The 143,579-nt window shown below is 41.6% G+C and overlaps 1 protein-coding gene across 1 annotated transcript; it reads left to right on the top strand.

The window, feature by feature from the left end:
• Positions 1–29,392: 29,392 nt before the first annotated feature.
• LOC126481329 (endothelial differentiation-related factor 1 homolog) lies at positions 29,393–112,217 on the top strand. The gene is made up of 5 exons (XM_050104997.1): positions 29,393–29,649; positions 29,721–29,772; positions 57,760–57,920; positions 84,326–84,419; positions 111,023–112,217. The coding sequence occupies exons 1-5, from the start codon at positions 29,578–29,580 to the stop codon at positions 111,082–111,084; spliced, it is 441 nt and encodes a 146-aa protein (XP_049960954.1). The 5' UTR covers positions 29,393–29,577; the 3' UTR covers positions 111,085–112,217.
• The last annotated feature ends 31,362 nt before the right edge of the window (positions 112,218–143,579 follow it).

Here is a 143,579-nt window from a genome sequence, read left to right on the forward strand (position 1 = left end):
AAAATGCAAAAATAAGAAGGATAGAAAAATAACATGAAGCCAGGGTAAGATTTTCTTTGTGCTTAAAGGAAGAAAAGGTTGAAAGCAAATGTAAAATGTTTTACACATTGCGTAATATAACTACATGCACCAGTAAACTCACAGACACTGCCATAACGGATGTGAAGTATAGGCATGCGGTGAATGCTTGGCAGCAGTTCATTATCTCTGATTTAGATGGATATGCTAAATTGTACATGGACACAAATGTGTACGTGTCTGCAGACATTTTTCAGAAATACTGGTGTTTATGTGTGGACACATACACTCCAGATCCTGGCTTTTATTACATCACGCCAGGGTTTTCGTGGGACATAATGTAAAAAAAGATCTGTATCAACATTGCACTGTTGACCAATGTTGATATGTTGGTTTTTTCAAATGTCAGTGCATGAACAGGTACAACCAAGGAGACTAACCAGCAAATGAGTAAAGAGGTGTACAATCCATCTGACGATTTGATACTTGGATGTAAACAATCCCAATGGGCAGGCCACGGAACAGCCTCTGCCATTTGGAGGGTTCCATTGCCTGTCCAAAGAGAAAATCGTGAGCTTGAAGAAAATGCAAGATGTGGTTATGGATTTTGGTGAGGGACACACCTCGAAGGCAGACCTGGCGTATCCCACCAACTTGCATGATACACACAGCGACTTGCTGCTGTGTCCAGAGCGCCTGGTCCCATGGAATGGTTCCATCCCAAAGCTGATGACAATGCTGGGGAATAAGCAAAGATATATTCTACATTATAGAAAACTCCAAAAATGACTCAGTTTGGAGATGCGCCTTATTACAACCACGTGAGACATGTCCTTCAACCAGTGTACCTTGTTGGTGTAGTACAGTGATGCAGACGCTGAAAAGAAGGATCTTGTTATCTGTGACTTTGAAAAGGGCTTTTATAAATTTGTGAGTAGTTCTGTTTTCGGCAAAACCAGGGAAAATGATAGAAACAATGCGAAATTCATTTATTGTATGGGCGAGAGATTACACTGCCAGGCCAAATTTCAAGGGGACACAGTCTTCCATTATGGGCTAATCACTGTGAAGATGGCTATAGATTCAGTGCATTTCAAGAAGCCTGCCTATATTCGTACGTCTGTTGCGGACCTCAGTAAATTTCACATGTATCGATTCCGCTATGAGTTTGGAAAAACCAAACTTTGATGTTCTGGAGATACCTTATATGGATCAGTTACACCTACTGTAAGGCTGTGATCCATATGAGCTAATTAAATATAGGCATGAGAAATTCGACACGTCAAGATAATTGGCTGATAATCCTTAGAGTATAACACCACAGAAAAAGAAGTTTATCGACCTGATGAAAGGCGAGGTGAATGCCTCACACATTGTGGTGTTTGTGTGGCCCAGATCCAAAATGTATGCGTACCATATAGGTGGGTTTCCATCCAAAGATAGACTAAGGGTGTGTAGCTTGTGGCCTCACAGGCTCTCACAATTGAAGACTACAAGGAGTGGCTGTGCAGTGGTGGTTCCAATGCTTCGTCGCATATGGTACACCAAGTAGCCTTACAGTCACAAGGTCATGAGGAACATACTACACTGCCGGAGAAAGTTGGCTATGAAGTTGCGCTATGAAGATAAATGCTTCATCTGTGCAGATGAGATACTCATACTATTACGCAAATTGAAGGGGCAGGACGAAGAAAAGAAATTCAAAGGAAAGGAACTTATGGTTGCACCTGCATTGGGACTTTGTGGGGAATCAACGGCAATGACTGAAAATGTGTGTCGGACTGGCACTTGAACCCAGGATCTCCTGCTTACAGTTTGCATACTATTAGCTGGAGAGCGATGAGACTGCACACTGTGTGTGTGTGTGTGTGTGTGTGTGTGTGTGTGTAACAGATAGATCAAACATTTGTGATGTGCAATGTGCGTGTATGAATGATCCCACACTATGTGTGAATGCAAATTGTAAAAAAATATTGTGCACTTTATGTGTGCTTGTATGTACAGGGTAGACCATTGATCGTGACCGGGCCAAATATCTCACAAAATAAGCGTCAAACGAAAAAACCACAAAGAACGAAACTTGTCTAGCTTGTAGGGGGAAACCAGATGGCGCTATGGTTAGCCCGCTAGATGGCACTGCCAGCTAGCTCTTTATTCTCAGGAAGTAATGAGATCTTGAGTTCTATTGACAGGGAACATCAAATCGATCCCATATTTTTAGATTTCCAGAAGCCTTTTGACACGGTTCCTCACAAGTGGCTTCTAATTAAATTGCATGCCTATGGAATATCATCTCAACTGTGTGACTGGATATGTGATTTCTTGTCAGAAAGGTCACAGTTCGTAATAACTGACAGAAAGTTATTGATAAAACAGAAGCAGTATCTGGCGCTCCCCAAAGAAGTTGTACCTGATATACATAACCGATTTAGGAGCCAATCTGAGCAGCTCTCGTATATTGTTTACAGATGTTGCTGTCATTTACCGTCGCTGAAAGTTATCAGATGATCAAAACAAATTTGCAAAATGGTTTAGACGAGATATTTGTGTATTGCAAAATGTAGCAATTGATAAATCGTGAAAAGTCTGAAGTCATCAACATGAGCACTAAAAAGAATCCGCTAAGTTTCAGTCACACGATAAATCACACAAATCTAAAGGCTGTAAACTCAGTGAAATACTTGGGGACTACAATTACTAATAACTTAAAGTGCAATCATCACATAGATAAAGTGACTGGTAGTCTTTAAAGCAAAGCCATTTTTCGCTGCGGCGAGATACTCAAAAGAAATTTCAATCACCAAGTTTCTCCTCGGAGTATGGAATATTTTGTAGGTACCCACCTGCACAGGGAGAAATTATCATTATAATAAAATAAGAGATATCAGAGTCCGCACAGAAAGATTTAAATGTTCGTTTTTCCTACATGCTGTTCCAGAGTAGAACATCACAGAAATAGGTTAAATATGCTTCAATGAACCCTCTGCCAGGCACCTAATTGTGAATTTCAGAGTAATCAGGTAGATGTACATTTAGATAATCGCAGGATAGTAACATGAAAAAACGTTTGTAGTGCTAGGACATTCAAAAGTGGCATTTCTTGACGTAAGTGAAGCTTTCAGTAATGTGAAGATACTAATCCTGATAAAAATAATCTAAATTATAAGGTTATGTCCTGCTGTCAGAACTAATACTGCATATATGACAGCAGTATAACACACGTTTTCAGCCACTGAAATTAAAGGACTGCCTCAAGAGGCCGTTCTGAGACCTATACTATATACTTTGAATGTAGCTGATCTCAAAAACATTTTTTCTGCTAATATCAAAGTCCTCCAGTACGTAAATGATATATGCATTTACACATTCTCATCATCTTTAAGGAAAAATTATTTTGGCATAATGGTGCAATGTCAACAGTGCATGCACAGTCTCTAGAAACTGGGCTCACACTACCGGCAGATGAATCACCTTTGCAAGGAAGAAGCTGACACCAACACCAGATAATACACTACCGTGACCATATATCTTCTCTAATAAACCATCAGTCAGGTTTCTTAGGGATGTACCTAGACAGCAGATTGCAATGGTACAGATACATCGACTAATTAATATTACAAATTAATCAAAGACTGAACATTCGCTGATCCACCATGTGCACTCACGGTACAAGAAAGATCGGGAGAATGAGGACAGGCAAAAGTTAGTAGAGATTCGTGCTGCTGTAAAAAGAGCGATGCGCGAAGCATACAACCACTACCACCGTCATACCTTAGCAAAAGATCTTGCTGAAAACCGAAGGAAATTCTGGCCTTACGTAAAATGGGTAAGTGGGTCGAAGGCTCCCATCCAGTCACTCACTGATCAGTCTGGTCTGGCAACGGAAGACAGCAAAGCGAAAGCTGAAATTTTAAATTTAGCATTTGAGAAATCTTTCACGCAGGAGGATCGTACAAACATACCGCCGTTTGAGTCTCATACAGATTCCCGCATGGAGGACATAGTGATAGAATGGGTTGAAAATAAATAAATCGCCAGCTCCTCATGGGATTCCAATTCGGTTTTACAGAGAGTACTCTACTGCATTGGCTTCTTACTTAGCTTGGATTTATCGCGAATCTCTTGCCCAACGTAAAGACCTGAGCGACTGGAAAAAAGCGCAGATGACGGCTGTATATAAGAAGGGTAGAAGGACGGATACTCAAAATTACACACCAATATCCTTAACATCGGTTTGCTGCAGGATTATCGAACATACTCTTAGTTCGAATATAATGAATTTCCTTGAGGCATAGAAGTTGCTGTCCATTCATCAGCACGGCTTTAGAAAGCATCGCTCCTGCGAAACGCAACTCGCCCTCTTTTCACATGATATCCTGTGAACCATGGATGAAGGGTATCAGACGGATGCCAAATTCCTTGACTTCTGGAAAGCGTTTGACTCGGTGCCCCACTGCAGACTCCTAACTACGGTATGAGCATATGGGATTGGTTCCCAAAAATGTGAGTGGCTCGAAGACTTCTTAAGTAATAGAACCCAGTAGTTGTCCTCGATGGCGAGTGTATCATCTGGAGAGCCCCAGGGATGTGCGGTAGGTTCGCTGTTGTTTTCTATCTACATAAATGACCTTTTGGATAGGGTGGATAGCAACGTGCGGCTGTTCGCTGATGATGCTGTGGTGTACGGAAAGGTGTCGTCGTTGAGTGACTGTAGGAGGATACAAGATGACTTGGACAGGATTTGTGATTGGTGTAAAGAATGGCAGCTAATTCTAAATATAGATAAATGTAAATTAATGCAGATGAATAGGAAAAAGAATCCTGTAATGTTTGAATACTCCATTAGTAGTGTAGCGCTTGACACAGTCACATTGATTAAATATTTGGGCGTAACACTGCAGAGCGATATGAAGTGGGACAAGCATGTAATGGTAGTTGTGGGGAAGGCGGATAGTTGTCTTCGGTTCATTGGTAGAATTTTGGGAAGATGTGGTTCATCTGTAAAGAAGACCGCTTATAAAACACTAATACGACCTATTCTTGAGTACTGCTGGAGCATTTGGGATCCCTATCATGTCGGAATGAGGGAGGACATAGAAGCAATTCAGAGGTGGGCTGCTAGATTTGTTACTGGTAGGTTTGATCATCATCCGAGTGTAATGGAAATGCTTCAGGAACTCGTGTGGAATCTCTGGAGGAAAGGAGGCGTTCTTTTCGTGAATCGCTACTGAGAAAATTTAGAGAACCAGCATTTGAGGCTGACTGCAGTACAGCTTTACTGCCGCCAACTTATATTTCGCGGGAAGACCACTGAGATAAGATAAGAGAGATTAAGGCTCGTACAGAGGCATATAGGCAGTCATTTTTTCTTCGTTCTATTTGGGAGTGGAACAGGGAGAGAAGATGCTAGTTGTGGTACGAGGTACCCTCCGCCACGCACCGTGTGATGGATTGCGGAGTATGTATGTAGATGTAGGTGTAGATGCATCTGGTGGGGAGCTGAGTCTGGAACTCTCCTGATGTTCTACAAGTTGCTAATATATTGTATACTTGATTATGGGTGTATACCCTATGGGAATGCAGCAAAATACGTGTTAAAGAAATTGTACATACTACAATACAGAGCAATGAGAACATCTTTGCGGCTATGTTGTCATAATGATGATAAAAATGAAGGGAGATAGAATTACCTATACTGAGAGCAGGCATTGGCTGTAACCAGGGGGTGGGGCAGTCAGCCAAATTGTTAAAACCAAAACAAGGGTTTCTCCTCTAAAACACTTTGTGATACTTGCTCTCTCTACTTAAACCCACTGGATTGACAGTCACCTCTTAGTATGTACTTAGACATGACATACTTTTGTGGAGGCATACTCATAATTAGATAGTTGAGAATTTAATTGATTGATGCAAAGTCACATTCTTTAAACATCGCCTACGCCACACTAAAAAAGCCGATCATTTTAACTGGAGTCAGACTATTACCAGTAATAGTTAACAGTACAAATGAATCGGTAATTGTAAAAACAACACATGTCCACTTTTTGGCAAAAATGAGATATATGCAGAGAAGCCTTCAGGATACTTAGATGCAGCATCTGTGCAAAAATCACACTTGTCCTACACAATTTAATGCTTTCACAGGCATACAGTTTTTCGTGTTCTTTGCGGTAACAACATTAGTCAAGGAGTTACTTGCAAGAAATAGCAGTTGGCAGCACCAAACGAACATACTCGGATCTTTTTCCATGTAGTGAACAGAATGCATGCCAGATGGCAGCATATCTGACGCCTGTGATCTTATTACCTGTGTGCATTGTTGTAGCAGCTGCGTATACATTGCCGTTCAGTTTGGTTTATAGAACACGTTTCTTTGGATTATCTATGCACAAAGTCGAAGAAGAGAGGTGCGCAACCTGAACTACATAAAAGAAATGTCATAAAAGCTGCCGGAACGAAGGGAATTGGTTATGTGAATCACAGTGGAAGAGAAATTAATGCTGTAAAAATAGGACCTGACTGTGGGTGAGTTCAAAGGCTATTAATATGTTTCAGATGTAAGAAACTGTGTTTCAAGAGGATCTCTGAACATGAACAGATAGATATATTCACTAAATTTCACGATTTTGAGAGTAAGAACACACAAGATGCTTGCCTTGCAGGGCTGATCGAAAAAGAAGACGTGGTACGCGGAAGACCCCGGAAAAGTGATGGCCAGCCTAAGCCAAGAGCACTGAATTATCGATATCACGTGGTAAATGGAGATGCTGGGCGGGTCGAAGTGTGCAAAAAGGCATTTTGTAGCCTTTTTGGCATTACAAATGAACGTGTGCGACGAATTTGTAACTGTGAAAGATAATGTTCGCCCATGTGACAGTAGAGGATGTACTGCTTCAACCAATGCCACACCACAGGAAGTCCTATCGATAATTGAGGAGCATATTAAAACATTCCCTACGAAAATCTCACATTATTCAAGCAAAGAAATGTATTACTTAAATCCTGAATTATCTGTAAAAAGTATGTACGAACTGTTCATGAAGTTATATCCTCATACCAGAGTGTCATATGGAATTTATTTAAGGGTTTTCAATGAGCGTTTTAATTTACGCTTTGGGCGGCCGCAAATCGATACTTGCTGCTCTGGTGAGTCACTTTCAGTGAAGATTAAGAGTCCATCATTTAACGATACTGCAAAGCGTGTGGCTGTAGCGGAACTCATGGTACATAAAAGAAGAAGCAAAAAATTCTATTTAAAGATGGTTGCTGTTAAGGAGAAGTGTGCAGAAAATGAGCATGTGGTAGCATTGTGTTTCGATTATATGCAAAATCTGCAGTTGCCTAAGCTCCCAGTACAGGAAGCTTTTTATTTACGGCAAATTAACGTTAATGCATTCTGTATTAGAGACCTACAGAGCAACAAATCCAAGGTATATATGTACCACGAAGGTACTGCCCACAAAGGACCTAAGGAAGTATGCTCGTTTTTGGTTGATTACATCAACACAGATATACCTGATAGTGTTACTGAATTACACCTGTTCTCGGATGGGTGCCCTGCGCAAAATAAGAACAACACAGTGGTTAGCGTAATGAACTGCCTTGTAAGTTCTGGCAGATTCAAAGATGTATTCCAGTATTTTCCTGTGCGTGGCCATTCATTTTTACCATGTGATCATACATTTACTTCCATAAAGCAGGTGATAAGAAGAAAAGACAGAATATATTCATTGTATGAGTATGTTCAATGTATGGTGACATCATCCAAAAAACAAAATATTAATGTAAAGCTTGTTACCTCGTAAGAGATTTTGGGTTACAAAAAATGGTGGCCCAAATTTTATAAGCGATCCTGTTTGTCTGATGACAGTTATGGGACGAATGTGGACAAAAGCAGTAAAGTGAAATTCACAGTGTCCTCATTTATGAGCTTCCATCACAGTGAAATGCTTCGAAGTAAAGTTGACTGTTACTATCATATTGATGGTCTCATAAAACACCACTTTTCATTGCGACATTCATTACAGACAGAACCAAAGTTGCCTGCAGAAATTGCATATAATAACAAAGTTGTAATTGATGTCAAAAAATTGAAAGATGTGGGACAACTAATGCAATATATTCCTGATGAGCACAAAGCCTTTTATCTGGAATTGACTGAGTGGACTTCTGTGGACACTCCTGAAGATGATTCATAATACATTTTTGGTATAAAATAACCTGTACAGTGTAGTGTTAATCCTTCATTGTCCTGTTAAGTGAAATAAGAAATTTAATTCCTAATGTCACGATTTACATCGACATATCTTTAGTCTTTCCATACAGTGTGTGCATACATTAACAATATTTTTCAGTTTCTCTGTAAAACAATATTAGACAATGTACAAGTAATATTGTATATTAAAATTATACAATAAAGTAATTTTTGATAACATAAACAAATGTTGATGTTAAAATGTCAGTCCAAAATGTTCATCCTGCAATAACAACAGAAGTCCGTACAATTAAAAAAATCGTTCATGCAAAGTTAATACATTTAAAGTACTTTGTTTTATTGTTAAAGCTTACCTACCATACACAGTCAATATTAAAATTAATGGATTTATCCTTCTGTCCATTATTTAGCCTGTATACAGTTTTTTGCTTCTCCTGAAAAATTTACTTTTTTGGACTAATGTTGTTTTTACAATTACTGATTCAAATGACATAAGATCCTTCCAATAATTTCAATACCAAAATGACTATCAGAATCTAAGCACTGAAATGACACTTTTTAGTTAGAGGTACATGACAATATTGTATGAAAATTATTGACTGATCTTAGGTGCAATTAAGCATTACCATTATAATAAAAAACTTAGACTTAATATCAAGTGAAGTATCTCTCACATACTTTTCACCTTCTAAGAAAGTTTAGATCATTCTACATACCATCAATTTTGTTTAACAATTTTGCAGAGGAGGGAATAAATAGTTCAGTCATGATTTTAACTAACCTTTACAATTGATAGTGCACACATATTAGAAAATTATGTCTGTTAAACGGAATTTCTACAACAAACTGATCAATTTACATTCAAGAAAACAATGCTTCATTTTTGAAATTAGATCTTTATTCACTTTCTCAAACAAAACAAGCTTGTAACTTAATAATAAGTTTTACCACAAATCTAGTTAACTGCCCCTCAAATATAACTAGATTACTGTATGTGCATTCATTTTTGTTTCTGTGAGAAAAAGACTTTCAGCATCCTCATTCCAAACCTATAATACCAGTGATTATCAAGTGATCAAAAATGTTTCATGTGAGTACTCAAGGGCAGAAATTAAGTCTTGTTTAAACAGTTTCTTGTAACTTCACTTACCATTAAACCAAAGGGATTCTGTGGACATACTTATTGCATCACTTGTACTTTAATACCACTTATTGTTCTAGGATGTTGTGATAACTCTTTATTTAGGCTACACTGGATACACTTTTAAGTGCTAAATTATTCTTCATCTATGTACTTCTGTAAGGTCTTTATCACATAATCCAAATGACTATTTCGCTGCTTGAGGCGACAGTTTATTTGGTGAAGAAACTTGATTTTTGTCCTGTTTTGTGCGTTTACTCCAAACACAGTGTACAACTTTCTCTTGATGTTAACAACTGTGTCTTGAGATGGTGCATCTGGAGTGTGGGGAATGCCTTTTGACTACACCTGAAAACAGACAGATGCTTAAATTTATCATTACATCTCAAAGCTTTTGATGCTCATAAATTATCATCACTTTCTCGAGGAGCAGTTGACAAAAGAAAGGAAACTCTTTCAACATAACGATTAGCACAGGGAAGAATAATCTTATATACACAAAAGAGAATTAATATGGTGAAAATTTTAAATGAATAATTTGTTGTCTAGTCATTCAATGGATTACATCAACGACGAATGTATCCATTAGGACAGTGCGGCGAAATCTGGCCTTAATGGGCTATGTCAGCAGACGACCGACGTGAGTGCCTTTGCTAGCAGCATGACCTCGCCTGCAGCGCCTCTGCTGGGATCATGACCAGGTGGAGGCTAGAAGATGGGAAAATCGTGGCTTGATCAGATGACTCCCGATTTCAGTTGGCAAGAGTTGGTGGTAGGAATAGGGAGGGGGAAGGGTGTACATCCCAAGAAGCCATGAACCCAAGTCATCAATAAGGCGCTCTTCAAGCTGGTGGTGGCCCCACAATGGTGAGGGCTGTGTTTACATGTTATGGTCTGTGGCCTTTGGTTCAAACAAACCGATCATTGACTGGAAATGATTATGTTCAGCTACTTGGAGACCATTTGCAGCTATTCATGGACTTCATGTACCCAAACAACGATGGAATTTTTATGAACCACAGTGCATCATGTCACGGGGCAAAAGCTGTTAATGAATGGTTTAAAGAACATTCCGGATAGCTTGAGAGAATAATTTTGCCATCTACATCGCCCAACATGAATCCCACCGAAAATTTGTGGGACATAATCGAGAGATTACTTCGATTACAAAATTCTGCACTGGCAATACTTTCGCAATTATGGATGACTTTAAGGCTAGCACGGCTCACTATTTCCTTAGGGGACTTCAACCATTTCTTGAATCCATGCCATGTCGAGTTGCTGAACTATGCTGGACAAAAGGAGATCCTACGCTACATTAGAAGGTATCCCATGACTTTTGTTAGTACAGAAAAATGAACTTCGAATCTAGGAATTAATGAAACTTTTGCAAATGTTTTGGGTAAGCACGAAAATTTTATGGGACAACAGTTTCCCTAAGAAGATCAGTTGAAAGCGATATTTGGCCGATGTCCTCTTCTCGAAAATACTGAGAATATATAGCGTCCCATGGAGACGTTTGCCTGTTCCTTCTCCTCACAGAATTCTGGTCTTCATCTTTCGAAAATCTGAAATCGTACGAGAGAAAAATGCGCTGTGATACAAGTGACGAAGTAGCCCAGATTTGTTCGCAATGAAAGTGTGAAAATAATTATTCTATCATAGAGATAATTATACCTTCATGTATTTTATACCAATGTGGTTGACATCACTGATAAATGCACACTTTCTAGAGGGAAAAGAAATGCTACTATAAATTCGACTACAGTTACTAGTACAGAAATACTTAATAAACCGACACACGGACGCCAATAACTTGGGGTAATAAGGTATGTTATTTGCATACGCCGAAAAACGATGTCGAGAACAGACTACATTGTACATGTATGTCTTGGGTAACAGGTGGCCAAATTACGTCCAAATTTACGCGAAATGCTCCAAGACACTAGAAGAGATTTCTGTTGTCCATTAACAAACGTTACAGGGAGATACGCTAAACCTAATGAAGCGTCTATTTACGCTGTTGTAATGTTAGCAGTTCACGAAGCAGTTACCTATGGAGTAGGGAATGATATTTTTATAAAAGGATTCTTTAAGTACTCTCCAAAGGACAGAAACTTCATATCGGAATGCGGCCACACCTCATTACATACAATATCCACCGAGTCTGAACCTATTGCGAGAAAAGTTAATATGGATGTCAATTTGTTGTGGATCAAAGGGCGTGCAGTCATCTACGGAAACAAAATTGCTGACATATATGTCAAAGTACAGATAACTCAGGCCACTAGAGATGGGCAAACTGAAACACGTAACTGTTTCGAAACAAATGAAACAGTACAATGTAATGTTTTGATACGCTGTTTCGAAACAGTGAAACAGTTTGTGTTTTGTAATCTAATAAACCTACACATTTTATCATCTTGAATCTCTACTGTATAAGTATGTCCATATAAACACAAATGAGGTGCGAGAGCGCTAATCATGTCGCAGAAAGTATGAAACCATCACTTACGCATCTTGGCAGTTTCGTATTTCCTGCAGCAAATGCGCTGCTTTCGTGTCGTGTGACTTTCATACTTTTCAATTGGCTGAGGACAGCCATAGCTGAAGACAGAAGAACCACCACGAACGGAACTGGAGGTGGGAGCAAACTGCAGAAACAACAGATATGCTACTGGGATTCCCACATTCCATTAGTATGGTGTAACGTTCCCTGGCAGCACACACACTATTAATAAAATGAAATGACATTTAATTGTCCTATGTACGCCTATGAAGCAATTCGTATGTACTGTAATTGTTTAACAAAAAAATGTTATTTAATTTTGTATAAAGGACATTCGTTATTATTGTAATATTTTCTGTAATAATACTGCCGGCCGAAGTGGCCGCGCGGTTCTGGCGCTGCAGTCTGGAACCGCGAGACCGCTACTGTCGCAGGTTCGAATCCTGCCTCGGGCATGGATGTGTGTGATGTCCTTAGGTTAGTTAGGTTTAACTAGTTCTAAGTTCTAGGGGACTAATAACCTCAGCAGTTGAGTCCCATAGTGCTCAGAGCCATTTGAACCATTTTGTAATAATATTCTCGATGTATTGTAATTACGAAATATGTTAATATCTGTGATAAAAAAAATGTAAAATACAGCCACAGAGGAAAATAATGTTGTAAGATTACAAAGAGAAATTAACAAGCAGATATAGTATAAACAGGGATACATAATGTGCATTCTTTGTCGTCTTCCTCGAGAGCTGAGGGAGAGAGGAACCTGTGACGTAGCATTTTATGAATGAGTAGACTTCTTTTGTCTGTATCTATCTTTAGCCGCCATTAGAGGAGAAATTACAAAGAAATGTAAATTTAATTATTGTGGTGGTCTAAATACATTATAATTTATCAAAATTGTGTATTACTGATGTAAATTAGCTTGCCCATGTCATCTATAATATTTCTTTAAAGAATTTTCAGCATTTTTAGCGATTATCGTTGGTGTTGCTGGGCTGTGCCGCGACCGAACGATTTGCAACGGCGGCAGATTTAAAAAAAATTGTTCCGCTAAAAAATTAACGAAACCCGTAAATCGGGAGCAGATAAAATTAGCAGTGAATTACGAAATATTTTTCTTTTACAGCGATCCTGAGGCTGACAGAATTTATTACTGGTTTTACATCTGTGCATTCATAGGCGGATAATTAATGTTGAAGTTGTTAATCTGTTGGTTCTTCCAATTTCTAAAGCAAATAACTTAAACGTATAGTGAAGTGTGTTCTGTCAATGATAATTAAACGTTCAGGTCGGCTTGGCAATATTTAACCATTTTATGCTAACAGAGACAGTCTTGTGTTCCATAGGTAATGCCGGGAAAGAACTCAGTAAATATAAAAAAAACCACTGCATTTAGAAAATGTATGCCAAGGCCGAAATACGTAAAAAATTTAATTTATGCAATTTTCAACTAAATGTTCTTAATCAGTTAATATGAATTTATCAGCATGAGAGGTTTGCTAAGGTTCACGTAATTTTAAATGTGCTTAATTCTGTCTAAATGAATTTTTATTACCACACGTAAATAAGGGGTTCTACAACAAAGTTCGTACTGAAAGAGCAAATAACAAAAATATTTAAAGCAACATTTCTTCTCCCCATTTTCAAATCAATTTTCATTCATTTTAATTTTTACAAAATAAATAAATATATAAATATTTTTTTTATTACATCAAATTGGCGCCCAACAATGTGGGGCTCGAATAAGCAGTGCCCACAAAATACCCATGAGGTAATTAGGGAATTATTGTAGTCGAACTTTGTTGGAGAACAATTAATAATTTTTCATGTATTGTATGTATTGCCTAACCAATATTGTGTGGTAATACCTGTATATGATTTTTTGCATGAGAACACTGTATACCCAGAGGCAGCTGAAGAAGAGAGCTCATTATATCAAAAAATTAATTACCCACCACAATACCAGGGGGCAGCTGCACCCAAGATAGACCACCAAAAGGTAAAGCTACAGTGTAGTTGTCCTGTGGGTAGTATAGTAGCCTCAGCGCGGTGTTCTCGGATCATTAGTGGTGTGCTTGTTGTTAGTGTTCATTTTTTTTAAATAACAGAACATTTGAGTAGTTAGTCATCGTAGTATATAATAAGTGTGTTTCAACAAATGACCATTTCTTGTGTGATTATGTCAGTGTATTTAGTTCAGATTTTGTTTCTTTTGTTGACTGTGGTTAGATTGCGTAGTCAGAAAAATATAAACATGGATGATGAACTACAGTTAGCAAGCAGTGATACCGAGTTAGAAAGGGGGGGGGGCACAAAGTAGTTCAGGAAGTACAATGTGAGAATCCGGGGGCAGAAGGGCAAGAAATGTTGCCACTGTCAGCCAGTGATTCAGTTGAAAGTAGAAATACTGTGCCACCTACAAGCACTAGACACGGTCCAGAGAGTGGTTATGTTAGAGCACATGCTCAATTTCCAAGCTGAATTTGCACGTATGCAAGCAGAACGCGATAGTGGACGTGATGCTAAACAAGCAGAGCGTGATCGATGCTAGCATGAGAGACTTGCAGTTAATGGAATCTTTGGAAGCTATGCAAAGTGAGATTGTTAGTTTGAGACAAAACTATGAAACCATACCCAAAGCGGTGCAAGAACTGAGTGAAAGAGTAGATAATATCCAGGTGGCTAACGCCAGTATCGTAGATGAAATTAGTGTACTGGTTAACAGGAAGGAAAAATTAGAAATTGACACAAGTCATGCAATAGAGCAGAAAATGTCCGAACAGGCGAACAAAATTGAAAACGAGTTTACACAAAAAATAGACGAGGAGGTGCACGCCGCTATTGAGGCCAAGGACTTGGGCTGCAGTGCGGAAGTGCAGGACCTAAAAAGGGCGGTGCACACTGACATTCCGCTGTGGCAGCGGAATGTCAACCGCCGACTTGCGGAGCTGGAAAACAGCTTGTTGCACTGCGACGCACAGGCGTGTGTCACGCCAGCCAGGTCCAACAATGATAGGCATTTAAATATGGCAGTGAAAAATTGCGACTGCGAGACAGAACAGGCAACCAATGTTAGCGAAACAAACAAATGTCACTCCAAAATAGTGATTGAAGAAAGCCTGATTAAAAACCGACAGTTTCAGATCTTTACAACGGAGAGGAAATCTGTTCACCCTGTAGTATTTATCAAGGGATTTAGAAACATTTTGCCTAGCGTTTGGAGTCATACACAGAAAATACAGTTCGTTATGTCTTACACACAAGGAGATGCTGCATTATGGGCAACCGAAGCAGCTGACAGTTGCGACACATATGAGCAATTTGAAAAGGCATTCTTGGCCAAATATTGGTCAACATGTATTCAGGAGAGATTGCGGAAAGAGGTATATAATCCAGAGCCGTATTCTCCATGATTAGGCAATTTGCGAAAATATTTTGAGAAATACATTAATAAGACCCGTTACTGGGACGAGCAGATTTCATCCCGGGATTTGATCAGACTTTTGAAATCACACTTGCCGATACACCTAAAGAAAAAACTTATACACGTACCGGAGAACGACATGGAACATTTCTTGTCTGTTCTGGACTCAATTGACCTGATTCAGGAGGATGTTAAGGCAGCCTCTGAACAGGCTAGAAGTAACGGAAACGGTTACAGAAATGGTCGAAATAACACGCCTCCACCAAATAATGGAAACGGTGGAGGTAACAATAGGAGACAAGATTATGTACAAAACGGGAATAGAGGCAGAGACCGGAAAGGCAATAGTCCGTAGTCCGCCGGTGAACAATGACCGGAAAAGGAGGTTCGATGACCGATATGAAACAGGCCCACCAAGCAATAGGAAAAATGCCAGGGGGCCGTGGAACACCAATACCTATGACGAGGCAAACCGAACTTGGCCACAGAACCAGTGGCTCAGTCCGGACCGGCAAAACAGTGAAAGATATGACAATAACCGACCGCCACCACAAAATGTGCCAATTGCGCAACCGTGGCGGCGGACGCAACACAACTTACACATAGTGGAGATCAGCGACACAGAGCAGCCACACCCATCCACCAGTAATAATCCAACAAACTAGATTCAGCCGAGATACGCTCTCCATCGTCGGCTGAGGTTTGGAGTGACAGCAGCCCGACGCAGAACAAAACATCGGAAATCTGTATCCTCAGGTATAATGACGGGGTACAGATGGGACATGAATTAATAACTGAACCACCCACGTGCATAAAGGAGCACAAAGACAAAGTACAAGCGATAATAGAGATCAAAATTAACAAATATTGATGTGCAAGCAATCGTAGATACAGGTGCTACTGTCAGTGTCATGAGTATGGACTTATTCAGAGTACTGGGGAAAGAAAAGCGTATGCTGACTTTTCCTGTGAACAATTGCAAAGTCACTGAAGCCATCAGCGCACAGCGACAAATAATTAAACTCCAAGTGCGGGTAGAGATGCATATAGGGGGAGAAGCCATAGCATGCTTGTTCCTGGTAGTAAAGGGTTTAAAGGTAGCCTGCATTTTGGGGGTAGATTTTTTGAGAGAAAGGTACGCAGTAATCGACCTTTCTCGGGGAAAATTAAGTTTGATGAACACGGGTAGGAGGATAGAATTGTCCATGCTCAGATCTGAAGAGGTACCTGTGCCCAATTGTAATGCTATTAACGTAAAATGTAGGAATCAGTGGATACTACATTTAGACAATCTTTCTGTAGAACAAAATCTCTATTATCCAGACGTACAAGGTGATCAATTAAAAGCAAATGTGGACGCACTTGTGAACAAAGTATCACAGTACGAAAATTTGAACTCAATGCAACAGCAGGATTTGGTACAGTTATTATCTGACTATGCAGATGTATTTTCAGAACGACCAGGAATTGTTAAGGGATATCAATACAATATCGAGGTGAAGCCTCACAAAACCTACTGTCGAGCCTCATACTCCATTCCTTGGTCCAAGAAGGAAATAGTAGCTAAAGAAATTAGAAAACTGATCGAGTGGGGAATAATAGAACCGTCTTTGTCCCCTTATAGTAGTCTTTTGGTGGCGGTGGCAAAAGCAGACGGACAGGTACGGTTAGTATTTGATACAAGAGACATAAACGAAATTATTGTACCTGTCAGGACTCATCCGGAAAACTTAGATGAGCAAATTCAAAAATTCCATGGAGTGCAATATTTGACATCTGTTGATATGAAAAGTTCATTCTGGCAAATCCTGCTCACACCCGAGTCGAGGAAATATACTGCATTTATATTTGGGGGAAGGAGCTACCAATTTAGGGTACTACCTTTTGGCCTAAATGTAAGTGCAGGAGTTTTCATAACAGCCCTCGAAATGGTTTTGGGTCCGGATTTGCTGCAAAGGGTAACAGTGTACGTAGACGATCTGGTGATTGCTACTGCCTCCCTGGGAGGAGCACGTAGAACTACTGGGTAGAGTCTTAGAAAGGTTTAAGCAAGCGGGAGTAACAGTGAATCTTGAGAAATCCAAATTTGGACGTAATCAGATTAAATTTCTAGGTCACATAATAACCCCACAAGGCATCAAACCTGACAGCAAAAAACTTGACGCAATTCGTGGGTTTCCTAGCCCGAGAACTAAGAGACAACTCAAAGCGTTTATAGGTCTTGCATCATTTTTTAGACGGTTTGTTCCAAACCAATTAATGAATAACGAGTCGTTATTGAGCCTGTTGCGTAAAAATGCGCACTGGGTGTGGACAGAAGAATGTCAACGCGCATTTGACGCTATCAAAAACGCCTTGATGAATACAAACATACTGCGACACCCAGACATGACAAAAGATTTTTGTATAGCGACAGATTCGTGTTCATACGGTCTGGGCGCTTGTTTGTTTCAGTGGGACAGGAGCAACGACCCCACAACAATCAATGTAATCGGTTTTGCCAGCCGCACACTAAACAGCTGTGAGAGAGCATATTCTGCTACCGAGTTAGAGGCTCTTGCAGTGGTTTGGGCGGTAAAGAAATTCAACTATTACATCCATGGCAAAGAAATCAAAGTATTCAGTGACCACCAGGCTCTGAGCTATTTAATGTCTTGCAAATTATACCATACCCGCTTGCTAAGATGGAGGTTAGCATTGTAGGAATATAAAATTAAGATTATGTACATAAAAGGACAAGATAATGTTGTAGCTGACGCCTTGCGAGGCTCCCACTAGGGCAATCCTCAGTGTCAAATATTTTGGAACAATCGGAGGAATATCGAATACTCTTAGTACAAGATAAGGTACATAGGAGGGACTTTTTACATATGTGTAAGAACATGTCCACATTGCAGGAAACTGATCCGATTTGGCGAGATGTCATTAGCAAAATTATAGAGGGTACCAATCTTAAAAGTGTTCAGAACTTCAAAATAGTAGATAATATTCTGTATTATAAAACAGGTGTGTCAAATTACCATGGAGTCGTGTGTATACCGCAACAGGCTGTCCCAACTGTAGTGTGGCACACGCATTTAGCATGGGGTCACGCTGGGATAGGCAAAACAATAAGGATTTTATCCAGATACTGTTACTTTAAGGGAATAAGCCAGCAGACTCGCACCATTATCAGGACTTGTCCTCTGTGCCAAAAAGCTAAGTTTCAAACTAAATCCACAAGGTTTGAACTGCATCCTATAGTGCCTCAGCGGCCACTTCAGTTAGTATCTATAGATATAGCAGGACCCTACCCTCGAGCCAGGGGTGGATTAAAGTACATTTTAGCGGTATATGACCATTTCTCTAAATACTTAAAAATATACTGCCTTAAATCAGCCACCGCTCGTGGAATAGTTAAATGGTTAGGGAAAGAATATTTTACACAGGTGGGTAAGCCTGAAGCGATAATATCAGATAATGCTTCCTATTTTACAGGTCATACCTGGAAGAACTATTTACATGAACAAGGTATAAAGCACATATCAATATCCCGTTTTCATCCACAAGCAAGTTTAGTAGAAAGAACATTTGGAGAGTTAAATAAATTTTTCAGGTTATACATTGCATATAAGCACACAAGATGGCCAGATCTGATACCTAAATTTTTGGAAATTCACAACGCAACCCCACATGCCTCTACAGGGTATCCACCAACCGAGATTATAATGAATAATAATAGAGCACTGAATGAGTGGCTGGCACCTTTGCCTAAGGTCCCAGTCATTCCTGAGCCTAAGGAAGAGAGGATAAGGAAAGCAGGGAGCAACCTTACCAGGTGCGTTCAGAAAAGGAAAGAAAAATATAATCGACATGTGACAAATAATCAAAAACTTAGTGTTGGGTACTTGGTGCTCTTACACAATCATCCTAAGTACTCAGCATCCTTGAAACAGAATAGCAAGTGGCAATTGGTGTACAATGGACCTTTTAGAATAGTAAGTGTGCCACATGAGTGTCGCTATCTCTTAGCAGATCCCCACTCAGGGAGAGTACGGGGACTGTATCCGCGTAAGGATGTGAAAATATTCCTATAGTAAATGACTAATAGTCCTAAATGTTATGTGTGAAAAGGTGCACCATTCTTTTGGAAATGAATGAACATTAATGATGTGATCTGTAGAGATTAAGTACTAATGTAAAAGTATTTAGTTATAAGAATATGATTGACTTTCCCTTTTGTTTATGATTATTTGTGTTATGTCTTCTTTTTAATTAGTGTTAGTTTAAGCATGCTCTAAATGTCTGCACAGATAACCTGATTAGTGCAATTATTTGTAGTGTTAAATTGTGACAGAGATCAGTCAGGAAGAACATTTTAGTAGTGATTAGTTTGTGTACTGAATGATATTCTATGTGTGTGTCACACTTGAAATATTTCTTGGTACAGTCTTTTCTATTATATATATATATATATATATATATATATATATATATATATATATGTGTGTGTGTGTGTGTGTGTGTGTGTGTGTGTGTGTAGCTGTCAGATTGACAGATTCGAACCGAGAATAATATCAATAATATGAGACCCTGAGAACTTTAATTTTCAAACCAGTATTATCAAAGAGAGTAATGCACCCAGTAGTGACCCGAGGGCACCATGGGAGGCAAACTTATTGCAAATTTAAGTAACGCAAAGTTACGAACAAAGAAGCTTCAATGGAAGCATGTGCAGATCAAATCAGTAAAAAGAGCTAGCCTGATACAGTCCAAGTCAATTTTAGCCTACAGAGACTACACTGTAGTTACGTAGGACCTTGCAAGTAAAGTGAGACATAATTTCAAAGGAGTTATTGAACAATATGCCTGAATCCGGCTGGAGTGCACAAATAAAATCTACTCGAACATAAATATAGATGATTTTTGGGCAAATTAATACGAAATTTTAATATTTGTTGCCATGAACGCAATTATCACACACCTTGGTAAAGAGCGAACAAAGAAGTTACGAATGTGCTGTTACAAAAAATTGCACAATGGACATTGTAACTGAAAAAACTTAAACAAAAGTGCAGTATTGTGTGGCAGAGACAGACAGTGACTGTTAAAACTGCAGCAATACGTCACGAGGTTGTTTTGAACAAGCAATAAGAAACTGTATCATCGTCGTGTGTGCAAGTGGACAAGGAACTAACATGACACGAACAGTGAGCCGATAACAGACGGTGGACCAAGCTAGTGTCAAACTATAACTCTTTGTGTGTCAAGGGACGCCAGGAAAGCGCATTGACTACAGAGATACATTTTGTTCTAAGGTGAAAACTTGCGTGTGACTAATGACAAGTAATGAGATGGTGGAAAAATATTGTGTGCCCATAAAACGCATTACTGTGACAACGAAACATTGTGCAAACCAGACTAGTGAAGGCCTACTGAATAATAACTGCCAATAACTGTGTGCATTCTTTCCCACAGCAGGAAAAATGCCCATAAGGATAGTACACTGTTTGTGAACTTGTTGCATGTTTGCTGGAGCACTGCAAGAAGATGTCACAAGGGCGAGCTGATATACAACGCGCATCCGGCTACTTCAGCCATGCAGCGGCCGCAGCAGCCCGTAGCAGACCAGACAGCCACACGCCTCTCCGCGCCGTAGCTATCCACACCGGGGTCACTACACGGAGCCGACGCGCCGCGCCGAGCGCCGCTCAACAATCACTCCGCACCGCTCACCAACTACAGCATTATTGACATATTCCATACTGGCACAAGTAAAGCTGTGAGGGCCGGGCGTGAGTCGTGCTTCGGTAGCTCAGATGGTAGAGCACTTGCCCGCGAAAGGCAAAGGTCCCGAGTTCGAGTCTCAGTCAGGCACACAGTTTTAATCTGCCAGGAAGTTTCATATTCCAAAATATTTAAACAAACTGCATAACATGTCAACTCAATTTTTGACAAACATTGAACACTTATTATGTATACCCATATATTGACAAGAGAAAATGAACATTAACAAGTGTAGGAGATGGATTTGTAACACGTAGGTAGTGAGAACATTACGAAAAGTGACGTTGTACTAAATGATTTCAAAAAACTAAGTGATATATCCTAGGACAAGTGACCTTGCAGTATATCGCAAAAATGATAATTACGACTTGTTAAACACACACAACAAACTTTCGTTGAACTGTATGTGACTGTGATATTATGTAACCGTTGATGACAAACTGCTAAATCATTTCAAAACAATGACTGTTAAAGAGACAAGGTTAATCATGAACCAACTGGGATGGCTGGGCTCCGGCACAGTTTTGCCCAGGTTTCCTGTCTGCCTTTGCCCAAATGGGGGAGCCATGAACACACACTCCTGGAAATTGAAATAAGAACACCGTGAATTCATTGTCCCAGGAAGGGGAAACTTTATTGACACATTCCTGGGGTCAGATACATCACATGATCACACTGACAGAACCACAGGCACATAGACACAGGCAACAGAGCATGCACAATGTCGGCACTAGTACAGTGTATATCCACCTTTCGCAGCAATGCAGGCTGCTATTCTCCCATGGAGACGATCGTAGAGATGCTGGATGTAGTCCTGTGGAACGGCTTGCCATGCCATTTCCACCTGGCGCCTTAGTTGGACCAGCGTTCGTGCTGGACGTGCAGACCGCGTGAGACGACGCTTCATCCAGTCCCAAACATGCTCAATGGGGGACAGATCCGGAGATCTTGCTGGCCAGAGTAGTTGACTTACACCTTCTAGAGCACGTTGGGTGGCACGGGATACGTGCGGACGTGCATTGTCCTGTTGGAACAGCAAGTTCCCTTGCCGGTCTAGGAATGGTAGAACGATGGGTTCGATGACGGTTTGGATGTACCGTGCAGTATTCAGTGTCCCCTCGACGATCACCAGTGGTGTACGGCCAGTGTAGGAGATCGCTCCCCACACCATGATGCCGGGTGTTGGCCCTGTGTGCCTCGGTCATGTGCAGTCCTGATTGTGGCGCTCACCTGCACGGCGCCAAACACGCATACGACTATCATTGGCACCAAGGCAGAAGCGACTCTCATCGCTGAAGACGACACGTCTCCATTCGTCCCTCCATTCACGCCTGTCGCGACACCACTGGAGGCGGGCTGCACGATGTTGGGGCGTGAGCGGAAGACGGCCTAACGGTGTGCGGGACCGTAGCCCAGCTTCATGGAGACGGTTGCGAATGGTTCTCGCCGATACCCCAGGAGCAACAGTGTCCCTAATTTGCTGGGAAGTGGCGGTGCGGTCCCCTACGGCACTGCGTAGGATCCTACGGTCTTGGCGCGCATCCGTGCGTCGCTGCGGTCCGGTCCCAGGTCGACGGGCACGTGCACCTTCCGCCGACCACTGGCGACAACATCGATGTACTGTGGAGACCTCACGCCCCACGTGTTGAGCAATTCGGCGGTACGTCCACCCGGCCTCCCGCATGCCCACTATACGCCCTCGCTCAAAGTCCGTCAACTGCACATACGGTTCACGTCCACGCTGTCGCGGCATGCTACCAGTGTTAAAGACTGCGATGGAGCTCCGTATGCACCAAGGCAGAAGCGACTCTCATTGCTGAAGACGACACGTCTCCATTCGTCCCTCCATTCACGCCTGTCGCGACACCACTGGAGGCGGGCTGCACGATGTTGGGGCGTGAGCGGAAGACGGCCTAACGGTGTGCGGGACCGTAGCCCAGCTTCATGGAGACGGTTGCGAATGGTCCTCGCCGATACCCCAGGAGCAACAGTGTCCCTAATTTGCTGGGAAGTGGCGGTGCGGTCCCCTACGGCACTGCGTAGGATCCTACGGTCTTGGCGCGCATCCGTGCGTCGCTGCGGTCCGGTCCCAGGTCGACGGGCACGTGCACCTTCCGCCGACCACTGGCGACAACATCGATGTACTGTGGAGACCTCACGCCCCACGTGTTGAGCAATTCGGCGGTACGTCCACCCGGCCTCCCGCATGCCCACTATACGCCCTCGCTCAAAGTCCGTCAACTGCACATACGGTTCACGTCCACGCTGTCGCGGCATGCTACCAGTGTTAAAGACTGCGATGGAGCTCCGTATGCCACGGCAAACTGGCTGACACTGACGGCGGCGGTGCACAAATGCTGCGCAGCTAGCGCCATTCGACGGTCAACACCGCGGTTCCTGGTGTGTCCGCTGTGCCGTGCGTGTGATCATTGCTTGTACAGCCCTCTCGCAGTGTCCGGAGCAAGTATGGTGGGTCTGACACACCGGTGTCAATGTGTTCTTTTTCCCATTTCCAGGAGTGTATATAACCCTGGGACTAATTAAAAGAGCCATTCCACAAAAAAAACAGAATTGTAAAGAACGTTACTGGCACCATTGTGTCAAAGTATAGAAACTCTTTGCTGAATGCTGCCAGGGGGCAATGTAATGTTCCCCTGGAGCACACACACTATTAATAAAATGAAATGACATTTAATTGTACTATGTACGCCTATGAAGCAATTCGTATGTACTGTAATTGTTTAAAAAAAATATTATTTAATTTTGTATAAAGGACATTCGTTATTATTGTAATACTTTCTGTAATAATATCTCGATGTATTTATGATTGTAATATTTCAATATTCATAATGTAATTACGAAATATGTTAATATCTGCGATAAAAAAATGTAAAATACAGCCACAGAGAAAATAATGTTGTAAGATTACAAAGAGAAATTAACAAGCAGCAATAGTATAAATAGGGATACATAATGTGCATTCTTTGTCGTCTTCCTCGAGAGCTGAGAGAGAGAGGAACCTGTGACGTAGCATTTACGAATGAGTAGACTTCTTTTGTCTGTATCTATCTTTAGCCGCCATTAGAGGAGAAATTACAAAGTAATGTAAGTTTAATTATTGTGGTGGTCTAAATACATTGTAATTTATCAAAATTGTTATTACTGATGTAAATTAGCTTGCCCATGTCATCTATAATATTTATTTAAAGAATTTTTAGCATTTTGAGCAATTATCGTTGGTGTTGCTGGGCTTTGCCGCGACCGAACGATTTGGAGTGGCGGCACATTTACAAAAAATTGTTGTTGTTGTTGTGGTCCTCAGTCCTGAGACTGGTTTGATGTAGCTCTCCATGCTACTCTATCCTGTGCAAGCTTCTTCATCTCCCAGTACCTACTGCAGCCTACATCCTTCTGAATCTGCTTAGTGTATTCATCTCTTGGTCTCCCTCTACGATTTTTTCCCTCCACGCTGCCCTCCAATACTAAATTGGTGATCCCTTGATGCCTCAGAACATGTCCTACCAACCGATCCCTTCTTCTGGTCAAGTTGTGCCACAAACTTCTCTTCTCCCCAATCCTATTCAATAGTTCCTCATTAGTTACGTGATCTACCCATCTAATCTTCAGCATTCTTCTGTAGCACCACATTTCGAAAGCTTCTATTCTCTTCTTGTCTAAACTATGTCTCGTCCATGTTTCACTTCCATACATGGCTACACTCCATACAAATACTTTCAGAAACGACTTCCTGACACTTAAATCTATACTCGATGTTAACAAATTTCTCTTCTTCAGAAACGCTTTCCTTGCCATAGCCAGTCTACATTTTATATCCTCTCTACTTCGACCATCATCAGTTATTTTGCTCCCCAAAAAGCAAAACTCCTTTACTACTTTAAGTGTCTCATTTCCTAATCTAATTCCCTCAGCATCACCCGACTTAATTCGGCTACATTCCATTATCCTCGTTTTGCTTTTGTTGATGTTCATCTTATATCCTCCTTTCAAGACACTGTCCATTCCATTCAACTGCTCTTCCAAGTCCTTTGCTGTCTCTGACAGAATTACAATGTCATCGGCGGACCTCAAAGTTTTAATTTCTTCTCCATGGATTTTAATACCTACTCCGAATTTTTCTTTTGTTTCCTTTACTGCTTGCTCAATATACAGATTGAATAACATCGGGGAGAGGCTACAACCCTGTCTTACTCCCTTCCCAACCACTGCTTCCCTTTCACGTCCCTTTACACTTATAACTGCCATCTAGTTTCTGTACAAATTGTAAATAGCCTTTCGCTCCCTGTATTTTACCCCTGCCACTTTTAGAATTTGAAAGAGAGTATTCCAGTCACATTGTCAAAAGCTTTCTCTAAGTCCATAAATGCTAGAAACGTAGGTTTGCCTTTCCTTAATATTTCTTCTAAGATAAGTCGTAAGGTCAGTATTGCCTCATGTGTTCCAGTATTTCTACGGAATCCAAACTGATCTTCCCCGAGGTCGGCTTCTACTAGTTTTTTCATTCGTCTATAAAGAATTCGTGTTAGTATTTTGCAGCTGTGGCTTATTAAACTGATTGTTCGGTAATTTTCTCATCCGTCAACACCTGCTTTCTTTGGGATTGGAATTATTATATTCTTCTTGAAGTCTGAGGGTATTTCGCCTGTTTCATACATCTTGCCCACCAGATGGTAGAATTTTGTCAGGACTGGCTCTCCCAAGGCCGTCAGTAGTTCCAATGGAATGTTGTCTACTCCGGGGGCCTTGTTTCGACTCAGGTCTTTCAGTGCTCTGTCAAACTCTTCACGCAGTATCGTATCTCCCATTTCATCTTCATCTATATCCTCTTCCATTTCCATAATATTGTCCTCAAGTACATCACCCTTGTATAGACCCTCTATATACTCCTTCCATCTTTTTTGCTTTCCCTTCTTTGCTTAGAACTGGGTTTCTATCTGAGCTCTTGATGTTCATACAAGTGGTTCTCCTATATTCAAAGGTCTCTTTAGTTTTCCTGTAGGCAGCATCTATCTGACCCCTAGTGAGATAAGCCTCTACATCCTTACATTTGTCCTCTAGCCATCCTTGCTTAGCCAATTTGCACTTCCTGTCGATCTCATTTTTGAGACGTTTGTATTGCTTTTTGCCTGCTTCATTTATTGCATTTTTATATTTTCTCCTTTCAGCAATTAAATTCAATATTTTTACTGTTACCCAAGGATTTCTACTAGCCCTCATCTTTTTACCTACTTGATCCTCTGCTTCCTTCACTACTTCATCCCTCAAAGCTATCCATTCTTCTTCTACTGTATTTCTTTCCCCCATTCCTGTCAATTGTTCCCTTATGCTTTCCCTGAAACTCTGTACAACCTCTGGTTCTTTCAGTTTATCCAGGTCCCATCTCCTTAAATTCCCACCTTTTTGCAGTTTCTTCAGTTTTAATCTACAGGTCATAACCAATAGATTGTGGTCAGAGTCCACATCTGCCCCTGGAAATGTCTTAGAATTTAAAACCTGATTCCTAAATCTCTGTCTTAGCATTATATAATCTATCTGATACGTTTTAGTAAAAAAAATTGTTCTGCTAAAAAATTAACCAAACCCGTAAATCGGGAGCTGATAAAATTAGCAGTGAATTACGAAATATTTTTCTTTTACAGCGATCCTGAGGCTGACGGAATTTATTACTGGTTTTACTTTTGTGCATTCATAGGCAGATAATTAACGATGAAGTTGTTAATCTGTTGGTTCTTCCAATTTCTAAGGCAAATAACTTAAACGTATAGCGAAGTGTGTTTTGTCAATGATAATTAAACGTTCAGGTCGGCTTGGCAATATTTAACCATTTTATGCTAACAGAGACAGTCTTGTGTCCCATAGCTAACGCCGGGAAAGAATTCAGTAAATATAAAAAAAACCACTGCATTCAGAAAATGTGTGCCAAGGCCGAAATATGTAACAAATTTAATTTATACAATTTTCAACTAAATGTTCTTAATCAGTTAATATGAATTTATCAGGATGAGAGGGTTGCTAAGGTTCCTGTAATTATAAATGTGCTTGATTCTATCTAAATGAATTTTTATTACCACACGTAAATAAGGGGTTCTACAACAAAGTTCGTACTGAAAGAGCAAATAACAAAAACATTTATTGCAATATTTCTTCTCCCCATTTTCAAATCAATTTTCATTCATTTTCATTTTTACATAAATAAATAAATAAATATAATTCTTTTTTTATTTTCATCAAAATGGGTAATATACCCATCCTGCTAATTTCCATGCACACAAAGGGAATCATTGTGGATAATAGGCACAGTGACTATAGACTCACAAATAACGCCAAATAATTCGAATAAATAACAAAATATAACAATAAAAAATGTTGTCTTTCAAGGTGTTTCGAACCGTTACTATAAATTCACCATGCTTCCCAGCCCTTCCTGTTCACCATTACACTATCAGTGATATGTCAAACAGATTGCTTGCAATTATACCTACATCAAATTTATGTATGTGTCTCTAATAACTGTCACTCTACGCCTTTTTTAATCTAAATGTTGTAGGCTTAGTTGCGTTTCTTAATATGATTACTGTACATGAACAGAGAAGCGTATGTTATCAAAAAAGTGTAATTTAACTGAATGATTTTCACATATTTATTATTTTGAATGTGAACAGTATGCGTTGTTTTATTCTATGGTTAGTGTTTATAAAGCTTAATTTTCGGATATCACAAGCTTCATGCTACTGCTTGCCAAAAAGACTTCGACACTCATGAAAGTGTTTCATGAAGTGGTATGTTGTGTTTCAGTACCTGTGCCGAGCCCTGATCTCGTCCGACACAGAGCGGAATGAAACATCACTGTTTCGATACAATTAGTCCATTCCAAGCACAGATGGACTGAAACAGCCTTATTTTGAAACAACGATACAGTTTCTGTGTGTGGCTCGAGATCGAATCTGCTCCGGTTATCTGAGACAGGGGCGGAATGAAATACCACTGTTTCGAAACATAGAAACAGTGGCCAAGTCCACAGGCCACAGTCCATGTAATACGGAAGATACAACACGAAGCACAGAAATAATGGAGCAGGCTGTGGACAATTACCAAAAGAAACAAAGGACGTTTTTATAACAATATTCAATTGAAACTGCCGAGGAAACCGTTTTTTGACGGAGTCAGAAAGAGTAGACGGCACCAGAGCTCTGTAATAAGAAAGCGATTGGATGTTACCCTAGTCACCTTTATAAAATTAAGGTTGTTGACTTGGCTAAGTGCAGCCAAGAAAGTGAAGAAGGAGCCGACTTATATCATTTAATATGAGCATGCAACGAATATCAGATACCAAACGAAATAATATCGCAAATTTAATCAGCTGAAGATTCCAGTGTCGACATCCATTACTGCCATAAAAGAGTGAGAATAACATCAGGATTTACTATATTATAGGAAAGTATCTGAAAGACACAGACTTCAATATTCAGTCACAATTGTTTCGAATGGTTACATATGTTTGTCACATTGATATCTACTTTCAATTTGTTATGGACGGAGTATACCAGGATACGTAAGCCGTAAATTTTAAAACTTGACCTGATGTGTAAACAAAGTATTTGGTTGATGGGTGGATTTCACCGAAAAGAAATTAAACTTTCTTTACGAAAAACCTCGAAGGTGACATTCCGTGCCGTTGGCGACCTGTGTGAATGCCGCCCTTTGAACGGTGTTGTTAAATGTTATGATGTGACGTGGCATGACATTTCGTTCTTTCAAGTGCGAATTGGCCTTGAAAGTGAAACTATGTAGCTCAGTGGAAACATTCCTGTGAATTCGAACTCTTGGTAGATCCAGAGCAATAAATGCGACCCTTTCACTCCGTCCCGTATATATTAGTAGATCAGCTAAAAACGAGACCATGTTATAAATAAACTACGAAGTGAATAACAGGCAGTAGGCGAACAGAAACCTATCATTATTAAAATATGGAATTCTGTTGTCAATGGAATGAATAAAATGGTAGGCATTCATTCGATTTATTTTTATGCTCACGTATTATGGTTCTTGGCATTGCACATGCACAACAGTGAAGTAATGTTGCCACAACAGCACCAAATGTAAGAAGCAACTATATGTTGACAGTAATGAAACGTATATAATGTAGAGGTCTCTACATCTGTAGTTCCTCCCTATGGTTTATGTTTCAGATACTTCTACACATACTCGAAAAATGAAAATTGTGGTGCAGGTCACTTAGAAATATTTCTTCAATAATAGTTCATTGTAATACGTACTGACAGCCGCAACGAGGCTCCTTGAACACGTTTTGGCAGAGTTGGCTACTCTGCGATATACATTTCAACAGTGTGATGCAATGTTAGTAGTCATTGAAAGGCGATAATCTGTTGTGTGGTTCGGAATAAGTGTCAGGTAAATTTCTAGCTGTTTATACAGTTTGCAACGTGGTGATTATCAACTTTTGTTAGACTATTCAGAAGAATAACACAATGTCCGATTGGGAAACTGTTACCGTTCTACGAAAGAGACCTCCAAAGGCCTCAGCATTGAAATCCGAACAGGTAATAGTAGTTTCAAAACAATATCGTGTGTCTTGTTTTGGATTTGAATTTACAAGCGTGTTCAATTTCAGGCTGTAAATGCTGCCCGCCGTCAAGGGGTCGCCGTGGATACGCAAGTAAAGTGTGAGTATCCGTACGATATTAGTAGAGAAACATTCTACGTTAGTATCTAAAAATTTAATATTGTCGAAGTAGTAAGAGCAACAACCTCCCTTTCACAAAGAGACTTTGTAGCCAGAATATCAACTGTGAGTTCTCATTAATTAAGTGCTGTTATCAACCTTGAATGTACGTAATCCAAGGTAATGGGTATAGCGTAATTGCACCCGAAACGAGGAATTGCATTGAATAACAAAACTGTCTATTACATACTGTGGCGTATGTTTATTAAAAAGACCTTTGAATTGATGTAAAGCTCTCTAAAATTTAACGTTTCTGCACCAGAAACGTGTGAAATCTTTCTACAATGGAGTGTGAAAGTAAATGACCAAACCCTGTTATACAGTGTGTGTCCAAGCATTGTCACAATGAAAAATTCTAACAGTTCCTAAAAAGTGTTCAGGTTTCCATAAAATATTGTAGTATTATTGCAATACACACTATAATAAGTTCTGGGTTAAGGTATTTGCTTAGACCATAGGTCGTATCAAGAACAAAAGAAATTTCGTTTAAAATGCCTTTGATGCAGTTTGTTACTCTAAGAATTATTAATAGTAATAATAATAATAGATCTCGGATTTATTTTCCCAGCTGCAGATGATTTCATGATATTTAGTAGAGGCCCAAGTAATTAACAATTGTGTTTTTAAACTTAAATATGTTTTGATAAGTCCATGATTTGCACCAAAGATTAATAATGGCCACTAGCAGCGTTATGTAACTTGCTCAGTTTTTGTTTATGACTCTACACTACCACATTTTATTTGCAATTTATCTTTGTGGAGCCATGGGAACATTTTGTAATAATCCCTTCCACATGTGTGCTTTGCAAGCCTCTATACCATTATATGTGGAGTAGTAATTAATTCACCCATTATATGATATTAAATTATAAAGTTTTGCTCTTTCAGTTCTCTGTTTAAGAATAGGTTTTTGCACATGGTTGTATCCATGAGTGTTACATTATTGTAATGGTGTAATCTTTAACTGGCACTAAACAGCTCTACTTATTGTATGTGTTGCATACTTTTACATCCATTACATTCAGTGATGCCGCAGCAGTCAGTTTGTCATGTAATTACATTTTTTTTATTTTATTTATTTTTTTTTTTTTTTATAATTAGTGTGATCCATTTTTTGCATTTTGTAGTATTGTCTGCTTTTATCCAGTTAATAGCATTGTGTGTCAGTATTATGTTGTACTGTCAGCAAAACAAGAGGTAACACTCACATGTGCAGAGTTTTATGTCATTCCTAATTTTACTTTGGGATTAACACAATTCGGTGAGTCATGTTTTGTGGGTGCTCTGTTTCATAGCATGCTTGCAAATATCTTTTGTGTGTGGAATCCTACTTATACCTGGGTGTACTGTGGTTCGACAAGACAAAATCATATTTTCGGAGGATTGAAATGATGCAAATGTTTGTTGATACAAGAAGTTTCTTTTTGGTTTACATCATCTCATTTATTTTCCTAATTTGTTAAAATGTAATTAATCCAGTGCATTTGTTAGATAATTGTAACAGAAATTGCCTGCTGTATTTGAGTAAAGCAGTAAAAATGTGAAGAAATAAAAAAACTGATCGTCAGAGGCACAGATTTAGCATTTGGAAACATTAATCACTTTTGGAGACTTTAACAGCAAAGACCTTAAGAGTGTAAAAGGAATTCCGCAGATAAAAACAGTTTTGAAAGATTTGTTGCAAACAAGCCAGAAGTGATTAAATTGGAGGCATACTGTCTTTCGGAAGAATATTACCACACAATACTGAAGATCGCAAGACAGATCAATGATAACTGTCACACATTCAGCTTGACAGCTCATGCATCCAAATTGTTTACCAAAATAATACACAAAAGAGTGGAAAGGCGACAGCCATTTTTACATTAGAAAATGTAAAGTTGCACAGTAGACAGTTTTCCTTGTTGATACTTAAAGAAAAACAAAAACACTTTCATGTAATTTGTTAACTGAAAATTCATTATTATTATTTCTTTCCTTTCTCAGACATTATTATTATTATTTTGACTGTATAGAGTGAAATCTCCATAGATAAATCTTAACTGGGTAATTTTCAATATCTGCAGGAACAGAGGGAAAAAATAAGAGAAGAAATGGTTGGGGGGTTAGTGTTGTGATGACATCGTCTTCTCTGGTCTTCAATCTGCGTATGGAAAATACAATGAAAGAAATAAGATGATTCAGAATCTGGATTAAAATTAAAGTTCAAACGATATAAATGAGGAGATTTGCTGATGACATTGCTATTGCCAATGAAAGTGAGGAAGAATTGCAGGACCAGTCAAATGGAATGCTAAAGCCATCTACCAGACAATCCATCCCTGGGACACACCTTGTCCCCATACCCGAACTCTTGTGCTTATTTGATTATCACTAATTATGACTAATCCCCAGAATGAAGTGTCTGAGCCATCGGTCCTGGGGAGCAGATCGGGTGCGTCTGCTGCAGTTTTATAGGGCTTTCGTCCGATCGCGTCTTGACTACGGTTGCACCGTGTATGGGTCAGCAAGGCCTTCGTATCTGAAGATTCTTGACGCAGTACACCATGAGGGTATCAGACTGGCCACTGGTGCCTTCCGTACCAGTCCCATCCCCAGCCTGTGTGCTGAGGCAGGGGAACCGCCGCTTGTCATCCGGCGGAAACTCCTCATGGTGCGACGGGTGTGTCAATTCCTTGCCTGTCCTACCTCCCCTGCGTACCCTACCGTTGCCCGACCGCCTATGGAACGTCTCTTTTCCAGTCGTCCCAGGGCAATGAGACCATTTGGAATTCGTGCCAAGCATTTGCTTGAGTCCCTTGGTGTGGAGCGTGTGGCCCCCCAACGGCAAGGTTTTACTCGCCTGCCTCCCTGGTTGCTCCAGAGGCCCAGCGTCCTTTTAAACTTGTCGGAGTACTGGAGGAGCTGCACTCCTGCGTTTGTTTTTACCTCCTTATTTTATGATATTTTCAACCAGCATCCCGACCATGTACCAGTATTTACGGATGGCTCTAAACAGGGGGACTCTGTTGGTTGAGCTGTTGTTTTCCCTGATTGACTCGTCAAGTTACAGCTTCCTGCGGCGTTTACCATCTTTGATGCCGAATTGTTTGCGATCTTGCGGGCATTGGAGCAGATGAGATGTGTTCCCAGTCTTAAGTTCCTCATCTGTTCTGACTCCCTAAGTGCCCTTCAGACCATGCAACACTTGTACCCAGCGGATATGGTCGTCCAGAACATCCATGATGCCCTACTCCACCTGCAGTGGCAGGGGAAGGAGGTTTCCTTCTGCTGGGTGCCGGGGCACGTGGGTATTAGGGGAAACGAACTGGCGGATGTGGCTGCCAAGGATGCATGTTCCCTCCCTCACGTTGTTGCATGTGCAGTCCACGTCCATGCTGTTACCTCCTTCCTGCGTTTTCGCGTTCTGCGTCAGTGGGAAGAGGAGTGGCTGGCAGTCGGTGAAAATAAGCTGCGTCTGGTCAAGGCCACCACGCGGCCATGGCGTACGTCCTACCAGTCGTGCAGGCGGGATGAGGTTCTCCTCACTCGCCTCCGCATCAGGCACAGTCCCTTCACACATGGTTTTTTACTCCGGTGGGAGGATCCCCCAATCTGCAGTGCTTGTGGCGTCCAGATTACTGTGCGCCACATTTTACTTGACTGTCTTTTATTCTCTGACCAGAGGGCGGTGGTTTCTTTGCCACCGGATTTGGTCTCTATTTTGAAAGACGACGCAACGTCTGTGGTTAAGGTTTTACGGTTTTGTGTCCTGTCCAATTTGTTGCCTCGGATTTTAGGGAGAGGGTTTTAATGTGCTGCTGGATGACTGGCTCACCCAGATTTTAGGTAAGAGGTCGGCCAGTCACAAATACTTCCTTGTTTCCCTCCGGTTTCTGTCCTCCCTTCCTTGTGTTTCCTTTCCTTTTTTTAGTACACTCCTTCTCCTCTTGTTTTGCCTCTGTATGTGAGGATTTGGAACTGCGTCAGGTCTGTGTCTTTTAGCTGTTCCCCTTGTTTGCTGTTCGTCTTAGTCCCTTCACTGCATGTGTTCCTGTTTTTATGCGTTTGGGCGCTGATGACCCCGCTGTTTAGCGCCCGTAAACCTCAAACACACACACACACACACACACACACACACACACACACACACACACACACACACACACACACACACACACAAATCCCCAGAATAAAGCTGGATAATTGATATTGCCACTGATGAGAGTATGGTATGCACAGGTTTCACTACCAGTGCAAAGGAAAAGAAACCAACTCCCCCCCCCCCCCCCCCCCCTTTTTCTAGGCCTATCAGCAAAGCATTGGGATTTGGCAAAATTAAATTTGTTGTCATTGCTAAACACCTGACCTTGCATTTTGCTGATTTATATCCTACAACCTGTATGAGTTTATGTGCAACAAGGTTAGTCAGGTGGTTATTCTTTGATTGTTGCCTAGAAGTGATATGTCATATTTGGTGAAATGGCGATTCGCAATGCATTAGCGGTGTTTAAAGACACAGTTATGGTATCTAAAAGATCATATGATGCTGAAACCTCTTAGTAACAGGATAGGGACATATAAGGGGCAATCAAATGAAAACTGAATGTCTGTCACATGGGGACCATGGAATGGTTCCTGTCAAAAGTTAAGACATGTATCGCACTAGGAGATGAGACAATTAATTCAGATTTTATAGAATGTGGTCGGCCGCTGGAGGATACACAACCACACCCACTCTTTCATTTCCTCATCTGACTAACACACATCCATGTGCGCTTTCTTTTTCAGGTCACCAAGTACGTGAGAATCATATGGTGAAATATCTTGAATGTATGGAGGATGTTGCAGTGTTTCCCAGCGAAATAACTTAAGTGTAGCCTTCGACAGATTGGCAGTGTGAGGGCAGGCATTAGTGTGCAACAGGGTGATCCCATGTCACAGCATTCCTGTGCGTTTTGATTTTGACACATTGCAGTTCCTGCAAAGTGCCTTCATAGCCGTGCCCATTGATTGTGGTTCCATGCTCAAGGAACTCGGCGAGCAGAGGACCCCTGCATATGCTCTTGGATGTCAGTTTGTTGGACAAGGAACGCAAGAGTGGGTGTAGTTGTGGGGTTGTCAGGAACCAGCTGAGTCCTATGAAACATAAATTGAGTGTCTTGTCTCCCAGAGGGATAAAAGTCTTAAAGCATATGGTGATAACTTCTGTATGGAACCATTCCGTGGTTCTGTTGTGATGGGCGTCTTGTTTCCATTTGACTGCCTCCTTATACATTCATGATACGTAATAATATGTGAAAAGTATGAGAATTTTCTTCCCAGTGCTGATAAAATTTTATCATTCTTATAATGAAACTCAGTGTTTGTCCCTAGGATTATTGTGGACCACCATGTCTCTGTATGTTCGACCAGCAATGTATGCAACCTATTTTGAAGGCTAGTGAACAGTTGCTTGACAAGATGCATTCAGTCTCTCTTTGTAATTGCAGTTTCAATGTGGCTTCCATGTCCCACACTCGACCACAATCTAGAATGCTTTGATACAACTCAAAAACCATGCATGTTAGAAGATTACCACTTAATCTTTGTACTCAAAATTGCCAAGAAAGATAATTAAAAAATAGAGATGAATGGAAGGGTTATAAATGACAAGTCACAGGTAGCAAATGTATTTAATAATAATTTCTTAAACATAGTAGAAAGCATAGGGACCAACAGTTCAAGGAGAGATCACAGCAGTATGTTGAAGTAACACTCATAAAATTACACCCTACGAATGTATTACCAACTTCTACTTTTGAAATTAAGAGCGTCATACATTCTCTCAATCCCGCTGTAGGTCCGGGAGTAAGAATAGGCCTGAGGTATTCCTACCTGGTCGTAAGAGGTGACTAAAAGAAGTTTCACACGTTTTGGCCTTTACGTGATGGTCCCCTGTAGGGTTTGACCTCCATTCTTCAAAATTTTCCCGAAGAGCAAGCCAATTGGGGAAAGGTGCCTTACATGGTGCTTGTGTCCATCGTGCATCGAGATCTTTAGCCCACTTTCTCGTCGTCGCATTTCAGTCCCACTCATTCTCCATCTCTTGGGCGAGGACACCTTCCTGGGTGTATTTCCCACATGCACTAAGCAGTGTCCTTTCTGCATTGACGATGACCATGGACTTCTTTGCACCTGATATCCAGCACAGCATCCAGACCGTTGTGGGGCTGCCATGTACCCTGTTGATTGTGGCCCCCCCTGACCACACAGGTATCGCTCTGCTGATGCCTGTGCTGTTAACTCCCCACGTATGCCAAGGGGTAGATGCCCATCCCCCTGGGGCATCAGGACGCCCGGCAATGGCCACCATGCCAGGTGGCCTTTGCTGCGGCTGGGTGGAACCCATAGGGAGGGCCCCTGGTCGGAGTGGGTGGCATCAGGGCGAATGACACGCGATGAGGTGTAGTCCATCATCTTTTTCTGGTGGTCAAACACCAGCAGTCTCTTAAGCATTCAAGAGCTTAATTCAGCGCTAATTCAGGCTAAGGATGACAGCGTATCTTATTCATTCCGGTACCTTGTATTTTCAAGAGGTGATGGGGAATGTTTCATGACAACAAAGTCTCAGTTTTTTTGTTGAGCATTTAGAAGACATGTTTGGGGATGTGGATGGATTGTCCAAAATCACAACTGGGTCAGTCTTGATCAAAACAGCATCCTCTGCCCAGTCACGGACATTACTTGCTTGTGACAAACTGGGGGATGTTTCTGTAACCTTCACGCTCTATAAGAGCTTAAATTTGGTCCAGGGTATCATATTTCACAGGAACGTTCTTTTGCAGTCTGATGATGAGCTGCGAGCCAATTTAGAGTGGTGAGGTGGACATTTCGTCCGGCGTGTCCAAAGGGGTCCAAGGGATAATCAGGTTGCCACCGGTGCCTTCATCTTGGCCTTCGAGGGTGATACATTGCCCGAGAAGGTCAAGGTGATGGTCTAATGGTGTGATGTAAAGCCCTATATCACTCCCACAATGCGGTGCGTTAAGTGCTGAAGTTCGGCCATATGTCTTCCCGCTGTAATTGCAGCGTCACATGTCAAGATTGCGGATGCCCATCACATCCCAATACTCCATGTGCCTGACACCGCCAACCCCGTCACCTCTCATAGCCAGAAGACTACACCTGCCCCCTTGATGGGGGGACCATTTCCCTCCCTGTTGCTCCTGCACCACCTACTTCGGGAGCAACACCCCTTCCCCCCCCCCCCCCCCCCTCCCCCCAACCATCGGGGATGTCCATCCCCACTTCTAAGCCAGAGAATCGTAAGCCTTCTTCGGCTTCTCTCGCTAGGAAGGGGTCCCTTGGGTCGCTCCCTTCCTGGGTTTCTGTTAGTGGAAAGATTACACCCGCCAGTGGCTGTAGAGCTCAAAAGCAGCTGGTTGTTGGGCTTCACATCCTCAGTCCCAGAGACAGTCAGTGAAATTCTCCCAGCCAGGGAAACCCAAGGAGCAGCGAGAGAAATCCCGAAAGAAGACCCATAAGACCAAGGAAATTGAGGTGGCACCCACACCACTGCTACCTACAAGCTCTGCGTCTTGAGAATCGGGTGGAGATTCTGGCGTCCATTGAAGACCTAGATCTCGCCAGGACCTCAGACACAGTGGATATAGACTGCTCAGACAGTTGGTGGCGGCAGGTGACTCTTTGGCGTCTCATGACGTCATCCTCCAGTGGAATTGTGGCAGTTTTTTCCACCACCTGGCTGAGCTACGGCAACTGTTTAAGCTTTACATCTGCTTTCTGCATTGCCCACGAGGAAACCAGGTTCCCAGCAATGCGGACCTCTGCTCTCTGCGGCTATAAGGCATATTACAGGAACCGTAGCAACTATAATAGAGAGTCAGGTGGAGCTAGCATCTATGTTCTAAACTCGGTCTGTAGTGACACTGTGCCCCTACAAACCCCTCTTGAAGCTGTGGCTGTCAGAATAAGGACGACAGGAAATAACTGTCTGCAATGGCCAAGGCAGAGATGTCGAAACTTTACTGTCTCAGTTCGACCTCTGCCTCTTAAATACTGGGGCCACCACACATTTCAGTGTGGCTTATGGTAGTTACTTGGCCATTGATTTATCAGTTTGCAGCCCAGGACTTCTCCCATCTACCCACTGGAGAGCACATGACGACCTGTGTGGTATTGACCACGTCCCCATCTTCCTGTCACTGCACGGTGTCAGGCCCACGGACACCTGCCCATATGGGCGTTAAACAAGGTGGACTGGGGAACTTTCACCTCTGCTGTCACCGTTGAATATCCACCATCATATCGATGTTACCACACGGTAACTTCGATATGATGGTTGAGCAGGTGACTAGCACAATTATGTCTGTGGCAGAAAATGTGATCCTTCGCTCTTTAGGGTGCTCCCGCCTTAAGGCAGTCCCTTGGTGGACGCTGGAAGACGCTGAAGCAACTCAGGGGCGATGGCGAGCTCTACAGCGGTATAAGTGGCACCCTTCCCTGGAGCACGTCATAGCCTTAAACGGCTGCATGCCCATGTTTGCCAACTTATCAAATGATAGAAGCAAGAGCATTGGGAGAGATACATCTCGACCATTGGGTGCCATACCTCACCTTCCCAAGTCTGGACGAAGATCAAAGGTTTTTCCGGGTACAAGATCCCAACAGGTGTTCCCAGTGTTAACTTAAATGGCGTGTTATCTACAGACACAAACACGATTGCCGAGCACTTTGCTTGACCCTCTGCATCACAGAATTACCCCCAGCCTTTTGCGCTCTAAACGGCGGTTGGAAGGGAAAGTCCTCTGATTCACTACACGCCACGGTGAATCCTATAATGTCCCCTTTACAGAGTGGGAGCTCCCCTTGCACATTGCCCCAGTACAGCTCCTGGGCATGATTGGCACCACATCCAGATGATTAAAGATCTCTCATCTGACTACAAGCGACATATCTTCGTCGTCTTCAAACATATCAATGGCATCTTCCATCGCAATGGAGGGAGAGCACCATCATTCTGGTGCTCAAACCCGGTAAAAACCTGCTGGATGTGGATAGCTATCGGCCCATCAGCCTCACCAACGCTCTGTGTAAGCTGCTGGAACGTATCGTGTGTCGGCGGTTGGGTTGGGTTCTGTAGTACGTGGCTTCCTGGCTCCATGTCAGGGTGGCTTCCGCCAGGGTCGCTCTACTACTAATGATTTCGTGTCCCACGAGTCTGCCATCCGAACAGCCTTCTCCAGACGCCAACACCTGGTTACCATCTTTTTTGATTGATGTAAAGCATACGACACGACCTGGCGGCATCAGATCCTTGACACATTGTACGAGTGGGATCTCCGGGGACCACTCCCCATTTTTATCCAAAACTTCCTGTCGCTCTGTGCCTTCAGTGTCCAAGTTGGTGCCTCCCATAGTTCCATCTATATCCAGGAGAATTGAGTCCCGCAGGGCTTCGTATTGAGTGTGTCTCTATTTTTAGTGGCCATTAACGGTCTAGCAGCAGCTGTCGGGCCCTCCGTCTCACCTTCTCTGTACGCGGACGACTTCTGCGTTTTGTACTGCTGCTCCAGTACTGGTGTCGCTGAGCGTTGCCTACAGGGAGCCATCCACAAGGCGCAGTCATGGGCTCTAGCTCATGGCTTCCAGTTTCCCGCCATGAAGACATGTGTCATGCATTTCTGTCGGCATCATATCATTCATCTGGAAGCAGCACTTTACCTTGATGAAGAGCCACTCACTGTAGGGAGACATATCGATTCTTAGGTGTGGTTTTTGATGCTCGGTTGATTTGACTTCCTCACCTTCGTCCAGCTGAAATGGAAGTGTTGGCAGCACCTCAATGCCCTCCGCTGCCTGAGCAACACCTACTGGGGCGCAGATTGCTCCACGCTGCTGCAGCTCTACCGAGCCCTTTTTCAATCCTCTCTTGACTATGGGAGTGTGATTTATGGTTCAGTGGCACTCTCAACATTGTTTGCTTGACCCATTGCAGAGTTAGACTAACAACAGGAGCTTTTAGAATGCGTCCAGTGACAAGCATACTGGTGGAGGCAGGAGTCCCTCCATTGAAGATCAGACATGCACAACTGATTGCCTATTACGTTGCACACATTCATAGCTCTCCTGAACATCCGAATTACCGTCTCCTTTTTCCGCCCGCAGCAGTCCATCTCCTGAATCGGCGGCCCAGGTCGGGGTTAACGAATGCAGTTTGCAGTGGTCCCTTCTCTTCGAACTGGTGGTCCCTTCTCTTCGAATTGGAGGCCTTCCCTTTACCACCTCTACTTGCCGTCACCTCCGAGGTGTACGCCTTGGCTGCAGCTTTGTCTGGACCTTTTGCGTGGCCCTAAGGCCTCAGTTGTCACTTCCTCTCAATTCTTGACATGTTCCGGGGCTCTGATGTGGCTTACATTGACGTCTTGATGGCTGATGGTCACGTAGGCCGTGCATATGTTCATGGAGGACATATTGAACATCACTGCTTGCCAGACAGCTGCAGTGTTTACACTGCAGAGCTGGCAGCAACATCTTGTGCTCTTGAGCACATCCGCTCGTGCCCTGGCACATCGTTTCTTCTGACTCATTGAGCAGCCTACAAGCTATCGGAAAGTGCTACCTTCGCCATCCCCTGGTACTGTCCATCCATGCCCTGGAACGGTCCCACCGTTCAGTGGTGTTTGTGCGGATCCCAGGACATGTTGGAATCCCCGCTAATGGACTTTCCGACAGGCTGGCCAAACAGGCGAAACTGACTTGCGTTCTGTCTTATGCCGCAGGGTTTTCCGTCTTTGGGAGACGGAATGGCATAACAGGACGCACAACAAACTGCATGTCATCAAGGAGACTACGAATGTGTGGAAGTCTTCCATGCGGTCCTTCTCAGGGAATCAGTTGTCCTCTGCCTGCTCTGCATTGGCCATACATGGCTAACACATGGTTACCTGCTCCGTCGTGAGGACCCACCTCCATGTCGCTGTGGCTCCCAAATGACAGTCATCAACCTCTTGCTGGACTGCCCAGTTTTAGCCGCTCTGCGGCGGACTTTTAACTTTCCCTGCACCCTGCCTTCGGTGTTGGGCAACAATTCCCCAACAGCAGATTTAGTTTTATGTTTTATCCATGAGACTGGGTTTTATACTTCTGTGTAGGTTTTAGCGCATTCCCTTTGTCCCTATGTGTCCTCCACCCTAGTGCTTATAGGGTGGAGGTTTTAATGTGTTGCAGAGTGGCTGGCTTTTCCTTTTTATTCTCATGGTCAGCCAGCCACCTTAATCTGCTTTCCTGTTTTACTCTCTTCTGTTTCTAGTGTCTCTGTTGTTTTCTTGTCTTCTTTTGTTCTTTTTAGTGTTCGTTGCCTTTCCTATGTTTTTGTGGTTTTTCCTTTGTTTCCGTTTTGTGTTGTATGTTTCATCCATTTTATTCTCACACTTGTGGCATTGTTTTATTAGGAACAAGAGACCGATGTCCTCGTACTTTGGTCCCTTCCCCCCTCTTTTAAACCAACCAACCAACCAATATTCTCTCAAGAATAAAAGCTCTTCGGATTTTGATGGTGTTTCCAATAGAGTGCTAAAGATTTGTACCCATATAATAAGTACAGTACTGTCTGAAATATGTAATGCATGACTAACTCAAGGTTTTTTTCCAGAGAGACTAAAATATGCCATTATTTAAACCCTCTTTAAGAAAGGTGATAAGAGAAACGTCAGTAACTACTAACCTATTTCACTGCTGACATCATTTTCCAAAATTCTTGAGAGGTGATGTATTCCAGAATAGTATCTCACCTTGGCAGCAGTAATATCTTCAGCAAATCACAGTTTGGGTTTCAGAAGGGTTGCTCTACAGAGAATACCATTTACATGTTCACACACCAGATACTACAAGCATTCAATAACAAAATAACACCGGTAGGTATTTTCTGTAACATATCCAAGGTATTTGATTGTATGACTCATAGTATACTCAGAGATAAATTGAAGTTTTATGGGATTGAAGGTATAGCCGACCAATGGATCATGTCATATCTGACCAAAAGAATACAGAAAGTTGTACTTAGTAGTAATTCAACCAACAGAATCCAGGGACATAATTCTGACTGGGTAGAAAGCACGTATGGGGTTTCCAAAGGCTCAGTCTTAGTTCTACTGCGGTTTCTCATACATGTAAATGATCTACCGTCTAATGTACAAGAAGCAGAATTAGTTCTTCTTGCAGATGACACCAGTCTACATCTACATCTACATTTATACTCCGCAAGCCACCCAACGGTGTGTGGCGGAGGGCACTTTACGTGCCACTGTCATTACCTCCCTTTCCTGTTCCAGTCGCGTATGGTCCGCGGGAAGAACGACTGTCTGAAAGCCTCCGTGCGCGTTCTAATCTCTCTAATTTTACATTCGTGATCTCCTCGGGAGATATAAGTAGGGGGAAGCAATATATTCGATACCTCATCCAGAAACGCACCCCCTCGAAACCTGGCGAGCAAGCTACACTGCGATGCAGAGCGCCTCTCTTGCAGAGTCTGCCACTTGAGTTTGTTAAACATCTCCGTAATGCTATCACGGTTACCAAATAACCCTGTGACGAAACGTGCCGCTCTTCTTTGGATCTTCTGTATCTCCTCCGTCAACCCGATCTGGTACGGATTCCACACTGATGAGCAATACTCAAGTATAGGTCGAACGAGTCTTTTGTAAGCCACCTCCTTTGTTGATAGACTACATTTTCTAAGGATTCTCCCAATGAATTTCAACCTGGCACCCGCCTTACCAACAATTAATTTTATATGATCATTCCACTTCAAATCGTTCCGCACGCATACTCCCAGATTTTTTACAGAAGTAACTGCTACCAGTGTTTGTTCCGCTATCATATAATCATACAATAAAGGATCCTTCTTTCTATGTATTCGCAATACATTACATTTGTCTATGTTAAGGGTCAGTTGCCACTCCCTGCACCAAGTGCCTATCCGCTGCAGATCTTCCTGCATTTTGCTACAATTTTCTAATGCTGCAACTTCTCTGTATACTACAGCATCATCCGCGAAAAGCCGCATGGGACTTCCGACACTATCTACTAGGTCATTTATATATATTGTGAGAAGCAATGGTCCCATAACACTCCCCTGTGGCATGCCAGAGGTTACTTTGTCTGTAGACGTCTCTCCATTGATAACATGCTGTGTTCTGTTTGCTAAAAACTCTTCAATCCAGCCACACAGCTGGTCTGATATTCCGTAGGCTCTTACTTTGTTTATCAGGCGACAATGCGGAACTGTATCGAACGCCTTCCAGAAGTAAAAAAAAATAGCATCTACCTGGGAGCCTGTATCTAATATTTTCTGGGTCTCATGAACAAATAAAGCGAGTTGCGTTTCACACGATCGCTGTTTGCGGAATCCATGTTGATTCCTACATAGTAGATTCTGGGTTTCCAAAAACTACATGATACTCGAGCAAAAAACATGTTCTAAAATTCTACAACAGATCGGCGCCAGAGATATAGGTCTATAGTTTTGCGCATCTGCTCGACGACCCTTCTTGATGACTGGGACTATCTGTGCTCTTTTCCAATCATTTGGAACCCTCCGTTCCTCTAGAGACTTGCGGTACACGGCTGTTAGAAGGGGGGCAAGTTGTTTCGCGTACTCTGTGTAGAATCGAATTGGTATCCCGTCAGGTCCAGTAGACTTTCCTCTATTGAGTGATTTGAGTTGCTTTTCTATTCCTTGGACACTTATTTCGATGTCAGCCATTTTTTCATTTGTGCGAGGATTTAGAGAAGGAACTGCAGTGCGGTCTTCCTCTGTGAAACAGCTTCCGAAAAAGGTGTTTAGTATTTCAGCTTTACGCGTGTCATCCTCTGTTTCAATGCCATCATCATCCCGGAGTGTCTGGATATGCTGTTTCGAGCCATTTACTGATTTAACGTAAGACCAGAACTTCCTAGGATTTTCTGTCAAGTTGGTACATAGAATTTTACTTTCGAATTCACTGAACGCTTCATGCATAGCCCTCCTTACGCTAACTTTGACACCGTTAGCTTCTGTTTGTCTGAGAGGTTTTGGCTGCATTTAAACTTGGAGTGAAGCTCTCTTTGCTTTCGCAGTAGTTTCCTAACTTTGTCGTCGTACCACGATGGGTTTTTCCCGTCCCTCACAGTTTTACTCGGCACGTACCTGTCTAAAACGCATTTTACGATTGCCTTGAACTTTTACCATAAACACTCAACATTGTCAGTGTCGGAACAGAAATTTTCGTTTTGATCTGTTAGGTAGTCTGAAATCTGCCTTCTATTACTCTTGCTAAACAGATAAACCTTCCTCCCTTTTTTTATATTCCTATTAACTTCCATATTCAGGGATGCTGCAACGGCCTTATGATCACTGATTCCCTATTCTGCACATACAGAGCCGAAAAGTTCGGGTCTGTTTGTTATCAGTTGGTCCAAGATGTTATCTCCACGAGTCGGTTCTCTGTTTAATTGCTCGAGGTAATTTTCGGATAGTGCACTCAGTATAATGTCACTCGATGCTCTGTCCCTACCACCCATCCTAAACATCTGAGTGTCCCAGTCTATATCTGGTAAATTGAAATCTCCACCTAAGCCTATAACATGCTGAGAAAATTTATGTGAAATGTATTCCAAATTTTCTCTCAGTTTTTCTGCCACTAATGCTGCTGAGTTGGGAGGTCGGTAAAAGGAGCCAATTATTAACCTAGCTCGGTTGTTGAGTGTAACCTCCACCCATAATAATTCACAGGAACTATCCACTTCTATTTCACTACAGGATAAACTACTACTAACAGCGACGAACACTCCACCACCGGTTGCATGCAATCTATCCTTTCCAAACACCGTCTGTACCTTTGTAAAAATTTCGGCAGAATTTATCTCTGGCTTCAGCCAGCTTTCTGTACCTATAACGATTTCAGCTTCGGTGTTTTTTATCAGCGCTTGAAGTTCCGGTACTTTACCAACGCAGCTTCGACAGTTTACAATTACAATACCGATTGCTGCTTGGTGCACGCATGTCCTGACTTTGCCCCGCACCCATTGAGGCTGTTGCCCTTTCTGTACTTGCCCAAGGCCAAACCTAAAAAACCGCCCAGCCCACGCCACACAACCCCTGCTACCCGTGTAGCCGCTTGTTGCGTGTAGTGGACTCCTGACCTATCCAGCGGAACCCAAAACCTCACCTCCCTATGGCGCAAGTCGAGGAATCTGCAGCCCACGTGGTCGCAGAACCGTCTCGGCTTCTGATTCAGACCCTCCACTCGGCTCTGTACCAAAGGTCCGCAGTCAGTCCTGTCGACGATGCTGCAGATGGTGAGCTCTGCTTTCATCCCGCTAGGGAGACTGGCAGTCATCACCAAATCAGATAGCCGCAGGAAGCCAGAGAGGATTTCCTCCGATCCATAGCGACACACATCATTGGTGCCGACATAAGCGGCCACCTGCAGATGGGTGCACCCTGTACCCTTCATGGCATCCGGAAGGACCCTTTCCACATCTGGAATGACTCCCGCCGGTATGCACACGGAGTGCACATTGGTTTTCTTCCCCTCTCTTGCTGCCATATCCCTAAGGGGCCCCATTACGCGCCTGACATTGGAGCTCCCAACTACCAGTAAGCCCACCCTCTGCGACCGCATGGATTTTGCAGACTGAGGGGCAACCTCTGGAACAGGACAAGCAGCCATGTCAGGCCGAAGATCAGTATCAGCCTGAAACCGGTTCGTCAGACAAACTGGAGAGGCCTTCTGTTCAGCCCTCCGGAATGTCTTTCGCCCCCTGCCACACCTTGAGACGACCTCCTACTTTACCACAGGTGAGGGATCAGCCTCAATGCGGGCAGTATCCCGGGCAGCCACAGTCGTAGTCCGATTGGGGGTTGCGTGGGACGAGCTGGCCGTCCCCGACAAACCCCCATCCGGACCCCCACAGTGATGCCCATTGGCAACAGCCTCAAGCTGTGTGACCGAAGCCAACACTGCCTGAAGCTGGGAGCGAAGGGATGCCAACTCAGCCTGCATCCGAACACAGCAGTTGCAGTCCCTATCCATGCTAAAACTGTTGTGCAAAGAACGTCTGAACTAATCTACAGAGAGCGCAAACAAATTGACACAAAATTTAAACGGTTATTAAAATAAAAGATTGCCTAGTAAATGCAGTAATGCTGCTACTTGCGCACTGCTGACACACTGCTCGGCGGCGGAAGGAGACTATGCAATTTTACACTATTCAGGTACTAAAACGCGATGCTACAACTCTCAAATACTATAATACGCACAAAATTTATGAATTAAACAATGCAAGTACCAAAAACACGCAAAGAAATTAAGAATTAAACTATGTAACAAATGAGTGAGCTAGGAGTATACGACTTGCTGCTGCAGCTGCTTATCCAACGGCGGCAGGGAGCACAGTATTGTTATTACTCCCAGTACACATACAGAAATGGAAGAAATGGCGAACAAAGTTCTCAAAAGTATCATTGACTGGTTTTCTGCGAATGGTCTCGCCCTGAATTTCACAAGGTCACATCATATTCAGCTCTGCACCTGTAGGAGTACTGCACCAGTGATAAGTGTAACACATGGCAATGAAATAATACATAGGGTAGAAATTTCAAAATTCGTAAGTTTCCATATTGGCGAGAATTTAAATTGGAAAAAACACCTTTTGGAACTCCTAAACAACCTAGTTCAGCCACATTTGCACTTAGAATCATAGCGAATTTTGGGGAGAGAGAAATCAGCAAGTTGACATATTTTGCTTATTTTCATTTAGTAATGTCATATGGAATAATGTTCTGGGATACCTCATCTTTAAGAAAGGTCTTCATTGCCCAAAAACATGCTGCAAGAATAATATGTGGTGCTCACTCGCAGTCATCTTGTAGACATCTGTTTAAGGAGTTGGGCATTCAGACTACTGCTTCACAGGATATTATCCCCTCTTGAAGTTTGTTGTAAATAATCCACTGCAGTTCAAAAGGAACAATGAGGTACATAATTACAATACTAGAAGAAAAAATGGCATTTATTGCTCAACATTAAGGTTGTCTTTAGCACAGAAAGGCACACAATGCTGCAACAAAAATTTTTGACCACTTACCCAGTGATATAAAATGTCTAACAGACAGCAAGGTAAAATTTGAAAATAAATTGAAAAAGTTTCTCCTTGACAACATGTGTCTATGTATATGCAGTGTATTAACGTTGAGGGTAAAGTGCCACGCTCGACACTGTCGATGCTCTACAGGCACCATCCCCCTCCCCCCAGGGGCTCACAACTCTTTTGTGAGCATATGCTTGACTACAAAGGGGCCCCAGCCTTTGCAGTGTTAACTTCCTTTCTGTGCTGAAAGCTTATACTTCCACTCTCCCTTTCCTCCTCTGCCTCTCTGTTGGATGGTGTTGTTGGTGCTGACCCTGCATGGATTTTAAACTAGAATTTCCACTTTCAGCCTTTTCTACAACTTTTCATGAAATAACACATGGTCCCCATTATTGGTTTTGACCTGCCACCAGTTTTCAAAACTCTCCAGAAGTGTGAATTGTGCAGAGGTGGTCACCAAATGCAGTGTATGCTCCACATTTGTGCCTTTCCATCTTTGCACCCTTCCCTTTAATATTTAATATGGTAAAACCCAAAACCCAGTACGGTAGCCACCCATTGGGGGGGAAATCAGTAAGTACCTGCACAGTGCCCTCTGACAACACAGGTATTGCACTGATGGTGTCAGAGCTGAAAAGTCTCCATGGATGCCAAGGAGTATGTGTCCATTGTGACTGGGGCACAGGGACTCAAGCAATGGTAGCCTTTACTGAGGCTGGGTGGTGCCCGTGGGGAGAGCCCCGTTTGGAGTTGGTGTCACCGTGGTGAGTGAGGCACAAATGACGTGGAAAAAATTACCTCATGCTGGTGGCCATACAGGCCCAGCAGTCTCTGTGGGAGGAAAGTACACTTGTAATGCAAAGAGATACGACCCTAAAATGTTCCTGTCACTGACTACGCTGTGGGAGGAACATATGGACAAGCAACAAGCAGAGCAATAATCCCCGCAGCACCTGGTTTGTACGAGGACTGATAGTGATTCCTTCTTGGCCACAAAACCTTTATTCTTTGTGGAGAACTTAAAATACAAGTTTAGGGATATGGCAGCCACCTCCAAAATGAAAAGTGGTTCAGTTATGATAAAATCATCATCTTCTGTCCAGTGACGGGCACAACTCACTTGTAACAAACTGGGTGATGTACAGCTACAGCCATTCTTTCAGCAGCTGATTTAGCGATTCCCTTTGCCTCGGGCATGCCCCGATGGAAGACAGTACCTCGGTGGTCATGGGAAATCACAGAGGCCATTAGAGATTGGGGGCAGGCTCTCCAATACTATAGGTACATCGTTGCCTTTAAGCAGCTCTGTGCCCAGGTCTGCCATCTAATAGAAGGACAGAAGATAGAAGGCTGGGAATAATATGCTTCAGCCATCGCACTATGTACCTCTCCTTCACAGGTTTGGGCTAAGATCATACGTCTTTAAGGATACCAGATGCCTGCAGGTGTAGCTAGTATTATCTTGAAAGGTATTGTCTGCAATGACCCAGACACCGTCGCTGGGCATTTTGATTTGCATTATGCTCGAGCCTCAGTCTCAGAAATATCAGCCTGTCCTTCATGTTCTAAAACAGGAAGTGGAGTGAAAGCCATTATCTTTTACCGCATGCCACCTAGAGCCATATAATGCTCCCTTCAGTGAGTGGGAATTTGTCAATGCCCTAGCCCGCCACATTGATACAGTCCCAGGGCCGGACTGCATCCACAAGGAAATGCAAAGCCCTGATACAATCCTGCATTGATTGAGAGTCTGGCATACAGTTCGGCATCACCCTCAGCATTGCGGATACTGGATCCAGTACACTACTGCGGGGTTATACTTGTGAAAGGAGCTTTTCAAACTAGTCCTGTGAATAGCTTACTCATGGAGGCTGGAGTCTCCCCCCCCCCCCCCCCCCCCCCTCCTTTGCAGATCAGGTGCCAACAGCAGTGTGTCAGTTATGCTCCCCACATTTACAGCTCCTCTAAGCATTCGAAGTACTGCATCCTCTTTCCAAATGCCATAATCCATCTCCCACGTTGAGGATTACAATCGCAATACACATCTGGTCTCTCCTTTCTGGACTTCAGTTGTTTCCTCTTCAACCTCTACTCTGGACCCATTCACATACACCTCCATGGTGCATCCATCAGCCACAGCTTCATCTTGTCCTATCACAAGCTCCGAAAGGCTTGGTCCATCTGGAGACCCTCCTCTGCCAATTTTTCCCCATTCCAGTGTTCTGAAGTAGCCTATACTGATGGTCTGATGATTGCTGGTCATGTAGGCTTTTCTTATACAAGTGCTCCTTGCCAGGTGCCTATAGTGTTTTCACTGTGGAGTTGATAGCCATCTCTTATGCTCCTGAGCATATCTATTCCTACACCAGTGGGTCCTTTCTCATCTGCAGCAACTCCTTAAGCATTTTACAAGCTCTCGACCAATGTTTCCCTTGCCATCCCTTGGTCATTGCTATCCAGGACTCCCTGTATAGCTTTGAACAGTGTGGATGCTCAGTGATGTTCGTTTGGAACGTGGGCCATGGTGGGATCCTGGGGAATGAACTCGCTTATAGCCTGGCTAAACTGGCTACCAGAAAACACTCTTGGTAGGTATTCCGGAAACAGACCTCCGATTAGTATCACACCATAAAGTTTAAGGTATCTGGAATGCAGAATGGCTCATTCTGACTTAACAGATTGTGGGTGACAAATTAGGAGACAGTTTCTCAGCAGCTGACGTAGTTTTATGTTTTATTAATGAAGGGGCGCTTTTACTACTTGTTAATGAAGGCCATTAACATGAGGGACGTGAAAGGGAAGCAGTGGTTGGGAAGGGAGTGAGACAGGGTGGTAGTCTCTCCCCGATGTTATTCAATCTGTATATTGAGCAAGCAGTGAAGGAAACAAAAGAAAAATTCGGAGTAGGTATTAAAATCCATGGAGAAGAAATAAAAACTTTGAGGTTCACCGATGGCATTGTAATTCTGTCAGAGACAGCAAAGGACTTGGAAGAGCAGTTGAACAGAATGGACAGTGTCTTGAAAGGAGGATATAAGATGAACATCAACAAAAGCAAAACGAGGATAATGGAATGTATCAAATTAAATCGGGTGATCCTGAGGGAATTAGATTAGGAAATGAGACACTTAAAGTAGTAAAGGAGTTTTGCTATTTGAGGAGTAAAATAACTGATGATGGTCGAAGTAGAGAGGATATAAAATGTAGACTGGCAATAGCAAGGAAATCGTTTCTGAAGAAGAGAAATTTGTTAACATTGAGTATAGATTTAAGTGTCAGGAAATAGTTTCTGAAAGTATTTGTATGGAGTTTAGCCATATATGGAAGTGAAACATGGACGAGAAATAGTTTGGACAAGAAGAGAATAGCTTTTGAAATGTGGTGCTACAGAAGAATGCTGAAGATTAGATGGGTAGATCACATAACTAATGAGGAAGTATTGAATAGGATTGGGGAGAAGAGAAGTTTGTGGCACAACTTGACTAGAAGTGATTGGAAACCCCTCTTTGCATTGTAATGCCAGCCCATCTGTAGGGATTGTGACGGTAAGTTGCACAGGAATGCTTCTTTTGCCCCTCCCCCATTTGTGTCAACTGCGAGGAGCACCATTCCTTGTTTACCAGACTGCACAATTTTCAGACGAGAAAAGAAAAGTCAGGAATAAAACTCTCGATCGCCTCACACATAAAGATGCCAAGAAGAAATAGTCCCCTACTTCCTACAGCATTAAGATTGTACTTCCTACAGTATTATGATTGCTGCTGTGGCATCATCATCCTCTTTAGTGACTGTGACTTGGCCCTCCATGTCGTCTGCATCTGGCTCTTGGATCTGCTCAACTACACCTCCCACCCTTGTGGCTGGGAGTTCTCTTCCTACTGCTTCCTCCACAACCGGTTCAGGATTGTCAACACTCTTGTCTGCTGGGGATGTCAGTTCCCAATCCCCAGCCAGAGAAGCAATGTGCTCTTCTGACCCCCCTTATCAGGAACAAATCCTTCGGGGCGCTCCCTGCCCTGAACTCTGGTGACCTGCAACTGGATGCCAGCCAGTGGCTGAAGGAGCCATAGCTTTCAAGTTTTAGGACTTCGCCTTCCTTCCCTGTCCCACAATTTGCAGCAGACAGACCCTCACAGACGGTCTAAATCGTCCAAGGACAAGAAGTAGTCCTCCAAAAAATGGGGAGATTCTGGTGGCCCTGTGCCGCCAGAACGTGCATGTTCCACCTATGTATCCAAGGCAGCGTACCTGGTGGCTATTATGGCCCCTGACACCCCTACATAACCTGATTCGGAACGCTGTGTGTTAATGGTGTATCTTCACGACCAGTGGCAATGGGTGGTCCAGAGACATTACCTGCCTCCTTGGTCACTCTGCACCCTCACAGAAGACTGATAGCCTGATCCTCTAGTGGAAGTGTAGCAGTTTTTTTTGGCCACTTTCTTGAACTACGACATCTTTTGTGCATTCCCCTGTTTTTTTGCAACGCTCCCCAGGAAACTTGTCTTCTGGCAGTGCAGATCCCTGGTGTCTGTGGCTGTCAGGGCTATTTTAAGAATCACCCTTTGAAGAGCTTCAGGTGGTGTTTGCATGTATGTTCTGGACTCTGTGTACAGCAGACAAATGCCACTCAATATGATGTTGGAGGCTGTGGCTGTTTGTGTGAAGACATCTCTGGAATTCACCATCTGTAAGCTGTATCTCCCTCCTGATGAAGTGTCTGCACTTTTTTCCTCAGTTTCCCCCACCCATCCTAATATTAAATGACTTCAATGCTCACAACCCTTTGTGTGCTGGAACTCCAACCACGGGCCACAGTAAAGCTGTCGAAAACTTGCTCGAAGAGCTCTATCTTTGCCTCTTGAATATCGGTGTCACCACACACTTCATTGTGGCATATGGGTCTGATTTGGCCCTTGATCTTTCCATTTGCAGCCCAAGTCTTCATCCATTGGGGAGAGTCCACTATGACCTATGCAACAGTGATCATTTTCCAATTGTTTTCACATTCTCTTGGCACACCTTGCCAGAGTGTCCACCCAGATGGGCTCTCCCCAAAGCCGATTGGGTTGCTTTCGCTCCTGCTGTTGCCTTTTACACCCTGCCACATGAAGGTATCGATTCAGTTCTCCAGAGAAAAACTGGTACCATTCTTTCAGCAGCTGACTCAGCAGTCCCTTATTCATGAGGATCTCCCTTCGGAAGACACTGCCTTTGTGGACCCCCCAAAATCGCTGTGACCATTAGATCGGAGGCGAGCTCTCCAGTGCCATAGCAACATCCATCGATAGAGCAACTAATTGCCTTCAAATGACTGCGTGCCAAGGACTACCACCTCTTAAAAGATAGAAATGAGAATGCTGTTGCTACCATTCTACCAAGTAACCCTCCTTTGCAGATCTGGGTAAAGATTCAACACCTCCATAGACACCGGTACCCTGTGCGTTTATGTGGCATCTCTGTGAATGGTGATATCTACACTGATCCAGATGCTCTGCCAAACATTTTGCATTTTGTTTTTCATTATGCTAGAGTTTCTGCATCTGATCATCAGCCTGCATTTCGTGTCCTCAGACAATGGATGGAGAGACTTTGTTTGCCATTTACTACAAGTCACCTGGAACCTCTCAATGCTCTGGTCAGTGAGTGGGAATTGGTCAGTGCCCTAGCCCTTTGCCTTGAGATGGCTTCGGGGCCAGACAACGTCCTCAGCCAAATGCTCAAACACTCATCAGTGGTTTGCCAACATCACATCATTGCTATTTTCAACAGTATCCATAGTGAGGGTGAGTTACCGTCTCAGTGATGAGAAAGCATGATAGTCCCAGCACTGAAACTGGTAAACAGCCCCCTTGAGATGGACAGCTATCACCCAAATTAATCTCACTAATGTTCTGTGCAAGTTGCTTGAACATATGATGAGCTAATGGTCGTGTTGGTACTTTGAGTCTTGGGGTCTTCTGACTCTATCGCAGGGCTGTTTTTGCCAAAACCTTTCTACTGTTGACAATTCGATCAGCCTGGAATCTGCTATCCATTTAGCTTTTGCTCAGCATCACCACCTTATCGCTTTCTTCTTCTACTTGCAAAAGGCTTAAGACATCACATGGTGTCACCATATCCTCATTACTCTCCACGAGTAGGTTGTCCGGGCCAACTCCCGATTTTTATTCTGAACTTTTTGTGTTGCCATACTTTGAGTTAAAGTTGGTGCTTCCTACAGCACTCCCCATACACAATAGAATGGGATCTCACAGGACTGTGTATTGAGTGTGGCTGTTGGTGGTCTAACTGCAGTTGTGGGGTCTACAGTATTGTTCATGCTGGAGTCTGTCCAGTGGTCAAATGAGCGTATGTTTGTATGATTCTCCTGTGTGATGATTTCTTGGTCGTGAAATTTAAACCTTCGGCTTCTTTTTTTGTCTTCAACTCCCACACAAGACTGGTCAACAAGGGACTGACTGAAAGCCTTAGATTCTTAGCGATTTTTACATAGAATCAGAATTTTCTTCTGTTTCCTGCCAGATCTTTTGCTAAGGCGTGACGGTGGTAGCTGTTGTAAGCTTCGTGCATAGATCATTTCACTGATGCACGAATCTCTGACAACCTTTTCTTGTTGTCATTTGTGTGTTCTCTTTTGAACCGAGAGTGCAACAGCCTCTGCTTCCTCAGCATTTTCCAAATTTCGTTATTAAACCATGGTGGGTCTTTTCCTTATTAGGCACATAGCTCTCCAGACCACATTTATAATCTGCTGAAACTTTGCCCATAATTCCTCTGCGTCAATCTGATCGGAACTAAGTGATGTCAATGCACTGTCTAAGTGAGATGCTAACGACTGCTTTCTGCTGTATTTAGCAGAAACTCTCCTAGCCTCCTGACTGATTTATTAACTTTCTTAACCATAGTTGCTATTATGACATCCTGATAACTAATTCCCGTTTCTGTACTAACATTTTCAGTAACGTCCAGCCTATTTGTAGCTGAAAGGTCTAAGATATTCAGTTGTTGTGAGCTGCCGAACTAGCTGCTCGAGACACTTTTCAGAACACATGTTCAAAAGTATTTCACATGACTCTATTGTACCCACTGCAATGAGTCCATAGACATCCCAGTTAGACTTACTTTCACTCTAACAGTGGAATCGAGTGGCGGGTAAAAACATCCAACAGTTAACTTGGTTTCACTGACACCTGTCATATGCAACCAGATAACTTCACTGTCTCACTCAACTTCGACCTCAATAAGGCAATATTTTTGTCAACTGCAATGAACCACCACCTCCTATGGCCTCTAATCTGTCTTACCAGTTTACATTCCATGACCCGCTAAATATCTCGGAGCTTTCCATTTCGGGTTTCAGCCAACTCTGTCACAAGAATAATTTCAGTGCGAGAACGTTCCTGAAGGGCAGTAAATTCGGGTACATTATTATCAATACTTCGACAGTTTATTTATAAAATTTTGACAGTCGAAGTGTCTTTACTCTGAATGCCGCCTGGCTTCCATTGCTGTATATTGACTGGCGAGCGTTCATCAGAACACCTTAAATTACTACTTAGCCTCATGTGCGTTCTACAAGTATTCTGCTACCTGAGTAGCTGCTTCCTTTGTGCAGTGCACTCCTGATCTCTCAAGGAGAGTCCTACAAATCCACTGCAAAATGTGTCGTGCACTTCTGTCGCTGTCATACTGTCCATTTTCAACCAGAAATCTGCCTCCGTGACCAAATGCTGAGTGTGTAGTAGTCTTAGTTTTTGGGATTGATCTTTGATGGTGGTTGACATGGCTTTCCCATCTTCACGAACTTGGCGAACATGCTGATAGCACCTTAATCTGTCTCTGTAACACCAGCTGGGTTGGAGACCATCTACATTTTTGTGGCTCTTCAAAGCTCTAATCCTGTTGCGTCTTGATTATCAGAGCCTCGTGTATGTCTCAGCATCGCCTTCAGCATTGTAGATGCTGGACCGGACACACCATTGTGGGGTCCCATTTGCGACGTGCCTTTCGGACCAGCCCTGTGAACAGCCTACTTGCGGAGGCTGGCATCCCTCCCCTACAGGTTAGGCGCTAACAATTGCTGTTTCTCTATGCAACACACATTTGCTGCTCCCCTGAGCATCTAGACTACTATGTCCTTTTTCCTGGTAGGGAGATCTACCTTCCATAACAGAGGCCAAGGTCTGATGTCACGATCACAGTTAACATACAGAGCCTCTGCTTTGAACTCCATCTTTCCCCACTGACGCTTCTTGTCGGGCTGAAATTGCTTGCACCCCATGGTGTATACTCTGTCCTCTGATTTGCTGCCATTGGACAAAAGTACTCGGTAGACACTATGGTTTTTCGTATCTGTACCCTGGATGTCCTCGATGTGCTTCCGGGCTCAGCCATGGTATACACTGATGGCTCTACAGTTGACAGATGTACCGGTTTTGCGTACCCACATGCAGATGCAGTGAACTATGTTTCCTCCTGAATGATTGCATTGCATTCAATGCAGAATTGGTTGCCATTGCTCGAGCCCTCACCCACCTTTGTTCTTGTGCTGACAAGCCATTCTTAATTGGCAGTGACTCCTTCAGTAGTCTTCAGGCACTCTAAACAGTGCTACCCTCGCCACTCATTGGTTGGGACCATCCTGGATATCCTGTATGCTCTCCAGCATGCTGGACAGTTGGTCATCTTTGTATGGACCCATGGTCACAGTGATGTCCCAGGGAACAAACATGTTAACTGGTCGCCACAGTTAGGTACCAAGATGTTGACTTTGCAAATGAGGTACTGGAACTGGACCTCAGTTGACTGTACACTGACAGTTTTTGGAGAATTGGAATGTGCATTGGTGTGACCTGGTTTCTGGAATTGTCTTTTGTATCCTTCCTCTCTGATGACTATTCCTGGCTTGACATACAAAGGATTAATAGGTTAATGACCGCATAGTTTGGTCCCTTTAAACACATTAATCTAGCCATCCATCAATGTTCCACCACTACTGCTCTTTAAGTAGAGGGGTCTATAAAAGTGTCTGATAACCATGATCCACCTGTAACACTTGACTTCACTCAAATTATTTCGCATTTGGAATTGGTACTGATATCACTAGATATTATTGTATTTTTTATGGCTATAAACATGCCTCCACACCAGTGTTCATCATATCTTTACGATGTACATTTAGAATTTTATTGCTTTTAACATCTGGTGTGTCAGCTTTGTCTCTAGTACTTTGAGGGTATTGTTTCCATTGGTAAAAGAGACTAGTTCCAGAACCTTTTCCATAGATGCTCCTGCACTTTACTAGTACTATATTAACATTTTCTTTGTGCAAACTGCTATGATGAATGCTATCCTGTTTGAAATCAGAATGCATCTTATTGAACCTATGCAGAGACTTTCGAATCCACATCAAAGATTGTCACAGAATCATCTGAGCATTGATACTGAGAGCAATGCTGCAAAATGATAGCTCTGCTTCCACCCTGTTGGCAAGGATAGTGGTCTCCACCAAAGCAGCTAGCCACCTGTAGGAACCAAAGAGGCCTCAGAATCAGATGGCAGGAGTCATCCGTGCTTACATGAGCAATGATTTGTAGGCGGTTGGACCCATTGCGCTTAGTTGCTGCTGGTGGAGCTTCTTCCACATCTTGGGCAAGTACCCCTCTCCCAGCAAGCAAGTGGAGCAGACACTGACCTTTTCTCCCAATCTACCCACTGCTCCATCACGTGCCTGGCATTGGAGCTCCCAGTGACAAGCAGTCTCACCCTTGCATCTGTGTGGACATCTTGGGAAGATACTGCCAATGATAATATTATAGTCACCATTTTGTTTACAAGGTTTGTCTCATGTTTCCTATGCCACTGGTCAAAGCCGACTACTAGTGTTGAATATTCCTCTCTATCCTGTAAGTCTGTTTATTTGCACAGATAGCCATGCATGCTAAAGTGCCACTTCCAGGACTGGGGAGTGCGCTGGTGTTGGATTGAATCCACCCAGTGGATTAAAATTGAGGGGTGGTGTGTCGACCAGCGAGGTGTAGTTTGGAGGCAGTTTCCTACATTGCACTAGGTGAATACCAGGCTGGTACCAAGGCCGGTCTCTGGTAACAATTTTACAACATTTATAAAACTTTTGGACACTTTGACATGGATAATGCTATACTCTTACAGTTGGAACGCATATATTTACTTCTGTGGGTAACGAGTTGGTGGTAGGAAGGGCATTTGGACACCTCTTAAACAATCTATTCCCTATCCATTAATAGCCATGACAACCCTGCACTGATATGGGACAAAGACACAAGAAAAAGAAGAAGAAAGAAGACTTGAGAAATATGTTCCTGTTTTGAGAAACTATTTGTTCAGTTGCTTGTTTGCAACAGAGGCATGTCAGTCACAGTTAATGTTGACAGGTTGTAAAGCATGGGAATTATAGGGTTTAAACAATGGTTATGAATTTGTGTAAACTGAACCTACCAGCAGCATATGTCTGCTTCATCCCATAATGTAAAAACATTTTATGTCCTCTGTGGATGAACATATATAGAGGAGAATATTAGCAGTAGTTATTTTTCATCTATATTAATTTTTGGAAGGTTTGTCGTAGTGACATGTAATGAAGCCCAAGGTCTAGGTTGGATTGAAAGGTGGCTGTTTGGTTGAGTCATTGAAGCTGTAGTCAACACTTCTGTTAATCCACAAATTTAATTTACAAGGAACATTTACTGAGAGGGATACAATATGTGTGTACCATGTCACTATGTTCATTGCAGTGTGAAGCAGCTTAACATTGATTTTAGATGTTTTGCAGGGGGTGCAGCTACTAATAAGCAACATGGCACAACAAAAAACACTGCAAAACTAGACAGAGAGACTGAAGAACTGAAGCATGAAAAAGTACCATTGGATTTAGGAAAACTCATACAGCAAGGCCGCCAGTCCAAGAATTGGAGCCAGAAGGATCTTGCTACAGTAAGTACTTCTGGAAAAAATTTTTAAAATTAAAGCATTAACCCTTTTCCACTCCATCGGGTAGTAGTGCTCAGATTGTGAATTTTGTTTTTCACTCAGATGTCAAGCCTCATTAGACATGATTTTTCGTACCTCTCACATTATCCATTCATGACTCTGACTGTATGAGGCATCATTTCTGCATAGTACTGCTTCTGGGGAAGCCTGTGTTAACTTGGTGTAGAATTGTAGCAGTTGTGTTGAGGGCAAGGTTGTAATTACTACATTCAAGTTATTAGGTGTGAAATGGCTAGTTCTCATCTGTAGTCCTTTCTGAGTGAGAGATTGTAGAGCTTCTGGAGGTGAAAATGAGAGTTAAAATGATTTTGATGATGGGCAGTGACTTATTTGTAAAAAATTTGAATGAAATGTCGATGGAAGGTCTCCACCTTGAAGAGTTTCAAAAAATATCCCTCAGTGAAAAGTTTTGTATGGTAATGCTTACGTAAATATTTGAATGAAAGCACAGTTTTTGTTTTAATGTATACCCTAGTTGTGTGTCAGTGGCCACATTGTTTCCACAGAGAGACTCTTGCAGTTCTCTGTGGCGTGCTCGCTGTCTGAGCCGGAGAAACTTAAATAGGAGCGCATGGAGAGAACAAGTGTTTGTGATATAGAGTGCAAAGAGTTAAGCTATTGTAAACTAATGATAATTTTTACCAACTTTAATAAAAATACAAACAGTATGTCAAAGATAAACTTTTGATGAAAATACACTGTACATCCTACACTTAACGCCATTGACTAAGGAGCATTCTGAGTTTTCATTCAGTGGTGGATTCATCCACACTATAAAGGACTGCAGACTCGTGGCCAAGTTGCGTGCTCTTCACTTCTTTGAGGTGTGCATGATGGTGGAGAGGGGCTCAAACGTGGGAGTTACTGAAAATGGGCAATGCTACCTCTCCAAATTACAGCTGCATTTGTGGTGCAGATGAGCATGTGGTGTTCACTTTCTTTTGCCACTTTTGCATAACTTGCAGATTGCCCAGGGGTCATTCCATGTAATCGCATGGGGGGTAATAAGTTGACCATTTCAGAATTTATTTCATATTTGGTATATGGATACCTACCTTAATAGTAAAGCTGCCAAATAGCACTGCCCAAACTCTAACTGTTTTTGATAAATACAGTTTTGAAGTCTCAGGGATCTGTGCCCAGTCATTTGACAGACTTAAATTTCCCCAATAATCAGTTGCTCTACAGGTCCCAGTTTTTTGATGCATCTAGTATCTAACCCACTAAGTTGATGTAATGTATGAAAAGTAAAATACATCATTCAGATCTTTTATGAAAAACGTTGTGAAACACATTTTTTTTCCAAGCTGTTCTTGAAATTTGTGAATTGTGGAAAGAAGGATGTCCTGACTGACTTTATTCATTGTCAAAGAATAAAATGAAAATGCCACGTTCAACGTTACAGGGAATTGATAAATAAAAACCTAGTTGTATTCCTTGAAAAACTGTTCCTAAAATATTTGTGGTTGACCTGTAAGTCAGAACTGTAAACAGGTGAGAGCTGAAAAGAATTGTCAATCCTTTTCTTAATGCATATATTATATTGTTAAATGTCTCTTCAGTGTAAAGATTTGCAGGAGACAGCTTGGGTGCACAAAAGTGGTGATACATAATTCTGTTACTATAAATTTAACAGAGAACTTTAGTAAAATAAATGAAAGAATACAAGTAGTAATGAGAGAGAGATTTTTTTGCAAATAAGTAGATATATAGAGACAAAAATTCTGCAAAGAACAGTTTCATAAACAAATTCAAATACAGAGAAGGACATTATATTTTTAACACTCTTCACCTTGCATATAACATCATTTTCCTTGACATATCAATCAAAAAATGAAATAAGCTTACCTAAAGGTGAGGGATACGGTCTTTTCACAGCAGTTATTTTCAAGTTAATACAACAGTGCACTGTCTCTTTGTAATGTTGGGGCATCCACCTAACACATTTCATGTGAGATGTGGACCCAAACAGTATGTTTCCTACTGGTCCGTCAAAGGAATTGTGATTCAGCAGTTTATTTGAACATCCTCAAATTCTTGTGATACCCGGGAAATGTGTCCTGTGTACCAGTTCTCATCGTACTTGAAAGCTGTGTACTATTCCACCTGTTGCTACAGCAGCTTGCGAAAATGTTTTTTTGGAACAGCTGCAAATGCAGGCAGTAAGTCGCTTTCAAATACAGTGAAAACAAGTGCGTAGGACATGTTTCCCAGATATCACACGGATTTAAAGATGTTCAAATAAACTGCTGAATCACAAGACCTTAGATGGCCCAGTAGGAAAGGTGCTATTTGGGTCCCCTTCTCATATGTTATAACCATTTGTTTTAATGTATGTTTGCCATCTGAATTATCAGATATTTTAGCAGATGTAGCACAACAGTAGATTGTGTTTTTCATTTCATTTGTCGTAGTAATATGGCAAAGGAAATTTAATTTTCATCTGTTTGAACAACGTCCTAAAAAAGGAAGTGATAGTTTTTAGCTATCGCTCTATCCCTCTATTCCAGTTGATTAACCTCTGAGTGACTTCATTCATTCTGTAATTAACCATTTTAAGTAAGCACTTAGGACGTCAGCTGTTTGGGCCCTAAAGCAACAGCAAACAGAAATCTGATGTTATATGTAAGGTGAGCGCCTCGTCATTACAGAGACACAGTGCATGGTTGTTTAAACTTGACAGTAACTGCTATCAAACGATTGTCTCTCTCGCCTTTAAGTGAGCTTGTTTTGCTTTTGGGTCACTATGTCAAGGAAAACGTTATATGGAAGGTGGAAGAGTTTACGTAAAGTTTTCTTCTTTATATTTGAATTTACTTATGGAACTGTTCTTTGCAGAATTTTTGTGTGTCTACATATTGGTATATTTGTAAAAGAAAAGTCATCTCTCATTATTACTTGTATCTTTTCTTTTATTTAACTGAAGTTAGCCTTTGTATTTACAGAATAACTGAATATCACCACATTTTTGCACCCATGCTCTCTTGTAATTTCTTACACTAAAGAGACATTTATGATTGAAATATAACATAAGCAGTAAGAAAAAACTGACAACTCTTTTCACTTCTCACCTGTTCACAGTCCTGACTTACAGGTCAACAACAAATATTTTAGGAACAAGTTTTCAAAGAATACACATGATTTTTATTTACCAGCCCCCTTTAGTGTTGAATGTGGATGCTATGTGTGACATTTTCGTTTTCAAAGAATACACGTGATTTTTATTTACCAGCCCCCTTTAGTGTTGAATGTGGATGCTATGTGTGACATTTTATTCTTTGACAATTAATAAAATGAGTTAAGATATTCTTTGCGCCTAATTTTTCTACCAGATATATGAAAATTCCAGCAAAAATCGATCTGAGATTAAGTTGTCTATGTACACCTTCAGGGCTTTGTTGTTTATCAAATTTGACATTTCCTCCAGGGGTCTCGATACTCTTTGGCAAATTCGTGCTTGGCTCCCATGGGCCCCAACCTTTGCAGCATCTTTTCACTTCCATGGTGCATCCCCTCAGGGGGCTCACGGTCCTTTAATGAGTATGAGTATGTGCGTGGCAAGCACGGGGCTCCGAGCTATTGCAGCCTTCTTTCTTTCCTGGGCTGCATTTCTCTTCCCTTCCCTTCCCTTCCCTTCCCATCCTTGCTCCTTCCCCTCCACCCTCTCCTCCCCCCCTCGTGATGTCCTTGTTTATGTTGGCCCCGCTATCGTCGTGGTTCTGTTGGCTTTGCAATTTGGTTTTGTTTCATAATTACCTCATCCTTTTGGCATTCTCTGGTCCCCCTCTGGGGTTTGACCTCCATTACTAAATTTCTATTCCGTAGTGTGAGCCATTTAGGGAAGAGCACCTTACCTAGTGTCTCATGGCGTGTGCCCTCCTAGTTCCTTCCATCTTTTCCTTCACGTTGTTGTCTGATGCTAGGGTACGTAGCCAGCACAATAGCCAGCCCGTGTGGTGGGGTCGCTATGTACCCTTCTGGTCGAGCCCCCTGAAAACCCAGGGATCACACTTATGATACCTGAGTTGTAACCTCCTCATGTAAGCCTAGGAGTAGTTGCTTGTCATCCTGGAGCATTGGAACTCCTGGTAACGTCCGCCGTGCCAGCCGGCCCTTGCTGTGGGTGGGTGGTGCCTGTGGGGAGAGCTCATGATCAGAGTGGATGGTATCAGGGTGGATGCTATGTAAATGAAACGCATATGGGACCAGAACTTTGGCCGTTTTTCCACAGCTGTCTCTTTGAATGGAAATGGTTCTTTTAGTGCTGCTTCTTTTGCCCCTTTGGCCTTCGCTTCCTTGGCTACCCCCTGGGAGGAGAGTCAGGCTAGTTGGCTAGGGGCAAAACCTTTCCACTGGTATCTGGTTTGCACCAGGACTGCTGGGGATACTGTCACCAATACCAAACCTTTATTTTTTGTGGAACACATTGAAGACAAGTTTGGCGAAGTGGACTCTCTGAGCAAGATGCGGTTGGGTTTGTTGTTGATCAAAACTGCTTCAGCTGCCAAGTCTGTCGCCCTTCGTGCCTGTGACCATCTTGGTACAATTCCTGTGTCAATTACCCCCCACCAGTCTTTGAATATGGTACAAGGTGTAATTTTTCACAGGGACCTCATCCTTCAAACTGATGAGGAACTTACAGACACTCGGACGGTGGAGTGTTCACTTTGTTCGGTGTGTTCAGAAGGGCCCAAAGGACAATCACATTGATACTGGTGCCTTTATCCTGGCCTTTGAAGGGGATACCCTCCCTGAGAAGTCAAGATTATGGTTAATTGATGTGATGTGAAGTCGTACATCCCACCACCTATGAGATGTTATAAGTGCTTGCGTTTTGGACACATGTCTTCCCACTGTTCCCAGACCCCTCTCTGTGGTGACTGTGGACGTCCACTCCATAAGGGGAGTTCCTGTGTTCCCCCTCCTGTGTGTGTTAATTGTCATGGCAATCATTTCAGAGGAGTCCTCCCAGTGAGCACCTAAAGAGAAGCGAGGGGGCAAGCAAACAAAGAAGTCTGCTAAGAAAAAGGACCCTCCGGGACCCCAACACCACCACTCCCTACCAGTTCTGCACCTGCGGATGAGGTGGAGATCTCGGTGGCCCCTGAGGACCTGGATCTCACTGATGCCTCATCCACAATAAGAATGTATACAGATACTCAATCGGTGGCAGCAGATGACACTGGGGTGTGACCTGCCTCCTTGCATGCTTCATGCCTCATGATAACGTCATCCTCCATTGGAATTGCTGCAGTTTTTTCCACCACCTGGCTGAGCTATGGCAACTGTTAAGCTTTACACCTGCCTTCTGTGTAGCCCTCCAGGAAACCTGGTTCCCAGCAATGCAGACCCCTGCCCTTCGCGGCAGAACCATAGCAACTATAACAGAGTGTCAGGTAGAGTTTGTGGCTATGTCCTGAAATCGGTATGCAGTGAACCGTGCTCCTTGAAACCCCTCTTGAAGCTGTGGCTGTCAGGATAAGGATGATACAGGAAATAACTGTCTGCAACATATATCTTCCTCCAGATGGTGCAGTACCCTTGAACGCATTGGCTGCACTGATTCAACAACTCCCTAAACCTTTCGTACTTTTGGGAGATTTTAATGCCTATAACCCCGTGTGGGGTGGCACTGTGCTTACTGGCCGAGGCAGAGATGTTGAAACTTTCCTGTCTCAACTTGACCTCTGCCTCTTAAATACTGGGGCCCACACACATTTCAGTGTAGCTCATGGCACATACTCGGCAATTGATTTATCCCTCTGCAGCCCAGGACTTCTCCCATCTGTCCACTGGAGAGCCTACGATGACTTGTGCGGTAATGACTACTTTCCCATCTTCCTGTCACTTCCCCAGCCCCATTCCCATGGCCGTCTACCAAGATGGGCTTTAAACAAGGCAGACTGAGAAGCTTTCTCCTCTAATGTCACCGTTCAATCTCCCCCACGTGGTACAATCAAAGTGGTAGTTGAGCAGGTCACTAGAACGATTGTTTCTGCAGCGGAAAACACAATCCCTTGTTCTTTAGGGTGCCCCTGGTGAAAGTCAGTACCTTGGTTGTAGCCGGAAAATCACTGAGGCCATTAAAGATCCTTGATGAGCTATACAGCGACATAAGCGGCATCCTTCTGTAGAGCACCTAATAGCTTTCAAATGTCTCCCTGCCCACATTTGCCAGCTTATAGAGAGATAGAAACAGGCGTGTTGGGAGAGGTATGTCTCAACCATTGGGTGCCGTACACAGGGTGTATACGACCCAGGACATCCGGGAAAAACCCAGGAATTTTTTCATCCAGAAGAAAACCGAGAAAAACCTGAGAATTTTTCAGAAATCTGGGAATTTTTCATTGTCTTAGTTTTCAATTAAATTTTTTGACTTTGACTGGTAAGAAACAATTCTCTAACAAAGGATATTACTGTATCTTGCTACTGAAGAATAATAATGCAGTAATAAAACATGAACGAGAGAAAAAAAAAAGAAAATAAAAGTTAAATTGCAAAGGAAATGCACCATATACAACAACAGAACACAGTGCTCATACGAGTGTCTGCCAACAGCAAAATGTGTCAAATGCTTTAGAAAGACTATGCAGTGCTTAATAACAACAAAGGGCCTCCGATGAGCGTGACTAGGGGGCGAGGACAAACCGGGGTATCTTCCATTGGCGGCAGTTTCAGGGAGGAAAAAGACCTTGTTTCACACAGCGCCTAGCATCCAGTGCATGTTGGTCTATCGATTAATCATATAATTTTGAATTGCATCCCTGTTGGTTTTTGAACATTATTGAACAAATACAAAGTTGATTTCTGAATGAATCGTAAGTTAATTTTTGAATACATGCATAGTGTACGTGATCTCTCTGCCAGGGGAATCCTCGTTGCATCTAGAAACAAACTTTCCTGCAGACAAAAGGGGACAGGGCTATACGAGCTGAGCAGAATAAAGCCAAACAGGTGAATGCCAATTGCTATTTATGTGGCTGACTGGGTTTGCAAATGATCAGCATTGTTATAATTACTAGCGAAATCCATAGATTCAGACTACCAGAGCGGAAATAAATGACTAACAGGAATAACAGGTCACAAAGATTACATATTACCTTCTCCGTGTATCCAAGAAGATAAAATTTTGACAGAACATTTTTCAGCAGTCCGCTACGCTAATAAGGGCCAGTTATACAGTCCCCGGCTAGCAGCCACTAAAGTTCTATTCTGAGAGAGGCACGGAAAACGCGTTGTATGAACACGTAATAAAGGCTAACCAGAGAATAAATGCGGGATAACTAAACTGGTGATTGTGGCTGGGTTAGTGAAGTTAACCAAGAGAATAAGTTTTGACACTGGCAGGAATAGTTACAGAATTAGTAATGACAAGATAGTTTGTTAGAACAAGGAAGGAGAAGAAACGGGGACTAACACACATTATGGAAGAATGTGACTATTCCAAATTTATATAAAAATTTCGTACTGCGACTTTTCGATCTCATGCTTCAGAAGCTGAAATGTGGAATTGTTTCCTAACATAAAACTTTTTGCTTGTAGTAGGCCCAATAGGCATTTGATATTGGTACTGCGTGAATTATATTCTGTCATGTTATAAAAATGGCCATTTGTGCCAAAACAGTCTCGTTTATTTGGTGTGTGTAACAATTGCTGCAATATTAGGCAGGCCTGTTTTGTTTTATCTAGCAGACAATGACAAAACATATGTAATCAGATTGAGAAACCACACCAGTCTTGGGTACTACCTGCATTAACAGCTTTTATAATATTAGACAACGACATTTTGTTTTTTTTCTTTAGCAAAACTTTGACGAACTTAGAGTTGATTTTCTTTCGCAGAAAGGAAAGTACGTCATATGAAGCAGTGGCAAGATAAGAGAGAAAAAAATGCTAGGATTTAAGGAATGAAGAAATGTGTACTGTCTTGCTTGTCTTTACTGGTTTCATGTATCCTATATTTAATTTTACGTCACACAAAACACCAAGTTATTAGCTAATAGGCCGTAAAGACTGCAAATTTTCTGAAGAGTTCTTGTTCTGCTGGTTACAAATAATCCCATCCAGTATCAACTGAGAGTTATTTTAGAGGGGGCAGGGTGTCAAACCGGCCGACTGGGAGCACCACAGGACATTTTAACTTCCTCTGGCCTGAATATAGTTTGATGGCACCCATTACAAAATATTACACGTTTGAATTCCACAGACCGAAATACAGAAACGTGCGATGGAAGAAAGCTGTGTGAACATGAAACACTTGAGGGAGGGGAGCACCATATTGCCCCGGTTTGGAAATATCGTAGATGCGGACCCGATGCGCAGAGCAGTCTGAGTTGTAGTGGGGAGATGGTATTCTCCATGTGTCCCGTGTTTACGTTAAGTGATTTTGCTGTTTACTCTTTGTTTATTGCTCTCACATCAAATGAAAATAAAATGGATTTCTGTGGCCGGGAGCTATCAAGCAAATTAAAATACATTCACATAATTATGGAAGGCTAAAATATGTTATTAGTTTCAGCTTTTATTTTATTTCCACTTTCTGACAGTCAAGCATTAATCGCCTTGCAGAACAATGAAGTTATTTTTGTCGGTTTGTTAAAGAAATTTCACTTTTATTAATCTTTTCTGCTGAGGCAGTGTGTTTAATTCCACACTATTGGCTAGTTTGCACTTTCCGCTGCATTTAAAGTGCACATTTTCATCTTCTAGCACGTATGGCATTATGTCATAATAAAGAACCAAACATGAGGTAATACAGTACTGGTACTCCCAAAAAATTTACATCCGAATCTGGACATACGAATGTGCACTTTAAGCCGAATTATGCATTTTACTATGGTTCACAAAGCTCCCATGCTCTTGGAGTATCCTCTAATGTCTTGTTTCTTTTGTGAAATAATGTAAGATCTTCCTGTGGCATCGCAGCTGTGTAAGCACAGTGACGCAGGTTATCTGGCGCTCTCTGGCAACTGCTAAAGCGAACCTATTTCTAATAGGTCGTGGAAAAATATTCCAAATGGTTGTTTGAAAAGCGTTACTTTCCAAGTAAATTTCCTTTTACGCAAGATGAACTCTGTGCTCGAATGTGCGATGAATTTCTTAAATCACAGAGCATTTACCTCTCATTCAAAAATCAACTCTTTGAAAGTGACCATTCAGAATAATTTCAAGCCCAGAAGATCAGACGTTTATGTCCTTAAAAATTTTACTGGCACATTTAACACAGGAAATGTGTATTTTCATCTGGGAGAAAGTGTATCTTTAACAGGGAAATCCGGGAAAAATCCGGGAATTTTTTTCCCTCTTCCACGTATACACCCTGATACATCGCCTTCCCAAGTCTAGATGAAGATCAGACGTGTTTTTGGGTACCAGACTCTGACAGGTGTTACTGGCATTAACATCAGTGGCGTGTTATCTACCAACGCAAACTCAATTGCTGAGCACTATGCTCAAGCCACCGCATCAGAAAATTATCCGTCGGCATTTCGCACCCTCAAATGGCAGATGGAAAGGAGAGCCCTCTTGCTCACTGAATGTCACAGTGAACCCTATAATGCTCCATATACAGAGTGGGAGCTCCTCAGCATCCTTGCACTTGCCCTCCGCTGCCTGAGCAACACCAACTGGGGTGCAGATCGCTCTACACTGCTGCAGCTCTACAGAGCCCTTGCTCAATCCCGCCTTGACTATGGGAGTCTGGTTTATGGTTCAGCAGCATCCTCACTGTTGTGTTTACTCGACTCAGTGCACCACTGTGGCGTTGGACTGGCAACAGAAGCTTTTAGGACAAGTCTGGTGACCAGTGTCCTGGTGGAGGCAAGAGTCCCTCCATTGAAGGTTAGGCGTGCACAACTGCTCGCCAGTTACGTTGCACACATTCATAGTTCTCCTGAGCATCCGAATTACTGTCTCCTTTTCCCATCCCATCCCGCATCGTCGGAGGCCCAGGTCAGGGCTTAAGATTGCAGTTCACATTTGATCTCTCTGAAGTGGAGTCCTTGCCTTTACCACCTATACTCGAGGTCCATTCATGTACACCTACATGGTGTACACCTCGGCTGAAGCTTCACCTGGACCTTTCACATGGCCCTAAGAACTCAGATAACCCTGCAGCTCTCTGCTGTCACTTCCTGTTGAATCTTGACATGTAGCAGGACCATGAAGTGGTTTACATTGTCGGCTCGATGGCTATTGTTCACGTTGGCTTTACTTATGTTCATGGAGGATGTAATGAGCAGCACTCCTCGCCAGATGGCTGCAGTGTTTTCACTGCAGAGCTGGCAGCCATTTCTCATGCTCTTGAGCACATCCGCTCATGCCTTAGTGAGTCATTTATTCCCTGTACTGACTTCTAGAGCAGCCTACAAGATGTCGACCAGTGCTACCCCGCCATCCTTTGGTAGTAACCATCCAGGAGTCCATCTATGCCCCGGAATGGTCTAGTCATTCCGTGGTGTTTGTGTGGACCCAGGACACGTTGGAATCCCAGGAAATGAACTTGCCACTGAACCTGCCAACTGGCTGGCCAAATAGGCTACACGGAAACCGCTTCTGGAGATCGGCATCCCTGTAACAGACCTGTGATCATTATTACGCCATAAGGTTTTTCAGCTTTGGGAGAGGGAATGGCATAATCTCAGTATGCCCAACAAACTGCGTGCCCTTAAAGTGACTACAAATGTATGGAAAACCTCCATACGGGCCTCTTGCAGGTACTCTGTGGTTCTGTGCCGGCTCTGCATTGGCCATATGTGGCTAACACCTCCATCGCGAGGACTCACCACTGTGGCTCACATACGACTGTCGTTCACATCTTGCTGGACTGCCCACTTCTCTCTGAGGTCGCCACCCTCCCTCCATTTTAACTCTGTCGCACTTTCTTTGCATTTGTTTGTCTTGGTGGTCATCTTTTCCCTACATGTGTTCATCCCGCCTTGTCTTTTTGGGGTGGACATTTTAATGTGTTGCAGAGTGGCTTCTCATCCTCTTTTATTATTGTGATCAGCCAGCCCAGACCATATGTTCTATGATTTTAATGCCTTCATCTGCTTTTCCTTGTGGTGTAAGTTTTCCCCTTCTTTGTTTGTTCCATTTGTTTTCTTTTTAGATGTGGTGTTGGGTGTTTTTGTACCTTGAGCTTTGCTTGCGTCGGGGGAAGGGACTGATGACCCTCTAGTTTGGTCCCATTGTACCCCAAGCCAACCAACCAACCAATCCACACTCGACCAAATCTGTAACCTGTGGTAGGGATGCTCATGAGGGCAATTGTCCGGCTCCTCCCCGCTGTATCAATTGCATTGGCAACTATGTAGCCTCCTCCTGAGATTGTCCCATGTATCTCGATGAACAGGCCATCCAAGAGATCTGGGTGAAGGAAAAAGTGCCTTACCCTGTTGCTCGAAGGTTTTGGCTAGTGGGAAACACTGTGTTTTACCATCCAGAACTTACAGTAATGTTCTTTCTACATCTCACTCCACGAAGGACATGTCCACACAGACATGTGACCTAAAATTCAGCACTGCGTTGTAAAATCTCCCAGTATCAGTCACATTCATGTCTCATCCTCCTCCAGCTGTGCAACAAACCACCAAACTTTCACCTCCAAGGGCAAAGACACCTGCTACGCAATAGGCAGGCTGGAAAGGACAGAAGGAAAACTCCCACAAAGACTTTTTTACATCCTTCCAGCCAACAAACTTCTGAATCATCATCGGCCACCTGAAAAGGCTCTAAGATATCAAACACAGAGATCCTCTTCAATGGTGTCACCATGTGATACCCTCACTAAGCTGACTTCCGTGTTGCTGGTCACAACACCAACCGTTTTTCTGCCCTAGGTTCCACAGACCGACGGGGAGAATACCGACATCTCTGTAGATCTTATGGAGTAGGATCCTCCAGCTTATGTGACCTGTAGCGCTGAGTCTTCAAAGGTTATCATTCAGCAGCTGCCGAGGTGACCCCCCCCCCTTCCCCGCTTTCCTCATTATGACTCTCCTCCAAGGGAACATTCACAGCCTTAGATCCAACAAAGAGGAATTACGGCTGCTCATGGAATTGCAGTATCCACTTGTTCTCTGCCTCCAGGAAACAAAATTGCATCCTCACTACTGCCGTGACCTCTTGACAGTATTCCATCTCGTGGGGCAGTCGTGCTGCACATCTGATATGACATTCATAGTCAAACTATCTCCCTGACTACCCGGCTTCAGGTTGTTGCAGTCTGCATTTTCCTTACTCACTTCACCTTTTCCCTATGTACCGTTTACACCCCTTTGTCATTCAGTGTCACAAGGGCAGACTTCCACCGGCTTATAGGGCAACTCCTTGACCCCATTCTGCTGCTCTGCAAATACAATGTGCACCATCCCCTGTGGGGTTCTCCCAGAAGCTGTCAGAGGTACCCCCTTGGCTGACCTCGATCACCTCAACCTCAACTGCCTTAACATTGGAGCACCCACGTTCGTTTCAGACTCAACATACACCTCTCCTGCACTGCCCAGCTTGCCTGTCATCTCGAGTGGTCCATTCTCTCTGACACGTATGCAAGCGATCATTTCCTGTGTGCTATCAGTTTGCTGACGCCTACCCCACGTACATGTACAGCCAGATGACAGCTTTATTCCTTCTTTATGACCTTCGATGAACAACATTTCCCCAGTTGTGATGACCAGCTAGAATACCTTACGAATGTTATCCTTACCACCGCAGACTGTTCCATTCCTCACACTCCATCTTTACTGCACCATGTCCCAGTCCCTTGACGGACTGATCCATGTTGCAATGCAATTTGTGCACAGAGAGATGCTCCCCGCATTTAATTATAGTCATCTTATGTTGTCTGCATTATCTATTAAAAGTTGCATACACAGTGTCATCACATTCTTAATGATAGCAACAAAGTTAGCTGGATTTCATTTACTAGTACTTTCAACAGTTGCACTCCCTCTTAAATTGTGTGGGCCAACCTTTGACAGCTCTCAGATGGGACAAGGTCCATTCCTGAATTTCCAGCCTGATGTAGCAGATGATGTCATAGTGGACCCTATTGCTAGCTCCAACACCTTGGCCAACTATTTTGATGAGTTTTTGAGCTCCACGTACTATCACCCTGCCTTCCTCCATTGGAAACAAGTGGAGGTGGCTTGGACAACACCCTTCTCTTCTCAGAATCGTTAATGATACAATGTCACCTTTACTATGAGGGAGCTAGATCATGCTCTCACTTCATCTGGATCCTCTGCCCAAGGGCCAGATGGTGTTCACATTCACATGTTGCAGCTCCTTTCTCCTTCATAAGTACAATTGCATCCGGGTAGAGGGCACATTTCCCAGACACTGGCATGAAGTCACTGTCATACCCATACCCATACCTAAACCCAGTAAAGACAAACACCTTTCTAGCTACTACCCAATTTCTGTTACCAGCTGTGTTTGCAAGGTGATGGAATGTACGATTCATGCCTGACTGGTGTGGTGGCTCGAGTCTTGCAATTTACTAACCACTACACAGTGTCGATTTTGAGTGTGCCGTTCTGCAGTTGAACATCTTGTCACTTTCGTCAGCCGATGTCCCGAATGGTTTTCTGCAGAAACACCAGACTGTTGCCATGTTTTTTGATTTGGAGAAAGCATATGACACGAGCTGGAGGTCTGGTATCCTCCGTAGTCTCTACACATGGGGCTTCCATGGTTGGCTGCTCTGTTTCCTTCGGGGATTTTTAAAAAACCATGTTTTTAAGGTACGTGTGGGTTCTGCCTTGTCAGACAACTTTATCCAGGAAACCAGTGTGCCTCAGGGATTTACCCTGAGCGTTGTCCTCTTTGCTATCGACATTAACTCTGTTGTGGCCTGTCTCCTGCCAGGCATCTCTGGCTCCCTTTTTGTCAACGATTTTTCAATCTGTTGCAGTTCTCCACGGACTTGTCTCCTTGAGCAGCATCTTCAGTGTTGTCTCTATCATCTTTCTTTGTGGAGCTTCGACAATGGCTTTCACTTTTCCATTGACAAAACCATTTGCTTGAATTTCTGGTGGCGGAATTTGTTTCTTCCACTGTCTTTACATCTTGGCCTGTTGCTCTTCCATTTATTGAAACCCCAAAATTCCTTGGGTTCATGCATTTGTGGTCTTCCCACGACTTACCTGGCCACCCACTGTACGGAGTCCCTCGATGTTCATGTCCTCAGTGGTACTTCCTGGGGAGTGGATCGAACCACCCTCCTCCGTTTGTATCGGTCCCTCATCCATTCGAAACTAGACTGGGTGTTGGTCCATCTCAATACAATCTACAATTGTGGCATCCGTTTGACCACTGGCACCTTTTACAGTAGTCTGGTTGAGTGTCTGTGCAAAAGCTGCTGAACTACTGTTGTTATACTGTCATGATGTTCTCCTCAGCACACACATTTGACATTTGCCACCCATCCTATGCATCCTTTTTCGATGATTCCTTTATTTTTATTTATTTATTGTTCCGTGGGACCAAATTAAGGAGAAATCTCCATGGTCATGGAACGAGTCAATACATGAAATTATAACACGATATTAGAAACAGATAAAATGAAATATAAAAAAACATATTCAGGTGACAAGTCGTAAGTTTAAATGAAGAAAATCAACAATGTAACACTGGAATTTGCTTAATTTTTTAGCTCTTCCAGGAGCTCCTCAACAGAATAGGTGTGAGCCATGAGGAAACTCTTCAGTTTAGACTTAAGTGTTTGGGCTACTGCTAAGATTTTTGAGTTCTTGTGGTAGCTTATTGAAAATGGATGCAGCAGAATACTGCACTCCTTTCTGCACAAGAGTCAAGGAAGTGCATTCTACATGCAGATTTGATTTCTGCCTAGTATTAACTGAGTGAAAGCTGCTAACTCTTGGGAATAGGCTAATATTGCTAATAACAAACGACATTAAAGAAAATATATACTGTGAGGGCAGTGTCAGAATTCCCAGATTTTTGAATAGGGGTCGACAAGAGGTTCTCGAACTTACACCACATATAGCTCGAACAGCCCGTTTTTGAGCCAAAAATACCCTTTTTGAATCAGAAGAATTACCCCAAAAAATAATATCATACGACATAAGCGTATGAAAATATGCGAAGTAGACTACTTTTCGTGTTGAAGTGTCACTTATTTCAGATACTGTTCTAATGGTAAATAAAGCAGCATTTAGCTTCTGAACAAGATCCTGGACATGGGCTTTCCACAACAGCTTACTATCTATCCGAACGCCTAGGAACTTGAACTGTTCCGTCTCGCTTATAATATGCCTATTCTGTCTGATCAAAATATCGGTTCTTGTTGAATTGTGAGTTAGAAACTGTAAAAACGGAGTCTTACTGTGATTTAGCATCAAATTATTTCCCACAAGCCTCGAACTTATTTCATGAACTACATTATTTGTTACTGTTTCAGTATTACACACAAGATCCGTCACTATCAAGCTGGTGTCATCAGCAAACAGAAATACTTTTGAATCACCTGTAATACTAGAAGGCATATCATTTATATAAATAAGAAACAGCAGTGGCCCCAGCACCGACCCTTGGGGAATGCCCCACTTAACAGTGCCCTATTGGGACTGAGCATCACTACCACTCTCAATATTGCGGAGAATTACCCTCTACTTTCTGTTCTTAAAGTAAGAGGCGAACCAATTGTAAGCTACTCCCCTTACTCCATAATGGTCCAACTTCTGCAGTAATATTTTGTGGTCAACACAGTCAAAAGCCTTGGTTAAATCAAAGAAAATACCTAGCGTTCGCAACCTTTTATTTAGTCCGTCCAAAACATCACAGAGAAAAGAGAATATAGCATTTTCAGTTGTTAAACCATTTCTAAAACCAAACTGAACATTTGACAGCAAATTATGTGAATTTAAATGCTTGAGTAACTTTGTATATACAACCTTCTCGATAATTTTAGCAAACACCAATGGCATAGAAATAGGTCTAAAATTGTCAACATTATCAATGTCTCCCTTTTTATAAAGTGGCTTCACTACCGAGTACTTTAATCGGTCAGGAAACCGACCACTCCTAAAGGAAAAGTTACAGATATGGCTGAGAACTGGGCTAACATACATAGAACAATACTTCAGTATTCTGCTAGATACCCCGTCATATCCATGAGAGTTCTTTGTCTTTAGTGATTTAATTATTAACTCAATCTCCCTCTTGTCAGTATCATGGAGGAGCATTTCAGGTAACAGTCTCGGAACACTTTTTTCTAAGAGCGCTATATGATTCCCTGTTGGGACTAGGTTTCTATTTAGTTCACCTGCTATATTCAGAAAGTGATAATTAAATACTGTACATATATGCGACTTATCAGTAACACGGACATTCCCACTACTCACTGATTCTATATCCTCGACCTGTCTCTGCAGACCAGCAACTTCCTTTACGACTGACCATGTGGTTTTAATTTTATCCTGAGACTTAGCTATTCTATCTGCATACCACATACTTTTTGCCTTCCTAATAACATTTTTAAGCACCTTACAATACTGTTTGTAATGGGCTGCTGCATTTAGATTTTGACTGTTTCTAACGTTTTGATATAATGGCCACTTTGTTCTACAAGATATTCTTATCCCTCTAGTCAGCCACCCAGGCTGCCTGTTTGTGCTTGTACCCTGTTTTAAACGTTCTAACGGAAAGCAACTTTCAAAGAGCATGAGATAAGTCTTGAGAAAAGCATTATATTTATCGTCTACTGTATCAGCGCTATAAACATCTTGCCATTTTTGTTCCTTTATAATGTTTACAAAGGTCTCTACAGCAACTGGATCAGCTTCCCTGAAGAGCTGATGACTATATTTAACACGTGTTGCAGCACAAAAATCTTTTAGAGTTAAAATTTGTGCATGATGATCTGAAAGGCCATTCACCTTTTTGCTAACAGAATGCCCTTCTAGTAATGAGGAATGAACAAAAATGTTGTCTATGGTTGTTCTACTGTTCCCTTGCACTCTCGTTGGAAAGATCACGGTTTGCATAAGATTATATGAATTAAAGAGGTCTACCAGCATCCTCTTCCTTGCACAATCACTTATACAATTAATATTGAAGTCACCACATATAACTAACTTTTTGTATTTCCTGAACCAAGAACCTCCTCTAGCTTTAGCAAAAACGTTGTGAAATCGGAGTCTGGGGATCTATAAATAACAACAGTTAGAAGTTTAGCTCCGTTAAATTTAACCACACCTGCACAACATTCAAACACCTTTTCAGTGCAGTACTTTGAAACATCAATTGACTCAAATGAGATGCTGTTTTTCACATACATGGCTACTCCCCCACACCGCAAAGAGCTCCTCGAAAAGCTGCCAACCAACCTGTATCCTGGTAAAGGAAGCCTCTGAATTATCTCCTTATTTAAGATGTGTTCAGATATACCAATAATTTCAGAGGCAACATCTATAAGCAGTTCACTAACTTTATCTCTAATACCTTGTATATTTTGATGAAATATAATAATTCCCTCATTACTCGAATACCTAAGCTTTGTCAAAAGTGGTTCCCTTGTTAGAGGCACTTCCCTTAAGCAGGAATACCTATCAGCTGACTTCAATCTAAAAAAGGTGCAGCTCTAACACCCACTACTGCAGGAATTTTCCCATGAGTGATCCCACCACCCCCACCTATGCTGTCACCTATAAGCTTTGCCAACCTCCCTTTCCCATACCTGTTGAGGTGCAGGCCATGTCTAGTGAAACCCGTCCTGCTGATAGACTCCACCGACACCAACTGAAATGTGACCCATGCTTTCTGTCATCAGCGCACCCCAAAGTCTCATGTTGTTACGCCTGACGGCTGTATTAAGATGAGGCCGATCGTGACGCTGAAACAGTTCCACGAAATGCACATTCGTGTTGCCAGTCTGAGTGGCTATCTTTTCCAGTTCACCATCTATGTTATACTCCCCATCCCTATGAATACTATTACCAGCCTCACCCACAATCACTACCTGGTCCTCTTCAGTAAAATCCCTACATAACCCCCCCTATGTTAACAGTCACCTGAGCCAACCCTGCATTAGGCTTCACAATGCTGGTGACCTGATACTCACTCCCCAGCACTTCCTGCAACTGCTGGCCTACACCTCTGCCATGAGAACTACCTAACAGCAGAACCTCCTTCTTCCTCTTCGATTTTGCAACTGTTCTAGGCACAGTAACTACTGAGGTCTGCTGCATACTTCCTACATCTACAGCTACTAGAGATTCCTCTCCACTAGACTCTGACAGTTGGTCATATCGATTGTAAACACCAATAGTAAAACTATCTGAAAATCTTCTTCTCCTAGCAGATCTCTTGCCAACAGCCAGCTCCCATTCCCAACCCCCTTCTCCCTCCTCATCCTATCTAGCTCCTCCTGTGCGTTTTTCAACTGCACCTGAAGGGCACAGATCTTAACGCTCCTGCTCCTCTATCAACTTACTCTTGCTAGATAACCTGCAGTTCCAGGAGAGGATCTCACCAGAATGCCCACTGGCTTCCCCACTGCATTCCCCCCAGTGAAAATATTTCAAACAAGTCTCACACTGCAATCCACTACTCACGAACCTACGGCAAAGCCCCCACTTCTCACTCATGGTAAAATTTTACTTTTTCTAAGTTCCGCTACTACAATAAGAAGATGTTAAAAACCTGACTACAATAATCACAAACTTACTCTACAAGGGAAGTAACTACTATTATTAAGAGTATTAATAAACAGCAAATATGAATATAACAAAAGACTAATACAGAAAGAGAATCAAACGTCTAATGACACAGTAACGAAGCTGAAAACAGTTCCCAAAAGGTTCTTCTGAAATTATTTCACCAGAAAACACCAAGAACACCGGTTGAAGACTACTAAAGTTCCTAAATAAACCGCTGTACACAAACAATTAATCAGTACTTAGCTTTCGATGCGCCGCTACAGCTGCAACTGGTCAGCGCGGAATGTAAACACAGGCAAGAGGTTAAGTTGCTCGATACGAAACACTCACAAATATCAGGTCACAACACAAGAAAGGCAGAGGTGAATGAAGAAACCACTAATGCGTCACTTATATAGTAAATATTATCACAAAAACCGTTAAAATATGTATCTGAAACCTAAAAATATATGAAAACTTAGAGAGCGATCTCACACGCAGTCACTCGCTTATGACGTCACACCAAAGACCCCACTATGCGGCCTGTTCTGTTACCTCCTGGAGTTTACTTTTGGTGCTTGCTCCGGTAGCTTACCTTCACACGAACTGCCACTTTCCCAGTGGGTGTGAGCCCTTCCATCACCTTGGCTTCGTCCAGCAGCTTGTGTTCATCTTGGACTTCATTCATTTACAAAGGTCACTACTCCAGACTCGCTGTATCGCCGTAAGTTTCTCGACCTTTGCACAGAACTTCATGATAGTACTTTTTTGTACACTGATGGCTCTTGGACTGACTGTGTCCGGTGTGCGTTCATTGTTGGAACTGACAGATTTATGTTATCTGCTTCTGAACTCTGCTCAGTATTTACAATGGAGCTCTTCATCCTGTATCATACCGTGCAGTACGTCCGGTGACACAGGCTTTTCAATTGTCATATACTCCGACATGTTGCTCCCTTCAGAGTCTGTCTGTGCTGTACACTGTCCATCCTGTAGTGCAACGGGTCCAGGAAAGCTTTCACTTGCTCACTGTTGTTGGAACCACTGTGATGTTTACATCGATCCCTGGTCATGTCAGTGTTATTGGAAATGAGGCTGCTGACGCTGCTGCCAAGGCTGCATTCCTGCTACCTCAGCCCAGTAGTTCTGCCATTCCTTCTGATGATATCTGTGTTGCCACCTATCGGCAGATGGTGTCACTTTGGCATCAGCACTGGTCTTCCATTCATGGGAACGAGCTACGGGGAATTAAACCTCTCCAGCAGCTTGGCTGACCTCCCTTCATCCCTCTCGCCACGAGCAGGTCATTTTAGCAGTGTTGTGTATTGGTCACTGCCTTTTTAGCAGTCACCATTTGTGAAGTGGTGATCCCCCACCACTTTGTGCTCACTGTTCTCTAACTTTGATGATTCGACGTTTCCTGACAATGCCATTTTTTTTTTTAACACTTAACATTCTCATTTATGTTTTCCTTCTGAGTTATCAGCTGTTTTAGTGAACGATGCACAGGCTGTTGCTTACGTTTTACTTTTTATCCAACGTAGTAATATTGCGAAAGACAGTTAATTTTTAGTTCAGAACCTCCGCTGTCTCTAAGGCATCTTTTATGGCCCTTTTGCCAAGAGAAAGTCCCTGTTTCAACTGTCTTTCCTTCTGTTGATTGGGCTAAATGTGTAGTCACTTTTAACTCCTTTTTAGTCTTTGTTTTCTACAGTTCTGACATGGGCATGTATGATCCTAGCTGTTTTTGCTCCCTAAAACAAAACAAACAGACAAATTTGATGATTTTTTTTCCTGACGGAGCCAACTTCAATCGGAGGTAAGAACCATTAATTCTGGTGCCAAATGTTTTCAGTATCATTTCTACTTAATACTAGGTCTAAAATGTTGCAGTAAACAAGCTGAGGTATGTACTGTTTTTCGGTACAAAGTTACAGTTTTTTTACAAAATCACCAATTTTAAGAGCAGTATGGAAAAAGGGTTTTGCAACATATTTCAGAAAAAATCTGAACAATGCAGCCTACCTTTTGTACATCATATCAACTTAATGGCGTATACTCTAAATGCAAATAAAAGACTGAGGTCTGTGTGTCAACTCACTACTAAGTAGTAGATCTCTGAAAATAGGTAATTGGTGCCTGACCGATGATCCGGTACACACCCTTGAGTCTTTAAACCAGAATTTATGAATAATAATTAAGAGTTAGGAGAGCGCTTTTTGACAGTTTTACTATTAGGCATGAAGGTAATCATGTACCGAATATGACTAAATTTTGAGTTGGTCGCTTTAGGATCCAACAAAGTGTGTGTGTTTACATGGAATGACCCACAGATTTGATGCCGGCTGCTTTTACTCATTAGCTCATTTTGTGCTCCATTTGTATTCTGGTCAGCAAAGTGAACATCACTTGCTTAACCCCTATTGTCAGTTTCCTGTGCTCAAGTTGGGTGTGACATTTTGTGAGACAAGTGAACAGCAGAAAGACAATCATTCTTTGAGGAGTCCTGTCACCTACCACAGTTCTTGAACCAGGCTTGCGAGATTTTGAAGAGGAGGATAGGAACATAATACACTAAAATGCCCTTTGGATAGTGCTGATGTTATATTAGTACTTGTTAACCACACTAAAACAGTTTGCCGAATGTTGATGTCTCGTTTCCATGCCTAATATGGTAAGTTATAAAAAAGCATGCCAAAAAGTTTGGTATTAAGTTTTCAGCATGAGTTTGTACATCCTTGATTATTTTCATCTTTTGGGTCCATTGCACTTTTACATCCACCTTGTATGTTTGCAAACTCTTCTAAAGATGCATCTGTACATATTGATTTATTTGTCAACATGACAAATAGTTTGTTTCCTTCTCAGAGCCTGGTATGTGTATGTAAACAGAATGATCTGTACTTCATAGCTTATCACAGTTTCTTAAATTCTATATCTATCTTGCTGATTGAACATGTTACTCTTTGCATCAGAGCTACCCTGGTGGGCTGTCTCACTCTTGCGTTGGGTGTTTGAGTGCTGACCTTGATGTCCTTTATTATTATTATTAAAATGCAGCATAATTCTAAATGTCCAGTCAAGTGTCCGTTAATCTACTAGCACAGTAATTCGTTCATAGAAATCTTCTCAAGCCAGGAGTCTTGTGTTGGATCACTTATTGGAAGGGTACCAATACATTTTGCAGTAGGTAACAGGAAACCTTCAGAGTCAAAATGTGGTGTTGTCTGTATACTTGGCGATATCTTGATTATTCCACAATGAGTAAACAGTTACTTTCAATTTTTATGAAATTGATGCAGTCTATGACAAATATTGTAGTTCCCCAAAATTGCAAAAAAAGTTTTGGATAAATCAATGAAATTAAAGACTTTAAATACTGAGGAAAAATCATTGGGGTGAGCAAAGAGGCAAATAACACCATTTTCCAGAAGATATCACATTGACTCAAAGAGAACACCTACAGTAAAAAATGTACTCCATTAATAAGAAAATATTAGGTACTTTAGAACATTTATAAAACCACAAGCACTTCATGTTGCAGAGTGCATTGCCACACATGAAGTAGGAGAAATAGCAAAATTCAAGGAAAAAGAGGACACTACTTCAAAAAATTCAGGGACCCACTGTAGACAGAGAAGACAATTATAAATTAAGATGCAACAGAGAACTGTGTTAACAAATAATCTCCTAACTCTTGACAATCTGGAGAAGGTAGGACAACAGAGTAACTAAAAGAACATTGTAATATTTGAATAATAGGAGGAACAAAAATCAGTAGATGAAAGAAAGATACTCAGTGATTTAGAAAAGATAAAATTATTTGAGTAAGTTGTTAAAAACAGAAAACTTCAGAACCAAAATGAAAAATTTCAGGGTTTTCAAGAAAAGTGAAGCAATGTGGAAGAATCTTGACACAATAACAAAAACAATAGCAGAGTGAAAGAATGAAGCAGTTTGACATTGATTCATCATAGCACAATTTTCAGACCCATTTGAAATTGGCAGGGATGTGAAGACTGAAATTGGTATTATACTTAGTTTGTATCAACAACTGGGGTGGCCTTTTATTATTTGACTATACAATTATTGATATAACAGTACTGTCTGAATGTGTAGTAACTAGTAAATGAGTGAAAAAGTAGGGGGAGAACCTGATTAGAGTATTTGTTTTGTGTGGTCCACTGTTGCCCAAATTTGATATGAAATGATGCAGTAAAGGCTTTGTTTTCATTTTTTGTTTCATGTGAGAAATATATAAACTGAAATGACCAGTTCTTTGAGTTTTAGTGCAGGAATTCATCAGTAGATCAGACATTAAATGTCAAAAACTCTTGAACAGTCGAAAGGCTGTTCACATAAGTGTGTAATTTTTCCTTTGCTTCTCTCTTTAGACTGGAATTGTTAAAGTTATGAGCATATTTGTGTTTTGTTGGTGTTGTCATTTATACTCTTCCTTTTAGAAATGTTTCATATTTCTTGGCCTGGTAGCCGTGGTCAGTAATTTTTCTGCTCAGCAAGCCATGAAACAGGGTGTAAAAAAAACATAATGATATGTTACACATTTCATTTCTCAGATTTCTCACTAAAATTTGTTTTTATCAAACTAAACATGAGTACACGTCTCTAGGACTGTTTATTCACAAAAAAAAGAAAAGGAAAATGCAGTGCTTTAGAGGCTTCTCTTCCTCGGAGCCTCTACCTCTGTGAGCTCTTCCACATCCTGTTGCATAAATTTCTAAATGTCTTCTTCCCTGTTTTAAAGACGAAGTTTTGCTGTGGATGCATGTTGCTCTGTTACTGTCAGCATGTGTGAGAAATTAAAATACTCTGGTTCAGAATATGAGGAATGAACTTTCTGTGCAATTCTTAGGGATTAATCTGATAATCTCAGTAACCTGTCAGAGATACATTGTCTTGTACTAGAGTTTTATTGACATGTTGAAGTACCGTAATTTTTTCATTGGTCAGTCTTTTTCCATCTGTCGTGTCTGTGTTGTTGCATGCAGTCAACATCCATGTTCTTCTTATCATGCAACTTGACTGTCAAGTTGGCACAAACTCAGTTTATCCTAGATTCATTTCCACCTGCAGTTTTCATCTGATCTCATATTCACAGCACCAAGTGTGGTTGTTCAATAATTGTGAAGCCATTAACTACATCTGGACTCTGAATACCAGCTGTTTACACAAGACTATTTCATTTGGTTTGAATAATTAGAGATATTGGCACTTTCAAAAACAATAAGCTTTGTTAAGTGAAAAACTTCTGATGTGGATGTACACTGAACTGATAATGTACCTAATTTTGAATAACATTCTCGTCCAGCATTTGCAAAGTTTACATTGAAGTGAACCATTCCAAAAGTAACACAAAACACTGTCAAAACAATTCTGTTTAAAATTCAAGTGTTGAAAAGTACATTTTATGGACCAGTGAATGCCAAGTTTTACTCAAGCTGTGAGAAAAGAAATAGTAATGAAGTAAATCTACATTTTAATTTGTTACGTATTTCTGCATTAGTAACTGACAAGAAAACATCATCAACTTGACCTCATATTTTAAGGAGAGACAAGTACACTTACAAGAAATTGACTCCAGCAATCAGTCCTGCATGAAAATTTGGTCCACAATTCTGATAATGGCAGTTACGGCCTTCTGAAAGTACAGCTTTTAAACTTTGTGAGCACTGGTCATTTGTCACTCTCTCTGGTGTACTACAGTTGCCAGTGCCCAAGTGTGAAGTACTGTAAAACAGAGTGACAACCAGCACCTTCTTCGTGTGATTTTGTTTAGTGGGGAAGAGAAGACTGGTGGTGCACCAATCTGCTCATGTATTCTGGAATTTTAATTGAGAAAATGTTACTCTATGCGAAAAATAGAAAGTAATATCAGTAGCAAGATTTAAATGTTGTACACATATTCAGTTATTTTAATTTTTAATTTTGACAGTACTCTTGTATTGTATCATGCAGCTATATATCTGCTTCAAAATCAAAATGAATAAACCTAAGTGACAGGAGAATTATTTTGAAATGAAAGTAATGATTTTAGATCTACAATTTAATTGTGCCAGTCACATTGAAGAATAGCATGTATCCAGCAGATGTACTTCATTTAACAGTGCCAACATTTAAAAAAAAAAAAAATTGCAACAGCAAGGTTAGTAACTAAACAGTGTTATACTACTTCTTTAATGACACACTAATTTGTTTCATTCATTTACACTGCATTTGTGAATTCCAACATAAAAATGTTCAAAGGAAAGGTATCTCTGGCACTAGCCACAGGTTAAAAACCGCACACTTCAGCACAATGAACAAAGCATGTTACCCATGTCAAAACAGTAATTTTGGGGTACACAGGTGTGTATGAAAGTTTAAAATTTATACTTGCAGATCATAACAGGCTACTATCAGAATTATGGCTCAAATTTTCATGCTGGATAGATTGCAGAGGCTAATGTGTTAGTGGTCTTTTTTTTTTTTTTAAAATGAGCTGAAGTTGTTGATTTCTTAGTTTACAAATAACATTGGTTGGTTTCATTTACTGTAAATAGTATTTTGGTGTAGTGGTTATAGTCAATGGCTGGCAATGTGTGATGACTGGTAAAACTTGTCAGGTCTTCATTATTAATTCGTGTCAGGTCTTAGTTTTAATAACAGTGGAAACAATGAGTCCTTGAGAAAAATCTGCTGAACTAATTTAAAAGAACTCAAACATCTACATCTTCTCTTGGCAATCACTGTGTGTGTGTGTGTGTGTGTGTGTGTGTGTGTGTGTGTGTGTGTGTGTGTTTTCTCGAAGTCTCATTGTTCCCACTGTTATTAAAACTAAGATCTGACGCGAATTAATAATGAAGACCTGACACAAGTTTTACCATTGATCACACATTGCCAGCCATTGACTATAACCACTATACCACAATACTATTTACACACACACACACACACACACACACACACACACACACACACACGCACTATAGCGAGTCTACTCTTATTTCTGTAGTACCTGTGGGAGCGATATTTAGTGTAGTGACATGATTTTCTTCTGTGCATTACTCACGTAAGTTAGTTCCAGAAAGTAGTGGTCTGATTTAAAGGAGTGAACAATATTTATCATTCTTGTAAAGATGTAAACATGGAATTTAATAGACATGTTGCTAAACTGCTCATTATCACTTATTAATCTTCGATATATTTGTTCCACAACTCTGGTTTAGGTTCACCAGCTAAATGATGCAAGTTCTTTGGCAAATAACTGTACTGTGTTTTACTGCTGAAATATCACAGACACTGTCATGAAGACCATATTTGTTTCAGCCAATAATTGCTTAGTGCTCCATTGAAACACTCAAGCATTTCTGGTTTTTCAACTTGTTGATGAATAACAGTCACAGTTTGTCTTATTCCTTTGTTACTTGTGTTTGATTTTGCGTTGATAACAGTGTATTCACCTGACCAGAAATCCTGTTTATCCTGACACCACCTTGTCTATTTCCGAATGTATCCAACTTCAACCTATTTACAGTTGTGCATCTCAGTTTGCAAATGTAAAATTTACTGTAACTCTGTGATTATTTTGTTATTTAAAAATCATGTAAACAGATTTCTTCAGACTGAAATAAATCATAAAAATGTTGTTGTTTTTCCACAGTGATGTATGTATGTGTTCTGTTTCAGAAAGTTAATGAGAAGCCGCAAGTTATCAATGATTATGAAGCTGGCCGTGGTATTCCCAACCAGATAGTACTCGGAAAAATAGAAAGAGCCATTGGTGAGTCTTTCATGTTGTTAGCATTATTTAATTATTCAGTTCAGCATATGTAGATCCCATTTTATATTTGCAAGTGTTTAACAACTTTTTTAATTACATCTACTGCAGTGTCAAAGAGGCACTTCTTCACATGTCCATCTTCAGCAATAGTCTTTAATGATTTCACAATTTTTCTACTCGCTATACAACTTGTATTTTCCGAATTGTTGCACTGTGTTCTCAGTTTGGCAGTCATTTGCTGTTGCTTGTCCCATTATTGGAAATTAATATTTTAATTTTGTCTTTCCATAATAGCCCTGTTGTTCAACTATGTATTTTGTAGAAAGTGCCTTTTCATATTATAGTAAAAAAACCCTTTTTACACTTTTCAGCAGACTGAGTCAAAGAAGTCTTAAATGCAGAAAAATATAAAATATAGCAAAGCATAGGAAATACAAGAAGCTATAGATTTCATAACTTTCATTCTTGGTTTACGAAGACTGCCATATTTAGTATTTTAACCATTATTGTATTACAAGTTTTATTCGCCGTAATTTTAAAGGGTTATTGATTAGTCGTCTCACATTAAAGCATGAATGTCTTTTTACTGTGGTTTCATGAAAGACTTCTGTTTTTGTGTTTTATTTACACCATTCGACGTGATCGAAACAAGGAAGGAAATGCCTGTTTGTACGTTTTAGTACTCTTATGATTATCACAAAAGCAGTGGCTTTGTGCTAAGGCGCGCGCGCGCACACACCCCACACACACCCCACACACACCCCACACACACACACACACACACACACACACACACACACACACACACACGCACGTTCCCTTCTTTGTTGCAGACACGTTCAGTTGATAATCACAACAAAGGCGGTGGCTGAATGCTGTTCATTCTGATCCTGTGCATAGTGTAAATAAAGCACAGGAGCAAAAGTATTTCATGAAACCACATTTAAAGGATATTTCCTAGCATAAGACTTATTATTCATAATCATTATAAAATTATGGTGAATAAAAGTTGTAACAAAATTTTTGTTGAAACAGTTGGCGGTCTTCGTAAACAGAGAACAATAGGCACAAAATCTATGGTTTGTTACCAACAAGGTTGTCACTCAGTTCGGGGTGAGAAAGAGTACGGAAATTGACTTGTTACGGAGCATCTTTAGGAGGAATGTTTATGTGTGATATCAGGTCGAACCAGCCTAAGACCTCATACTAGAGTTACCAACTCTCCCATATTATACAGGAACTCCCGTATTCTTCTGAATTTTAAGCATACTCCCGTCTCCCATTTTTATTTTATGTGGGAGATACAATCTGCTGTATTTGAGAAAGACACCGATTAAGATTTAAACCTGCTGCATATTTTTTGAATACCCTTGCTGGATAATCGTTACGGCATAGTATTATTGATACAGTTACTACATCGATATGTAGGGAACACAAAACACATCATGGTGTCACAAGTCACATTGCGATTATGTTGTTTCTTTGTCATTCGGCCTAGTCCGAGTTACGCGAAATTGAAGAATCCAAATATCTGCATAAAAAGTGCGGAAAGTGCTTCTGTACTTATCAGAAGAAATGGGAAGAAACTCATTTGTGGGTTAATCCTGTAAAAGGAAACAATTCTAGAGCGTATTGCACCCTTTGCAAGCATGAATTCAGCATAGCACATGGTGGTAATACAGATTGTCAGCAGCACGCGAACACCAAAGGACACAAAAGCAGAGCTAGGGGAAGTAACACATCTCAGATATCCAGCTATTTTCAGTGCCTGAGTGATACTCCCACTAGTGGTGAATCTGACAGAGTTGCAGTGGGCGAGTTATCGTTTGTGTATCCTACAGTGAAACACAACCTAAGTTATGTTAGTATGGACTGTGCAAATAAACTTGCAAAGAACGTATTTATGGATTCGGATGTGGCCAAAAAAATAGGTTGTGGTTGGACAAAAGCAGAGTCTATTGCAAAAAAATGCATTAATGCCTAGAAGTGTAAGTGATCTTCTAGCTGTGCTTAATGATCCAGAGGAGTGTAGCACCTTTTTTTTCTGTGGCTTCAGGTGTGTCGAATTTCAAGAACAGGAAAATGTTTCCTGTAGTAACAGGTACTTTGAACCTTGTGTTGGCATTAGAAATAAACTGGGTCATTCCATGTCAATTCTACCAATTTGAGAAAATGTTCCAGCTGATAATCTCAGATTTGGCTGAAATTTAGGACACCAATGATACCAAGTGTGGAACAATCATGTACAAAATTTTAAGTTCCCCTGCCAATTAGTTCCAGAATTATGGCTTGTGAAAGAGGGTGGCGTGACCCGGAAATTGCAACCCGCATCTGGCAATCTATCTTCAGACCCAACTTCATGGTCTTAATAACTTTGGAACTATTCCGCACAGTCCAGTGAAATTTTTACAACCCAGTAACATCCACTTACAGAACACACTCTATGAATCAAAACACCAACAACATATTTCTGAGGAAAAATAAAAATTCCAAAATGTGATTAAAAAAAATGTAATACATAAAAAGGTACATATTGTAGGTGCCCTCTATGCCAAATATAATTCACTCAAAAAGGGTATAAATTTTTTTTTTGTAAGCTTAATGTGGCCTAAACACGCACAGAACTCATCTTGTCTGTATCAGTCACACAAACAGAGTTACGTGCACACGAAAATTTGAAAAATTACCCGAAAAACATGGATTTTTGAAGTGTGGTATCACAAAAGGGACAAGTGATATCCAAGCCAAATTTCAAATACTGCATAAGTAGACCATAATATAATATGTGGCAAAATTTCAACTTGTTATTGCAAGGCATTTGTGTACAATAAAAGTTGACAGAGATGTATTTGGTTACATTTCTTTTAACACGATTTAGCAAGTAATAGTGATGATGCAGACAGCTTGTTTCAGATAAAGCTGCAGCAATTGTTGGGAACCATTAAGCAACAGAAAGTTAAACAATGGTAGTTTTCAGGGACAGAATGTGTCATTGTTAGGCAGGAACACAAAGGAAACAAGCAACAATTACAGGTTACTCATGTTTTTAAGATTCTAGTTCAGACTGGTCAGTACTGTTGTGGAAAGTCAGTATGGAGGCAGAAGAGTGTACTAGTGGTGCTTTTGTTCAAACAAGTTGCAGTATTGGTAGAGCACAAGCATCTGATTGTCATAAAACAACATATGGGACAAAATGTGGCATCTGCTTCGTACTGTATGATCCGAATGAATCGGACCAAGATTTGTTGCTATGGAGATGCGGGATACACCCTGTGGGCACAAGAAGTACAGTTCCAGGAAACTTTAGTGTTTATCATCATATGAAAGTGTTTCTGGATAAGTATTATTTCCTACAAAGTTGTTGTTTTGATCCATTTCGGATTCATAAAAAAGACACTGAAGTGTAGCCTCAGAGAAATTGATATAAAATCAGTATTGAAAGTGAATCAGTGCATGGGACTTCACACGAAACCAGGACAAAAGTTATGTTCGGGTGTGGCACACTGCTAAAAAATGAAGAATATTCTGATAATTTACATGACAGTGACGAAGAGTATCAGCCACCTACAACCACAGCGGATGAGCAATTAAATACTTAAGTGACTGCTCTTGGTTTGTCTCCCATGAAGACTCCCAAAGTTGGGAAAAGAGACAGGCCCAGCTATGGTAGAAGAAAACTACAAGAAGCTCAAATGGAATTAAAACACAAAATAGCTGACACACTAATGGTGGAAGAGGAAGAACTATCCGCTCTAAAGGAACAGAAATCATGCCAGAAATGCTCTGATTCTGCACCTTCCAGCTGGTCTATTTACTACACTCCAAAGGAATTCAATGTTTCTACATATATGGTAAAGCAAGCTAGGAAAATAAAAGCAACCCTAGGAGTGCTTTCACAACTTAAGCAGGCTCAGGGTAAGCAATTTAGTTCAGAAATAAAGTTGCTAGTGTCGGAGTTTTATGAAAGTAATGACTACAGCCGAATAATACCTGGAAAAAAAGACTATGTAACGGTGAAAATGGGAAATGTACGTGCACAGATGCAAAAAAGACTGTTGCTATGCAACATACCAGAACTATATGTAAAATTCAAGGAAAAGTATCCCAGTACCAAAGTAGGTTTATCATCTTTTTTCAATCTTCGGACAAAATGGGTTGTGCCTGTAAGTGCAAGGGGCACACACAATGTCTGTGTATGAGAGACCCATCAAAATGCTAAGCTGATGTTTTCTGCTATAAAGGATTCTGGTCTGGATGACAGAGGTGCAATGAAGCTGCTAGTGTGTGACTTCAGTTCCTACCGTTGCATGATACACAGGTGTGAAAAGGCAAATCTTGTAGAACACATGAATAACAAACTGTATGGTGAACTCCTTATGGATGATGATGATGATGAACTTGTTTCTTATAAACAATGGACGCACATGGATCACACAATTCTTGAAACAAAGCAAAGTGGAAGATTTTCTTGAAATGTGTTGTCAAAAAACAGACAAACTGACCACAAACAGCTTCACAGCAACAGCACAATCGGCTTATCTCCAGTTTTGTAAAGATAATTTGAAACAAAATGAAATTGTAGTAATACTAGACTTTCCTGAAAATTATGCATTTATAGTTCAAGATGCCATCCAAGGAACCCATTGGGACAATAGTCTAGCAACTCTCCAACCATTTGCGGCTTACTATAGAGGTGAATCAGGTGATGTGTCTGTCATGAACCTATGCATTTTTAGTGACTGTTTAATTCATGATGCCATTGCAGTTCATGCCCACATTCGCCCTGTCATGGCATATGTGAAAAACAAGCTGCCTCACATACATTTTGCGAAATACTTCAGTGATGGGGCAGCTAGTCAGTACAAAAACTGTAAAAATCTCAAAAATTTATGCATGTTTTTCAGATTGACACAGAATGGACTTTTTTTGCAACAAGTCATCGTAAAAATGTATGTGATGGTATTGGTGCTACCATTAAGCGCATGGCATCACGAGCTAGTCTGCAGCACCCTACAGAAGGTCACATTCTAACACCTCTTCAATTATTTACCTGGGTACAGAAAAATATCTCTGGCATACAATCATTCTATGTTTCAAAAGATGGGGTGAAATCAGTTGAAGAGTTGCTAAAAAGCAGAATAGAACACATTTAAACTGTTGCAGGCACAAGGAGCCATCATCACTTCTCTCCAGCGGGCTCTGACAATGTGCAGATTAGCAGACTGTCTGGTTATAACTATAGGTTCTGGTTATAACTATAGGTTCGTGCACAACATGTGTCTTCACAGTGTGTCTGACTCAGGATTCAGAAGCAAAAGCAGCAGCATACAACCAGGTTGCTATGTTATTGCTGTTTATGATGACAAATGGTACTTAGGATTTGTTGCAGAGTGCTGTGAAGCAGAAGGTGATGTATTTGTGAACTTCATGGCACCAGCAGGACCAGCAAGAGCATTTCATTGGCCACGTTTGGCAGACAGGTGTTGGATTCCTTTTGAATATATTCTTATGACAGTTCAAGTTCCTACCACAGTGTCAGGAAGACAGTACAATTTGCCACTCAATGTACAGAGTACAGTAGCTAAAGTGTGGGAGAACTTCTGTTCGAAGCACAATTGACTGGTTTTTAGCAGTTAAGGTTGTGGTAATCCGTCTATATGTTGTTGCTTAGTGATTAAACAGTTGTGGGAGCGGATAAGAAGACGCAGAACAGTTTACGATATGTTTTTACAAAATTGTGTTGTGGAACAATGGCCACATCACCAAATACATCTGTCAACTTCCATTGTACACAAATGTCTTGCAATAACATGCTGAAATTTTGAGATATATATCATTATGGTCTACTTCCGCAGAGTGTGAAATTTGGCTTGGATGCCACTTGTCCCTTTTGTGCTACCACACTTCAAAAATCCATGTTTTTCAGGTAATTTTTCAAATTTTTGTATTTTCGTGTCCATGTAACTCAGTTTTTGTGACATATCGGCATGATAAGTTCTGTGTGTGTTTAGACCACATTAAGCTTACCACAAAAAATTTATACCCTTTTTGAGTGAATTATATTTGGCTTAGAGGGCACCTACAATAGGTACCTTTTTACGTATTACATTTTTTTAATCCCATTTTTGGATATTTTTTTTCCGTCAGAAATACGTTGTTGATGTTTTGATTCATAGTGTGTGTTCTCTAAATGGATGTTACTGGGTTGTAAAAATTTCACTGGACTGTGTGGAACAGTTCAAAAGTTATTAAGACCTGAAGGTGGGTCTGAAGATATTGCCAGGTGCTGGTTGCATTTTCCAGGTATTCAAGATGCTGTTTTTGCTCTCGCTAAGTATGGTCGTTCAGTGACGTTTGTGTGGACCCCGGGCCACATCGGCATTCCAGGAAACGAACATGTCGATCGGTTGCCCAAGCAGGCCACCACTTTGCCACCCCTGGAGCTTGGTCTCGTGGAACGAGACCTCTGGTCAGCCCTACATTGCAAGGTCCGTGATGTCTGGAGCTCTGAATGGTCTGTCTTGAACATGCCAAATAAGCTCCGCATGGTCAAGTCATCCACGGCTGTATGGAACTCATCCTTGAGGGGCACGAGTAGGGACTCAGTTGTCCTCTGCCGTCTCCGAATTGGACATACGCGGTTGACCCACAGCTATCTCCTTCGTCGTGAGAACCTGCCCAAGTGTTGCTGTGATGCAGGACTGACGGTGGTCCATCTTTTAGCCCCCTTGCGGCAGTCCTTAAATTTACCAGCTGCACTTCCTTTAATTCTCGGTGATGATGCCTCTATAGCCGACTCAGTTTTACGTTTTATCCGTGCAGCTGGGTTCTATCACTTACTCTAGTGTGGGCGCTCTTGAATGATTTCTCAGGCTACACCCACTCCAGCGACTTTTAATTGTGACATGGCTGCCAAAATAGTTTCTTTTATGGTAAAAAGTTGTGTTGGTACCTCTATCGACACTTTCCAGCTGGAGGTTCTTCATTTGTAGTTAAGTGGTTGACCCTTCACCTGATCCATCAACCACTGTAGTCTGTTTTACTCTAGTCAACTATTTGCTCTGCTCCTTTTAAGTGTCCTCTATTTTGTGTTACTGCGGTGTTCATTTTAGCTCTGTACGCCTTGGTGTTCCTGCCCTCTGGGTTTAGAGGTTACGCTTTTACTGTATAGGCCTTTTACAAGTATGTCTATTTGGAACTGGGGACTGATGACCTTGATGTTTAGCCCCCATCAAACCCCAAAACCAATCAACCAATTTCCAGGTCACGCCACCTTCTTTCACAAGTCATAATTCTGGAACTAATTGGCAGGAGAAACTAATACTTTGTACCTGGGTGTTCCACACATGGTAGAATTAGTGTACTGAATTTCAGTCAAATCTGAGACTGTGAGCTGTTGTGGAACAAGCAGATGAGTGCTCATGGTGTTCATGCTTTGATAGAAAACAGTCTTGAATCTCATTCATTAAATGTAAATAGCATTTCTTCTTATAGTGGCAATAATGCTAGTGTCAATTATGGCACAAATAAATCCATGATGAAATTGTTCAGTGTGAAAAATAACAAAATATTTAAAGCAAACTGCACAAATCACATAATCCATAATGGCATTTAATGTTTCTGATGTCTTAGATGTAGACATAGAAATGATAGTTAACATTTATGGACACTTTTAAGTGTCAGCAAAACATAGGGAAGAATTAAAATCTTTTTTAGTTTTGTTGGTACTGATTGATGTGAAATTTTAAGGCATGTGCCTACTAGGTGGCTATCCCTCACATCAGCTGTTGATAGGCTAATAAAAAACTGGGAGCCAATAATAAGTTATTATCAAAGCAGAAATGAAACACCTAAAGCTTTGAAATTATATTTTAGTGATGAGTATCCAAGCAAAATGTTAATTCTTGGAGCATATGTTCAATTTTTTTCTTACATTGGAAATATTATTTTGGAAACCTCAAAATATCTGGAGATTTAACTATTATGGAGTTCTGTAGTGCCTTTGAAGCTTTGTCTAAGAAAATTTTGCGAAGAAAAGGTGACTCGTTTTTTGGAAGCAATGCACACAAGATTTTAAATAGATCCAATTCTGTCAATCAGAAGAAAATTCAAAGAATCTTGTTGAATTTTATGATACCTTTCAAACTTACATTGTAAAAAATGTAAACATTTCTGACAATGCTGCATTTCAGTCCTTGCTCCCGCAGTCCTTAAAGTTTTCAGTTAATTTTAATGATTTTCAGAACATGCGTACTCATATTCAGGTAGGCATAAATGAGGATAACCTGTACAATGAATTTTGTTGTTCGAAAGGAGATAAATAAGATTCTTGGCTTCGTTCTCAGTATACCGGCATCTAATGCTCACATTGAAAGAATTTTTTCTTTGATGATCGGCAAGTGGTCTGATGATAAGAACCGTTGCAATCTATATTTAATGAAAGCTTAACTACAAGTAAGTGTTAATTTTTGTTACACGTGTGATTAATTTGTTCAATTTGTAAAGAAGGGTCAAAAACTTCAGACTGCTGTCAAAAGTGTAAACAAATATAGTTTTAAGTAAAAAAATTTTGTAGGCCTTCAGCTTATAATTATTATGAAGAAGATTTTTGGTTGGTCCATGCAATAAACCTGCTTTAAGATTTAAATAAGTTGTGTTAGGCCTATTAATTCTGTCGGGTATTTCACATAGAAGTAATGACAATTGATGAAAGCCCATTATAGAGATGGCTGTCTTCAAAGTGTTTATTTTTGTAGATGACTGTGAAATTAAATTAAGGCCACTGTAATAAAATGCATTGAGCTGGAGCATGGTTGCTACTAGTCACTACCATCAGATCATGATTATCGTTAAGGCTGTGACACAGCATACTTTCCCACCCTTCCAAACACTACAAACCTGTGACCCAACATGCTGACAGTGGAAAATTTTGCTTAACGTGCTACTGGTATGTTACATGATCAATAACTTGTAGTCTGTGTTTTCTGCTTTGTTCCAAGACTGAATTTGAGCAGGAATACAACACATTTTTTAAATAAATCTGTGTGAAAATTAATGTTAAAGGTCATTATAACATCAAAGAAAACTTAAATTCCCAGAAACATTGTAACACAGTCATTAGTGATGGGAAAGCATTGTACTGAAAGAATAGGACTTCTGTTGGGACCAAAAAAATAAATGTAAAAAGCGGGGAAACAAAATGCAGGGTGCAGGAACATAAAAATGGGGTTTTACTGTATGTTCCTCAATAACAGATAGTGGTTAACTGCACAAGCAGCAGAAACTTTTCTCTCTACACTTGGTAAAGAAATAATACTCTTTATCTATTTCTCCTTGAGTTGGTGATCTTTAGCATCTACTTTCATGAATGTCAGACATTATGTGAATAAACTCAGTAAGATGCACGGAAAGACTGATACGAAATTAACAAACAACTAGCACAGAGCTTTGCGCGTGGACTGACAGCAGAGTACTAGTTATTCACCAAGTTATGGACCCTGTTGCCATTGCTCAAATCAGCACATTTACAAGGAGTCAGTAATTCATGTGCCATTGTCACCTACTACCGGTGTGAAGCACAGATGTAGGCACGAAGTTATTTTTATGGGCCATGAGCAGACCATGGGCGGCCGGTTGCCCACATGGGCTGTAGAATATACTCAGCAACTGGATATTGGGTGTATCTTAACTAGGCAGTTCATGTGCAGTCATACACTCTACCAGCCATACCATTCCAACAAAAACAAATACAGGGATCACATTAGCTGGTAGATAACATACATATGCTCCACTTTCAAATTTGTAGAATTTGCTTGTGGTGGAGTTGGAGTGTTGATGGGTGGGTGCAGAGGGGCAAGTTTTATTGGGGGAACAATTATAAGGGTGGAAATAAAGACTAGGGACACTTGATTAGGACACTCTGTAGGTTACGAAGGCTACGGAAGGAGGCGGTGATAGCATGGTAAGGATATCTTGTAGAGATTCTCAATTTAAGTAGGGACCTGGCTATGTAATGTGTGCTACTGGGTATTAAGCATCGCGTGTCAGATTTTTCAAAATGGAAGCTGTATTTATTGAAGGAGAAGACTGCTGAGATTTGTCTGGACAACATCAGTTTGGTAGCTGCAGTAGAGGGAAGCCTGGGGAAGGCAGCTGTTGTCTGTGTAGAAGAATTTTTTTGTTGGTCCAGAAATGTTTGCCACAGATGCCTAGGTTTGTAGTGAATCAGTGGCAGCTTTTGAGCGAAGTATTGCTGCTTACTGGGTTATTTTATGTGAACTGAGTTTTGGATGAAAGCTCCAGTGAGAGGGAGGGTTATGTCAATGTAGGTTGCTCTGGCTCTGGAAATGGACCATATGAATTTGAGTTAGGGAAAGGAGTTACTGTTGCAGGAAAGTGGAGAACTATTTTCTCACTGTTAATCTAGACTGGAGAGCTGTGCAAAACCAGGGAGCCAAATATCTGATGTTGATAACTCCTCTACCATACAGCCTATTGAAAGGTTGGCATTGGACGTGTCCACCATAGTTCCCATAGATGTCTGCCTATTTTTATGTTTGATTTATAAAGGCACAGTGATTAAGAGTGTGTCTGAAGTTGACCAATGAGACCATAAATGAAGTTGAAGGCTTAATAAGGGTGATTTGCGTAAAACATAAAACCCCTGTTATTTTGTGAATGGTTAAAGATCGAAACAAGGTATTTGGCAAATGATAGCAGGCAGAGGAGACATAATTTTGGTGCTTAACTCTTGTATCACTTGAAATATTGAAGTTACTAGTAATTTTTGTAATCAAACGATATACTTCTTTAACGGCATTTAAAAGCTCGGGAAAAGAAGAGAACAATGATATAGCTCTCGTGAAAGTTAGTTTCGAAACTTTTTGCTAAAATATTAGCTTAATTTCCTAAAATTGAAAGGCAAGATGGCTAGAAACAGCAATCACAGTGTAAATGCAGACAAGTGGGAGCACTCGTGTGATGCTCCATCGTTACCTGTGGCATAAAATAGGCCTATGCTACTATTATAAAACATATTGCCTCCTGGCACTACTGTATGTAACACAGATACAGAGGCAGCTACCATCTTTGTAAATAGAACTCTGTGATAACCTCTAGTGTTACAAAAAATGTCTTAGGAAGAAAATTCCAGGTAGTTGCACACACTCCTGTATAAGTGGACAGTTTTTGTGGAAACAAGTAATCAGTCAAAAGGCCTGTAACAGCAGCAGACTTGCTACGAGATTCCCACTTGATAGTGTTTACACTACAATAGTCACTTCCTGCTGCCTTGTCTTCAAATTTTCACATTTGTCAAATATTTTTGCCAAAGGTTTAAACACAAGTGTTATATCACCACGCTCGTTATTTTAAGAGCTATCAAATGCCATTAAAAAGTGTAGTGGATTATACGTAAACATATTTACCTATCCCTCTGGATCTTTAAGTTTCCAATTAACTTCGTTTCAGTACCTTGAAATGTTCATGATGGTGTGTTATCCTGTATAAATGGGATAGTTACTTCAGACTTTCTCTGTCCGTGACCAGAATACAGTCCCACATACTTTTCCTCTAGTCTGGCTCCACATTTGTCAATAGTCCTAAAACTTTCAACTGAAAGTTCTCACCTCTGGCAGCAACACATTTTTCCAACTATCTCTTCTTAAATTTCAAACTGATGAATCCTTGGTTCTTTCCCACCTTGCACTTGATCTATATGTTGCCTCAGCCAACCACCATTATGATCAGTTTCTGTCTCTGTTTAAAATCCACCTTCCAGCTCCTTGTTTTCTGAACTCATTCAGTATAGTTCTGTTGAATCCAGCTGTAAATTTAAACAAAACACTTCACACCAACTGAGGTAGCTTTTAACTGTGTTGGTCAAATACATCAAAAGTGACATCTGTTTTACCTCTCTCGCAACCACCATCCACGACACTGCCCCTTACCAAACCTCTCTTCCCTACTCTAAAACAAAAAGTCCAGCTTGACCTCCCTTTCCCACTATGTCTCCCACACAATCTCAGCGATAGCCATAACCACCCTCTGATACCCCCCCATCCCAGGCCAATTTCAGACAGAAACTTGTCATCAAGACACCTCTCTGATGAGGAGACAGAATTATATCAAACTGCCTAACCTGCAGACCCACATACAGATCCAGTCACACTGCCCTAGTTAAAGGTAACTGATTTATTCACGGCTTCAGTTGGAAATGCCACTTTACTACTTAGTACCAGCCCACAGCAACAGAGGAAGCATCAGTCTCTGCCTGCAGCATTTCCACCCCAAAGTATTCCTCCTCCTCACCACTTCTCAAGGCATTTGAGAAACTTTGTAATTAAGTCACCTCTCAATCCTTCCTGAATAACTCTGAGAAATCTCAAACCCTAATAGAGTATAATGAACTGAGGCTCGACGAATTGCTCTGCTGGTTTCCGAGCTATCCTTTACGGCTGTATCATCTTCATACCTGTGAACAAAGGCCCCCACCACTGTCAACTAGACTGTGGGGAATATGTAGGAGAAAAGTTCATCAACCTTTGGACACCTTCACTTCATAGAACTTTGCTAGTGGCCTTAGTTTTAGAGTTACAGAAAATACATGTCTCACAGGGGACACCACCTTAACAGGACATGGGGCCTCAGTGACATTGACGGCTATGCAGGCATAGCTACTGGCAGGAAAACTCAAGCCAGACAGCCTTCTGCGGAGGGTCCTGACGAAACGTCCTACAACCAAGGGAAAGGTGGGCAGTGTTTTTCTCAGGCAGGGAGCTCTGCCAGCAGTGGCAGGGTGTGGATACAGTGACCATGGGTTTCCTGAGCTGGGGACTGGACAACACCACCAGACATCTTGTACTGTAAACTCTGGGCATACTTCAGGGTCAATTGTTAGGTGTGGTGGGTGGATGTTGGGTGTTTCGGAGAATAAGAACCTTGGTTTCACCGCCTGCACAGTGAGTAAGGTAGATAACACTGTAAAAACCTCAACCTCAAGATGCATTAACAATGGAGGAAAAGACAGATTGGTACTCACACTAAAGAAGACACACAAAGTTGCAGGCAGACATAATTAAAAGATGTAAGTGTGTGTCTTAGTTGTGCCTGTCTGAAGCTTGACTTGTCTTCTTTGTGGTAAGTAACAATCTATCTTTTCCTACATTGTTGATATTCCTACCTGGAGTTTCCATTGTTTGGTTTAAACCTCAAGATGAGCTATGTACTGTTTAGGTGAATGGTTGGTGAGGCAAACAAAGTCTTGCTGCCCCCCCCCCCCCCCCCCCCACACACACACACAACCACCGCTGCCATCACCACAACTACTCCCCCCCCCCTCCCCCCAATTATACAAGACTTGCTTAGGCACATGGGGCTCTGTCTGTGTCAAAATTTGTTTCCCTAGTGGCTCGGGGCATCCTTGTGGAGCGACGTAAAACGTCATCTACTCCTGATGGGATGGGTGTACCGTTGCGTAGTGCCTACACCCACACAATACACAATATCAATACACAATATAGAGCACTCAGTTGGTCAGTCTGCCCAAGAAGCAGTCTCAGAATTATAGTAACAGGGTACCGGCCTGCCATAAAACTTCTATTGTAATCAAGAGAGCAGAGGGAACCATTGAGGAGGTCTCCCCGTTCTATACTTGCAAGGTGTTGGAAGGTATTGGTGGGTCTTTAAAGTGATACGTGACTTCATAATGCAACACTTCTAGTTGAAGCCACCATTTCAAACCAAAGTATCTAAGCTTCTGGAATGCATGGCCTTAGGTGACTGTTTTGCCTGAGTTTTGGAACACCCTTAATTTCTGTATAGGTATGGTTTCTTGCTCTGATACAAATGAGATCGCCCTTGAGGAGTTAAGTGATGAATAGAAAAATGTGGGTGGCACTTGCCTAAGCAAGTCTTGCATAATTGGGGGGAGGGGGCGGAGTAGTTGTGGTGATGGCGGCGGTGGTTGTGTGGGGGGGGGGGGGGGGCGGCAAGACTTTGTTTGCCTCACCAACCATTCACCTAAACAGTACATAGCTCATCTTGAGGTTCTGTAGTATACAGAGAAGTTGCAGCATTAGAAAATTGTAGCGAAATGCAGGAAGATCTGCAGCGGGGCACTTGGTGCAGGGAGTGGCAACTGACCCTTAACATAGACAAATGTAATGTATTGCGAATACATAGAAAGAAGGATCCTTTATTGTATGATTATATGATAGCGGAACAAACACTGGTAGCAGTTACTTCTGTAAAATATCTGGGAGTATGCGTGCGGAACGATTTGAAGTGGAATGATCATATAAAATTAATTGTTGGTAAGGCGGGTACCAGGTTGAGATTCATTGGGAGAGTGCTTAGAAAATGTAGTCCATCAACAAAGGAGGTGGCTTACAAAACACTCGTTCGACCTATACTTGAGTATTGCTCATCAGTGTGGGATCCGTACCAGATCGGTCTGACGGAGGAGATAGAGAAGATCCAAAGAAGAGCGGCGCGTTTCGTCACAGGGTTATTTGGTAACCGTGATAGCGTTACGGAGATGTTTAATACACTCAAGTGGCAGACTGCAAGAGAGGCGCTCTGCATCGCGGTGTAGCTTGCTCGCCAGGTTTCGAGAGGGTGCGTTTTTGGATGAGGTATCGAATATATTGCTTCCCCCTACTTCTACCTCCCGAGGAGATCACGAATGTAAAATTAGAGAGATTAGAGCGCGCACGGAGGCTTTCAGACAGTCGTTCTTCCCGTGAACCATACGCGACTGGAACAGGAAAGGGAGGTAATGACAGTGGCACGTGAAGTGCCCTCCGCCACACACCGTTGGGTGGCTTGCGGAGTATAAATGTAGATGTAGATGTAGAACTACAGTACTATATGAGGAGAGTTAATGGCACATTGGAATAAACTGCAACATCTATTGTAACGTACAGTACTTCAGAATTGCCTAACAAATCCTTGCAGGTTATATCCGTCTTAAAGGTTTGACTGTTTGTTCCCAGTCTAGTGCGATGACTCAGGTGCCAAAGATTTGGTCATACCACTATGGCATGTGACAGGGTGGCTACGTTTGCAAATTTTAGAGGCTCAGCTTGCAAGTTGGGCCATTCTTGTACAGTTCTTCTGAAATGTATTAAATTGTTGTGGGGATCACCCACTATGAAGCAAAGTATGGGGTTCATAATGAAGAAAGAAAAACTGGAATTGAAAGTTAAAGAGATGGATACCCTATGGTGAAAAATACAAAATCAAATAGGGGTAATGCAGGAGTAGGTTTAATAATGAATAAAAAATAGGAGTGTGGGTAAGCTACTACAAACAGCATAGTGAATGTATTATTGTGGCCAAGGTAGACACGAAGCCCACCCCTACTACAGTAGTAAAAGTCTATATGCCAACTAGCTCCACAGATTTTGACGAAGAGGTTGATGAAATGTATGCGGAGATAAAAGAAATTATTCAGATGGTGAAGGGAAGCGAAAATTTAATAGTCATGGGGGACTGGAATTCGACAGTAGGAAAAGGAAGAGAAGGAAATCTATTAGGTGAATATGGAGTAGGGGTAAGAAATGAAAGAGGAAGCCACCTGGTAGAATTTTGCACAGAGCATAACTTCGTTCAAGAATTATGAAAGAGGGTTGTATACATGGAAGAGGCCTGGAGGTACTGGAAAGTTTCAGATAGATTATATAATGGTTAGACAGAGTTTTAGGAACCAGGTTTTAAATTTTAAGACATTTCCAGGAGCAGATGTGGACTCTGACCACAATCTATTGGTTATGAACTGTAGATTAAAACTGAAGAAACTACAAAAAGGTGGGAATTTAAGGAGATGGGACCTGGATAAACTGACTAAACCAGAGGTTGTACAGAGTTTCAGGGACAGCATAAGGGAACAATTTACAGCAATGGGGGAAAGAAATACAGTAGAAGAAGAATGGGCAGGTTTGAGGGATGAAATAGTGAAGGCAGCAGAGGATCAAGTTGGTAAAAAGACGAGGGCTAGTAGAAATTCTTGGTAACAGAAGGTATATTGAATTTAATCGATGAAAGGAGAAAATACAAAAATGCAGTAAATGAAGCAGGCAAAAAGGGATACAAACATTTAAAAAAAGAGATCGACAGGAAGTGCAATGGCTAGAGACAAATGTAAGGATGTAGGGGTAAGATAGATACTGCCTACAGGAAAATTAGAGAGACCTTTGGAGAAAGGAGATACACTTGTATGAATATCAAGAGCTCAGATGGAAAACCAGTTCTAAGCAAAGAGGGGAAAGAGGAAAGGTGGAAGGAGTATATAGAGGGTCTATACAAGGGCGATGTACTTAAAGACAATATTATGGAAATAGAAGAGGACATAGATGTAGATGAAATGGGAGATATGATACTGCATGAAGAGTTTGACAGAGCACTGAAAGACTTAAGTCAAAACAAGGCCCTGGGAGTAGACAACATTCCCTTAGAACTACTGACAGCCTTGGGAGAGCCAGTCCTGACAAAACTCTACCATGTGGTGAGCAACATGTATGAGACAGGTGAAATACCCTCAGACTTAAAGAAGAATATAATAATTCTAATCCCAAAGAAAGCAGCTGTTGACAGATGTGAAAATTACCGAACTATCAGTTCAATAAGTCACGGCTGCAAAACACTAACGCGGATTCTTTACAGACGAGTGGAAAACTGGTAGAAGCCAACCTCGGGGAAGATCAGTTTGAATTCCGTAGAAATGTTGGAACACTTGAGGCAATACTGACCCTACGACGTATGTTAGAAGATAGATTAAGGAAAGGCAAACCTATGTTTCTAGCATTTGTAGACTTGCTTTTGACAATGTTGACTTGAAAACTCTTTTTCAAATTCTGAAGGTGGCAGGGGTAAAATACAGGGATCGAAAGGCTATTTACAATTTGTACAGAAACCAGATGGCAGTTCTGAGTCAAGGGGCATGAAAGGGAAGCAGTTTTTGGTTAGGGAGTGAGACAGAGTTGTAGCATATCCCTGATGTTATTCAATCTGTATATTGAGGAAGCAACAAAGGAAACAAAAGAAAAGTTTGGAGTATGAATTATAATTCATGGAGAAGAAATAAAAACTTCCAGGTTCGCTGATGACTTTGTAATTTTGTCAGAGACAGCAAAGGACCTGGAAGAGCAGTTGAACGGAATGGACAGTGTCTTGAAAGGAGGATATAAGATGAACATCAACAAAAGCAATATGAGGATACTGAATTGTAGTTGAATTAAGTCGGGTGATGCTGAGGGAATTAGATTAGGAAATGAGACGCTTAAAGTAGTAAATGAGGTTTGCTATTTGGGGATCAAACTAACTGAGGTTGGTCGAAGTAGAGAGGATATTAACTAGACTGGCAATGGCAAGGAAAGCGTTTCTGGAGAAGAGAAATTTGTTAACATCAAGTATAGCTTTAAGTGTTAGGAAGTCGTTTCTGACAGTATTTGTATGGAGTGTAGCCATGTATGGAAGTGAAACATGGACGATAAATAGTTTGGACAAGAAGAGAATAGAAGCTTTCGAAATGTGGTGCTACAGAAGAATGCTGAAGATTAGATGGGTAGATCACATGACTAATGAGGAGGTATTGAATAGAATTGGGCAGAAGAGAAATTTGTGCTACAACTTGACTAGAAGAAGGGATCGGTTGGTAGGAGGATGTTCTGAGGCATCAAGGGATCACCAATTTAGTATTGGAGGGCAGTGTGGATGGTAAAAATCGTAGAGGGAGACCAAGAGATGAATACACTAAGCAGATTCAGAAGGATGTGGGTTGCAGTAGGTACTGGGAGATGAAGAAGCTTGCACAGGATAGAGTAGCATGGGGAGCTGCATCAAACCAGTCTCTGGATTGAAGACCACAACAACCACCACCCTATAGTGAAGCTAAAAAAGCATTCAAAACTGTGCAATCTGCGATGTTCACTACTACTGTTGCATCGCCTCTGACAAAGATAGTCACCAAGTGTGATTCCACCACACAAACTCATACCACGGATTAAAGTTAAGAGTACGTGCAGTTGGCAGCGTACCTGTGGGAGTAAAAGCTACACTCGAACCTGTAATCATTCGGAAGATGTCAACAATGGACTTCGAACCTCAGCCACATACCACTTCATATCATCAGAAGCCCTCTAGCTTTTCTCACTACCATGCAAGCAACTCCTCCCCTAAGTAAAAAAATATCATACAAAAAGTCGTTAGAAATCAAAAGTAGCTAAATGTTCAGATAATTGAGTGCTCTCCCTTTGTGATGGTGATTTTATTGTCGAGGATATTCACATCCACATGGAGGAACTGAAAATCCAGGCACCATCTAATGTTCCCCCGGACATCTCTGGTAAATCACTGCCACTGGGGAGGGAAGACCTGACAATCATTGCCAATCAATGGCTCCCACAGTGGCTTCCGTGTTGCAGTGGAACTTAAATGGATACCAGTCACATTTGGAAGAATTACAACTGCTAGCCCAGGAAAGACTGCTCTGTATATGCTTACAAGAAACTGTTTGAAGTCATCGACACACATGCATTATGGGGCTACCACCCCTGCGGTGCAGCAAATATGATTATATTGGAGATACAACTAAGGATGGATTGGCTGTTTTGTTTGACAGATGCCACTCCTTTCCTGTCCCTCTTTCCACACCCATACAAGCAGTTGCAGTGGGCGTTCTCGTACCAGTTAAAAGTCACAGTTCGTTCTTTGTCTTCCACCTCATAGTTGGTTGGATGCAGATGCACTAACTAAATTCTTCTGGACACTTCTCCCATCCGTTCCTCCTCTTAGGGGACCTCGAGGCACACAGTGTGCGGTAGGACTCGGCTATCACTTGCTCCAGGAGTCGAATTATCGTGTGAATTGTCCATTTAAGTAATATCTGCATTTTGAACTCTGGTCAGATGACACACTTTTTTAGAGCTACAGGGTCATCTTCAGCCATTGTCCCCTGGTTTTACTCCCTAGCTGTTGCAGACAGTTCAGTGGGAAGTTGTCACAAATTTGCATTCCAGTGACCACTTCCTGGTGTGGATTCGTTTGATGACGTGGTCACTGGTCAACAGGAAACTGTGGAGAAAAATAGTTCAAATGACAGATTGGTTGTGTTAATGTCAGGAGGTCATCTTCAAATAACAGGTTTGTGCCAGGAGATAGACCATATGAGGTTCTACCCAAAATACCAGAGAATTTCATTGTAAAAATTGGAAAACTATACTCACATCATAATGTCCTCTGTCACTTTCAGAATAGTCACCTTGGTCATGTATGGAGCGCTTCCAGTGTTCACATTTTTGGAAGCACTCCTGGAAATCTGCAGAGTTAAGGGTGTTCAGGACCTGTTGGGTTGCACATGGATGTCTTCAATTGAGTCAGTCACCCTTTCAATGTGATTTTTATCTTCGGACGCAGGTAGAAGTCACATAGGGCTAGATCTGGTGAGCATGGTGAGGGCAATTGCTATCTTGTTTCTGGCCAGGAATTCCTTCACAACCAGTGAGGTGTGCCTGGGTGTGTTGTCATGGTGCACCAACCAGTCTTTCTTTTCGACAACTCTGCCCACTTGCACTGAACATTTTCCCTCAGTCGCCTCAAAACCTCGCAGTAAAATTGCCCGTTCAGTCTGACCATGTGGAACAAACTCCTTACACACTGTTTCCCAAATGTCAAAAAAATGATCAATATTGACTTCATGTTGCTGCGAACATTATCTGGACTTGTGACCAAGACACCCAACCTCATTCCTTCACAACCTCAACGCCTTCTCTCCTACCTGCTTCACTTGGTCTTCCTCAATGCTGTATGCCATCTTCTTAGACACTGACCGTCTCGTCTCTGATGGCTCCATCCACACAACTGTCAACATTAAAGTCACCAAGAGTACCCACATTTCGACAGCTGCCAGCTCTTCCACACAAAAAAAGTACTTCCCATACAGTCTAGCCACCTGGGGTTAGTACATATGTAATAAAAAGAACTACTTTGCTCAGTTCGCTGAAGGCCTGACAAAAGGCCTTTGCAGACCAGCACTGTTGCCCAGGCTTTGTCCACAAACATTTCCCCTGCCATATTCTCACTTCCTGCCAATCCTCCCACCACTTCCAAGGACCAGCTACAAAAGTGCGCCCACTGCATCATCCAGTACCACCCCAGACTGGAACAACTGAACCACATCCCCTTTGTCAGAGCTTTGATTATCTATAATCGTTCTGTGAAATGGGGGACATCCTCTGAGATCCACTCAACCTCCACAGCATCCTGGTCCATTCCTGTGCCACTCTCCTCTCTCTTTCCTCTTCTGGCTTACCCCCATTTCCTCCTATCACTTTGTAATATGGTCCTTTTAGTGCAGACCTTGCTCGGGCTTGGTTCAGGAGTTTGGTCTTGATTTCTAGTTTCACTCCCAGTGCTGTCTTCACCTTCTAGTAATGATTGTGGGGTCTCCAGTATTGGGTTTGATGTGCCACCTTTTCCATATCTTGCAGAAGTGAGAATCGTGCAGTCACCCATCGTGCCCTTCCACCCCGGCACCCTTCCTTCCTGTTGTTGTAGTATGCCCAAAACACAGCACATTAGCTGTCCCATTGTTGGCAGGGGAGGGGGTTGTCAGGTACCCACCAGATGGTAGGCCGTTGACCAAGCAGAGGTGGCACTGTCTATTCCTGCGCTGCACACTCCCCATATAAGCCATGGAGTACACTACGTGATCAAAAGTATCCGGACACCTGGCTGAAAATTAATTAAAAGTTTGTGGTGCCCTCCATCGGTAATGCTGGAATTCGATGTGGTGTTGGCTCACCCTTAGCCTTGATGACTGCTTCCACTCTCGGTGGCATACGTTCAATCAGGTGCTGTAAGGTTTCTTGGGGAATGGAAGCCCAGGTATTGATGTAGTTGGTGAGGCCTGGCACGAAGTCGGCATTCCAAAAGATCCGAAAGGTGTTCTATAGGATTCAGATCAGGACTCTGTGCAGGCCAGTCTATTATGGGGATGTTATCTTTGTGTAACCATTCTGCCACAGGCTGTGCATTACGAACAGTTGTTCGATCGTGTTGAAAGATGCAGTTGCCATCCCCGAATTGCTTTTCAGCAGTGGGAAGCAAGAAGGTGCTTAAAACATCAATGTAGGCCTGTGCTGTGATAGTTCCATGCAAAACAAGGGGTGCAAGCCCCCTCCATGAAAAACACGATCACACCATAACACCACTGCCTACGAATTTTACTATTGGCACTACACATGCTGGCAGATGATGTTCACTGGGCATTCACCATACTCGCACTCTGCCATCAGATCGCCACATTATGTACCGTGATTTGTCACTTCACACAGGATTTTTCCACTGTTCAGTCGTCCTGTGTTTACACTCATTACACCAAGCAAGGCATCATTTGGCATTTACCAGAGTGATGTGTGGCTTATGAGCAGCCGCTAGACTATGAAACCCAAGTTTTCTCACCTCCTGCCTAACTGTCATAGTACTTGCACTGAATCCTGATGCAGTTTGGGATACCTGCTTGATGGTCTGCATAGAAGTCTGCCTATTACATATTACGATCCTCTTAAACTGTCGGCAGTCTGTCAATCAATAGACGAGGTCGGCCTGTAGGCTTTTGTGCTGTACATGTGCCTTCATGTTTCCACTTCACTATCACATTGGAAACAGTGGACCTTGGGATGTTTACAAGTGTGGAAATCTCGTGAACAGATGTATGACACGAAGTGATACCCAATCACCTGACCATGTTCGAAGTGCGCGAGTTCCTCGGAGCGCCCTATTCTGCTCTCTCCCACTTCTAATGACACTCTAATGACTACTGAGGTTGCTGATATGAAGTACCTGGCAGTAGGTGGCAGCACAATGCACCTAATAATAGTAATGTTTATTTTTGGGGGTGTTAGATACTTTTGATCGCATAGTGTATGTGCCCGTCATGACTAGGGTATGGGGACTCCTGGCAGCAGGTTACTGGCCAGGTAGCTGCAGCTGTGGCTGGGTGGCAACCATTGGGAGAGCCCCTGTTCAGAGTGGGTGGTACCATGGCAGATAGTTGACACATGAAGAGACATAAACTTTTATCTCGCTGGTGCTCACATGGCCCCAGCAGCGTAAAGGCCTCATATGATGCCACTGTGTATGATCCCAATACGTTCCCTTCCCATGCCGTGCTGTAGGAGGAACTCGCGGTTAAACAACAAGGAACAAAATTCTTCCCCCAGTACTTGGTCTGTGTGAGGGATTGATGGGGACACAGCTATTGGCCACAAAGCTTTACTTCTTATGTAAAACATTCAGGACAAATATAGGGAAGTTGCCGCCATCCCTAAGACGGAGAGCGGCTCCCTTCTGATCAAAATGCCATCTCCTGCCCAGTCACAGGTGCTGCTCTCTTGTGAAAAGTTGGGTGACATTCCCATGACTGCCACTCCAGACAAGAGTCTCAGTATGGTCCAGCGCATCATCTTTCACTGTGATCTTCTTCTGCAGTCTGACAATGAGCTGCAGGCCAAATTAGAGTGAAGGGGTGTATGCTTCATCTGTTGTGACCACAGGGGAGCAAGGGAAAACAGAGTTGCTACCAGGACCTTCATCTTGGCTTTTGGGGGTGATGTGTTGCCTGAGAAAGTCAGGGTCTAACATTGTGACGTGAAAACCTATGTTCCTCCTCCTGTTAGATGCTTCCAGTGTATGAAATTCGGACATATGTCTTCCCGTCGCACCCGCTTCGGGACCATTGGTTCCCCAACTGCCAGGGACACCGGTTCTCATCCTCCAGCCAGAGGTGCCAAAACCATCTCCAGCTTCACTAACTAGGAAGAGGTCCCTTGGGGCTCTCCCTTTCATGGTCCCTGCTGGCCGTTGGACTTTTTGTTCTTCCTCTGTCCCTGAAACCAGTTCAGGAAAACCTCAGACCTCATCTTCTGAGGAGGAGGAGGAGGAGGAGGAGGAGGAGGAGGAGGAGGAGGACAAACAAAAGTCCTCGAAGATGAAGGAAACTTCGGTGGCCCCCACACCACTGGTCTCTGCATTTACTACTTCTGTGCCCAAGATGGAGATGCTGGTGGCCACTGAGACACCAGATCTCCCAGGCAATGTTCCACAGAACCTATGTCAGCAGATCCCCTGACATCTCAGCTGGTGGCAGTACATACCCTGGGTCATAACCTGCACACCTCCAGTCGCTTAATACCCCAATAGTATTCAGATGCTCGTATCCTCCGGTGGAACTATACCAGATTTTTCCACCACCTAGATGGGCTATGGCAGCTTTTAAGCACATACCCTGCATTCTATGTTGACATCCAGGATACATGCTTTCCAGCAACTCAGACCCATGCCCTTCGTGGCTACTGAAGTGATTTTAAGAATTGTACAAACTGAGAGGGTACTGGATGGAGTTTGTACCTTTGTGCTGAACTCTGTATACATTGATCTTGTCTCTCATGATACTCCATTGGAGGCTGTGTCTGTCTGGGAACAGGCATATCAGGATCTGTAATGTTCATCTCCCTGATGATGATGATGATGATGATGGTGATGATGATGTGTCCCAGGATATACTGTCTGCATTAGTTCTTAAGCTCCCACCACCTTTCCTAGTCATGGGTGACTTCAGTACCCATAACCCTCTGTGGGGTGGAACAGTGATCACTGGCCATGATGAAGACATTGAAACTTTACTGGCACAACTGGATCTTTGCCTCTTGAACTGTGGTGTCCCCACACTTTCAGTGTGGCACGTGAACTTATTCAAACATTGAGCTCTCCTTTTGCACTCATGGTCTTCTATCATCTGTCCACTGAGGGTCCAAGATGACCTCTATTGTAGTGCCCTCTTGCTGATCTTGCTGTCCCTCCCTCAGCATTGCTCCCCTAGATGGCCTTCCAGATGGGTTCTCCATAATGCTGACTGGGATGGGTTCATCTCTGCTATCATCCTTAGCTCCCTGTCACAAGGCAGTATGGATTCGGTTATTCAGCATACAATGGCGGCAGTTATGGCAGCCAACCAACCCATCCCCTCTTCCTCACTGTCCCCCCCCCCCCCCCCCCCCCCTCCTCCAACACCATCACCAGTGCAGTGCACCTTATTGCCTTTAACGGCTCCGTCCCATGTCCCATGTTTGTTACCTTATAAAATGATGAAAGCAAGAATCCTGGTCCTTTTCTATGGAAGGGAGCACCACCTCCCACAGCAGTGACCTAGAATTGGGTTTACAGTTGCTGCATGCCTCCAGTGTCTCTGTTCGGAACTGTAACTCCCTCCACTGTCACCTCTGGTCAGGGAGACATTGCATCTGTCCCCATGGCTTGTGCCCCGACCTCGGACTTGCCTTGAAGTCTCCTATCGTCCAAAAGATTCCGTTACCCACAATTTTTCGCTGCTTGTTCTGGCTGCCCTCCAGAAGTACCTGGGTTCGGAAGCATATTCACTGACAGCTCAGTGGTCGATGGCCAAACAGGCTTTGTATACACACATGCACAGAGCAGTGAACTCCACTCTTTGCCAAACGGCTGCATTGTCTTCACAGCTGAATTGATGGCTATTAAATTAGCGCTTATCCATGTTTGTTCTTGCACTGACAAGAGTATCATAATCTGTAGTGACTCCCTTTGCAGCCCTCAGGCTATAGACCAGTGCTACTCTCCTAACCTACTGGTTATGGCTATCCAGGATCTTGTCTCTGACTTCCATCAAGCTGGACAGCCAGTCATTATCATTTCGAGGCCTGGTCATGTTGGGATTTGGGGAAATGAACGAGCTGGCCGGCAGGATGCGGATTCTGGAAATTGGGGTCCCAGAACCGGATTTCCGGCTATTTATACACCATTGATTGCTGGAAGCCTGGAACCCAGAATGGTTTGACCTGATCGCCCCAAACAAACAGAACAATTAAGGAAGTCAGTACCACATTGCAGTCTTCCTTGCATGCTTCTCGCAGGGAATACTGTCCTCTGTAGACTGGATTTGCCACTCTTGGCCGACCCATGGTCACATTCTCAGATGTGAGGATCCTTCTCACTGCCGATGCAGAGCCTGCCTGACAGTGCCCCACTTACTTGCAGACTGCCCTGATTCGGCTACTTCGAGGCGGCATTATAATCTTCCTGATTCACTCCCTTTGGTGCTAGCAGACAGTGACAACTAGGCTGACCTGGGGCTACCATTTTACCTGCAAAGGTGGTTTCTATTGATCCCTGTAAGGTAGGGGTTCATGGTGTCATTGACTGTCATGGGGTTGACGGGGTGCCCTTCTTTGGCTCCCCCCTCCCCCAGGGCCCCTTGGTGGCCCTTGCCTGGCCTCTAACCTTCCCACCTTTTTATTCTCTTTATGGTTTTTCATTTCTTGGTTCTAATGCCGTGTGGTGACTGATCTTTTATCGACTTGTGTGTGCTGTCTGTTTCCTGGACTTTTATCATGGTTTTTATGTTTTTAGTTACACTCAAGCTTTCCAGCATTTGCCTTTTGCCTCCTTCCTTTGATGACTACTTCTGGTTTGCCATGTAACGAATGAAGGGGCTGAAGACCTTGCAGTTTAGTCCCTTTCACTACAAAACAACCAACCAACTAACTCAATCCTAGCACTTTGCACAGGGATTTTTATTACTATTGGAGACCCAGGTGGAAGACCTTCCAAACTCACTCACCCAACACTTTCTGTTCTAGTCTTATTGCGGACTTATCCTACCACATCAGAGACTGGACCATCAGTGAAATTGCATGGCCTTTTATATAGGCATGACTATCAACCAGCTGTCCACCAGAATGAGTGCCATTGCCAGACTGGCCAAGAACAAAGTGGACCACCCTGTGGTAAACAATGCAGCTGTACATATTGTGGTTGACTGCAATCTGGATCCTGTCTTCCACCACCAGCTTTTCTGAACTGTCTAGATGGGAGTTACCCTTACAACACATTTTCCACTCCTGAAAAAAATCTCAGGCTCAACCTACAGTAATCTACTGTCCCCACACCCTCCACCTAATAGTTTTAATCCCCTGTAGTATATCACGTACTCCCAATCGACGTCCCATCACCCTCATTGTATGCTGCTATAGGACAAGGCACCCACCGGTTTTTATCCCTTCTCTGCTTCTATTCTTTTCTGATCCTCATTCCCCCTCCCTTTGCACAGCCTCCCAGTGCTGTGCCAGGCAGCTTTGACCTCCCTCCTTCTAGTTCCTTCTCAATCTGCCAGACAGCATTTTCTTTTCCCTCCACCTGTACACTATCCCTCTTGTTTTTTGTTTCTCATGTATTCATACTATGCAAAGGGTGCTGTTAACTGCCATAATTCTTCACCATCATTCAGCTGGTGAAATGTTGAATCTTGTTTCCTTTTTTTCACATATCCACTGTCACTCTAAAAAGTGTAAGATGACAGTTTGTATCTCACATACTGTTTCATCAAAGATTGTAATAAAAGTAATAGTATCATATTTTTTGACATACAGTTTAAGCAATAAATGTTAGATAGGAAGCTCTTACTGCAGTTAATCCATAAGAGAGCTGAAATTTGCTGTTAAAGTTTACCTAATGCAAAGTAGCAATAGAAGTTGCTTGAAATCTTGTACTGATAGTGTCTGTTTATCTTTCAGGAATAAAACTCCGAGGAAAGGACAAGGGCCAACCGTTACTGCCCCCTGGGACGAAAAAGTAGTTTCGTCCTTGGGGGCACAACTGTACTGCATGTGTGTGTATCGATTGACAAGTTTGTCCTGCTGGTGGGAATCTATTTCTAGAATATTCCTGACAGCTTTGTGTCTTCAGTTTTAAGAGGAAGGGATGGGGAAAGATTGCAATTTCACAACGTACTTTAGTATGTTCAGATAGTTGGTTTCTTCCAAATTTTGTTTTCAGCACATGTAACAGAAAAAAAAATTAAACTACTTATTTCACTGTCTATAATATATTGATCAAGTTGTTTCTTAGATAACAATTTAAGGGAATTGTTTTATTTTTTACTGCAAGTAATCTCATTACATGCATAATCACAATTGCTCTGTATTTAAGAAAACCATAATATGTTGAAATAGTCATGATGCCTTGTACAGGAAAGACATGGCTGTAAGGTTGGGGGTAATGTTTAGGAAGATATCCTTTATATTGCAGTGATTCAAAGATCAATGTATAAATTGGTGCATTTAAGACTTACTCAGAAGTATGTTTTGAAATTTGGTGAACTATGTCTTATGTAGGAACATATCTGATATATTGTAAGATAATTTCTTATTATCTAATGTACTAATATGGCATGTGGTTGTTTTAGTATTTGTTTTTATTATTCATTGTGTATTGTTGATGGTTTGAATACCAATTTCCCTTCTTCAGCACACATACACAATGAAGAAGAATTAAGTTTAGAGTAACAGGCTTCTTTCTGACACGACATTCCTGAAAAACTTCTTTCAAAAGTTACTCTCAAGTGCAAGATTATATCTTTCTGTAATTCAAATACAGCTGGTTCCCAGGAATGTTTATAAAATCTGGCCTGTCACCCATATTTCATGGGAGTTTGTTTAATTTTGGAGACATAGATAAATGAGTTAGCTAAATGTTTTTTGCAGTTAATGTTTTATCTTGTTAGAGTTTCTCAAGTATTTGTATACAGAGCTTTTGTTTAAACAAATATTAATGGTAGTTAAAATAGAAACAGACTGATGCTGTAGGGTGGAAAACACAGTGTTGTATCATGCTTTTGATGTCCATTATTTGATAACTGTTTAATTTGAAAGTTTTCTTTAAGTTTGTATTTTTAACACATGTTATAAAGTGACTGGACTGCTATTACAAGTTTTGCATTTTTTATTTTTTTTACTTCTCCTTTACTTAATGCAGACTGATTTGTTGTATTTCATTGTGTAGCAAAATAGAAATCAGAGGAATTACAGTAAAATCTGAGATTAATATTTGTGTAGCCCTGTTACTACAGTAGCAGTACCAACACCTGTCGGTGCTGCATGTTATGAAATAAATTTATTTAATGTCAGGACTGAAGCAGATTGTGTAATGTGAAGGTTATAAGGTCAGTATATAATATGGTCAATTCGAATGGTTGTTAATCTGAAGTTTTTCTTTTTGTATTAGGTCATAAATCAGGTGAATATGGGCAATGAGACTTCTTTTGATGGTGTTTGTGTTTTTTTGGAGGGGGGATTAAAAAATAAAAAATTAATAAATATGGAATGTATTCCACCTTTGCGACTATGAAGTCTCATTTGGGCCAGACGCATTTCACTTTATTTTAAACATCTTCAATGGTCTTTTTTTTTCATGTAATTCATTTTTAAATTTTCTTCTGTGTCCAAGAGTTAGGTTTATGTCACACTGCACTCCACTGATACAGAGCATGCTATGAAGTCTCATTTGGGCCAGACGCATTTCACTTTATTTTAAACATCTTCAATGGTCTTTTTTTTTTTCATGTAATTCATTTTTAAATTTTCTTCTGTGTCCAAGAGTAAGGTTTATGTCACACTGCACTCCACTGATACAGAGCATGCTATGAAGTCTCATTTGGGCCAGACGCATTTCACTTTATTTTAAACATCTTCAATGGTCTTTTTTTTTTTCATGTAATTCATTTTTAAATTTTCTTCTGTGTCCAAGAGTTAGGTTTATGTCACACTGATACAGAGCATGCTATCATTTTCATGTTTTATAAATTCACTTTGTGTGGACTTACAAAACATGAAAATAATATATTCTGTGTCAGTGAAGTGCAGTGTGATGAAACTCTGGCACTTGGATGTAGGAGAATGTTTGGAAATTGAGCAAAAAAAAAAGGAAAAAAAACCCACCCTCCCTCGAGTTCATGTGGTCATGGTGGTGAAGGTAATTTTGGAACACCCTTTATATTACAAATGCAACTTCTTCACTAACTACCATTGTTCAACAACTTACATTTAAAAAGTAACAAATTTCATTAATGCAAAATTTTAATGTTTTTGTTCTTCAGATATAAACCATTGCATTCTTGCCTCCTGTCCATAACAGTATTATAGTGAAATGAGAGGCTAGTAGACGTTGTTTGTTGGTGTCCATAAAACAGTTAGCACCTATGTGTGTTCACTGCAAATACCAGTTAAAGCATTTGTCAGGTTTGTTATTTGCTTTGTTTTTAGCTAATATTTGAAGAGTTTGTTGAAATGCTTGAGAATATTGTCTTTCATATGATTCCCATATGAAATGTTTTCATGTTTTAGATGTTGTTAATGGAAGGTTGTAGGAAGGACTCCTAAAGAGAAGTTAAAAGCTTGAAGAGCTGACTGGTGTTTTCTTTCATGACAATCATTTTGGTATACATTTTTTTAATATCCTGTTAAGGACTTACATAAAATTTACAGCAGTGGTTAGTTTCATTTTTGGCAAAGAAAGCAGCTTAAAACATTTTGGAAATAATCCCAAATATAATACACCTTATAACAAGTTGTTAAACTGAGTATTTTTAGCAAACAGAGCAAGTTTTGCTTCTAATGAATTTGCATGCCACATCGAAGTATTGAGGAGGACTAATTTCACTTTTTTTCTCTGGCATTTGACAGGCCACCTGCATCTGACATTATTTGCACCATGCTGCCTGTGAATCAGTAGCTGCCAACAGTGACTAAGTTTCCTAACAATGTACTAAGCACTGTTACTCACAATCACAGTCACAGTATTGTACAGAACCATGCAAACATGTAGTGTATTTAATATGATGCAGGTCCAGTTCGCTGTGTATACTGGATTGCAAATACTTCAGCGCAGCGGGGAATATCTTGCATTCTTCTGCATTTGGCACTTTGAATACAGTTATTCCAAACTTTTGATACGCAGGGCCTCGAGCAATATTACACACTCCTCATGTGGAATAACCCAATTCAAATTACTTAGACGCAAACAGATTCAGTTCAAATATGTAAGTGCAAATACCTGCTTTAAGTGATAATATTAGTACAGCGGAATATTTTGAAATCTAGATTCCAGTGTCAGTCCTTCAATAAACTTGCAGAATGCATGAACACTCGCAAATAAGCTGGCCATATTGATTACTCTTCAATTGTCAAGCCTTATAGCTTGAGCCATTTTTGTCGTGTGGTGCAGAACTCGTTTCCCTGAACTCTGAAGTGTGGGAATTTGCAGTCTAGTATTCTCCCCTAGTGCTACCTCCCTGCTCTTGATGTATGTTAGCCTTACCCAGGCTCATTTATTTATATTTATTCATCTGCATATTTGTGTGGGTGGGTGCGCACACATTTTTTATTTATTTAATGGGGGGAATGGATATGTGATCACCTAGTGGGATATTTGACATATCTACTTGGTCATTTAGTAGTAGTTTCTTTTTTGGCCGCAGCAAGGGCCTCACAACTCCGTGAGCATGTGCTTGGCTACCACAGAGCCCCAGCCATTGCAGAGTAACTTCCTTTTTGTGCTGCAAGCTTATACTTTAATTCATCCTTTTCCCCTCTGCTCTTCTATCGTATGGTATACTTGGTGCAGACCCTGTTAGAACCTGGCTTATGATTTGCGACTAAAGTTTCAACTTCTGGCATTTTCTACAACTTTTCATTAAATAAACACATTATTTGGGTTTGAACTGCCACTGATTTTCAAAATTCTCCAGAAGTGTTGATCGTGCAGGGAAGGTCACCAAATGTGGTGTGTGCTCCACCTTTGTGCCTTCTCATCTATGCACCCTTCCCTTTAATACAGTAATATGCCCAAAACCCAGCACAGTAGCCATCACGTTGTGAAGGGAGTCGTCAAATACCTGCATAGACCTGCTGACCATGCAGGGATAGCCCTATTGAGCTGAAAACTCTGCAGGTATGTGAAGGCGTATATGCTCATTGTGACTGGAGCATGGGGACTCAAAGCAATGGATTGCTGGCCAAGTAACCTTTGCTGAGGCTGGGTGGCACTCCTGGAGACAGCGCCCATTGGGAGTGGGTGGCACCTTGGTGGATGTGCTGGAAATGAATCTTATGAAGTTCTCTCACTGGTGGTCAATAATCGTAAAGTTATTAAGGATCAGATCTCAAATGCACAAAATCATATTGAACTTTTAGAGAAAAGAAGGAAGAATGGATATTCAGTTTCTTCACATGTTATATAGCTTTGGAAAAAAAAGTCCTGGCCTTAGTAGATCAAAAATTTGAAGAGTGCACAAACTTTAAATAATGTGCAGCTTTTCGGGGACGAAGTAACTCATCCAAATAATGAATTTAAATGATTGTGGGATGAGTTAGCTAAAATGAGACAAGAAATCACAGAAAGTCTGTTTAGAGGGAAATCTTTAGATACAAATAATTCATTAGAAGAGCTAGAATTAGGCAATAGCATGAATCTCTACAAGCATTTCACAAAGTTTAAATCTGATGGAGATTTACACCCAACATACTTCTCAAGAGTTTTTTCAGGATCTTTACCTCTAAAAGGAGAGGATTCTCAGAAAAAAGATTTTACATTAAGTTATCTAGTAGGGGATGCTACTCAGTGGGCAGATTCTCACTCAGAAGAATTTACTTCATGGAAGGATTTTCAAGAGAAATTTAAATGCAAACACTGGTCACAAACAATACAAGAAAAAATTAACTTTAGAATTACTCGGTCCAAAGCACTATGATAGTTCTTGGGGAAGTTTTAAAAATATATTGAGTGGCATTTAACATGATCTAAATATTTAGACAACCCAGTGGACAAAGTTCATTTAGCTATTTAACTATTAGTGAGATGGCTACCCTATTATGTACATAAAGATATTTTGCACTGGCATTGGGCTAGTGTATAAGAATTATCATTTGTGGAAAATCTAGATACTATAAATAACGAAAAGTGTAGGCTATATGAGAAAGATAAAGGTAATGAAAATTGCAAGTTTAACCAAAAGTTTCAAAATAAATGAGCAATAAATTATTGCCAAGGGGCTGAATATCTGGGAGAACGCTTGAAACAACAATTATGTGACCTAAGGAATGTGTTATTTTGAATCCAGAAAGTTTGACTAAAATGGAGATTATGTATAACACAAGCAGTTGGAGTGCGATTTAATTAATTTTATTCACAGCAAAATTAGTTTTTCCTAGGAGTTGCTCTTGTCACTTTTTTGAGGGGAGTAATAAAGGGGCCACATATCAGAATAACCCAAAGATAAAAGTGACAAGCTAACATGTAGAAGGAAATGTGTTTTGGAGGAGAGTAGCAATAGGAAGATCAGTCAAGCAAGTGAACTGTCCAGAGAAAATCGGCAGTATATAGAAGTCTGGTGTGGGACGTAGAGATAGGAAAAAGAAAAACAGAATGAGGAAGCACTGGAATACTCAAAATAATAGTAAAAAAGCTATGTGATGCACTTAATTTAAATCATAGGTGCTGATACTAGAGCTAGCTGTACAGAAGTGGGTAGCAGTCAGATAACCCTACCTGCTAAACTGGAGATAGGAGCTCTACGGAGCAGGAGGTGCGGATAAAAGAGCTCCATGAAATGGAAGAACGCAAAATATTAAAGATAATATATGTAAAAACAAAGATGAGGTGACTTACCGAACGAAAGCGCTGGCAGGTCGATAGACACACAAACATACACACAAAATTCAAGCTTTCGCAACACACTGTTGCCTCATCAGGAAAGAGGGAAGGAGAGGGGAAGACGAAAGGAAGTGGGTTTTAAGGGAGAGGGTAAGGAGTCATTCCAATCCCGGGAGCAGAAAGACTTACCTTTGGGGGAAAAAAGGACAGGTATACACTCGCACACACGCACATATCCATCCACACATACAGACACAAGCAGACATATTTAAAGACAAAGAGTTTGGGCAGAGATGTCAGTCGAGGCAGAAGTGTAGAGGCAAAGAAGTTGTTGAAAGACAGGTGAGGTATGAGTGGCGGCAACTTGAAATTAGCGGAGATTGAGGCCTGGCGGATGATGAGAAGAGAGGATATACTGAAGGGCAAGTTCCCATCTCCGGTGTTCGGATAGGTTGGTGTTGGTGGGAAGTATCCAGATAACCCGGACGGTGTAACACTGTGCCAAGATGTGCTGGCTGTGCACCAAGGCATGTTTAGCCACAGGGTGATCCTCATTACCAACAAACACTGTCTGCCTGTGTCCATTCATGCGAATGGACAGTTTGTTGCTGGTCATTCCCACATAGAATGCATCACAGTGTAGGCAGGTCAGTTGGTAAATCACGTGGGTGCTTTCACATGTGGCTCTGCCTTTGATCGCGTACACCTTCCGGGTTACAGGACTGGAGTAGGTGGTGGTGGGAGGGTGCATGGGACAGGTTTTGCATCGGGGGCGGTTACAAGGATAGGAGCCAGAGGGTAGGGAAGGTGGTTTGGGGATTTCATAGGGATGGACTAACAGGTTACGAAGGTTAGGTGGACGGCGGAAAGACACTCTTGGCGGAGTGGGGAGGATTTCATGAAGGATGGATCTCATTTCAGGGCAGGATTTGAGGAAGTTGTATCCCTGCTGGAGAGCCACATTCAGAGTCTGGTCCAGTCCCGGAAAGTATCCTGTCACAAGTGGGGCACTTTTGTGGTTCTTCTGTGGGGGATTCTGGGTTCGACGGGACGAGGAAGTGGCTCTGGTTATTTGCGGAGCTTCAAGGAATCCTTAGAACCTTAGGCCCCCTGCAAAACCTTTCACCTGACTCCATCAACCTCCTGACCCCACCGACACCCCGCACCCCTACCTTCTGCCTTCTCCCTAAAATCCACAAACCCAATCATCCCGGCCGCCCCATTGTAGCTGGTTACCAAGCCCCCACAGAACGTATCTCTGCCTACATAGATCAACACCTTCAACCCATTACATGCAGTCTCCCATCCTTCATCAAAGACACCAACCACTTCCTTGAACGCCTGGAATCCTTACCCAATCTGTTACCCCCGGAAACCATCCTTGTAACCATTGATGCCACGTCCTTATACACAAATATTCCGCACGTCCAGGGCCTCGCTGCGATGGAGCATTTCCTTTCACGCCGATCACCTGCCACCCTACCTAAAACCTCTTTCCTCATTACCTTAGCCAGCTTCATCCTGACCCACAACTTCTTCACTTTTGAAGGCCAGACATACCAACAATTAACGGGAACAGCCATGGGTACCAGGATGGCCCCCTCGTACGCCAACCTATTCATGGGTCGCTTAGAGGAAGCCTTCTTGGTTACCCAATTCTGCCAACCCAAAGTTTGGTACAGATTTATTGATGACATCTTCATGATCTGGACTCACAGTGAAGAAGAACTCCAGAATTTCCTCTCCAACCTCAACTCCTTTGGTTCCATCAGATTCACCTGGTCCTACTCCAAATCCCATGCCACTTTCCTTGACGTTGACCTCCACCTGTCCAATGGCCAACTTCACACGTCCGTCCACATCAAACCCACCAACAAGCAACAGTACCTCCATTATGACAGCTGCCACCCATTCCACATCAAACGGTCCCTTCCCTACAGCCTAGGTCTTCGTGGCAAACGAATCTGCTCCAGTCCGGAGTCCCTGAATCATTACACCAACAACCTGAAAACAGCTTTCGCATCCCGCAACTACCCTCCCGACCTGGTACAGAAGCAAATAACCAGAGCCACTTCCTCGTCCCCTCGAACCCAGAATCCCCCACAGAAGAACCACAAAAGTGCCCCACTTGTGACAGGATACTTTCCGGGACTGGACCAGACTCTGAATGTGGCTCTCCAGCAGGGATATGACTTCCTCAAATCCTGCCCTGAAATGAGATCCATCCTTCATGAAATCCTCCCCACTCCGCCAAGAGTGTCTTTCTGCCGTCCACCTAACCTTCGTAACCTGTTAGTCCATCCCTATGAAATCCCCAAACCACCTTCCCTACCCTCTGGCTCCTATCCTTGTAACCGCCCCCGATGCAAAACCTGTCCCATGCACCCTCCCACCACCACCTACTCCAGTCCTGTAACCCGGAAGGTGTACGCAATCAAAGGCAGAGCCACATGTGAAAGCACCCACGTGATTTACCAAATGACCTGCCTACACTGTGATGCATTCTATGTGGGAATGACCAGCAACAAACTGTCCATTCGCATGAATGGACACAGGCAGACAGTGTTTGTTGGTAATGAGGATCACCCTGTGGCCAAACATGCCTTGGTGCACAGCCAGCACATCTTGGCACAGTGTTACACCGTCCGGGTTATCTGGATACTTCCCACCAACACCAACCTATCCGAACTCCGGAGATGGGAACTTGCCCTTCAGTATATCCTCTCTTCTCGTCATCCGCCAGGCCTCAATCTCCGCTAATTTCAAGTTGCCGCCACTCATACCTCACCTGTCTTTCAACAACTTCTTTGCCTCTACACTTCTGCCTCGACTGACATCTCTGCCCAAACTCTTTGTCTTTAAATATGTCTGCTTGTGTCTGTATGTGTGGATGGATATGTGCGTGTGTGCGAGTGTATACCTGTCCTTTTTTCCCCCAAAGGTAAGTCTTTCCGCTCCCGGGATTGGAATGACTCCTTACCCTCTCCCTTAAAACCCACTTCCTTTCGTCTTCCCCTCTCCTTCCCTCTTTCCTGATGAGGCAACAGTGTGTTGCGAAAGCTTGAATTTTGTGTGTGTGTTTGTGTTTGTTTGTGTGTCTATCGACCTGCCAGCGCTTTCGTTCGGTAAGTCACCTCATCTTTGTTTTTATATATAATTTTTTCCCACGTGGAATGTTTCCTTCTATTACAAAGATAATATATGTATGGTTCTTGTTGATTTCACGTTGAGTATCAGATTTGTTATTTAAATAGTACAGAGAGGCAGTATACCAATTGGTAGCTGTCCTCATTTATCATGCATTGAGCTGTAATTTTCAAGATAATATAAGAAGGTGAATTGCATCTCACTTGTTATTTGTGTGTGGAATGAATGAGAACAAGAAGTTAATTTTCAACAGCTTTAGCTGGAGCTGGTACAAAGGCAAAGTCTAAGCCAAGTTTGAGGAAACATTGCTTCTTCCTCCAATTCCAAAGTGTCTGAGCATATGCCTGACAAATCTTCTAGCAAAAAAATAAATAAAAATTAGATGGAAAGACTGATTTGAAACCCAAAGTGTACAATCTCCAGAACAGTCATTCTGGTTGCAAAATGCCAATTTAGACACTTCATTTACTGTATGTGACCACTTCCAGTTTTTAGCCAAAAAGTTGTAAACTATGTGAAAATTTAGAACTGCAACGTTGGAAACACATGAACAGTGATGAAATTTACTGTTTTCTGGCTAAAGTGGAAAAAAATGAAGTAAACAGTTGCAGGGGTAACGATCCATTACTGTCTACTCCAGTGTTTGTGCAAATATTAGCCATACTGTCAATCTTCTGTTACTAACAATGATATGCTTTGTTTTGATGACAATGTGGACTCTGGAGATGGCAAAATCTGGAAAATTAGGCAAATTGTGGATCATTCAAGAAAATCATTTCCAGATGCATTCCATACCTTAAAAAAGTAATAAATTAATTAATAAATAAAAAAAAATTGAAAAAAAATTGTTCAGTGACGAAAGTTTAGTTCTCTACAAAGGTTGTGTCTTCCTCAAACAGTACATCCCATTGAAATGCCATATATTTGGTGTAAAATCTTTTGTGCTGTGTGAGTGAAACTGGATATATTCTTTTCTTTATTATTTGTATGGATGCAGCAAAGGACATAAAAAAGAAAAAAAGTTTGGTGTAAATGCTAGAATGCCTGGAAGTATTGTTCTTACTTTAGTAGAACACTACTTAGGTTAATATCAAACACTGTATGTTGACAGTTGCTACACTGGCCTGGTGTTACTTTCTTATCTGGATGGCAGGGTGACTAATGCTTGTGGAACTGTAACAAAAAACAGTGGAGACATGCCTCCTTTATCAAAACAACTTGAAACAAGTGAGACAGAGTTTATGTCAACTCTCAAACTTCTTGAACTTATGTGACAGGACAAATGGGAAGTGAGGATGCTTCGAATTCTCCATAAAAGTAAAATAACAATCACCAATAAAATTGACAGCAGCACCAATGAAGCAAAAAGAAAATAAACTAGCACTGTGAGCTACAACTGAAAATATGGGGGCTGTCAACAGCAGTGACATGAACATAAGTTCAATAGATTATGTATGAAAAGTGGCAAAATGGCATGATTTGGTGGATGTGTCTCTGTGGTTGCACATACATTGTATAAACCTCGAAAGGGAAGAAATATTTCAATATCTGGTTATTGGCAGAAACTTACCAAGGAGATCATAGAGATTCACCGCTGGCCTCAGAGGGCTGTCGTGGAAGGAGATCATCTGATTGTGATAATCTTTTATGCCTAACCTAAGTGTCACTTTGTGTCACAAATCCCAGGAACATTAAAGAAGGCTGTCCAGAGGAGGTGCATTGTATGTGCAAAACATGACAAATGAAGTGACTATAGATGCATTTGTATAAAATGTAGTGCATCTTTATATGCTTGAATTTTCGTTTTGAAAGATGCCACATTTTGCAGTTTAACTAATGTAATAACATATGCATTTTTTTCTTCTAGTGAAGTACCTTTTTCAAAAAAGTATTTTTCTATAGAGATTAAAAATAAGGTTCAACATTATAATACTGCATTTTGCATCTTAATTTTTCTCAGTAATAATGACAGACTGCTACATTCATATATATACACACCACTTGAAAATTACACACACATGGCAGATGACCACTCAGACTAAATGCACAGTAAAAGGGTATGTAGACAAGATAAAAAATGCAGGAAAGGAGTACAGATGGTTAAAAAAACAAAATTGACAGAAAATGTGAAATGGTTAACAAAGACTGGCTAGTGGACACATGCAAGGTTGTAGATGCATGCTTAGCTAGGGGAATGTTAAGAGAGACCTCATGAGGAAAGAGAAGCAGCTGTATAAACATAAAGAGCTCAGATGGATAACCTGTACACGTCAAAGAGGGATAGATGGAAGGAATATACAGAAAGAATATACAAGGGAAATAAACTTGGAAGTAATATTACAGAAAGTGAAGAGGAAGTAGATGAGATGGGAGATACGAAACTGTGAGAATAATTTGACAGTTCACTGAAAGACCTAAGGTGAAACAAAGCCCCTGTGTTTGATGACATTCCCTCACAACTTGTGAAGTTCTTGGGAGAGCCATCTGTAACAAAAGTGTTCCACCTGGTATGCAAGATATACAGGAAATTCACTCAGACTTCAGGAAGAATGTAGTGTAACAACCCAGTCTGGGGTCCCATTGTTAACAGGAGGCGGAGTAAAAGGTGAGGGTGAGTGACCCTTTGGAGCTCTGTGGTGCCAATGAGACATTCAGTTAACCATTTATTAACGAGAGCTGTACAAAAACTCCATCTTTTTTCCAGCGCTGCCCAGCAGCAGCAGCCATGCTGAACCCATGCCGCACAAAAGTGCAGGGTGGGATACCAGCCCCTGGTAAGTAATCTGTGGGCTCAGGCGTTGTCTGAGGCCAGTGCTACAGCCCCGTCTTAGGAGGGTCCATCAGCCTGGACGGCTGTTAGAGCCTCAGCGCTCTTCAGGAGTGAAGCTGCCCTTATGCTCAAGCCCCAGAAATGTGCATTGTTGAGATGGTGTGTAGGACAGCCTGGCAGGTGGTCCCACCACACAATTGGTAGAGCAGAATTTATACTGCCCAGGTGTGTCAGCACAGGTGCCCTGTTCCCAAACTGAACAACTTGCAGACAGGCACGTTGGTTCTTGATCCACAGAAGATCGGTCTGACCCTCATCTTCAGACACCACTGTGACCAGCACGAGTGCAGCTCGCAGAGTTGAAGTTTCCACCAAGGTGGCACTCGTGAGACCGTAGACACTTTGTAGTCACCAGAGCGTCCCGCAACTAGCAGAGCCAACCTTCCATCAGTATAAGTTATGCCAATGGAGTGACCTAACTATGAGAATGACTGAATGGAAGGCAGTGGTTTTATAATAGTCAGAAATGATTCCCCCATACAAGTGGCCGAATGTGCTCCTGTTTTGAACCTGTCAGCACTTTTTGCTGGCGTAATGTTCAACTGCAGAGCATTCCTTTATGTAAAATTTACTCCCTGTAAGGAGATCTTATGACTTTCCTGGGTGAAGTTACCACATGTAGCCTCCTTACAGAAGAGTGTTTTGTCTGCTCTGCTCTGTCATGTGGGTGTAGAATCAGGGCTTTCCAATGCTCTCTCTTGCTGACTGTTAGGCAATAAGCTCACTTTGTTTCTACTTCAGCACTCCAGTGTGTTGACAATGGTTATGACACTGATGCCTAGCTGGTGACATATTTCACTTAACAACGTCCCAGCTGATTCTAACAATATTTTATTTCAACTCTTCATTACTATTCTGCTGTGCACCAGTAATAACCCCAGTTTCAAAAAGACGGGTACCGGCAATTGTGAACACTACTGTACCAATGGGCTAGTAAGTCATGCTTGCAGAGCACTGACACTAATTACCCACAGAAGAATGGAGAAACTGGCATCGAGATAGATCTGTTTGGGTTCGAATGAAATGTAGGAACATGCAAGTCAATGTTATGGTAGAATTTATGTTAAAGAAAGGCAAACCTTTGTTTACAGCATTTGTAGCTGTATTAAATATTTCTGTATGTTATTTGCCCTTTCCACTATTGAAGGTTGCTTTTATATGACTAATTTATAAACAGCCTGTACTTTGAGGTTTGCCAGTGATGTAATTTTGCCAGAGATGGCAAAAGCGTTTGAAGAACAGTTGAATGGAATGTATGTCTTGAGAAGAGATGGTAAGATAAACATCAACAAAAATAAAACAAGGGTATTAGAATGTTGTCTAATTAAATCAAGTGATGCTGAGGGAATCAGATTAGGAAATGAGACACTGAAGGTAGTAGATCAATTTTGCTATTGAAGTGATAGTGCAAACCTGCATTTTCCATGCACGTAATCCGTCAAGAGATATCTCTGAATTAATAAATTTTAACTTGCTAAATTGTTGGACTTATCATCCAGACTCATCAAACAACATAGCACACACAGGAATTTCCATGAGATCGCCACTGCAGAATACATCTCTTGCTTTCCTGTGGTATTTAAAAAGAAATATTTATATTTTCCAGGTTTTCAGGAGGGGAAAGATAAAAGGGAGTAAGGAACTAAGCTAAACCAACTAAAACCAATAATTAAAATAAAAGCTCACATAAAGAATAATTATTTATAATAAATAATTAAAATTTTTCTTTAACTGACCAATAATAACTTTTTAGAGACCAAAGGATGCATACAGTAGGCAGGTTCTAATGAATGTAGGTTTCAGTAGTCATGTAGAGGTGAAGAGGCTTGTGCAGGATAGACTAGTTTGGAGCACTGCATCGAATCAGTCTTCGGACTGATGATCTATCAAATCTTTGAGGTCCCTAGAGAGCTTGTGGCTGTAGAGGAAATAACAAATGATTTTGAAGCTGTAGTATAAATGAAAATTGTTTTCTGTGAAGGTAAACTGCTGGGAGAGATTTCTAAATAAAGAAACCCCAGATTCAAATAAATATTGGACCTGACCATTTCAAATAAAAAGACAGAAATCATGACAAACAGTAGGAGAGATTCTGCAAAGTATCTGCTTCATTGCCCCCATATGGCAATGACAAGATGGATCCTGGACTGCATACACAACTGAGGATACTGACAACTGAACTGTATCTAGTGAATGACGTCACAATCCTTTCTGCATAGGAGGTAATGAAAGCAATAAATCAGTTTGTTTGAAAAAGCCTCTCTTGCAGTAGGGATCAATCCAAGAGACCATAAAAAAGTTTGCCCAAGTTCAGACTAACTCCTTAATGACTATCTTGCGGTAAGAAGAGTACCAGTTGTATGGAAGAAAACAGGTACTGCCCCCTTAATGACTGACTGGTGCTGGAAAGAATACATGTACTGTCATCAGTAAGGAAAGTGCAGATGAAGATCCTCCAGAGCCGAAAACATCTGTCTGGAATGTTTGGTGAATGTCCAGGAAAACGTCTTGCATGACTGTTTACAAGCACACACTGAATTAGCCAAAGAGGCATTTTGTATTTTGGGGTGGGAAGATGTACTGCTTATTCTATCAATGAAACTCTCCATATTGCTGACTGCTCACTGAGGAAATATGCTGTCGGCATTATGGCTGACACAGCATGAGCACTCAGTGACCCACTGTGGATTGCTATGTTTGCCCAGTTACATAACCTCCAAATTCCATCTTCCCTATATGACAGTATTGTTGACTATTTTAATGGGTGGGTGCTTGAGTAACACACACATTCTAAGAAAGTAAGATAAATTATCCCCAACCTGAAGGTTGGTTTTAATACCACGATGCTTCCTAGGTGCACAATTTAGCCTTCCTTTGAATTGACCCAGCCCATTATAGGAGGAAGTAAATTTAGAGTGGAAACCACAGTGCTACTTAGCATTTTTCACATTAACAAATCATTCATGTAGGAGAAAGAAGCAACAAGTGTCTGAAAAATTCCTAGGATGGACAGGTTTGATCTGTGTATTGTGGTTTTGTCATAAAGTACATAGATAACTATCCACGCTTCTAACATTGTAATGAAGAAAATCTCATATGGTTTTCCAAAAGGTCCATAAGTGGCCTCATCATTTAATACTTAGCCACTAAACCATCGCAGGAGCTGTTGGTTTGTGCCATTGTTGCTTCTGCTGATTTTTTGTTGTGGTGTCTGGAGAAGGTGAAGTATGTGCTCAAAAAGATAGACAGGTGGTACACAGACAAATGACAAGTAGTGATTAATAAGATTACCTGTCTCCTTCTGATGAGGATTTTGCTTTCCAATAGAGTAATACAACTGAACGAGAAAAGGAGCTTCATGTCACATCTCTATTGAGACTTCATGGTCTAATCAGTATACACAGTGCTAATTGCGAACTTCCATTGCATACTGTAAGAGCACATCTGTGGTGTAGGGAAAGGTGTCAAATTGAGTGACTGCAGGATGATAAAAGATGACTTGGTTAAAATTTCTAGTTTGCGTGATGAATGGCATTTTGCTCTAAATGTAGAGAAATTTAACTTAAATGCACAAGATTACGAAAACAATCTCGTAATGTTCGAATACAGCATTAGCAGAGTACTGCTTGATCCAGTCATGTCAATTGACTATCTAGGTTAATGTTGCAAAGTGATATGAAACGGAATGACCACATAAGGGTGGTAGCTGGGAAGGTGAGTGGTCAACTTTGGTTTATTGGGAGAATTTTAGGAAAGCATGGTTCATCTGCAAAGGAGGCCACATATAGTACACTAATGGACCCATTCTTGAATGCTGCTTGAGGGTTTGGGATGCCCCCAATCAGATCGACAGGAGGAATTCAGAGGTGAGCAGCTAGATTTGTTACTGGTAGATTTGATGAACATGTGACTCTTACAGAGACGCTTCATGAACTCAAGTGGGAATTCCTGGAGGGAAGACAACATTCTTTTTGTGGAACACTATTGAGAAAATTTACAGAGCTTACATTTTAGCTGACTGCAGAATGATGCTACTGCTTGCCAATGTACATTTCACGTAAGTATCTTTAAGTTGATAAATTAGACATGGAGACATACATACCATTGTTTTCCCTTGCTCAGTTTGCGAATGGAACTTGAACAGAAATGACTAGTAATGGTACCTCCACCATGCACGATATGGCAGCTTGTGAAGTATGTATGTACATGTATATGTGAATCAGTGCTGTTTAGACATATAGCAGTGTGTCTGGGACTTTGTCAGTGGCTCCAGGATACACGAACTGCTGGCCAGTATGAGGGTAGACTTAAGATGTACTACATAAATTACAGTTGGGTGATTTATGGTACATAATCTAAGCAATCATAATTCATATCCCCAATATTGTTCCCAGACACACTTGATTGTGGTTAACCAATCTCCAATGATTAGTACTGCACTGCACTAGATATATGAACATAAGAAACAGCTTCATATAATGATGTACTGGACATACTGGGACTCCCAAGAAAAGCAGGGAGTTCAGTGAGGAAATGTTCAGCAGTGGACAGACTGTGTACATGGGAGACGTGGTATAGAGGGAGATGGTAACAAGCAAGATGTGTGGTAGGATTGGGATGGGCACGGATTTCAGATGATCTAGGAAATGGTTGACATCTTTAATAAAGGAGGGAAGCTTTCTATTATGGTTGCAGGTGTTGAGATATAGCATCTTTCATCAGGATGCCATCCCTGTGATTCAAACTGACCTGCAGTCCCTCTTTAAAACCTCATACCCCTCCACAAAGACTAACTCCTCAATCCATAGAAATTCTTATCCCACACAAACCATGCAACCCCCACCTTTTATCTTCTCCCTAAGATCAAAGCACCCACTGACCGTATATCAGTGCCTGCAACCAATAGTACAAAGACTTCCATCCTGTATTAAAGACACCAACCAAGACTGAAACCTGTGCCGATTGATTCTCACCACACACCTTGCTTGTCGCCATTGATGCCATATCCCTCTATACCAACATCTGTCATGTACATGGTATGTCTGCTGCTGAACATTTCCTCAGTTAGCACCCACCCGATTCCAAACTTATAACATTCTTCCTGCTCACCTTAATCAACTTTATACTTAACCAACTACTTTACCTTTGAGGGGCAGACAGACAGACAGATCAGGGGCACAGCCACAGAAACCAGAATGGCTCCTTCCTATGCCAACCTTTTCATCAGTTGCTTGGAAGGGGGCTTCCTGAGATCTGTATATCTTCACTCCAACCAAATAGGTTACTGAGGTGCTCGAAGGAATGGGGCTTGCAAATGGGAGTGGTTTTATAACAGAGGTACAATTCACTCAGGTGGCAAATGTAACTTCGCAAGGCAAAATCAGTAATACACGGTCTACATTTGTCACTGATAAAAGGCACACAGACAAGTGTTTTGGTTTTTAAATCTACATTTGGTCTAGATCTAAAACAGCCACATTGTGGATTGAATGGATTGGAAAAAAGGTAATAGGTTCATAAAAGGTGGACCTGGAAATACCCAGAAGGAAGCGCCGATTCACATTCAAGGGGGTTTAGAAACAGGATCTTGAGTCATAGTCAGCTTCCATACACAAAAGTCCACCAATTTGGCAGGTTGTCGCTGTAAGGATGCAAGGGAGACCAGAATGAATTCCCACGTTCAGACAATCCATTAAGCCATGTACCATAGCACTGAAGTTAAAACTGAGAAAATAATAGGTGGTGCAAGGATATCTTTTGGATAGAGGTGAAGAAAGATTTTTTAGAGGTGATAATTTCTTGTTAATGGATCCAATACGAAAATAAGTTTTGGACAGTAAACAAATGTATCAGAAGAGGGCACAGTTTTACCAATGGGCATAGTTAATTTTGGAAGAGACATAAAAATTCTCCAGAGTACCGTATTCACCAAGGTGCACAGAGTAAATGCCGATGACATAACAGCATACCCAATAAATGAACAGCCTCAAATAACAGTTGACATAAACTCCAGTTACATCACCCATAAAAGCAAAAATTGAGAAGAAGCTTGAACACCTGTATAAGCAGTATTTGCAACTTTGCGTGAAGAAAAGAAACAACTTCCAGCAACCTTCTTAAAGTATGACGATATTCTTACAGGTGATGCTAGGCCTACAGCCCACAAGCCACATCACTTCCCTATCATTTTCAGCCTGCAGCAGGGAATAATATTGCAGATTTGCTACAAGCAGGAGTCATCCAAAGTTCTTCCAGTCCCTGGGCCTCACCTTTAAGGACTGTCCCCAAGAAAACCAGTAATGGACAAATGGCTTACCACATTTGTATAAACATGAGAGCAGTCAATAAGGTCATGAAACCAGATAATTATCCCCTTTCAAGGATTGATGGCACCTTGGCAAATGTGAATTCTTCACCACCTCAGTTATGCGCTCTTGTTAGATCATGATAAGGGGTGCTCCTTGCTTCAAAATGACATATTCTACAAGAAACCACGCACTTCTGGAGCTTCTGCAGTTGCCTCAGCTTTGGTGAAAGTATAGCTTGTGAGGCAGTCATTACAGACTATTATCAGTTGATTCCAATATGTCAACTTTGGGAGCCTCCCCAAGGGGTCGATTCCAAATTGGTGGAATAGTACTGCTGCAGGCAGAATTGATATCAGATGCCACAAGGATAACTGTGACAGGTGCTTCAGTCATTGGCATTCTATAAAGTGGCTTACTTGGTGTCTTAATGTATCAGCAGAGACCTGACCAATGATATCTGCATCTGATTCTGTCTGGGAGTCTTCACCAATCCCAAGTGACCAGATGTAGATAGTTGCCTGTAGATGAGCTGGGATGACAAGTAACCATTTCTACCCCATCAGATTACAAGTCCTCTTATACTATATTCTATTTACTAAATGGTATTCTTCTTTGGTTGTTTCTTCTTCTTCTTCTTCGTGACCTTTATGGTTTTCTGTAATGCCGCATCTTCCCTCTATTCAGCAGCAGTGTCATTTAATGCAGTGATGACTGAAAATTCATCCAGGATACTGTGTTCTGCAAAAGATTTCCCTGAAAGGTAGTCACCATCCTTGTCTTTGCATCTATTATTGTCAGCTGGCATAGAGAATGGTGAACCATAATAATGGTGGATCGTTGGCAAATAAATAGGGCCAGAACTTGATGACCCAAAATAACTGCAAGGCATTCTTTCTTGGCTCTCAGACTTGGGAGTGATCTTCAATCATAAGCTATCACCTTTTCAGCACCTTTCTGAATTTGTACCACACACATCCCACGATGCTAGCATTGGTGTGAAGTTCTGTTTCGGTTTTCTGGCCATATAATGCTAGCCCAGGATATGATGACAGCATCTCCTACAGGAGAAGTGAAGATCTTTCTTGAAACTTCCTGGCAGATTAAAACTGTGTGCCGGACCGAGACTCGAACTCGAGTTCGAGTCTCGGTCCGGCACACGGTTTTGATCTGCCAGGAAGTTTCATATCAGCACGCACTCTGCTGTAGGGTGAAAATTTCATTCAAGATCTTTCTTGTACCTCGTTCAAGTAAAATTTGGCATCACTTTGCAGTATTTCTTGCAAGGAACATGCCTTGGTACAGAAGTCCTTTATGAATTGTCCGTATGTGCACATTCTGAGAAAACTTTTCCCATCACAAATATGCCAAGGGGTCAGAAAATCTGTGATTGCTCTCATTTTCTATATACTGCAATGGACTAATCACCATTCACAAAGATGTTTCCTTAGGTGGCGAAAAGGTGTTTTTTTTGGATTCTGGCAGAGGCCTGTGGTTTGAACACACTTCAGCGTGATTGTCAGGAATCTTAGATGTCCTTCAGATAGTAAAGACATTTTGTCCATTTGCGTCAAAGCAGGTTCGTATGCTCAAAGGGGGCTAGGGTGTGACACAGTACAAACAGCATAACTTAGAACTTTTAAACAGGCCGTCAGGAATTATGAATGCAATCTTTTTCCATGTCAGCCACATGAAACTCGAATTTCCTGAATCCTGTCTGCCTCCCCATAGCTGAAAAATAATTTGCTTCTTTCAAGTAGTCAAGTGCAAGGCACAGCGGAGGACAGACACCTTTTCTTGTGATTTTGTGCAGTTGTCAGCAGTCTATGCGGAAATGCCATCATCTTCATTCACAAGGACTCCAGGAAGCAACTTCCCGTCGGTTCAGTGATGTCTTCTTGTAGCATTTTCTCCACTTCCACCCAGATTACCTGTTGTTCAGCTGGAGATACCCTATGTGGGCACTGGCTAACTGGTGAGTCCCAGTGTTAATATGGTGTTTTACCTTTTGGCTGCCTTTTCTCATCTTCAGGTTTTACAGCATCTGAAAATTGTTGCAGAACAGCTAACCCACACCAATCTTGTTCCACAATCTGGCTATATCATATGGGCAGCTTCCTCCACTGCGTTGTTTGTGGGGGTAGCAAAGCACAACTCTTCTTGGACTGTTTCTACAGAAATATCTTTCTGGAAGAATTGTGGCTGCTCATGGCAGTCTGGAGCTCCGATCTTCTACAGTCTATGACTGTTTCTGATGCCTACAAGAAGTCCTTCCAAGAACAATATTGTGATTTCAGTCCAACAAAATGACACATTCAAAGGACCATGTTCTGTTATTGATAGTTATGCTTGCAATATATCTTCCTGGTGACTTTCAGCACAGTCACTTTTGTATCACAGAACAATCATCTTCAGTTGGGACGATAAACATTCAACATCACGCAAAATAAGTCCCTGAGTGAATTAGTACCTGAACAAGTTGGCAGTCAATGAAGACACCTGAAATCTTGATGACTCACTCAGTGTGGAATCTCATCAGAGGCAACTTCAGTTCCACAGATGGACACTTGCATAAATTTTCTTAAATTCGGCAGCTAGACAAGAAGTTGTACCGCTGTATGGAGACACCAAACAACTATGGTGTGTTACGGGGGAGACCCCTGCATGGTGCAGCGATAGGCTTTGTCCCACCGGTTGACCATAATCATCTACAGTTGACTCGCATGAATAGCATGGTTGCGACAGTCAATGTCTGGCAGTGTAGTAGTCGAAAACTTTTCTCTGCAGTGGAAACATACCAGGGTGTTGTATGTCCTCCAAATCTCTTTCTTGTTAGGTGTTATACCTGACAGAGGAGTTAGTCATACCTGCATTAGTTGGCTGCTGGGTGATTGATTGATGCCAGTGGCATTAATCTGAGTTGGCCAAGTCCATTATTCCTAGCATATTTGGCTGATGGGAGAGACTGGTGCTAAAGATGAATATACCTTTTCTTCAACATTCTTTATCTCCTGCCTTATGGGGCTGCCATTCATGGTTGCTATCTCTTGCGTACTCTGTCCAACAGCTCTGGCTGCCAAAAAATGCTGTCTTGCTTTTCTTACAACTTCATGTGTTATATATCACGTCATGGCCGTCTTCCACAACTGCCATCGAGACCACATTTATGAATCAATCATACTTCTTTGTCCTATACAAGATATTAAAAAGGAGAGAGAGAAGGATAAAATATAAATGCATAAATACAAGTGAATAAAATATTGTGATGATTAATTTTCTTAGTTTGCGTAGTGCTAAGCTATGCACAATAGTTCTTGATGCACTCATGTACTCCAGCATCCATAAATATTGTAAATTCCAACCTTTTACCTTTTGTTTTCTTTTTTCCCCCCTCTGGGGTCATCGAAGTTGGCAGTTATTTTTAACAATTTTCCATGAGGCTTTAATGGAGGCGAAGCGCACATTTTCATTTTACACCGCATTGGTTTAGGATTGACTTGCTGTATTATTATTATTCAATAAATACATTCATTGACTCGTGCAGATCAAAGTTTTGTTTTTCTTAGGTTAGCTAGAATCCAAAGGACAAGAAAACCATCTCTAACAAGCTGAATATAACAGGATAATGAGTCTGACAAAAAAAGCATTGTACAGCTTCATCTTCACATTTACATCAACTATTCTCTGCCAACTCCAATGATTCTAATGCATATGTTGCACCAGGTACAGCTATGTACCCCCAATAAATACTTATTTTCTTAAACACCTTTGCAGAATAATCTACTCTACTTATAAAATTTTCATGACCTATCAACACCACATCTGCCTCTGTTTGCTGGAAGAGCATATTTCAGTCCTTGGTTGTGATAGCAAACAGTAACAGCTGTTATCGTGTTTACCCGAATTTACATTTTGCATACATGTTTTCTTTGGACACTCATTACTGTAAGTAAGGTGTATAGACTGTCTGGGGAAATTCCTTTATCATGAGACTGGAGGATAGGAAATGGTGAATGATTTGTGATTTTTATTCTTACCAGAGCTACACAGAACTGCAATGCGTGTGATTCTCACTGCAAGGATCATTCAATCTTTTAGATACTGACAAAAATGTTTGCCTGTTTTATTTACTCTGTACCAAATATTCTTGTAACTATGAATATTCGTTTGCTTGCTCTCCATGGTATCAAGGATACTGATGCACTGATTTCAACTATTGGCAGCACACAGCATTGGTCATTTTACTTCAGTATTGCAAAAATAAAAAGTAATTTTGTGTAAACATTTCCCTATCTACAAGAGGTTATATGCATAACCTTTTGTGCCATTTTGAGACTATATCACCAGGGGGAAAAGGTGTAGGTTAACTCTTTTCTGCAAAAGATGTTATGCTAATCAGGAAAAGCACAAGTAGTTAAGTGTTGTGTAGCTAGATGCTTTAGTTGTTCATACGCAACTTATTGCACATGCACCAGAAATAGAACATTTTCTTACCTTATGTTCAGGACTAATTATCATACGTACTCACACAATAATAATATTCTCTACTAGCAGTCATTTCTTGGTACCTACCACTGCTATTCGTATATCCTCTCTCCATTGGGACATGCACTTCCATATAACCAATACTAAATAAACTAAGTGCTCAACTAAATGTAGTCAGCTCATTACTCATACCTAAGCACAATATTTATAGAGTGGTTTAGGACCGCACTATTCTCCATTTTTTGCGAAACATTTTTCATGTCTTACAGTGCGTATGTACTAAAATTGAGTTTAGACGGAATTCTGGGTAGTGAAGTTACGCATCTATCTTTCATGTGTTGTCAGCTTTGTGGAACAACACTGCATTTATATAGAGTAAAAACTTACCTTTTAGACGCTTTGCTCTTCAGGTAGCCTAATGATGGTTTCAATAGAAATTAATGTTTACTGGTAGAAAATTCATTTCTTTCTCCCTAGGTGCATTGTAGTGTTCAGTCATTATTTTTCATTATTCGTGGTTACTCATGGCAGTGGTTATGTAAATAGTATACTTCTGGATAACTTTTAGTGTAATATAGGTAATCTTTTGTACATAGTTGCTTTTCCTCCATCTTTATTTCTAGTTTAGTTCCTTAATCGAGTCTTAAAATTAATATTGACATATGTACAGATTTTTTTATTATTACTTGAACCTGGAATAGGATATTTTGTACTACTCCTGTTGGCTTCATCTCAGAAATTTCTTTATGTCAATATAAACCCCGTGTTTCTCCTGAACTGGATTGACCCAAGCAATAGCATCCAGGGTGTGGGTTACTGATTATTGTGTATTGCCCTGCATATAGTAGTTGGCACTTAAAATTTAGTTTGGTTGATTTAGGGTGAGTGCATAAGAGTATCTTCTCTCAGATTTGAAAAGTGCATGTATGCCCTAATCTTTTCTTCTAAAAATAATTCATTTTGCAGCAATCATGGTAGTGGTTTGACCCACTCGTCAGTTTCAGTTTTTCCAAAATTAACTTGGTGTGAATCCTGTAGAGGCACAAAGATTATTGTCAAATGGGGTCACATTTTATCCACTTAGTTTGTGAGGAGCATATGTCCTAATCAATTGTTACACACTTAAACACTCTCTCTACTAGATTGTTTCTGGGTGGAAGTGTGAAATTAGAATGTTTTGTGTGTTGTTCCTTCAAAAAAGTCTTTCTATTTGTTGCTTGTAAAGCTAATGGCTGATCAACTCTCAGTAAATAATCATTTGTAATCCATCTGATTACATCTACATGATTACTCTGCAATTCACATTTAAGTGCTTGGCAGAGGGTTCATCGAACCATCATACTATCTCTCTACCATTCCATTCCCAAACAGCGCGCGGGAAAACGAACACCTAAACCTTTCTGTTCGAGCTCTGATTTCTCTTATTTTATTTTGATGATCATTCTTACCTATGTAGTTTGGGCTCAACAAAATATTTTCGCATTTGGAAGAGAAAGTTGGTGACTGAAATTTCGTAAATAGATCTCACCGCAACGAAAAACGTCTTTGCTTTAATGACTTCCATCCCAATTCGTGTATCATATCTGCCACACTCTCTCCCCTATTACGTGATAATACAAAACGAGCTCCCCTTTTTTGCACCCTTTCGATGTCCTCCGTCAATCCCACCTGGTAAGGGTCCCACACCGCGCAGCAATATTCTAACAGAGGACGAACGAGTGTAGTGTAAGCTGTCTCTTTAGTGGACTTGTTGCATCTTCTAAGTGTCCTGCCAATGAAACGCAACCTTTGGCTTGGCTTCGCCACAATATTATCTATGTGGTCTTTCCAACTGCAGTTGTTCGTAATTTTAACACCCAGGTACTTAGTTGAATTGACAGCCTTGAGAATTGTACTATTTATCATCGAATTCCAACGGATTTCTTTTGGAACTCATGTGGATCACCTCACACTTTTCGTTATTTAGCGTCAACTGCTACCTGCCACACCATACAGAAATGTTTTCTAAATCGCTCTGCAACTGATACTGGTCTTCGGATGACCTTACTAGACAGTAAATTGCAGCATCATCTGCGAACAACCTAAGAGAACTGCTCAGATTGTCACCCAGGTCATTTATACAGATCAGGAACAGCAGAGGTCCCAGGACGCTTCCCTGGGGAACACCTGATATCACTTCAGTTTTACTCGTTGATTTGCCGTCTATTACTACGAACTGCGACCTTCCTGACAGGAAATCACGAATCCAGTCGCACAACTGAGACGATACCCCATAGGCCCGCAGCTTGATTAGAAGTCGCTTGTGAGGAACGGTGTCAAAAGCTTTCCGGAAATACATAAATACGGAATCAACTTGAGATCCCCTGCCGATAGCGGCCATTACTTCGTGCGAAGAAAGATTGCACAAGAACGATATTTTCTGAAACCATGCTGGTTACGCATCAGTAGATCGAGGTGATTCATAATGTTTGAATACAGTATATGCTCCAAAACCCTACTGCAAACCGACGTAAATGATATAGGTCTGTAGTTCGATGGATTACTCCTACTACCCTGCGACCTGCGCAATTTTCCAATCTGTAGGTACAGGTCTATCGGTGAGCGAGCGGTTGTATATGATTGCTAAGTAGGGAGCTATTGTATCAGCGTAATCTGAAAGGAACCTAATCGGTGTACAATCTGGACCTGAAGACTTGCCCGTATCAAGCGATTTGAGTTGCTTCGCAACCCCTAAGGTATCTACTTCTAAGAAACTCATGCTAGCAGCTGTTCGTGTTTCAATTTCTGGAACATTCTATTCGTATTCCCTGGTGAAGGCATTTCGGAAAACTGCGTTCAATAACTCCGCTTTAGCGGCACAGTCGTCGGTAACAGTACCATCGGCACTGCGCAGCGAAGGTATTACAGATGTAGAAGAAACTGTTTTAACAACATACATGTTACAGCACTTAGTGAAAGCATCATATAATGCAATTATGTATTTTATCCCACCTCTAGCTTGTGGTAGGGGCCAGCTGCTTCTAGGGACACTGACTCCAGTGGTTTAGTATGAATAATTTGGTGTAATTCTGTTAAACTAGATCGATTTGGATGCTTCACCTTTTTTGACAGATGACATTTTCTTATGACTGTATACTCTACATTGGTCATTACAGAAATAATATGAAATGATATTATTTGTGCACTTTGATACCCCATAATGTTCCCAAGCTTGGTGGGTGTATCTGATAAAGTCACTGATGTATGCCTCAGGTAAACATATGCACTCTGGTGTGCCATGATGACACGGCACTCTTTGGTGCAGAGTACAGAACTTGCCCAGCTCTTCACTATTTTCTTCTTGTAGTCTCTGCTTTACATTTCACCAGCATTCCTCTTCGTCCAGTAATTTACACGTCATTTGGTACATCCTTAGTTATTGTGGTTAGTAGGTGTTGACATACATAAGAAAAACACAATAGCCTTAAGTTTGTTTCATCAACCCACTGAATTCAAATGTGAAAATGTATCTACTACACTACTCTGCTCTCCTTGTGTGTGTACTATTTCAAAACTGAACTCTTGCAAGAACAGACACCAGTGGGCAATAAGCTTATGTAACAATTTGCAGGTTAGTAGAGAGGACAGGGTTTGATGATCACAAAACAGTTGTGTGCTTACCCCATAAATAGTACTGGAATTTCCTAAATGCCTGCCAAGGCTTCCAGTTCTGTTACCAACTAAGGTATTTCACATTACCTCAAGGTTCTACTTGCAAAACTAATCACATGTACGTAGATTTTCCATCAATTTTTCTGATTTGAAATGGGCATGCTGTCACTCCCCTGTAATGAGGCATCTGTGCTTAGACAAAAGTCTTGGCTGATGTAACAAGTTAGCATTAACAAAGGTCTCAAACTGCATGAAAATCTTTTTGTCATTGTGCTGTCCACAGCCATGTATTGTTTAGGTGTAAGAGAGCATCATTATTCAGAAATTGATTTGGCAAGAACTTTCTGAAAAAGAACATTAATCCTAAGGATGCTTAAAGTTCTCTTCTGCTTTGCGGTGCTGGAAAATTTTTTATAGCCTTCATCTTTCCTTAGTCTGCTACTATACTTCCTGATGTCCAAAATCAGATCTTCATAAGATTATTGTGGCTTTATGCTCTCTGAATTGATATAACACTTTCATAAGCAATTCCATGTGTGATGGCAACCAATAGGTCACACACATACATGCATGTCGTGTCTACTTAGTAACTCTAGGCCCAAAACTGTACCCTGGGCTGCTAAGAATACCCTTGCACTGACAGTTAATCCAAAGGGAAATACATGGAATTAGTAACTACTACCAGTACAAACTAATGCCATAGATTTCCTACTTTAAGGATGAGGTGCTACCTGCCACTATAAGGTACACAAGTCTATGCTAACTAAGTATTTTACATTGTGTAATTTAAGTAACTGCTCATCTAAATTTTCTGGCTTCATCCTAACTGGGGACATGATCTTGTTGATTCATCTGGCATCTAAAACTAGGTGGGCAGCAACATTCAGTTTCATGACTGCCAGAAAAGGGGCTACAATATGGTGACTGAAGATTCAATTATTCCCCAGTTTATCATTCTTGATATTTCTTTACGTACTGTTTTCCTTGTCACCCATGGTATTGTATGTCAGATCCCTTAATCGGGCTGGTAGGTTAGAAATTTTAAAAAGGGAAATGGATAGGTTAAAGTTAGATAGAATAAGTGAGGTTCGGTGGCAGGTGGAACGAGACTTTTGGTCAGGTGAATACAGGGTTATAAATACAAAATCAAATAGGGGTAATGCAGGAGTAGGTTTAATAATGAATAAAAAAAAATAGGAGTGCGGGTAAGCTACTACAAACAGCATAGTGAACGGATTATTGTGGCAAAGACAGACACCAAGCCCACACCCACTATAGCAGTACAAATTTATATGCCAACTAGCTCTGCAGATGAAGAAATTGATGAAATGTATGATGAGAGAAAAGAAATTATTCAGGTTGTGAAGGGAGACGAAAATTTAATAGTCATGGGTGAGAAATTCGACAGTAGGAAAAGGAAGAGAAGGAAACGTAGTATATGAGTATGGATTGGGGCTAAGAAATGAAAGAGGAAGCCGCCTGGTAGAATTTTGCACAGAGCATAACTTAACATTAGCTAACACTTGGTTCAAGAATCATGAAAGAAGGTTTTGTATACATGGATGAACCCTGGAGATACTGGAAGGTTTCAGATGGATTATATAATGGTAAGACAGATTTAGGAACCAGGTTTTAAATTGTAAGACATTTCCAGGGGCAGATGTGGACTCTGACCACAATCTATTGGTTATGAACTGTAGATTAAAACTGAAGAAACTGCAAAAAGGTGGGAATTTAAGGCGACGGGACCTGGATAAACTGAAAGAACCAGAGGTTGTATAGGGAGAGCATAAGGGAACTATTGACAGGAATGGGGGAAAGAAATACAGTAGAAGAAGAACGGGGAGCTTTGAGGAATGAAATAAAGGCAGCAGAGGATCAAGTAGGTAAAAAGACAAGGGCTAGTAGAAATCCTTGGGTAACAGAAGAGATACTGAATTTAATTGATGAAAGGAGAAAATACAAAAATGCAGTAAGTGAAACAGGCAAAAAGGAATACAAACATCTCAAAAATGAGATCGCCAGGAAGTGCAAAATGGCTAAGCAGGGATGGCTAGAGGACAAATGTAAGGATGTAGAGGCTTATCCTACGAGGGGTAAGATAGATACTGCCTACAGGAATATTAAACAGACCTTTGGAGAAAAGAGAACCACTTGTATGAATATCAAGAGCTCAGATGGAAACCCAGTTCTAAGCAAAGAAGGGAAAGTAGAAAGGTGGAAGGAGTATACAGGGGCGATGTTCTTGAGGACAACATCATTGAAATGGAAGAGGATGAAGATGAAATGGGAGATATGATACTGCATGAAGAGTTTGACAGAGCCCTGAAAGACTTAAGTCAAAACAAGGCCCTGGGAGTAGACAACAGTCCATTAGAACTACTGACAGCCTTGGGAGAGCCAGTCATGACAAAACTCTACCATCTGGTGAACAAGATATATGAGACAGGCAAAATTCCCCTCAGACTTCAAGAAGAATATAATAATTCCAATCCCAAAGAAAGCAGGTGTTGACAGATGTGAAAATTACCGAACTATCAGTTTAGTAAGTCACAGCTGCAAAATACTAACGTGAATTTTTTACAGACGAATGGAAAAACTGGTAGAAGCTGACCTTGGGGAAGATCAGTTTGGATTCCGTAGAAATGTTGGAACACGTGAGGCAATACTGACCCTACGACTTATCTTAGAAGATAGATTAAGGAAAGGCAAACCTACGTTTATAGCATTTGTAGACTTAGAGAAAGCTTTTGACAATGTTGACTGGAATACTCTTTCAAATTCTAAAGGTGGCAGGGGTAAAATACAGGGAGCGAAAGGCTATTTACAATTTGTACAGAAAGCAGATGGCAGTTGTAAGAGTCGAGGGGCATGAAAGGGAAGCAGTAGTTGGGAAGACAGTGAGACAGTGTTGTAGCCTCTCCCCGATGCTATTCAATCTGTATATTGAGCAAGCAGTAATGGAAACAAAAGAAAAGTTCGGAGTAGGTATTAAAATCCATGGAGAAGAAATAAAAACATTGAGGTTCGCCGATGACATTGTAACTGTCAGAAACAGTAAAGGACTTGGAAGAGCAGTTGAACGGAATGGACAGTGTCTTTAAAGGATGGTATAAGATGAACATCAACAAAAGCAAAACAAGGATAATGGAATGTAGTCGAATTAATTCGGGTGATGCTGAGGGAATTAGATACTTAAAGTAGTAAAGCAGTTTTGCTATTTGGGGAGCAAAATAACTGACGATGGTCAAAGTAGAGAAGATATAAAATGTAGACTGGCAATGGCAAGGAAAGAGTTTCTGAAGAAGAGAAATTTGTTAACATCGAGTATAGATTTAAGTGTCAGGAAGTCGTTTCTGAAAGTATTTGTATGGAGTGTAGCCATGTATGGAAGTGAAACATGGATGATAAATTGTTTAGACAAGAAGAGAATAGAAGCTTTCAAAATGTGGTGCTACAGAAGAATGCTGAAGATTAGAGGGGTAGATCACATAACTAATGAGGAGGTATTGGATAGAATTGGGGAGAAGAGGAGTTTGTGGCAGAACTTGACTAGAAGAAGGGATTGGTTGGTAGGACATGTTCTGAGGCATCAAGGGGTCACCAATTTAGTATTGGAGGGCAGCGTGGAAGGTAAAAATCTTAAGAGGGAGACGAAGAAGCTTGCACAGGATAGAGTAGCATGGAGAGCTGCATCAAACCAATCTCAGGACTGAAGACCACAACAACAACATGACAAACCCACAAACAATAAAATATAGATACATAAATACAAGTGAATAAAATATTGTGATAATGAATGTTCTTATTTACTTATTGCTAAGCTCTGCACAAAGATTCTTGACACACCCACTTGGTCCAGTGTTGATAAATATATAAGCCCAACTTTTACCTTCTGTCTTCTTGTTCCTTCCCTGCGACGTCATCCAAGTTATCAATATTATTTTGAAGTTTTACCCGTGTAGCCATAACTGAGGTGAATCAGGAAATTTGATGTTGCCCATCTTGGTTTAGCACTGACTTGCTGTTTTATTATTTGATAAGCTCAGGACACAAATTTCATATTATATATATTTCCACAAAAATACTTCTTCATTGATTCATATGGATCATTTGCTCCTCTTATATCAGTGAGAACCCAAAGGGCAAGAAAACTATCTTGAACATGCAGAATAAGACAAGATAATTAATTTGACAAAAAAATTCATACAGCTTCACTTCTCCTTTACATCAACAAGTCTCTCAAGTCCAATGGTTCTGATGTGTGTGTTACACCAGATGCAGTTATGTTTCCCTAATAAATATGTATTTTCTTACACACATTTGCAGAATTACCTTTACAAAATGTTCATGACATGCTAGTAACAGCACAGTCTCACTTTTTCTGTTGTATTTCCTAAATGTGATGGCACAGCCAGATGAATTCTTCTGATGTGACATCCTTTACTGCAAGAGCTCGGTACTTGTCTTCTGTGACTCCTTTCAACAAGTGTGAGAGTGTCAGTTACTCTCATTCTGATTCACAATGTGGCATAGGGCTAGAAGACGTATGTAGGAATATCATTTCTCCAAGACACCAGGCCCTGTTTTTCAACTACTGTTCTACTACACGGACTTGCTGTAGACTGTCACTAAAAGGTTTCTTCAGTTGAGAGTGTTATTTGCCCCAACTATAGCACTTCTTTTTCACTCTTGCTGAACCACTGCTAGGCTATGCTCTCTGAGTAAAAGTACTCATCCCACCTGTTGTATTTCGTGACTCAGTCATATACTTTCAGCCATTTCATCAGCAACTCCGGTTAACACTGATGGATGCCTTAAGTGCAGTTGCCTTAATGCCTATATATGGACTGTGGGAACAATGTACTTTTCATATTGTGGTTGCTGCCAGTGTAGGCAGTGGCAATTATGTTGCTCAACTGGAGCCACAGTGATGATTATGATGATTAGAAGTATCCGGTATCTCCAAACAAGGTCTCATCGTTAAAGAGAATTAAATTCAAATCCGAAAGTAGGGTGATCAATTAAGTACAACACTTAGCACTTTTTTCCCCCCAGCCAAAACAGAACTGAGCTCTTGGATGGAGAGTGCAGCTCTTTATACATACAGAGAATATTCCAAAATATACAAACATAAGAAATTCTGGAGACATTCCAGAACTGATAAATACTAAGTGGAAATTAGTTAAATGTCAGACATGTCCAGAAAATACATACCATTTTGCAAAAAAGGATAATAAAAATATTTTTCTAGTCAAAAATTTATTTTTTACAAGGAAGAGTATTTATTAAACTATTTTTCAGACATATTTCATAGCAGGAAACCAACTTTTCTGAGCTCTCTTAATAGAAAAATACTGCCAATGAAGACATGCACTGCTAAACAATGTGCCACTCCCCCCCCCCCCCCCCCCCCTTTTGCGTCATCATCACTGTCAAAGTGGCTTCTTCCAGAAAGACATTCAAGTTCAAGAACAAGTGATTATCATAAGGTTCGAGATTAGGGCTGTACAGCAAGTGATCGAATTACTCCCAACCAAATTGCTGAATAAGGTTTTGAGTGACACCAGCAGAATGGGGACGTGCATTGTCATGGAGCAACACAATGTCTTGACCGAACATTCCACACTTTTTGTTTTTTATTGGACACTGAAGTTTTCTCAAGGTTTCACTATATCGTACCGCACTGACGGTTTCACCTCTGGGAAGGAACTTAACAAGCAAAATTCCCTTCCTGTCTCAAAACACAATGCACATTTTTTTGTACTGAAAACACAGTTTTGAATTTTTTTGTTTTGGGTGATTGTGAGTGCCCCCCTCCATCATCTGTTTTGATTCTGGAGCAACACAACATGTTTCATCACTCGTCACAATTCTTTTTAATACTTCATCTCCCTCATCATTGTATCAAGTAAGAAGTTTCAAAGATTGTGAAGTCACTTCATTTTGGGGACATGTGTAAGTATTTTCAGAACCCAACATAAATACAATTTGTGACAATTTCATGCAAAACAGGTTTTGAAATTGTGGACCATCTGTTTCCAAAAAATTCTCACTTTCTCAACAGTCCATAAGTCATTACATTTTGACCATAAAGTTCTACAAGCTGACAGTGAATTTCAGCTGGCTTGACATTCTTCACTTTCAAAAACAACATTACAAAATGCACTTCGCAGTTGGTAGGCTCAGTGACTGTCTGAAACATTTTGAACAATGTAAATACAA

This window comes from Schistocerca serialis, chromosome 5 (assembly GCF_023864345.2).
Source record: "Schistocerca serialis cubense isolate TAMUIC-IGC-003099 chromosome 5, iqSchSeri2.2, whole genome shotgun sequence".
In the NCBI taxonomy this organism is placed as follows: Eukaryota; Metazoa; Arthropoda; class Insecta; order Orthoptera; family Acrididae; genus Schistocerca; species Schistocerca serialis.

Excerpts from the sequence above, each read along its gene's own strand:
- LOC126481329 (XM_050104997.1), top strand. The coding sequence starts at position 29,578 with ATGTCCGATTGGGAAACTGTTACCGTTCTACGAAAGAGACCTCCAAAG. Across the intron at positions 29,773-57,759 it reads CGTGGATACGCAAGTAAAGT|GGGGTGCAGCTACTAATAAG; the intron begins GTGAGTATCCGT and ends GATGTTTTGCAG. Across the intron at positions 57,921-84,325 it reads GCCAGAAGGATCTTGCTACA|AAAGTTAATGAGAAGCCGCA; the intron begins GTAAGTACTTCT and ends GTTCTGTTTCAG.